The 144,179-nt window shown below is 39.6% G+C and overlaps 2 protein-coding genes across 3 annotated transcripts; one reads left to right on the top strand and one right to left on the bottom strand.

Annotated features, from left to right (window-relative positions):
* Positions 1–26,764: 26,764 nt before the first annotated feature.
* On the bottom strand, positions 26,765–112,071 carry TDRD5 (tudor domain containing 5). The gene is made up of 18 exons (XM_080825056.1): positions 111,971–112,071; positions 110,503–110,740; positions 109,330–109,737; positions 106,730–106,923; positions 88,165–88,248; positions 85,430–85,486; positions 71,474–71,627; positions 59,622–59,794; positions 58,127–58,347; positions 55,200–55,412; positions 54,388–54,454; positions 49,122–49,322; positions 48,520–48,678; positions 46,383–46,544; positions 40,623–40,805; positions 39,738–39,881; positions 32,337–32,547; positions 26,765–27,394 (listed from the first exon to the last, which is right to left on the bottom strand). Exons 2-18 carry the CDS (start codon positions 110,732–110,734, stop codon positions 27,177–27,179), a joined length of 3,081 nt encoding a protein of 1,026 aa, XP_080681182.1. The 5' UTR covers positions 110,735–110,740; positions 111,971–112,071; the 3' UTR covers positions 26,765–27,176.
* A 9,324-nt stretch (positions 112,072–121,395) lies between these two features.
* Positions 121,396–140,999, top strand: NPHS2 (NPHS2 stomatin family member, podocin; the record flags this gene model as incomplete). 2 transcript variants are annotated; one of them, XM_080824784.1, is made up of 8 exons in its annotated part: positions 121,396–121,654; positions 126,253–126,356; positions 130,357–130,429; positions 131,811–131,893; positions 135,713–135,916; positions 138,004–138,059; positions 139,554–139,632; positions 140,721–140,999. In XM_080824784.1, the coding sequence occupies 8 exons, from the start codon at positions 121,396–121,398 to the stop codon at positions 140,997–140,999; spliced, it is 1,137 nt and encodes a 378-aa protein (XP_080680910.1). The 2 variants fall into 2 exon arrangements, with proteins under 2 accessions (XP_080680910.1, XP_080680911.1); XM_080824785.1 differs by lacking the exon at positions 135,713–135,916.
* Between the last annotated feature and the right edge of the window lie 3,180 nt (positions 141,000–144,179).

Below are 144,179 nucleotides of genomic sequence, written 5' to 3'. Positions count from 1 at the left end.
GGCTCCTCTAGGTTGTAAGATGCGTCACTACTCCATGCATCACTGTAGCTGAGTAATATTCCATTTTACGGAGAGACCACGTTTTATTTATTCACTCATCAGTTGTCATGAGTCATTGGGTTCCTTCCACTTTTATTGGCTACTGTGAATCATACTTCTATGAACATTCACGTCCAAGTCATGTCCATAATTTTTTTTTGAAGAGGCCTAATCAGGATTTTATTTTTTTATTTTTTTTATTTTAATAAACATATAATGTATTTTTATCCCCAGGGGCACAGGTCTGTGAATCGCCAGGTTTACACATTTCACAGCACTCATCATAGCACATACCCTCCCCAATGTCCATTTCCCCACCACCCTCTCCCGTCCCCCCTCCCCCCAGCAAACCTCAGTCTGTTTTTTGAGATTGAGTCTTTTATGGTTTGTCTCCCTCCCAATCCCATCTTTTCATTTTTTCTTTTCCTACCTCCCCCCAACCCCCCGCATTGCATCTCCACTTCCTCATATCAAAGAGATCATATGATAGTTGTCTTTCTCCGATTGACTTATTTCGCTAAGCATGATACCCTCTAGTTCTGTCCACGTCGTTGCAAATGGCAAGATTTCATGTCTTTTGATGGCTGCATAGTATTCCATTGTGTATATATACCACCTCTTCTTTATCCATTCATCTGTTGATGGACATCTAGGCTCTTTCCACAGTTTGGCTATTGTGGACATTGCTGCTATAAACATTCGAGTGCACATGCCCCTTCAGAGCACCACGTTTGTATCTTTAGGATATACACCCAGTAGTGCAATTGCTGGGTCATAGGGTAGCTCTATTTTCAGTTTTTTGAGGAACCTCTACACTGTTTTCCAGAGTGGTTGCACCAGCTTGCATTCCCACCAGCAGTGTAGGAGGGTTCCCCTCTCTCCGCATCCTCGCCAGCATCTGTCATTTCCTGACTTGTTAATTTTAGCCATTCTGACTGGTGTGAGGTGGTATCTCATTGTGGTTTTGATTTGTATTTCCCTGATGCCGAGTGATGTGGAGCATTTTTTCATGTGTCTGTTGGCCATCTGGATGTCTTCTTTGCAGAAATGTCTGTTCATGTCCTCTGCCCATTTCTTGACTGGATTATTTGTTCTTTGGGTATTGAGTTTGATAAGCTCTTTATATACTTTGGATACTAGCCCTTTATCTGATATGTTGTTTGCAAATATCTTCTCCCATTCTGTCGGTTATCTTTTGGTTTTGTTAACTGTTTCCTTTGCTGTGCAAAAGCTTTTGATCTTGATGAAATCCCAATAGTTCATTTTTGCCCTTGCTTCCGTTGCCTTTGGCGATGTTCCTAGGAAGAAGTTGCTGCAGTTGAGGTCAAAGAGGTTGCTGCCTGCATTCTCCTCAAGGATTTTGATAGAATCCTTTCTCACATTGAGGTCCTTCATCCATTTTGAGTCTATTTTCATGTGTGGTGTAAGGAAATAGTCCAATTTCATTTTTCTGCATGTGGCTGTCCAATCTTCCCAGCACCATTTGTTGAAGAGGCTGTCTTTTTATGCATTGGATATTCTTTCCTGCTTTGTCGAAGATTAGTTGGCCATAGAGTTGAGGGTCTATTTCTGGGCTCTCTATTCTGCTCCATTGATCTATATGTCTGTTTTGGTGCCAGTACCATACTGTCTTGATGATGACAGCTTTGTAATAGAGCTTGAAGTCTGGAATTGTGATGCCACCGACTTTGGCTTTCTTTTTCAATATTCCTTTGGCTATTCGAGGTCTTTTCTGGTTCCATATGAATTTTAGGATTATTTGTTCTATTTCTTTAAAAAATGAATGGGAGGGCGCCTGGGTGGCTCAGTGGGTTAAGCCGCTGCCTTCGGCTCGGGTCATGATCTCGGGGTCCTGGGATCGAGTCCCACATCGGGCTCTCTGCTCAGCGGGGAGCCTGCTTCCCTCTCTCTCTCTCTGCCTGCCTCTCTGTCTACTGTGATCTCTCTCTGTCAAATAAATAAATAAAATCTTAAAAAAAAAAAAAAAAAAATGAATGGGATTTTGATAGGGATTGCATTAAATGTGTAGATTGCTTTAGGTAGAATAGACATTTTCACAATATTTGTTCTTCCAATCCATGAGCATGGAATATTTTTCCATTTCTTTGTGTCTTCCTCAATTTCTTTCATGAGTACTTTATAGTTTTCTGAGTATAGATTCTTTGTCTCTTTGGTTAGATTTATTCCTAGGTATCTTATGGTTTTGGATGCGATTGTAAATGGGACTGACTCCTCAATTTCTCTTTCTTCTGTCTTGTTGTTAGTGTAAAGAAATGCGACTGATTTCTGTGCATTGACTTTATATCCTGACACTTTACTGAATTCCTGTGTAAGTTCTAGCAGTTTTGGAGTGGAGCCTTTTGGGTTTTCCACATATAGTATCATATCATCTGCAAAGAGTGATAGTTTGACTTCTTCTTTGCCAATTTGGATGCCTTTAATTTCTTTTTGTTGTCTGAGTGCTGAGGCTAGGACTTCTAGTACTATGTTGAACAGCAGTGGTGATAACGGACATCCCTGCCGTGTTCCTGACCGTAGCGGAAAAGCTTTCAGTTTTTCTCCATTGAGAATGATATTTGCGGTGGGTTTTTCATAGATGGCTTTGATAATATTGAGGTATGTGCCTTCTATCCCTACACTTTGAAGAGTTTTAATCAGGAAGGGATGCTGCACTTTGTCAAATGCTTTTTCGGCATCTATTGAGAGTATCATATGGTTCTTACTCTTTCTTTTATTAATGTATTGTATCACATTGATGCACTTGCGGATGTTGAACCAACCTTGCAGCCCTGGAATAAATCCCACTTGGTCGTGGTGAATAATCCTTTTAATGTACTGTTGGATCCTATTGGCCAGTATTTTAGTGAGAATTTTCACATCTGTGTTCATCAGGGATATTGGTCTGTAATTCTCTTTTTTGGTGGGATCCTTGTCTGGTTTTGGGATCAAGGTGATGCTGGCCTCATAGAATGAGTTTGGAAGTTTTCCTTCCATTTCTATTTTTTGGAACAGTTTCAGGAGAATAGGAATTAATTCTTCTTTAAATGTTTGGTAGAATTCCCCTGGGAAGCCGTCTGGTCCTGGACTTTTGTTTGTTTGGAGATTTTTGATGACTGTTTCAATCTCCTTACTGGTTATGGGTCTGTTCAGGTTATCTACTTCTTTTTGGTTCAGTTGTGGTAGTTTATATGTCTCTAGAAATGTATCCATTTCTTCCAGGTTGTCAAATTTGTTGGCGTAGAGTTGCTCGTAGTATGTTCTTATAGTTGTTTGTATTTCTTTGGTGTTGGTTGTGATCTCTTCTCTTTCATTCATGATTTTATTTATTTGGGTCCTTTCTCTTTTCTTTTTGATAAGTCTTGCCAGGGGGTTGTCAATCTTATTAATTCTTTCAAAGAACCAGCTCCTAGTTTTGTTGATTTGTTCTATTGTTTTTTTAGTTTCTATTTCATTGATTTCTGCTCTGATCTTTATGATTTCTCTTCTCCTGCTGGGTTTAGGCTTTCTTTGTTGTTCTCTCTCCAGCTCCTTTAGGTGTAGGGTTAGGTTGTGTATTTGAGACCTTTCTTGTTTCTTGAGAAAGGCTTGCACTGCTATATATTTTCCTCTCAGGACTGCCTTTGTTGTGTCCCACAGATTTTGAACCATTGTGTTTCATTATCCTTTGTTTCCATGAATTTTTTTCAATTCTTCTTTAATTTCCTGGTTGACCCATTCATTTTTTAGAAGGATGCTGTTTAGTCTCCATGTATTTGCGTTCTTTCCAAATTTCCTCTTGTGATTGAGTTCTAGCTTCAGAGCATTGTGGTCTGAAAATATGCAGGGAATGATCTCAATCTTTTGGTACCAATTGAGACCTGATTTATGACCCAGGATGTTGTCTATTCTGGAGAATGTTCCATGTGCACTAGAGAAGAATGTATATTCTGTTGCTTTGGGATGGAATGTTCTGAAGATATCTGTGATGTCCATCTGGTCCAGTGTGTCATTTAAGGCCTTTATTTCCTTGTTGACCTTTTGCTTAGATGATCTGTCCATTTCAGTTAGGGGAGTGATAAAGTCCCCTGCTATTATTGTATTACTGTTGATGTATTTCTTTGATTTTGTTATTAATTGGTTTATATAGTTGGCTGCTCCCATGTTAGGGGCATAGATATTTAAGATTGTTAGGTCTTCTTGTTGGACAGACACTTTGAGTATGATATAGTGTCCTTCCTCATCTCTTATTATAGTCCTTGGCTTAAAATCTAATTGATCTGATATAAGGATTGCCACCCCAGCTTTCTTCTGATGTCCATTAGCATGGTACATTGTTTTTCACCCCCTCATTTTAAATCTGGAGGTGTCTTCGGGTCTAAAATGAGTTTCTTGTAGGCAGCATATTGATGGGTTTTGTTTTTTTATCCATTCTGATACCCTGTGTCTTTTGATTCGGGCATTGAGCCCATTAACATTCAGGGTAACTATTGAGAGATATGAATTTAGTGCCATTGTATTGCCTGTAAGGTGACTGTTACTGTATATTGTCTCTGTTTCTTTCTGATCTACTACTTTTAGGGTCTCTCTTTGCTTAGAGGACCCCTTTCAATATTTCCTGTAGAGCTGGTTTGGTGTTTGCAAATTCTTTCAGCTTTTGTTTGTCCTGGAAGCTCTTTATCTCTCTTTCTATTTTCAACGATAGCCTAGCTGGATATAGTATTCTTGGCTGCATGTTTTTCTCGTTTAGTGCTCTGAATATATCATGCCAGTTCTTTCTGGCCTGCCAGGTCTCTGTGGATAGGTCCGCTGCCAATCTAATGTTTTTACTCTTGTATGTTACAGACTTCTTTTCCCAGGCTGCTTTCAGGATTTTCTCTTTGTCACTAAGACTTATAAATTTTACTATCAGGTGACGAGGTGTGGACCTATTTTTATTGATTTTGAGGGGCGTTCTTAGCATCTCCTGGATTTTGATGTTTGTTCCCTTTGCCATATTAGGGAAATTCTCTCCAATAATTGTCTTCAATATACCTTCTGCTCCCCTCCCTCTTTCTTCTTCTTCTGGAATCCCAATTATTCTAATGTTGTGTCATCTTATGGTGTCACTTATCCCTCGAATTCTCTCCTCATGGTCTAGTATTTGTTTGTCTCTCTTTTGCTCAGCTTCTTTATTCTCTGTCATTTGGTCTTCTATGTCACTAATTCTTTCTTCTGCCTCATTTATCCTAGCAGTGAGAGTTTCCATTTTTGATTGCACCTCATGAATAGCTTTTTTGATTTCAACTTGGTTAGATTTTAGTTCTTTTATTCCTCCAGAAAGGGCTTTTATCTCTCCGGAGAGGGTTTCTCTAATATCTTCTATGCCTTTTTCAAGCCCGGCTAGAACCTTGAGAATTGTCATTCTGAACTCTAGATCTGTCATGTTACCAATGTCCATATTGATTAGGTCTCCAGCCTTCGGTATGGCCTCTTGTTCTTTTTTTTGAGGTGAGTTTTTCCGCCTTGTCATTTTGTCCAGATAAGATTTGCTTTCTCCTGCTGTGGAATTCCGCTGTTCTTGCTGAGCGAAGTTGGTTTTGGCTGGGTTTCTTGTTGATCTTCTGGGGGAGGGGCCTGTTGTAGTGATTCTCAAGTGTCTTTGCCACAGGCGGAATTGCACCGCCCTTGCCAGGGGCCGGGCTAAGTAATCCGCTCGGGTTTGCTTTCGGGAGCTTTTGTTCCCTGAGCGCTTTCTGTAGAGTTCCGGAGGACGGGAATGAAGATGGCGGCCTCCCAATCTCTCGGCCAGGAGGAGCCGAGAGCTTGGGGTTCTGCTCCTCAGTGTGCCCTCAGAGTAAAGCGCCCAACCGCCCCGCCTCCCTGGCCTGCGGTCGCGCCGGTAGGAAAGCAGTCAATTGCTGGAACCTGGAGAAAAAGGCCCGGTCGCTTCTGTCTCCGTGGCCTCCGGCCGCGCTCCAAGCCCACCCAGCCTGCGACCGGCACGAGGTAACCCCGGGCTTAGAGCTCAGTCCTCGGCTCTGTCGCTGTAGCCGGCTTCCCTGCTCTAATACCTGTGAGCTCTGTGGCACTCAGACACCCCCGGTCCTTTTGTGACCCCACGGGACCTGGGGTTATGCTGACCCCACCTGGGTTTCCCCCCGGTTTAGCCTCTGGAGCGATGTCTCCCAGTGGAGCTGACTTTTAAAAATCCTGATTTTGTGCTCCGTTGCTCCGCCGCTTGCCGGGAGCCGGCCCCTCCCCCCGGGGTCTATCTTCCCGTTGCTTTGGATTCACTTCTCCGCAGGTCCTACCTTTCAGAAAGTGATCGATTTTCTGTTTCTAGAATTGTTGCTCTTCTTCTCTTCGATTTCCCATTGGATTTGTAGGTGTTCACAATGGTTAGATAAGCTGTCTAGCTGATCTCCTGCTACCCAATGTCATCTCAGCCTGCTACTTCTCCGCCATCTTGACTCCTCCCCTCATGTCCATAATTTTTATTTCTCTTGAGTAAATAGCTAGGAGGTAAATTTTTAGGTTATAGGGTAATCATGTGTGTAGCCAGACTGTTTTACAAAACAGCTGCATCATTTTATATTTTCACCAGAAATATAGGATTTTTCCTATATTTATTATATATATTATATATATAATATTATACATATTATATATATAATATGGAAATATCCAATTTCTCCGCATCTTTACCAACACTTGTTATTATCTGTTCTTTTTATTAGAGCCAATGTCGTGAGAATGAAGTGTTATATTGTGGCCTTGCTTTGCATTTTTTAATGTGCTTATTAGCCATTTGTTTATCTTCTTAGGGGCAATATCTGTTACGATCCTTGCCCATCTTAACTGGGCTATTTGTCTTTTTATTATTGAGTTGTGAGAGATTCTTAAATATTTTAGGTGCAAGTCCCTTATCATATATACAACTATAAACACGTCCTCTCATTCTTTGGACTGTCTTTCCTCATATATCTTTGGAGGCACAAAAATTAATTTGTTGAAACCCAATTGATTTTTTCTTTTGTTGCTTTTGTTTTTGGTGTCGTATCCTAGGAATCATTGCTAGATCCAAGATCACTAAGATTTATGCCTATATTTTCTTTTAACAGTGTTATAGTTTCAGCTCTTAAATTAGGTCTTTGATGCTCTTTGAGTTAATTTTATATATGATGCAAGGTAGGGTCCAACTTCATTCTTTTTCATGTGGCTATCCATTTGTCTCAGCACCATTTGTTGAAAAGATGATCCTTTCTCCATGTAGCATCTTGGTACCCTTGTCAAAAATCAATTGACCACAGGTGTATGGGTGTATTTCTTGACTATAAATTCTGTTCTCTAGTCTATTGATTTACATGGCTATCCTTGTGTTAAGTACCACAGAGTTTTGACTACTGTAGCTTTATAGTAAGTTTTGAAATCTGAAAGTGTGAATCCTCCAATTTTGCTCCCCCCCCCATTGTTTTGGCCATTCTAAATCCCTTGTATTTACATATGGATTTTAGAATCAGCCTATCAATTTCTACAAGAAAAAAATCTTTATCCTTTGATAAGTATTGCATTGATCAATTTAGAAATATTAATGTCTTAACAATATTAAGTCCTCCAATCCATCAATATGGACTGTCTTTTTATTTATTTAGGTCTTCTTTAATTTCTTCAGCAACATTTTGTAGTTTTTAGTGTACATATCCTGGACTTTGTTCCTAAGTATTTTATTCTTTTTGATTATTTTGATTTATTCTTTTTGATGCTATTATAAATGGAGTTATCTTCTTTATCTTTTTTTTATTATTATGTTCCACTAGCTAACATATAGTACATTATTAGTTTTTGATGTAGTGTCACGGGTTCATTAGTTGCATATAACACACGGTGCTCAGCACAACATGTGTCCTCCTTAATACCCATCACTCGGCTCCCCTACCCTGCCACCCCCCCTTCTGTAACCCTCAGTTTGTTTCCTAGAATTACCTTCTTAATTTCATTTTCAGATTATTCATTGCTAGTATTTAGAAATACAACTGATTCTTCATATGGATCTTGTAACCTGAAACCTTCTGAATTTCTCAGCTCTAAAGGATTATGTATGTATGTATTAGGATTTTCATTTATACAAGGCCATGTTATTTACAAATCGAGACAGATTTTCTTCCTCTTTTCCAAATTGAATGCCTTTTCTTTTAGTTGTTGGATGTCTTGACTTGAACCTCAGATATAATGCTGAATAGAAGAGGCACGAGTGCACACCCATGTCTTGTTCCTGATCTTATGGAAAAAGCTTTCAGTTCTTAACCATTAAGTACAATGTTATCAGTGGGTTTTTCATCAGGGCCCTTTATCAGCTGACAAAGTTCTCTTCTATTTCTAATTCATTGAGTGTTTCAATAGTAAAAGAGTGTTGCATTTTGTCAAATGTTTTTCTGAATCTATTGAGATGATCATGTGGTTACTTTATATATTATTGAGTTATTATCTTAATGGTTGCCATAGGGATTACAATTAGCAACTTAAACAATTTACTTCAGACTAATACCAACTTTCAAGTTGATTTCAAGTTCATTTCAAAAGTGTGATGGTTAATTTTATGTATCAACTTGACTAGGGCACATGTGCCCAGATACTTGGTCAAACATTATTCTGGGTGATTCTGCAAGGACTTTTTTTTTTTTTTTTTTTTTTTAAAGATTTTTTTATTTGACAGAGAGAGATCACAAGTAGGCAGAGAGGCAGGCAGAGAAAGAGAGAGGAGGAAGTAGGCTCTTCACTGAGCAGAAAGCCTGATGCGGGACTCGATCCCAGGACCCTGAGATCATGACCTGAGCGAAGGCAGAGGCTTAATCCACTGAGCCACCCAGGTGCCCCTGCAAGGACTTTTTGATGAGATTAACATTGTTAAGTTGATAGATTAAATAAAGCAGATTGTCCGCCATCCTCCCCAATTCCTCCCTACCCACCTCCCAGCCTCATTCAATCAGCTGAAGGCATGAATAGAACAAAAGAAGTGACCTTCCCCCAAATACCAGAGAATTGCGTCTGCCTGACTGCCTCAAACTGCCTCAAACTGCCTCAAACATCAGCTCTTTCTTGTTTTCAGACTGAAGCCAAAACATTGGTTCTTCCTGGGTCTTGAGCCTACTAGCCTTTAGACATGAACTGGACCACTGGTTCTCCATCTTGTTGACTTACTCCAGATTTGGGGATTTGTTAGACTCCATCACAGAGGTCAAGTCTTTAAAAAAAAAAAAAAATATATATATATATATACACACACACACACACACACACACACACATATACATATACATATATGTGTGTGTGTGTGTGTATCTCCTATTTCTCTGGAGAACCCTAATACAAACAGTATACAAAAACTCTGCTCCTATGTATTTCCATTCCCCTTTGCATTACAGTATTCATATAAATTACATCTTTATACATTTTGCATCCATCAACACAGATTTATAATTACTACTTTACACATTCATCTTTTAAATAAGATAGAAGAAAAACAGTCACCAAAAATGTGTATTTTTACCATCTTCTATATTCATCTATGTAGTTACCACTACCAGTGTCCTTTATTTCTTCATGTGTATTTGAGTTCCTGTCTAATTTGTTTTCGTGTTAGCCTGAAGGACTCACTATATTATTTCTTGCAGAACAAGTTGGCTAGTAACAAGTTCTCTGTTTTTATTTATTTTGAGATGTCATCATTTCTCACTCATTCTTGAATATATTCGCTGGATATAGAATTCTTGGTTGGCAATCTTTTTCTTTCGGCACTGTGAATATGTCATACCACCACCTTCTGGCCTCAACAGTTTTTCTTTTCTTTTCTTTTTTTTATTTTAAAGGTTTTATGTATTTGAGAGAGAGAAAGAGAGGGAAAGCACAGAGGGAGGGGGGAGAGAGAAGCAGACTCCCCGCTTTGGAGTTTTGAAAGAACTCCAATTCTGTTGTATCCCTCCTGTGATACTGCCACCCTGCTGCTTTTCACTGTGTGGGGGCTGTTGGTTTTAAGATTACTGTGATGCTAGGGAAAGGGCGATGGAAAGAGGGGCAAGTAAATGCCACAAAGCTTGCTCCTCATACCAAGTTTTTCTTGAATAATCATTCTCTGAATTGTTGTAAGCCAGAGTTTTGAAAAAGTTGATTCTGCCAGTGTTTCCATTGCTTTTATGAAAAAAAGTATGGCTTTCTTTCTCGGATGGGTTTAGGTCCTGGGCTAAGAAAACTCATCTGCCTTTCCACTGTATGTCAAAGAAAATACCAAATTTAGCAAAAGAAATCTCTTTTTCTGATAAGCTCTTCAAACTGTTTCCATTTCAAAAAGAGGTCATCGGATCCTCTCTACCCCCATGCCCTCCTTTAGGCCTTCATTACTTCTACATGAATAATGGATATTGCAAAAATCTCTTAATCAGTGACCCTGTTTCCTATCTTTCGTCTGTCAGTCTATGCTTCAAATTTGCTGTCAAAGTGATGTTTATAAAGGGTTTTGAAATCCTTCAATTCATAAAAAAGAATGAAATTTTCCATTTGCAATGATGTGGATGGAGCTAGAGAGTATCATGCTAAGCAAAATAAGGCAATCAGAAAAGATAGATATCACATGATCTCACTCATATGTGGAATTTAAGAAGCAAAACAAATGATCATGGGGGAAAGAGACAAACCAAGAAACAGACTCTTAACAACAGAGAACAAACTGATGGTTACCGGAGAGGAGTTGGTGGGTGAGAGGACAAAGGAGGGCACCTGTTGTGAGGAGCACCAGGTGAGGTATGGAAGTGCTGAATCACTAAACTGTACACCTGAAACATATGACACTGTATGCAAACTAATTGGAATTTAAATAAAAACTAAAAAAAAAAAAAAATTCCTTCAATTACTCCCTATTGCCCACAGAAATCACTACTAATTTGCATGGCCTGCAAGGCCGATTTTCATTTTGCCTCTGCCTACTTGGGCAGCATTATTTCTCCATTACCTTACCTGTACTTAATGATTCAGTCATACTGACCTACTTGAAGCTCCTTAAACATACGGTGCCCTTGCTGCCCACATCTCTGTGCCTCTGTACTCTGGTCTCTGCTTGGTGCATGCCTGCTCTCAACCTTACTCATCTACACACTTGTCTCTCAATTTAAGTGCAATTAATTATGTGAAGAAAAAATGAACTCCTTTAAAAATATCCATGCACTAATTTAAAAATTACTCAGTTTAAATTCATATCAAAAGTTTTGGATCTTGTAATGGGCAAGCAGAGTAGAAAGTATCCCAGTCATGGTATTGCACTACTTCCAGAAGGATATAAGGGGATCTCCTGGCATGTATACACTTCCTCAATTGCCACATGGTCCCACTGGTTCTGAGGTTTTCAAATTAATCTCTGTGAATGTATATGCTGAGAGTATTTTTTTTATTTTTAAAATTTAAATTCAATTAATTAACTTATATTGTTCATTTCAGAGGCAGAGTTCAGTGATTCATCAGTCTTATATAACACCCAGTGCTCATCACATCACGTGCCCTCCTTAATGTCCATCACCCAGTGACCCCATCCCCCCCTCCTCTCCCCTCCAGCAGCCCTCTGAGAGTTGAGGAAGGAAGGAAGAACACAAATTGACATTTGGACAGATGGCCCTAGATGAAGCAGGGAAAACTGTCCCTATTAGTGTACAGAGGTGACAGAACAAGAGTTGAAAGGGCTGAGTCTAGGGCATTAGTGAAGATCATTCTTTTTCTTAGGATGGAAAAACAGAGGATAATGTAGCTCATAAGGATTGGGTAATATCAATAAATTAAAAACTTATACTGAATAAACACTTCGTAAGTAGCATTTGCTTTTATCATGAGCTGCTTATGTTCTGCTCATACCGACCCATCCAAGTGTAGTTCTCAAATTTTTAAAAACTTAATTCTTTTACAGAAGACAGTGAGTTCATTTTAGAGTTTCTTTAACTCTTTAATGATGACCCCAGCAGGAGGTCAAAGCTATTTTAAAGACTATGTGAAAACTTGGGATATTTATAATGAACAAAGAGAAAAAAAGAAATAGTGAAAGAAATTTGCTACATTAGTTTCAAATTGGTCAATGCTCTGCAGGACAATAAACCATAACCCTCCACGTTATCCTCTTTACATCGGCAGAAGAAAAAATCACATTACAAATTTTACAGACTTGCAAAATGGTTAGGCCATGATTGGTTGTGCAAAAGTTAGGTAAGCTTATTAGAAAATGCTCTTAGCTTAACATGAAAGGTCATAAAATCATCTTTTACACTCTTTACAAGTTTGGGGTAATTTTCCTTCAACTGATTCTTTTAACCTTTTCCTTTTCCCAGACAATGGAATGTATTTCCCAATGCCTCGTTTCTTCCTTTTGAAGGATCTTTTAAGTGCTTTTGAAATCTTCCATGCACTAGAACTAGAGACACATGTATGACCTTGAAAACCCAGCCTAGGTGGCAACTTCTGGAAAAAAAAAAAATCCCTGTAATATCTACTGCCCTCCAACCCTAAGCTGGGTCAAGCCTTCAATGAGCCAAGGATCCCTGCACATGCTCCCTACAGCACTTCTCACATCCTCTTACTGTTGCTTACCTGCAAGTTCTCTCCACCCTGTCCACCTTCTGACCAAACTGTGAAATCCTTAAAGAGAGGAATAATCCTTTGTCTTTAGCATCTAGCACAATAGTCAATGCCTGGCACCCAGAAGGCCTTGGCAAATAAATGTTGATTGAATGAAGGTGAATGGTAGCCATCCAGAGCCATCCAGGCACTTATTAACGCTTGGTTTTAGTGTCTCCTCTTAAGAGCTGATTCCTCAGTTTAAAAACGGGTCCTTTGAGTTTGGAGGAGTTGGAAATTTAACATATCTTGGAAGAAATCTTTATTAGCCATCCTTCATTTTTGTGTGTGATTATACATTTTTAATAATGTGATGAAGAAATTTAACATCTTTTCCTAGTTAAAATAATACCACTTCGTGTCACCCTATATGAGTAATTAGAAATAGGGGAATACTTACTCACTGACATTTGTCTGGAACAGGGATTGATTAAGAACTGAAAATTGACTCAGTTGTGATGAGGGTCAATGGAATGTTTTCCCCTTGGTAGAATCCTCAGGATTTCAGTTAATTCTCATATCATCTTGAAGCATAAGGTCTAAGAAGGACCTCTTTGGTGCTAGACACTCAGAGAGTTACTTTCTTTATCCACACATTGACTCTTCATAAGGCAGGCACTCCATAAAGGGTTATATAAACCATCACAGCCATGGGTGCGCCTTTTGATTTGGTTTTGTCACATTCCCCTGCTAGATAGCCAAGTTTTCTGGGAATTTTTATAGGGAAGAAGGGTGGGGCTGGGGATAAAGTTATAAGTGGATCCTGTAAGATCCTAGTTTTTGTAACTATGGAAATTTTATCAGCCCTTAAAATAAAAGTAACAGCACTGGACCCTCAGGCCTGAACATTCCTGATCATTACGGACAGTCTGCTGGGCCCACCCTGAGCATTTTCTTCTTGCGACATGATCTACCAAACCGACTGAAAACAGCATTCTTGATTTGGTGCTCAAAGTGTAATTTTTTTCCCAGTAAAATGATTTCACTTTTTAAAAACTTTTTTTTTTTTGCAATTCAATTCTTATTTCCAGAATCCCACTGCCTCAGGTAATAGGAATAATAAATGTACAGTGTCAAAACAAGTTTAAAATATTTCCTCATAGAACATTATTACCAAGGAAGAGAAAATCATTATATTAAGCCAAAGATGAGCACTGATGGGAAAACCTTCAGGTTGTTAAAGCAAGTGCTCAGAGAGCAGAGATTCTGTCCCTTTTTTATATACATCACAAGGAAGAAAAGGAGGGCAGGGGGAGATTAAGTCAGGGGCATAGATTTCACTGTAAGACACTAAGAGTTACTAATAGCAATGGGTAAGTTTGAATGGAACAGCTAGATCCTGACTCTCAGAGGCACCCCCAGGGTCAGGGGAGGGGGGCAAGCTAGTGCCCCAGCTGCACCGGGACGGGACGGGGCAGGGCAGGGCACTCCATGGCCAGTTGTGGAGCGCAGTGGGCAAAGTAAGAGGGGGAAGAGCTGAACATGAAAATTAGAGAATGCCAAATCAGAATGGCCCATTCCCAGTGTCGCCCAGCTGTGCCTTACAAGATCTGCCCATCCAGGCTCCCCTCCACACCCCTGCCACACCCCTGGGCTGTCCTGAGTTCTAGCTAGCATCTGCTCTACCCACCCCCCCCCCCAAGAAAGAAAGAAAGAACAAGTTCTTGCTACTGGCATATAGTTGACCCAAGGCCTGTTTTTTGTTGTTTTTTCTTCCCCTCCTATGCCTGGTCAGTTGCACTAGGAAGCTATCTTCTTTTAGTAAAGGATGAGCTCTTTTAATAAATTTAATACCATGGAAACAGGAAGTTACACAGCCTGTGTCAAACAGGCCCATCATAAATTTTCATCGAATTAGAAAATGACAGCCCTCTCATCTAGGGACAGAGAGAGGCAGCAGTTCCGGTTAGAATGCAGGGGGAAGAGAGAAGAGAAAACCATTCTCCCCCAAAGATACTTCTTTCTCCATCTTTCTAATGTATGTGTTTTAGCCATGTGACCACGACGCTTGCTGTAAACTGCCCTAGATTTTTCTAGTAAGCGAAAGCATATTAAGATGGTCATTTCTCTATTCAGTACTTCAGGAACAGAAGAGTGCAGAAATCGGGTGGGTTGAAAATGTATATAAAGCCGCTGAATAAACATCATTATCCCCGTTGTTATGGGTTTTGCTCCTGGGATGTGGTGGAGGGCAGTGATTTTCAGCAGCAAATCTGCTTGTCCGTGCCCCGTCTTCCCTCTCCCGCTGCACCTTCCTGTTGGCGTCATTGGAGACTGACGCCAACAGGCTTCCTGCGTGCGTTGTAATTGATCTGCGCCGACTACCGCGCCGGGGTCACCGAGAGGGTAGAGCAGACGTCCTTTTCACCGCTGCTCCGGCTTCCTAGCTGCTTGGTTTTTCTCTTGGGGGTTACCAAAGGAAGAAAAAAAAAAAACAAAAAAACCCAGGGGAAGATGATAGGATATAAGGGGCACCAGGAAAGCTGTGGTGTTTTCTTTGGAAAGGGGGCAAATGATCAGACAGGCAGGAACCTCACTGTAAGGTCCTTCTAAGTAGGAGTTATCTTGTTTATCCTTGGATCCTTGGAGTTTTGCATAAGTCCTGGCATATAGAAAAGAAACAAGTTTGAAAAAGAGAAATGAAAGAAAAAGAAAAGAAGCAAGTTTTTTGTTGAATAGAGGGCAATGCAGAGGGTCCAGGGACAAGGTAACTGCCCAGGCAGAGAGGTGTGGACAGACCTGTGCCCTCAGGATGTCCCAGGACAAAAAGACTATTGCAGCTGGGATGTAAGTGCATTCCCCACCTCAGCCAATAATCTCTCCAGCCTCTACACTCTCAGGTTCTTCAAATACTTGTCCTAAGGCAAGTTGAAACAGAGATATAATGCAAGGGAAAGGAATACAGGCTTTTGAGGTCATTCCATTATTCAAGAAATATTTATCATGTACCCATGTTCTGTTGTTTTAGCCTTGCAGGATACAATACTGAACAAAGCAGACAAAGTTACCTGCCTTATGGGGAGTTTACATGACGGTTGACGGACACAGCACAGAATAAAAAGGTATATCCTGTGTTAGAAGTTAGGTGCTATGGGGAAAAAAGGAGAGCAGGGTAAGTGGCGGGGGTGGGGGGCGATCAGGAGCATGGGGATTAAGTAGTAATTTTCAAAATGATCTCTGAGAAGATGCAGATACTGGAAGGAGAACAGCCAGACAAAGTCAAAGGTGGGAGCTGCCTCGTTGTACTCAAGAAAGTGCGGTCAGTGTGGGTGGAAAGGAGTGGGCAAGGGGGCGGGTTGTGGGAGACGAGGTCAGAGAGGCCATGGGGCTGGGGGGAGGGGTGGGCACCATGTAGGGCCGTGGTACTGTTGGCAGATTTAGAAAACAAAAACATGGATTCCCAGTTAATTTGAGTTTCAGGTTCATAATGAATGTTTTAAAAGTATGATTACGTCCCAAATATTGCATGAGACATACGTAAGACTAAAAAAAGTACTATTTATCTGAAATCCAAATCGAACCGGGCATCCTGTGTTTTATCTGGCCAATACCAACAGTGGAGCACCATTGCAGGGACTCTGAGGAAGACCGGGAGCCCTTGGAGGGTCTTGAGCAGAAGAGGGATTCTGGTAGACTCAGAATTCGACTTGCTCTCCCAGGCTGTCTCGCGGAGATCAGAGGAAAGAGCGCCGTGGGAAGCAGGGGAATGAGACCAAACGGCTGAAGCAACTGGGGCCAAACACTAGGATTCAGACCAGGTGGTAGAAGCGCGGGCAGTGGGAAGAGATGCAAGCAAGATACATTCTGGAAGTGCGGCCAGTAGGCTCTCCTGGCCCAGCGGGTGCAGGCTGTGAGAGAAACTGGGAAGAGTCAGCGATAATGCCAAGGATTTTGGTCTGTGTAGTTAGGTGCAGGGAGTTACAACAACTAGTTTACAGAAGACTCTGGAGATGGCGTGGTTGAGGGCGCAGGTGGGGTCAAAATCATGAGTGCTGTTTTGGACCTCGTAAGTTTGAAATGGCATTTGGGTATCTGAGCAGAAAGATTATATAGGAATTTGAATATGGAGCAGGCGAGAGCACAGAGCTGGAGATACAAATATAAATCCCAATCTTTGCAATGTAGATGGTAGTTAAAGCCATAAACCTGGAGGAACTCCGTGAAAAAGCAAGGCCTGCTGTCCTGCAGCATTAAGAGTTCGGGGCAGGGGCCCCTCGGTGGCTCAGAGGGTTAAAGCCTCTGCCTTCGGCTCAGGTCATGATCCCAGGGTCCTGGGATCGAGCCCCACATTGGGCTCTCTCCTTGGCGGGGAGCGTGCTTCCTCCTCTCTCTCTCTCTCTCTGCCTGCCTCTCTGCCTACTTGTGATCTCTCTCTGTCGAAAAAATAAATAAAATATTAAAAAAAAAAAAAAAGGAGTTCAGGGCAAAGAGGAGGAATCACAAAAAGAGGTGTGGAGGACTGACCAACAAGCAGGAGGGAAGCCTAGAGAATGTGATGTCCCTGAAGGAAAAGAAGTGTCAAATGCTACTGGTATAGGTCAGGCACAGTGAGGACTGAAGGCTGACTACTGAATTTGGCAGAGATCACTGGATACCTGACCAGGAGCCCGTTGAGTGGAATGGTGCAGGCAGAACTGGAGTGGGTTTAAGAGGGAACAGGAGAAGCATAACAGAAGACAATATAGATTCCTCTTTGAAGGAATCATATTTAGTTCCTGCAACTTACTAGATGTGACTTTGAGTCAACTACTTCATTTTCTGAGCTACAAATTTCTCCTCTTGTGGATAAGAAAGAGTAATAAGGATGCTGTGAAAATTAAATTATGTTAAGGTACAGCATATCTTAAGTATTTAGTAAGTTGATATTAACATTATGACCCAGTATTAATTTCTGTCAGTGTAGTAAGATATTTAACCTTTCTGTATCTTAATTCCCTTATCTGTAAAATGGGAGTAATAGAGTACCTACCCCATAGTATTGTTGTAACAATTAAATAATCTACAGAAAGCACTTGGAACCAACAGTTTGTGGCACGTTATATGAATGCAATAAAGCTCTTACTATCTAAGCAATTCTCTTAGGAATGCTAGTCTACCCCTTTTGTAAATGCAGTGCTCCCCAGAAGTGAACAGGGTGCAGAACTTACAAAATAATTTCCTGTTTTGAGTAGTGCTATCCTTGTGCTAATGTGATCTAAACTCATTAACTTTTGATGGCAGCTGTCTCCACTGCTTTGTGACGTGGAAAGCCCTCTACAAGCGACAGTCACTATAACAGACTCAAGATCTATCTCACTGTGAGGTAAACCCACTCTCCACATCGTGAGTTAAACCTTGAGAGTGAAGTCACAAGGGTTAATGGTTGTTTTCTATCTCCCGGGAGAACCTGGAGAACCTTCAGTCTTATAACATAGGATACAGAATTCCTGTAGGCATTCTTAATCGCTTCTGAGACTCTGAGGAACCTTCCGCCAGAAAACACACACATACACAAAATTTAAGGCACTGGAATAAGAAAATCCCTTTAAGAGTCAAAGTGTGCCTAAATTATATGAACTTTGCTTTCTTTTCCCTACAACAGAAACTTAGGAGTTAAGAACCTATCTGCCCTGGAAAGTCCAAAATAAAGGTGGAAAACTGGAGGGTTTTTTTCCCTTAGAATTTTTTCAATGGAACAAGATTGAATTAGTAGTTGTCACTTCTGAATATGAGTAGAGGCTTGTTGGTATATCCCCACCGCCTTCAAGGAATAAAAAATAGAAACAAAGCAGTAAAGTCTGAGTTGTGTAAAAAAGCTGCTTACATGAGTAAGGTCAAATTGGAGAAATTTCAAACTTTGGGAAAGATCACCCAATGAAAATTACTCTAAGACCCTTATTCCCCCCCCCCCCCCAAATTCACTGTATGTCACTCAGCTTGTTTTTTAAAAAGAGAAGTTGGAAGGAGTGAGCTCCAAACCCCCCCTCCAGGTCAGCTGCTCTCCGGGGCGGGGAAGTAGGAAGGATTTCAAGAAAAGGATGGGGCGCGGGGCTTGGCCGCAGAACGCCTGTCCTAGGGCGCCCCCTGGCAGTGAGGAGAGGTCAAAACCGACTCTCTAGCAAGAAGAGAAGAGCAAAGAAAGTGGTTTCGGGTTTTGGGTTTTTAAATCCAGCGTTGGTGAAATGGTCCCCTCATCAACTCTAAGGAGCAATTCAAGTAAAGAAATCCTAGGTTTATAATCCCTAAATTAAAACGCCCAGGAGGTTTCCACGCGCTACTTCCGCTTCCTGTTGCAGCCGCTTTTCAGCAGCGGCTCCTGGAAGCTCAGTCGTGCATGTCATCTGGAAGGAAAGCCCGGGCAGGATCAGCCGACAGGCCCTCAGCTAAAGCCCTGAGCTGACGCCAGACCACCCTAACACTCCTGCAGACTCCTTCCAAACGCAGCAGGAAATTCAGCTTTGTTCAGCTCTCCTATCCTGGTTCCCAGATAAAACGGCTGCTGTCTGGTTAGCAAACGACCCAAGAGCGAGTGTCTCACTGGCTCCACTGCAGGGCGCGAGGCTTCACCATCTTCCAGGTGGCCATCCCCTCTGGTCCTACTGAGTGGGGGAAAAGGCCACCACATGGTTCAAGCACGTAATCCCACTCACATCAAAGCCTTACAGTATTTAGTGGGGAAGTGCCACTGTGGAATATAAAAGAACATGATGACGGAGTTAAGATCAGTGTGTGGGAAATGGGGAGTGGTTAAACAGGGGGGTTGAAAGTTCAATAATGCAAGACAGGTAAGTTCTAGAGAGCTGCCTTATGACACTGGGCATAGAGTTAATACTGTCCTGTGCTCCTGAAAATCTGCATTCTTAAAATTAAATTTAAAAAGTCAGTTGGGGACGCCTGGGTGGCTCAGTTGGTTAAGCAGCTGCCTTCGGCTCAGGTCATGATCCCAGCATCCTGGGATTGAGTCCCACATCGGGCTCCTTGCTCAGCAGGGAGCCTGCTTCTCCCTCTGCCTCCATCTGCCAGTGCTCACTCTCTTTCTCTCTCTCTCTCTCTCTGAGACAAATAAATGAATAAATAAATAAATAAATAAATAAATAAATAAAATCTTAAAAAAAAAAAATAAGTCAGTTGCCGTAGGTTGTCACGACCCTATTTCAAACCCAGGAGTTCTCAGCGTCTGTCCCCATGGCTCCCTGCGCCGGGGCGCCTGGTTGGGAAGGGCAGGCGGGCGACTGGCTCCACTTGCTCAGGCAAAAAGGCAGAGGAGGAGAGAGCGAGCCAGCTGGAGACCGCAGCCTGGCTCCATCTGAAAAAGTGTTCGCACGGGTCTAGCCCCTCCCTTGAGAATCACCCCTCTGAAGTTTAGAGGAAGGGTATGTGTGTGTGTGGGGGGGTGTTAATTAAAAAGAATGAATGGCAGAAGACTCACCAAAAAAACCAAAAGGGGTTTCTTGGTGAGCAGAATAGATTCTTTGTTTTAACTTTTTTTTTTTTTTTTTTTTAAGATTTTATTTATCAGAGAGAGAGAGAGTACAAGCAGGGACAGGGGCTGAGGGAGAGGGAAAAGCAGGCTCCCCACTGATCAAGGAGCCAGACAGACATGGGACTTAATCCCAGGACCCTGGGATCATGACCTGAGCTGAAGGCAGATGCTTGACCAACTGAGCCACCCAGGTGCCCCTCTTTTCACTTTTGCCCCTGCAGTCATCATTTGGCAGAGTATAGCATTGCCACAGGCCTGCCCCGCCCTCCTTACTACAATTCATTTTAGCCCCAAACTCAAGAGAGGCCACCAAAAAGTCCATGAAAAGCAGTTTACATCCAGACTAATATATTAATCCTAAAGAGCACTTTTTTTTAAAGATTTTTATTTATTTACTTGACAGAGAAATTACAAGCAGGGAGAGAGGCAGGCAGAGAGAGAGGGCAGGGGAAGCAGGCTCCCTGCCAAGCAGAGAGCCTGATGCGGGGCTCGATCCCAGGACCCTGAGATCATGACCTGAGCCGAAGGCAGAGGCTTAACCGACTGAGCCACCCAGGCTCCCCTAAAGAGCACTTTTAATGCATTTGTTTCATCACTGAACCTGGGTCTGTGGTGCTGAAAGATTTTCTGGAAAATGAACGGGGATGTCAGAGGTACAACTCCATGAATAAAGAATGATAAACTAAAAAGAGCCAATTTGATAAATCAAACTTTTCTCAAAGGAGGCCACAAAGGCTGATTGCTGAGAACTCAGCTGCAAATAGCAAAATGGTTTTGGTTTTTTTTTTTTTTTTTGCCCATTTTCTTTCACAAACCAAACCAGAAAAAATAACCAAGTATGGTTTGTGCAGAAAACTAACCTAGACAAAATATTTGGTCTTTCTACTTAGTTCTCTTAGGTGGACAACATGCTCTCTATTCAATCTTATGCAGTAAGTAGGATGTTTCTTCGTGTTTGGTTAGACTCTTCCCAACAGAGCCTTCTGTTTTATAGACACTCAGAACACAGCATTGTAAGAAGAAGATCAAGATTTCAATGAACCTTGCTTATATCCTATTCTATCTTGCTGATTCATTATTCACTCAATAAAACTTACTGAACATCTACCCCATGCCAGAAAAGACATAAAGGTGGCCTAAGGTGATGGCAGTAGATTTAGAGAAAAACAGGTGGGTTACTGAGATACTTATGAGGTAGAATTTGGCAGGATTTGATAATGGATCGAATGCGGAGATGAAGGGCTGGGAGCAGTCAAGGATGATTCTGCTCCTAGATTTTCATCTGAGGCAACTAGTGGATGGCGCAGGGGACAGTGGAGGTGAAGGAGGGTGATCTTTCCAAACTCCTCCTGTTCAAGAAAGTGTAGGGTAGGTTCCAGGGGGCATGGGCTCCTAGAAATTAGGAAACAATTTTGTATGAATGTGCACTTTCTCGGGAGAACTGCCCTCACTATTTGACATTTAAAATAACGTTAGTGACCCCATAAAAGGTCAGGGATTACCAGGCCATTGCATATAGAACCTGGAAATTCTCAGACATCATATTCATGTCAGACGATTCTGCCAAGTTGTTCAAACAAATGGTCTTTAATAAGGCTAAGTCTCAAAAGTATTCCATGCTTATGACCCAGTACAAGGACAAGGTAGTTATCAGTGAGCTCTGATTTCTTTCAACTTAGCCAAACAATGAAAATTCCACAGAACTTTAGATTTGATACAAATTGATTCCCCAATGTTGAATGACTCTGTAAATCCAAAAAGATCCTAAGTAAAGCCAATACAGAAGGCAGGTTTATGGATACTTAACTACACTGATGTTTGCTACACCTGATTTGGTTTTTGTTGAAAAACTCGCCATTTTTCCCTTAAGGTTTTGCGACAACTTTGCTGAGCCTCATGAATCTGGATAAAGTCAATTCCAAACAAAAACGACATAAAGACCAAAAAGTGTTGGTGGAGTTATGTTTCTGCATCTAGAAAGTTTAACAAAAATAAATCAACATCAATTGTAGGAAAGGTGTTGAAAGATCACATTCTAGCTGATCCTAAACAGATGCTCCACTGCCTAAAATGTCAGGTGCGGAAAGTATGCTATCACTTAATTATAGCCAAATGTTCTACCCCCCTACTTCCAATTTAACTTTCTTACTCCAGATCAGTACAGAAATGTTCTTATTTTTAAAATTCAGAAAAGAAGGGGTAAACTTTGACTCTGGCCCATATCATGTATGTTTAAGTTTCACCCTTCCAAGCAAAAGGGAAGACAGGTATCATGGGCAAGAAATAGGGAACATCCTGTGGGGACACTCTTTGCTTCATAGTCGATATCCTGGTACACACACAGTCTCACTTAGCTGACAGGTATTTTCCTATATATGGTATCAGAAGAGATTTTTCACATGAGTGACAACTGCAGTAACAGAATACTTTTGTCCGGGAGTCATTTGTTGCAGTAAGAAATGAACTGAGCTGACTTTGGTTCCTACTTACTGTCCGGTGGAATGACAGATTAAGGGTAAGTTTGACCAAACCACCTGAATGGAGTTTGAGAATCGCCTAGAAATAGGTTCTGCTCCCAGAAGAGCTACTGTAGCAAATGAAGGCTCTGAATGGGGACTCGGGCAATCAAGTGAGCAGTTGAGAAAACACTGAAATACAGCGGCAAGTGGAGAGCAGGCTTGCTAGTCTGTGTGGGGAAAGTCTCAGAAGAGAATTTAAGACACTGGAACATGGCTGAGAAGGGTTTGACAAGTTGCTATTAGCAAGATAAATAAAACAAGTCTAAAATGTGGTGGTCAGCTACTTAAGACATGGCTCTGGTGTTAACTCCAACTTCATGGAATAAAGAATTTACCTACAACAGAGCAAACGTTTACAAAGGTCAAGAATAAAAAGGTCATGCCAAAAATGAAGACAAATATTTTAGCCAAGAAGAGTGTCAAACCTCTGTCTGCACAACTGTATAAGCAAATTTTGTATTTTAGTCAACTAAGTTCTTTGGGTCACATATTTAAGCGAAGTGTTTCTCCCAGCAGAATCATCACAACAAAAACTAGTTACAAAAAAACACCTTGACATTTTTTGACAAAACAAATTCCAACTTCACAAATATATAAATCAAACAAAATGCTGTTACAAACTCTGAACATTAGGGCCATCATAATTCTTTGATCCCAATAACTTCCCATTAGTCCCATAACAAAAGTTTAGAGAGCAGAGCAAAGAGTCCTAAGCTTGGTTTCCTCATCAAATTATTTATCTAAATCGCACAAAGATATAACAATCAAGTAAACACTGTTTCTTATAAACATTTTTCTATAAATTAAAAAAACTTTTTAAATTTTAACCAAAATATAAAACAAAGTTTATACTGAACAGAAAGCTAAAAGCATTTCCTGAAAACTATGCTTATAACCAAGAAATGTTAGCTCTGAATAAATTCTCCACTCAGGTTTGAAGTGGGTCCAACACTCAATTTCATGTGAAAAGTGGCACACAAGTCAACTGTGATTCTAAATGTTAGAGAAGACCTTGACTGAGAAGCTAAAATAATTTGTCCATCTGGTTAAAAAGAGCAGAATTAAAAGTATTCTGGAGCCAGTAGGCTAATGACACCAAGAACTTCCTCGGTTGACTGGTGACTGACTAAAAGAGACAAATTACATCTAACTGTTAGGAATAGGGCTTTGTTTGAAGTGTAGAGGCAGACTGAGTTGCTATGCACCTTTGCTGGCATCTTGGAAAATGCCAAGATCAGAACAGGTTCCAGGAAATTAAATTTTTAAATGTCTTAGTGATGGCTCCCGCAAAATTATGAATAATGCTGTCCACAACACTGTACATATAAATAAGATGAATTTAATTCTGAAAAGAGATCAAACATTAGTTAGAAAAGTCTTGCTACACCTGTATAAATGTCACTAGGAAGCTTCAGAAAGACTATTCTTTAAGATGTTGGTTTCTCATCCCTTACCATGCCCTGTACATCATTTCAGATTCTTTAACGACAGAATTGGCCTGCTATTATTTAAGCTAGCCACGTTTAAGAATACAAGATCCTGTAAATCAATCTCTTTCCCCTCCAACACCAGGGGTCTGCCCAGCTATCAGAACCACCATTCTCTTGGACTTATCTGCCGAACTATGTCTTCTGGCACCAAATCATTTAAACTACTCGAGACAGAATTGCAGTATTTTCCTGTGCAAAGGGTGCTGAGCCAGGAGTCACCAGAGAAGGGAATTTAAGGCATGTGACAATAGATGGGTCAGTCTTTCTAGTCTTCAAATTTCTTCATCTAAGGTCCCCTTTAGATTAACACTGTAATTCTAAGTCTTCAGGTTGGATGGAGCCTGTCTATAGGCAGAAGCTTCTAGTTATCCCCTCGCCTTGAAATGGGCAACTGGCATCTCAGATGTGTGAGAGTCAGGTGGTGGGTACAGGCATAGCTGTCTGCAGCTGGAAGGGCCCCTCTTTTGATACCCCATGGTGTGTTTTTAGATGGGAGATGGGTATTGGCTGAGCCACTAGATTTAAAGCCCCAGTGGCTAGTAGTAAAGCTACTCCTTCCGTCCCTAAAGAGTTTATAACTAGGATTTTCTTTTATGTTCTCATCTCCATCCCTCTCAAGCACTCGAAGCTCCCATTTGCCAGTCAACACTTCTTAGGGAACTCCATTGCTTCTAATGGATCCTTAACGAAAGTATGGGGAGCAGGACTGTTCTAAGTATAATATATGTCAACCCATCTTTAGACAATAAGATATAATTAACTTAACCCTAAACCACAGAACATCTACCTATCTTTTTAACATTTCTTATTGCTATTCCTGCCCATATACATGAATCTATTCACTCAGAATCAAATGATCTAGTACTTTTTTTTTCTTTTTTTTAAGGATGCTTTGGGCTATTTTAGTTAACTGCCAAGCAAAACCCACCTTATGGGAGAAGGCAGGTAAACAATTTGGCAGATTGGCAATCTTAGTCAAAAACCAAGTAGTCAAAATATGTCCAAGCCTCTCAGGGGTTCATTCAACACTCTGCTCACTCAGGATGTTAACTATTAATTTCTAAATAAGCTTCTTTCTAAGTCTACTGACACTCATTAGTTGGAGAGATGCCTCTGTCTAAAATGATTCTCTATCTGGCCATTTGCAAATGGATGGGATTACAAAGAGCCTTATTAGCACACTGATTCCATAACCCCATCTAACTGGCAACGTGTAAAATTACTTGCTGTCAGGTTACCCAGCACTGGCAGAGTTCGTCCTGGTAGCTCATGCTATTACACAGAGAGTTACACGATGACCTACTAAATATGTAAATACTACCAGATTCACTTTGTCCCAAACCCAATGACTGCCCATCTGGAGAAGTGAAGTATATTACTCAAACTTGGTTTCTTCTTTAAAGGAAGGATTCTAAGTAGCATAATTCCAAAATGAATTTTCTTCTTTAGAAACAAATTGTGGATAATTACCTAAACCTACATGAAAAACAGAACTTTTCCAGTTCATATCATAGTTAGAGATCATAAGTGATATTTAACTATCATATGATACTTAACTCTCCATATAACTCCATATAACCTTCTGTGTAACTTTCTGTCTTCTCCAATCAAGATGTCTGATATAAGCTCACAAAAACCCAAATGGGGAATGTGTTCCTTCTGTTGGATCAACTATCGATGATATTTCCAGATTACTTTTTTTTTGCTCAATTAGAATATCGCTCTTACAGCTATATTGGAATTTAAGGTGAATCTGGATTTTTAAATTGTGTTGCCATTAAACATGTTTTTTCTAAAGTTTTTAAACCAAAACCATCAGTATTTAGAGACTTAGGGTTTAACTTTGTTTCATGATTGCTTAATTCTAAGAAAGAAGTTTCAGCCAGTAATAGCCTAAATTTAAATGTACTTCATATTTACTTTCACCTCACTCCCTTCCTCAGCGGACATTTTAAGTAGTTGAGTGATTAAGTAGTTGAGAAGAGAAATTCCCTATTGTAGAAAGAGAGAAGGAAGTAGGGCCAGCTCTGCCATGTAATACTGAAACAGGAGGTGGTAGAGGAGGGGCCCAGAAGGTGAGAATCGACTTATATTCAGCACACCAGTAATTCGCAGCTCCTTCTCGGATTTTACTTCAAGAAATGCTTCTCTATTGGATTTTTTAAAATTTGGGGATAGGACTGGTACTTTACCACAAATAATTTAAATTAGTACCATTCATATTCTTTAATTTCACCTTTCGGTCTCCTATTTATACTTGATGGTTCATACTCTGAGCTCTGCAGTGTTCACACAGTTTGACTTCAGAGAACACCATGTCCCACAGATGCTTCAATGCTGAAGCTCCTGGAACTGCGAGGCCGACAGAGACGGCCCGGCCAAGTTTCAGCACCCAGTCTCCGGAATTTGTTAGAGGTCTTCAGGAAACCGCCTGTACTGAAAGAGAACTTAAATCTTTTAAATGTGTAAGTGTTTACATGACCACAGCTTCAGGATGTGTATTTTCTCACTGATCCTAGCGTTTCAAAGAAATAATAATGGTAGAATTGGAGCCCAGCATTATCTCTATGATATAGAAAATTTCAAATGAGAAAGAAAAAGCAGCCTTACAATTCAGACATCCTTTTTCTGGACATAAGAATGTGAGATAATTTTTGTCTTACTAAATATGGATCGCAAAACATTAGTTTTTCAGCTCTCATTTATCAGTCATGATATGTACAAGAAAAACATTTATAGAAACACATATACACAAAAGCAACAAAAAATAAAAATGCCTTTAAACCACTATGTTAAGGTGAACAAAACTATGCGGAATAAGAAACATCATCAATAAAAATTAAAACATTAAATATCAATACTTACACAACAAAGTGGACTGTTAGCAAAACAAAGCTAACATACGGTCACAAAGAAAGACAAAGGCATCAACCATCAACATAGTGTTTTGTCTCAATACCTCCTCCATGTTTTGGCCTTGGGAAATCACCAAGCCCTAACGCACCTGGCTTATAATTTTCTCCCCTACTCACTCCCTCATGCTTCCATTCTTTTCACACTGGGTTACCAGTGTAAGAGGCTCCTGGAGGTGGCCAACCGTGCCGCAGCTCCCATGGCAGCAGTGGCTGTGCTCCGAGGAATGTAGAGCTTCTGGGAAATCTGGTGCTCAGGAGACAAGATCAAAGACAGCTGGTCCATGGCTCCATGACTCTTGTCTTTGAACACTGTAATAGCACGGCTACTAGAGAAATCGTTCTTTAGGCTCTCTGGAGAGCTCTCCACTGAAAAAGAAAGAAAACACAAGTTTTTTCAAGGGATTCTCACACTCACTGCCTTCTCTTTCCCATTCTAGATGTTTCCTAATGTGTGTGACAATCATTTTCTAGAGGGGGTGACATCCACTGTTACAATTAGAGAGGATAAGACTCAGAAACCAGTCAACAAATAGAAAGAAAATGAAAAAGGGGAACTGAGTGGAAATAAATCCTTGTCAGAACAGGGAAAATGTACTTATGAACAGGGAAGGGAAAATTTCTTTCTAGGATGTCATAAAAATAAATTGGATATAATTCTAATTCCAGAGATGAGTCCTTAAGCTCCCCTATCTACAGCAGTAAGCACAATGGTGTCCCAGAGGTGTTTTCTATTGCCAAAGTGGTTTCAGTTTGAGTCTATATCAGTGTAAAAACAAAACTGACCAAGATGTTTGTAAGAAGTTCCAAAAACCAGATATCAGACATAAAACACATTCCTTAGAATTAGTGCCAAAAATTCCAAATAGCCAAGGAAGGGAATACATATACTCTAGAGCACAGTGACCAAAGCGACTAGTCTATGAACTCTTTATTACCTGCTACAATGAGAAGAGCTTTTGCAAGCATCTAAGCAAACATACTGCTTTCTTCAAGAAAATTCTGCTTTAGTTTAAAAAAAAAAAAAAAAAAAGTCCAGGTGAGCTAAATAATGTGCTAATGTGTTGCCCATCTAAGCAAAGACTTGACAGACTGGTACCAATATGATTACATTTTGAAAAGTACTGCTCTAGACCTTAAAAACATAGTTTCAAAAAAATCTAGAGAAAACACGGCATAATCCAGTACGTTATTCATCTTTACATTTTTAGCAACTAACATAGCAGCAGGTGGTATATGTTCCATGCATTTGTGATGAATTACATTCAAGGAGAATTTGACAGGTATTCCAAAAGGTAAAACTCTGATCAAAAGCTATAATTAATGCCCACTAGAGAGGAGAGGAAAAGAGCTGGTGAGTTCTAATAAAATAAGTGGTTTTACACAGTTTTGGTGAGCTCAGGTTTTAAAAGATACAAATATACGAAAGCAGGGACACATGATCAAAGAATTTAAAAGAGTAGGAAAACTTCTGCTTCCAGTTATGACGTAAACTCAACGGTGATTGAAAAACAATCTCTCCTGCTTTAAATAACTGGAAAGTTGGACAAAATGTATGAAGCAGTAGCAGATTCATATACTGAACAATAAGCATGCAAGATAGTGATCCCTAAGAGAAAGGAAACAAACAAAGTGAGCTCTACAAGGGCCTTCGCTCCTGCTGAAATAGTTTCCAGGCTTCAGTACAAGAAAGGAGAAGCAAAACTGAGCCTGGAGATCTTACTGGGTTGAAAAGACTGAGTCTGAAATTCAAAAAGGCCAAGGTGGGGGCGCCTGGGTGGCTCAGTGGGTTAAAGCCTCTGCCTTCGGCTCAGGTTATGATCTCAGGGTCCTGGGATCGAGCCCCACATTGGGCTCTCTGCTCAGTGGGGAGCCTGCTTCCCTTCCTCTCTCTCTACCTACTTGTGATCTGTGTCTGTCAAGTGAATAAATAAAATCTTAAAAAAAAGAAAAAAAAAAGGTCAAGGTGCCTGGAATTTGTGGGAGGAAGGTTCCAGAGAAGAAGCAGCTAGAAATCTAGATAGAGAAGAACACATGTAGTAATCTCTGAGATCAGCCATAGCAACTTTTTTCTAGATATGTCTCCTCAGGCAAGGGAAACAAAAGCAAAAATAAACTACTGGACTTCAAAATAAAAAGCTCCTGCACAGCAAAGGTATAAACAACAAAACTAAAAGGCAACCTATGGAATGGGAGATGATATTTGCAAATGACATCTCTGATAAAGGGTTAGTACCCAAAATATATAAAGAACTTATACAACTCAGCATCCAAAAAACAGATAATCTAAATGGGCAGGGGTGTTTGGGTAGCTCAGTCTTTAAGCATCTACCTTCTGCTCAGGTCCCGGGATCAAGCCCTGCATCAGGATCCCTGCTTAGTGGGAAGCCTGCTTCTCCCTTTCCTACTCCCCCTGCTGTGTTCCCTCTCTCACTGTCTGTCAAATAAATCTTTTTAAAAAAATGGTCAGAAGACATGAATAGACATTTTCCAAAGAAGACATACAGATGACACATGAAAAGATGCTCATTATCACTGATCATCAAGGAAATATAAATCAAAACTATAATGCTGGGGCGCCTGGGTGGCTTAGTGGGTTAAAGCCTCTGCCTTCGGCTCAGGTCATGATCCCAGGGTCCTGGGATGGAGCCCCACATCGGGCTCCCTGCTCAGCGGGGAGCCTGCTTCCCTTCCTCTCTCTGCCTGCCTCTCTGTCTACTTGTGATCTCTGTCAAATAAACAAATAAAATATTTAAAAAAAAACTACAATGCAATATCATCTTGCACCTGTCAAAATGACTATAATCAATAATACACAAACAACAGGTGTTGTTAAGAATGTGGAGAAAGGGGAACCCTCTTGACTACTGATGGGAATGCAAACTGAGGCAGCCACTCCAGAAAACAGGATGGCAGTTCTTCAAAAGTTAAAAATAGAACTACCCTATGATCCAGCAATTGTAGTACTAAGTATTTACCCAAAGAATACAAAAACACAAACTCAAAAGGATACATGCACCCTGATGTTTTTAACAGCATTATCAACAAGAACCAAATTATGGAAACAGCCCAAGTGTCCATGGACTGATGAAAAGATAAAGAAGAGGCGGAACATATATACAATGGACTATTACGCAGCCATAGAAAAGAATGAAAGCTTGTCATTTGTGATGACACGGATGGAGCTTGAGAATATTATGCAAAGTAAATTAAGTCTGCAGGAGAAAGACATACAGCATACGATTTCACTCCCATGTGAAGTTTGAGAAGTAAAACAAATGAGCATGGGAGAGAAAAGAGAGATGCAAACCAAAAAACAGACTCTTAACTATAGAGAACAAACTGATGGTAACCAGAGGGGAGATGGGTGGGGGGATGGTTAAAATACGTGATGGGGATTAAGGAGTATACTTGTTGTGATGAGCAATGGGTGAGGTATGGAAGTGTTGAATCACTGAATTGTACACCTGAAACTAGTATTATACTGTATGTTAACTATACTGGAATTTAATAAAAACTTGGAAAAAAAAAACTGAAAAAGTGGGGGGAGGGGTTGAAGGGGATGGGGATTAAGGAAGCACTTATGGTGATAAGGACTGGGTGATGTACAGAATTGTTAAACCACTATACTGTACACCTGAAACTAATATTACAATGTATGAAAAAAATCCCAATAAAAATTTTAAGGTTTTGTGTAAATTTATGTTGATTCTAAAGTTCATATGGAAAATGAATATAGCCAAAACAATTTGAAAAAGGACAAAATTGTACAATTTCAAGATATATAAATCCCCACTAATCAAGGCAGTGGTATAAAGCCCCATAAACCACTAAAACATAATAGGAGTCCAGAAATAGACCCTCACATATATAGCCTACTGACTTCTGACAAAGATATCTAGGCAGTTTATTATTTTTTTTAAATATTTTTATATCTAGGCAGTTTAAAAAAGGTTAATCTTTTCAACAAATGGTGCTAGAACAACTGAATATTAAATGTAATCAAAATAAACATTGATCCTTACATCACACCATAATATTAATGCAAACCATAACTCAAAAATCAACAAATTGGATCACAGACCTAATTTTAAGAACTAAAACTACAGGACTTTTCATAAGAAAATGAACAAATCAGTTACTTGGGTTAAGAAAGATTTCTAAACAGGACACAAAAACATGAACTTCATATTAAGAAAAAAATCCATCAGACTTCACCAAAATGACAACTTTTGCTCTTTCAAATATGCTGTTAAGGAAGTTACATGCTTGAAAATATTTGTGATATATGTATCACATACATCTAGCTGTATATATCTGACAAAGCTTTTGTGTCCAGAATAAAGAATGAAAAGATTATAATCCAATAAAAATGAGCAAATATTTGAACATGTAATTCACTAAAGAAGATCTACAGATTGCATGTAAGCACATAAAAAGATGGTCAACATCACTGGCAAACAAGGAAATATAAATTAAAACCACAATAAGATACCACTACACACACACTAGCATAGCAAAATTTTAAAAGATTGATAGGTAGCACCACTGACAATAAAAAGAGACGGAGCAATCAGATTTCATGTATTATTGGTGTGAATAAACAATGGAAGAGCCACTTTGGAAAACTTTTTGGCAGTTCTTAAAAAGTTAACCATGTGGTGATCACGTCGCCCAACAATTTTACTCCTTGGTATGTACTGAATATGTCTACACAAAAAGCTGTGTGTGAATGTTCACAGCAGTTTTATTCATAATGGCCCAAATCTGTTCATCTGATGAACACATATCCATACAACTGGGTACCACTTGGCAAAAAATAAGAACCAACTTTTGACACTGGCAACAACATAAATCCATCTCTCAAACGTCATGCTCAGGGAAAAAGGTCATACTTAAAAACTGTGTAATGCATGACTCTCTTACGATATTCTAGAAAAGAGAAAGGAACATGACGGGAACCAGGAAGCAAGGGAAGAGAATGACCGCAGAGGGAAGCAAAGAACTGGTGGGGCTGCTCTATGTTGCGACTGTGGTGGTTATAAGACTGTACGCAAGGGTCAAAACTCACAGAATACTTAAAAACTGGCAAGTTCTATTGTTTGTAAAACAGACTCCCCCCAACCAAACTGCATTAAAAAAAAGAGAGAGAGAGAGAGAGAGGAGTAGCAAAACAGAAGGGAATAAGGGAACCCAGTAAGGACGTGAGACAAATGCTAAAGTCAGCAATTTTTCAAGTTATGTTCTGAAGAAGATAAATGAAGGTCTTCAGCAGGATGATATACGTAATGTCAATTACGTGTAAAGCTACCTGAAGCAGAATGTTTTTCTGCAGAATCAAGTGCCATAGGAGTTGCACTGAGGGTTGCCGCGGACAGCTGGACTGGCGTTGCCTGAGTCTGAACGCTGCTGGGCTCGGGCTGGCTCCCTTTTGCTGACTGCTGCGACTGGATCAGAGAGATGTAGAACTCCTCCAATTTGGGCAATGTGGAAGAATCTGAGTAATTCTCTACATTTGGCTGCTGCAGTATGAGAAAAGTTGGGCAAAAGCATGAAAAGTGGTGCAAAAACAATGAATACTGTTACGTTGAAAAGATATAAAAAAATAAATTAAAAAAAAAGCATGAAAAGTAGTTGTTAGTATAACATAAGAATTAACCCTGTTTCAGTTCCTTAGTTGTATAGACAAGACATACTTTTCACATAGAATTAAAACCATTACTCACTTTCAAGAACCTAGTTCTAAAAAAAGAACAAGTCCTTTTCTAACTTAGTGACCATCAATTCAATTTGAGAAGCATTTACATTTACATTTACATCAATTACACTACATTTACATACATTATGAGCAAACACGGTGCTGAAAGCTGCCGAACAGAGTCGCAGCAGGGTGGCGGGAAACTCGAGCAAAGGCGGCACGCTGGCCGGTACACTGCTGGGTTCCCTGCGTGTGCTTCCTCATTTCAACCTCAGGACGACTGACCGCTCTAGCTCCAGGTTTCTGTCGTCCTCGCTAGGGGCCCTTTCACTTAGCAGAACACTTTTCATAAGAGGCGTAGTTATCCAGTGTCAACCAGCAGGTGACAAAGCAGAGATGGTAAGTAACTCAGCCCAGTCCAAGTTCTCACCATCTCCCAGTAAGACAGGATCCCTGTCCCTAAGTTCACAGCCCTCAGGGAAACAGTGTGTGTCGGGCAGCCAGCCATGAACGGAGGCGTTGCCCACATTCCGCAGTGTGAACACACTAGAACATGAAGTAGTTAAAGGAAGGCTCCTCAAAAGAGACAAAATGGAGTATTAAGAACCAGGGTTTTAGAGAAAAAGATGAACATCCCATATGGAGACGAAACTGGACTTAACTGAATGGAATATCAAATTTTAACCATGAGACCCGATATCCTACCATACAGTCATTGCTAAAGCAGATACGATCTACGGTAACTTAGCATTTATCTTCTGTGATGGTAACTGGCATTAATATGACTAAAGCCAGCCCTACCCCACCTATAAGGCTGACAGTCTGGGATCTGCCCTGAGTGAACTGAACCAGTAATCACACAAACAGAAAAGGTAGCTTTGTCTGTTCTTCATGCTCCTATATAGTAGACATTTTGTATCAGATGGCATTTCTTTTTTGTTCCACAACAACAACAAAAAAACCCTGTCATTTTCAAACATGGCTGGCATGAACGTGGCTATACAATTATGCAATATATAAAGGGCTATGTGTGTAGCCTTTTTTGACAGCAAGAGTGAAATTCACATCCCAGATAGCTATACTGGCCACACAATATGCTACTTCAGGAAATTAAAGATCCAGATTCAAATTGTTACTTGGCTTATACAATTCATGTGTGCTTTAGTTACCCCGTAAATTTATTCTCAGAATGAGGCTAAGCATTAGTGAGTTCTTTAAATAAAGCTCCAAAGGTATGTAGATGAATATTAATACGATAAACTTTCAGAGCTGGAAAGATCACCACCTAAATTGGTCTTTGCAGATGGACAAACAGGCTCCAAAAATGTACCTTATGCCACCTGTAGATTTTAGCCTGCGGTGAGGCTAAGCCATAGACTGCAGACCAGCCAGACCAAGTGTTTTTTACACGTCAGTAGCTTAACAAAAATTTAAATCAGAAACAAATTTTTAAGGCTATATCCTTTTTCTTTCCTTATAAGTGTGATTTTGAAGAAAGATGCATTGTTAAAACATATTTAAGATGCGTTCTGATAGCTTATTCTGAAAACAAACAAACACAGGTGAATGCTTTCTAAATTTGTATGACACTCTGAAAGCAAATGCCTGCAGTCAACTTGAGCACTTAATTGACAATCAAGGTTCTTTCTCCGAAGAATGTTTTCCAGCCTTGCTGCCCAAAGTGGGGTTCACCAACCAGCAGCACCACCTGGGGGCTTGCTAGACATGCAGAACCTATGTCCGCATCTCAAATTTGCTCAGTCAGATCCCACAGCTTCACAAGATTCTTAGGGGATGTGTAGGCACATTGTACTTTGAGAAGATTGTTCTACCAGATTTAGTTCTCTGTAGTTAATGTAGTTAACTAGAGGTAAATGACAAACTTTTAAGAAACATGATTAACATATGTAATCAAAATCACAGCCTCAAACCACAATAACATACAAGTTCACACCCACTAGGTTGGCCATGATTTAAAAAAACAAAAAATAGAATAACAAGTACTGGCAAAGATGTAGACAAATTGGGACAATCTTATATGGCTGGTGGGAATGTCTATTTAGGAAAGTCTGGCAATTCCTCAAAACATTAAATAAAGAGTTACCATATGACCCAGCAATTCCACTCCTAGGTATATACCCTCGTAAAACTTAAAACACATCTACGTAAAAACATGTACATGAATGTCACAGCAGCATTATTCATAATAGCAAAAAACTGAAAACTCAAATGTCCATCAGCTGCCGAATGGATAAACAAAATGTGGTCTATCCACAGAATGGATTATTCAGCCATGAAAAGAAATAAAGTACTGATACATGATCAACCTTGAGAATATTATGTTAGGAAGCCAGACACAAAAGGTCATAGACTGTACTGATCCTAATTACATGAAATGTTGCAAATCAATGGAGAGAGATAGTAGATGAGCGGTTATCTGGCAGACAGGGGGCAGGGTGTCAGTTAACGGATGCAGGGTTTCTTTGAGGGATAATGAAAACGTTCTACAACTGCTTGTGGGATGAATGTACAATAAGCTAATGGACTAGTGAATATACTAAAGCCATTAAACTGTACAATTTAGATGGGTATATATATATATATATATATTCATATAGAATATGAATTACACATTATAAAGCTGAGGAGTCAGGGGATGGAGTCTGAGCCCCACCAAGGGTTTCAGCTGAGATCCCCAAAGGATCCCACGTCAGGAGTAACAGCCACATCTAAGGAGTAAGGACAAAAGTGAAATACAGCAGTCCTAACAAAGTCTAAAGCCAAACCTCAGTATGTGTGTTATGGTGACTGGCTGCTATCTGCCAGCCACAGGACATCTCAATCAGCCTGGGAGGAAGAGAACTCACCCAGAACCTCTATAATTTTTTTATCCATAATGTCCAATATTCAATTTTTAAAAAATCATAAGGAATGCTTCCCACTTTCTCCACCCCCTGCCCCCAACAATGCCAAAAACAGGATGGGGGGGCAGGCGGGGGGGAGAAAACATACCCAAAGTTGATTCAGATATTGGCATTATCTGGAAAAAAACTTTAAAATAACTACCATTAGCATGATCAAGAATGTAGAGGAAGTGACATTAAAAAATTGATAAAAATATGGAGAATTAAAACAGAGAATCCAAATTTATTTTTAAAAAAATCAAATCGGCATTCTAGAACTGAAACGAAAAATGTTTGAAATAAGAATTCAATGTGTAGGGTTAGCAGCAGAATGGATCCACAGATGAGAGGACTAGTATTCCAGAAGAATCAATAGAAAAATCTCCACACTGAGAAAAAAGAAAAGAAAAAAGAATGTAAACATGAGAAAAGAGCCCAACAGACATGTGGGACTCAGCCAAAGTGCTAACACATGGATAACTGGAAAGCCAGCAGGAGGGCGATAATGAGGGAAAAGCACTATTTTATAAAACTGATGAAGGGCATCAATTTTCTTATTCAATAAGCTCAGTGAAACACAAGTAGAGTAAACCCAAAGGAAATTACATCTAGATATATCATTATCAAAGAGCTTAAAGCAAAAGACAGAAAAATCTTAAAAGAAGCCAGAGAAAAAAGAAATCACTGTCAACAGAGCAATGATACCTGACAGCTGACAATTCAACAGAAGCCAGAACATAATGGTAGGAAATCTTCAAAGGCTGAAAAAAAAAGTAACACCCTAAAATTCAATACACAGGGAAAATATCCATCAAAAACAAAGATTAAATTTGGAAACCTGGGAAATTAAACAGCATATTCCTGAACAGCCAATGGGTCAAAACAGAAATCAAAGAGAAGCTAGAAAATATCCTGATACAAATGAAAACAGCATACCAAAATTAATGGTGATGAGGAAACAGAAGCCTGGCTGAGGACAAAGCAAAAGGCTGACACCCTACAACCTTCCCCCACCCCCACTCCTGGGTGGGACATATTATGACATTCTTTAGGAATCTCCCACCCATCTTAATGTTAATACCTTGCTAGAGGGCAAAACAACCTAGGCAATGGCAAGGCCTCTGGTATCAGGTATCTTGGTATCTTGCAAGTCCTCTTTAGCATATGAAAGTTCTTTGAAGCCTCCCTTTTCCTTACTTCCCCCACCCCCATGGTACATAACCTACCATCCCTCACAACCCCAGGGCAGCAGCTCTTCCTGCCCACGGGTCCTGTCCCCGTGCTTTAATAAACCACCATTTTGCACCAAAGATGTCTCAAGAATTCTTTCTTGGTCATCGGCTCCGGACCTCACCCCATCGAACCTCACCTATATTCTAGAACTTCATCAATGGGATACAGCTAAATGAGAACTAAGAGGAATTTTTTTTTTTAAGACTTTATTTCTTTGGGGGAGGTGGGGAAGGGAGCATGAAAGGGGGGAGGGGCAGAGGGAGCTGAGCAGAAAGCCCTGTGCAAGGCCCAATCCCAGGACCCCAGGATCACAACCTGAGCCAAAGGTAGATGAAGAGGAATGTTTATAGCAGTAAATGCCGACATAAAAAAAAAAAAAGAAGAAGAATCAAACAACTTAACTTTATACCTTAAGGAATTAAAAAAAGAACAAACTAAGGCTAAAGTTAGCAGAAGGCATGAAATAACAGAAATTAGAGTAAAAATAAATGAAATACACACAAAAAATCACTGAAAATAAGAGCTAGTTTTTTTGAAGCTATAAAAAATTTATAAATCCTGGGGCGCCTGGGTGGCTCAGTGGGTTAAAGCCTCTGCCTTCAGCTCAGGTCATGATCCCAGGGTCCTGGAATCGGGGAGCCTGCTTCCTCCTCTCTCTCTGCCTGCCTCTCTGCCTACTTGCGATCTCTGTCTGTCAAATAAATAAATAAATAAATAAAATCTTTAAAAAAAAAAAATTTCTAAATCCTTAGCTAGACTAGGAGAATACGCAAATATCAACAAACAAAATCAGTTCATTAAATGAACTACTTGAAAAGGAAATTAAGAAGTGCCTGGCTGGCTCAGCTGGCAGAGCATGTTGCCTCAAGATCTCGGAGGGTGTGAGTTCAAGCCCCACATTGGGTGGAGAGATTACTTGGAAAGGAAATTAAGAAAAAAATCACATTCAAAATAACATCAAAAAGAATAGGAGGTGAAAATTATGTAACACTGATGGAAGAAACTTTAAATAAATGGGAAGATACTCCACACTCACAGATTGGAAGAATTAATATTATTAAAATTTCCATACTACCCAAAGTGATCTACTGGTTCAAAGCAATTCCTATCAAAATGTCAATGGCATTTTCTACAAAAACAGAAAAACAATCCTAATATTCATATGAAACCACAAAGGACCCCAAATAGCCAAAATAGTCTTAAGGGTTGGGGGAAGGAGGGATCACCCTTCCTGATTTCAAAATATACTACAAAGTTCCAGTAATAAAAACATTATGGGACTAGCACAAAGTAGACATAGGCCAAAAGAATAAAATTGAGAGCCCCCAAATAAAAACACACATATTCAGTCAACCCGTCTTTGGTAATGACGCCAAGGCTGCACAATGGGGAAAGTGTTGCGGAAAAATAATCAGACCTGTGAGAGACCAACTGACACTCCGAGAAGGAGGAGAACTCGTATTTATTTTACACCAGTGGACCCAGATGAGATCGTGAGGGGGTTATAGGGCTTTTATAGGGCACTGCAGGCAGTCAGGTTCCAAGGGCTATGCTGACTCCTGGTAGGTGGGTTTAAACCAAGGGAGCGGGGGCTGGGGGGGTGGGGAGGCTGCTTTAGGTGGGAACAGTAATGCAGGGAGCCTGTGGCTGGAAGCCTGTTTACAGAAGCAGAAGCGACTGGTTATCTCTTACTCCCAGTAGGGCTTCTGGTTATCTCTAGCTTATTGTTAGTAACTTTCCATCCTCTGGGGCTGCTTGACCTGGGCCTGCCCTGGGTAATTTTCCTCTTCAAAAGGACAGTGTCTTCAATACATGTTGCTGGGAAAACTGGATATCCACAGACAAATGAATGAAACTGGACCTTTATCTTACACTACACACAAACACTAACTCAAAATGGATTAAAGACTTAAACATAAGACCTGAAACTATAAATCTCCTGGAAGAAAACACAGGACGGATGCTTTAGGACACTGGTTTTGGTAATCATTTACTGGATATGAAACCAAAAACATAAGCAACAAAAACAAAAATAAACAAGTGGGACTAGATGAAACTAAAAATCTCAGCATGGCAAAAGAAACAACACAATCATGAATGACCACATATTATAGGACATTTATATGAAATGCCCCTAAGAGGCAAATCTAGAGAGACAGAAAGCAGACTAGTAGCTGCCTCAGGCTGTGGAAGGATGGGAAAGGGGTGTGACTGCTAATGGGTACCGGGGTTTTTTGATGGGTTGATGTGTTACCCTAAAACTAAATCTGTGCTGTTAAGCACTCTGTTTCTGGAACAGAGTGTTCTATATAATGTAGAATACTTTATCAATGCTCTCACACAAAATAACCATATTTTGAAGGAAATACATCATTCAGAAAACTCCTCTTCCAAAAATCTGCTTTTCAACAAGTCTCCCACCCTTGAACCCTTTATTTTCAATGTGACACATGAAAATAAAAGTACAGAGGCCTGGTGGCCAGATTTCATGATTCAAACAAATTGTCCTGCTGTTTCATGATGCTCATAATATATTTGAAAAAACAGAAAACAAATATATTTTGTTCAAGGATTAGTGCTTTCTGCTACAGCAACATTAAAGAAAAAAAGAGATTTTTATTTTTGGCTAAATTATATGAAAATAACTGTTTTCTATATCTCTTACATAGAGATTTTATCAATCTTTCAATTCTAAGCTTGGGATTTTCTTCTGAAGAGATAAATTAAGTTGACCAAAATTAATTTTAAAATCAACCTACATGTTGTGTATATGTATTCCACCAAATGCTAGAGAGGGATCATTAACCAGAATTTTACTTTCTAAAAATGAAAGCACTTCCTCATGAGAATCTGTCAGTAACATTCATTAGACATTTACCTTTTGAATCCTGGTTGTGCCAGTATTTTTTTCCTGTGCATCTAATCCCTCTTGTTCTTGAACTTCTTCTTTCATTCCATTCACAAGATCTGAAGGCTGCCATGAATCATCCCATATATCTTTGGGTCCAGAAAAGCACCAATCCTACGGAGAAAAAATTGCAAACACAAACCAAGGCATAGTGCCACATGATCCAGACAGAGAATAACATGGGCAAGGTAAAGGCAAGGAGGCAAAGTTGGTTAAACAAGAAAATGTGTTTATTAAGTTTCTGAATCGGTGTGACTTCCCCACCCTCTCTTGTTTTATTGGTCCATATCTGATATCTTGAATTCCTTGGAACACACAGATGTCATAAAAATAAATACAACTCTGGTTTGTAGTATTTTCTTCAATACTATTTTCATGGCCAGATGACTTTTCATGATCATCTAGCATTTAAATGGCATAAATAATAAGGAGCAATTTAAATGTAGCTATTTCCTCTAAGAAACAGTGGGAAATGAGTTATATTTTAAATATATTTTAGGCCCAATATTAGCTACTATTCTCAATGCAGAGACCCAGAGATTATATTACAATGCTAATGCAATAAAAATAAAATTAGTGAAAACAGCATTTTTATAGATCCCAAGGCCTAAGATTCCAATGATAAAACAAAAGTTATAATGGTTAAAAGGTTAGATGGGATAATAAGTCCATGATTTATTCTTCCCTGTTTCAACTTGTCCTCCTCCCTATCACTACCATCTTTGGGGAAAAAAAAATGAATACTTCTGAATTATCATGTGATAAATCCTTTTGAATTCCAGAGTGTATAGATTTTTTTAAGAAATTTACATTTCCATTTTTAAGTAATGATCTGTTGTTTCCCAGGGATCTAACCTTTTGCGGCATTTCTTTACATGATGGGTATGGTTTCTTTCCACCAAGGCTTGAGGTAAGTAAGTGGGAGGCAGCATCGTCCCCTTTATCCATTTTAGCCTGCAAAGGTAACCAATTTTCATCCCAAACATCATCACCGATAGTCACTGATTCCAGGCATGGCATTCCAGTGGGGATCTCATCCTAGAATGTATCAGAAGACAAAGAAAACCTTTAACTTGCAGTTGCTATATATTTTAAAATTTAGGTTTACAATTTTTTTCCTGGATTCTAGGTAAAGATGGCAGTTTGAATACATAACTGATTACCCTCTCTCTCCTGAAACATCACCAAAATATTCAGATTTTAGATACAAACTCATTGTTAGAACAGAAGAAAACACAACCTACATTCTGGATACAGAAAAAAAGATAAGTGATAACCTTCTAAGCAGTCCTGAGAAAGCAGAATCCTGAGCTTATAGCAGAAAAAGCTGAGAAGCACCTGAATTTATACCAGATATGGCAAATGCCAGAAATTGCTACTACAAGGTTTTTGGAAATGAGAATGTAAAGTGGGAACAAAAAGAAAAGCACTGGTAAAAAGTCTGTGTAAGAAGCAATTAAATCTCCAGATACCCCACCCTATTCCATATACAAAGGAAGCCACACCTCTTTTTCCTGCTGGAAAGCCAGAGGGTCTTCTGGAGGGTAAAAGGAAAATATCTTTTCCATCTTTTTAGAAGTAAAAAGATGGAAAAGGATATATTATGTCACAGTTAAAAAAATAAAGCTGGAGTGGCTATACTGTTATCAAACAATGTAGGCATCAGTGCAAAGAAAGTAACTATGGATAAAGATATTTCATAATGATGAAAGGGTCAGTTCATCAAGAAAACATAACAATCCTAAATACATATCACCTGACAATAAAACTCCAAAATACATAAGGGAAAAAACTGACAAGGAAAGAAAGAGAGGGGACAGAAGGTATACTGGAGCAAATTATAGCAGAGAACTTCCCTAACATGGGGAAGAAAACAAGCATCCGAGTCCAGGAGGCACAGAGAAACCCCCTCAAAATCAATAAAAACAGGTCAACACCCCAACATATAATAGTGAAACTTGCAAATCTCAGACACAAAGAGAAAAACCTGAAAGCAGCTCAGGACAAGAATTCAATTACCTACGAAGGTAGAAATAATAAGACTGGCAAAAGACCTATTCACAAAGACTTGGCAGGCCAGAAAGGACTGGCATGATATATTCAGGTGCTAAATGAGAAAAACATGAAGCCAAGAATACTTTATCCAGCAAGGCTGTCATTCTGAATAGGAGAGATTAAAAACCTTCCAGAAAAAAAAAAAAAAAAAAAAAAAAACCTTCCAGGACAAAGAGAAATTAAAAGAATTTGTGATCACTAAATCAGCCCTACAAGAAATAGTAAAGGGGATACTTTAAGTGAAGAGAGGGCCCAAAAGTAATATAGACCATAAAGTAACAGAGACAACATACAAAAAAAGTGACTTAACAGGTGATACAATAGCACTAAACCCCTATCTTCCAATAATTACTCTGAATGTAAATGGGTTAAATGTCCCAGTAAAGACACAGGGTAGGGTGCCTAAGTGGCTCAGCTGGTTGGACAACTGCCTTCGGCTCAGGTCATGATCACCAAGTCCTGGGATCGAGTCCCACATCAGGCTCCCAGCTCCATGGGGAGTCTGCTTCTCCCTCTGATCAACCCTCTCATGCTCTCTCACTCTGTCTCTCTCTCTGAAATAAAATAAATAAGATCTTAAAAAAAAAAGACACAGGGTATCAGACTGGATAAAAAAGTAAGGCCCATTCATATGCTATCTGCAAGAAATTCATTTTAGATTCAAAGATCAAAAGTGAAGAGATGGAGAACAATTTATCATGCTAATGGTTATCAAAAAAAAGTTAGGGTGGCAACCCATATATCAGATAAATTAGATTTAAAACCGAACACTGTAATAAGAGATGAGGAAGGACACTATATCATAATCAAAGGGTCTATCCAACAAGAAGATCTAACAATTTTAAGTATTTATGCCCCTAACATGGGAGCAGCCAATTATATATTCCAATTAATAACAAAATTAAAGAAACACATCGATAATAATACAATAACGGTAGGGGACTTTAACACCTCTGTCGCTGAAATGGACAGATCATCTAAACATAAGATCAACAAGGAAACACTGGCTTTGAATGACACACTGGAACAGATGAACTTAACAGGTATATTCAGTGCATTCCATCCTGAAGAAAGAGAATACAAATTCTTCACGAGTGCACATGGAACATTCTCCAGAATGGAAAACACAATGGGCCTCAAGTGGTACCAAAAGATTGGGATCATTCCCTGCATAATTTCAGATGATAATGCTTTGAAACTCGAACTCAAGCACAAGAGGAAAGTTGAAAAGAACTCAAATCCATGGAAGTTAAAGAGCATCCTACTAATAAATGAATGGGTCAACCAAGAAATTAAAGAAGAATTTAAAAGTTCATAGAAAAAGGGGCACCTGGGTGGCTCAGTGGGTTAAAGCCTCTGCCTTCGGCTCAGGTCATGATCCCAGGGTCCTGGGATCGAGCCCCACATCGGGCTCTCTGCTCAGCAGGGAGCCTGCTTCCTCCTCTCTCTGCCTGCCTCTCTGCCTACTTGCGATCTCTATCTGTCAAATAAATTTAAAAAAAAAAAAGTTCATAGAAAAAAATGAAAATGAAAACAACTGTTCAAAACCTTTGGGATGCAGCAACAGGCAGTCCTACTGTACACAGCAAGCAATTCAGCCTTTCTCAAGGAACAAGAAAAGTCTCAAATACACAATCTAACTTTACACCTAGAGATGGAGAAAGAGGAGCTAATAAAGCCTAAACCCAACAGGAGAAGAGAATTAATAAAGATTAGAGCAAAAATCAATGAAACAGAATGGATGAATTCCTAGAAACATATAACTGCCAAAACTGAACCAGGAAGAAATAGAAAACCTGAACAGACCAATAACCGCAAGGAAATTGAAGCAGTAACCAAAAATCTTCCAATGAACAAGAGTCCCAGGCCAGATGGCTTCCCAGGGCAATTCTATCAAACATTTAAAGAAGAGTTAATACCTATTCTTCTGATACTGTTCCAAAACTAGAAATGGAAGGAAAACTTCCAAACTCATTTATAAGGCCAGCATTACCTTGATTCCAAAACTAGACAAAGATCCCATTAAAAAAGAGAATTACAGATCACTATCCCTGATAAACAGATGCAAAAATTGTCAACAAGATACTAGCTAATCGAATCCAACAGTACATCAAAAGGATTATTCACCATGACCAAGTGGGATTTATTCCTGCGCTGCAAGGGTGGTTCAAAATCCACAAATCAATCCATGTGATACAGCACATTAATAAAAGAAAGGATAAGAATCAAAGGATAAGAATCATATCATCCTGTCAATAGATGCAGCAAAAGAACTTGACAAAACACAGCATCCTTTCCTGATTAAAAAAAAACAACAGCAACAACAACAACAAAAAAAAAACACCTCCAGAAAGTAGGGTTAGAAAGAACATATCTCAACATCATAAAGGTCATACACAAAACACCCACAGCTAATATCCTCTTCAAGGTCAGAAACATGACAGGGATATCACTCTCACCACTGTTGTTCAGCATAGTACTAGAAGTCCTAACTTTAGCAATCAGACAACGAAAAGAAATAAAAAGCATCCAAACTGGCAAAGAAGAAGTCAAACTTTCACTCTTGACAGATGACGTAACTCTATTTAGAAAAACTGAAAGACTCCACAAAAAATTTACCAGAACTGATACAAGAATTCAGCAAATAGGCAGGTAGAAAATCAACGTACAGAAATCTGTTGCATTTCTACACACCAATAATGAAGCAGTAGAAAGATAAATCAAGGAACTGATCCTATTTACAACTGTACCAAAAACTGTAAGATATCTTGCAATAAAACTAACCAAAGAGGTAAAAGATCTGTGCTCTGAAAACTACAGAACACTTAGGAAAGAAACGAAGACCCTCCCCCCCGCCCCCCACAAATGGAGAAACATTCCATGCTCACGAATTGGAAGAAAAAATACTGTTAAAATGTCTACGCCACCCAAAACAATCTACACATTTAATGCAATCCCTATCAAAGTAACACCAGCATTTTTTCACAGAGTTATAACAAAGAATTCTAAAATCTGTATGGAACCAGAGAAGACCTCAAATAGCCAAAGTAATGTTGAAAAAGAAAAACAAAGCTGGAGGCATCACAATTCCAGACTTCAAGCTGTATTATAAAGCTGTAATCAACAAGACAGCATGGTATTGGCACAAAAACAGACACATAGATCAATGGAACAGAATAGAGAACCCAGAAATGGACCCACAAATATATGGTCAACTCATCTTTGACAAAGCAGGCAAGAATAGCCAATGGAAAAAAGAGTCTCTTCAACAAATGGTGCTGGGAAAACTGGACAATACACAAAAGAATGAAACTGGACCACTCTTACACCACACACAAAAATAAATTCAAAATGGATCAAAGACTTAAATGTGAGAAAGGAATCCATCAAAATCCTAGAGTAAAAACCCTCATAAACTGGAATTTCTTAAAATTAAAATTTTGTGGGATGAAAACCACTATAAAGAGAATATAGACATGCTACAAGCAGGAGAATATATTTGAAAATCACATATCTGACAAAGCACTAGGATTCAGAAGATTTAAAGCACTCTCGAAATCTACTAGCAAGAAAACAAACAACCCAACCAAAACATGGGCAGAAGGCTTGGACATTTCCCCAAGAAGTATGTATATGGATGGCAAGTAAGCACACATAAAGATGTTCAACAACACTCATTAGGGAAATGCAAGTTAAAATCACACTGTGACACTACTACTATCTATTTGAATGGCTAAAAATGAAAATTATTGATAAGACCTAGTGCTGGCAAGATAATAAACAACTAGAACAGTTTGGCCTACACTTACCACATCACTCCTCATTACCTTTACACAAAAATCTATTATGTTGCCACAGCATACTACTTGACTGTCAATAGCATTTACGGTAATAATGTAAACACTGAACGGTGATCTAATGGAAAGGGTGGTATGACATTAGTAAGATGGGGGACTGGGGACAGAAAGGATACATTTGTGTGTGGTGGGGCAAAAGGATAAAAGAGAAGGAAACCTTCCTCTTTCCCAGAAGGGCGTAAAACTGAAAACTCAGGAAATAACAATGTAAGCATGTTATTTAATGAAAGAAACAGGTAAATCCCAAAAGCAGCAGCTGGAAGAGATGAAAATGGTTGCTCTGTGAAATACAAAATGTAGAGGAAGGGGTTATGGGGCCCCCCAAGCTATGTGTACGTAAACATTAGGTTAAAATAAAAATAAAACACATCCTCGAAAGCTGTCGAGGTTTTTCCTGTTGTGTTCTCCTGATCCTGTATCTCAGTACTCATTTCTAATCACCACAAAATTCTTGAAGACTGCCCAAAGCAAAAGATAGAAACTAACACATCAAAGCCAGATAATGCATTTCCTTTTTTGTGATCAAGGCTCTGTTATTTCAACTTTCATATTGGTGACTGCTGAAGAGAAAATGTAATTCTTCTGTGCAAGATGCTCTGATGGCACTGAAAGCAGAATTTAAAGAGCGATCTCATTTCAGTCCCCTTCACTTATGAATTCAGTATAAGAATTACATTTTCAAAAAACTCCTTCCTTCTCCTACCTCATTTTCTTCCTTCAGATTCTTTAGCTCTGGGATGGACCACGCTGGGTCTTCTCCACAGCACTTATCTTGGGTTTCCAAAGAACTGAATTCAGAATCCTTTAATGGCTCGTTTAATTCAGATTTAAGGTGCGTGAAAGCCTTTTCATCATTAATATCTTGCTAGTAGATATGAAAGAGACATTATTTTATTTTCCATACTAATGCTGTTTCTAAAATCTGCATGCCTATACATTCTGGGAGGAATTTTTCACTATGGCTCATACGGATGCTACATTATTTTCTAACTTTATCCATGACTGTACACCTTCCTATCCTGCTAAATTAGTTCAAGCCAACAAACACTTACGGAGCACACATTATGAAATGTGTGCAGGGTAGCTCTGTGGATGTAAAGATGAATACTGCGGATTGCAGCTCTAAAGGAACTCCAGGGGCACCTGGGTGGCTCAGTGGGTTAAAGCCTCTGCCTTCAGCTCAGGTCATGATCCCAGGGTCCTGGTATCGAGCCCCGAATTGGGCTCTCTGCTCGTCGGGGAGCCTGCTTCCTCCTCTGTCTCTGCCTGCCTCTCTGCCTACTTGTAATCTCTGTCAAATAAATAAATAAAATCTTAAAAAAAAAAAAAAGGAACTCCAAATATAGCAGGACGACACAAAATCAGATAATCACTGTACAACCTTCAGTGTAGAGCCACTGCAGAGATATGACCAAAATATTGTTGGGGTGGAAGATGTCTTAAAAAGATGCAATGAAGGAGGTAACACAAACGGTTAGGATTTAAAGAGAGTAGCAATTACAGGGAACGGGGTATACACAGGTAGGAAGTCAGTGGGTAAGCGTGTGGGTGAAGCCCACGGGATATAGGCTGGGGTGGGATACAAGAATTTTAATTCTTATCTCTTTAGCAGAAAAGATGGCTTTATTTCATTTTCAAGACTGAACTATGATTATTGGAACACATAACACAGTGATGATAATGGTTGTATTCAAATCACTATTTAAGAATCAGGAAACATAATTGTTCCAATCAAGTTATAATGATAAAGAAAAATTCAGGCTTTAGAAAGTGTTATGGGCCAAATAAGCCTAATTAATTTTAACATTAAGTAGAAATCTAATATCCTTATCTGTTTCAAACATGCAGCACTAAACATTCATACCTATTTTTCAGGACAGGCTAATCTCCCAGTGGTCAAACTGGTCCTCCCTTTTTATCTAATAGTTAGCAAATATCTACTAAAAACATAAGATCATCTCTACAATTTTATTTTACAAGTCAGATATATAAAACATATTTAGGCAAAATAATATTTATTCAGTGAAAATAAAAAGCCTTCCTGGGCCCAAAACCACTTTAGCTCTCAATCAAACACATCCTATATTCTTAGCCCAGTACTTGTTGTCATGAGGAATATAAGACTCAGAGGGCATGTTCATTTATTTGTTCAAAAGTCTTAAATAAGTCTTTACTTGGTGCTTCATTTTACTTCTATCTAAAACAGGGATACGAAAGTACCAACCTGGTAGTGATCATAAAATTAATTAGCACATGAGAGTGCTTAGAACAGTCCCTCCCATGTAGTTCAAGTTCAATAAATGTTGCTGTTGTTATTTTTTTTTAATTTTTATTACTACTACTGTTGGGTAGAATAGTATGGAAGAGGAATAGTGGTAATAATAATAATGTTATTACTGTGAGTGGGAGTCACTTAAAGACTTACAGAAAAAATAAGAAATGAGAACACTGGAAAAATCTGAGATATGCAGAGAGAACAGCAATTAGATTAGTGTAGGTAAAGTCACAACTGCACCAAGGCAGTAATGGAATTTAATATATGTGAGAAATCGTATAGAAGAAAGCATGACTGTAGCAAAGATTTAAACCAGCAAGTAATGAGAGACAAGGTACTGTTAAGATCATTGCATAAAGTTCCTGAACTTTCCTAGGTTTGGAAAGCCTCAGTTTCCTCACCTATAAAGCAAGGATGATTACAGCAACTATATCACAGGCATTCTATGAGGATTAAATTACATATTATGCTCACACTGTTTTTCATGGTGTTTGGCATATAATAAGAACTCATTAAATGTTAATAATAAGAAAGAATTATAATAATTTTTGCAAAAACCTCTCACCAGGGTATATAATTCACTCTCTTTTGATTGTGGACTTATCTCTCGGTCTTCATTAAAATAGTGCTGCTGGGAAGGATAACCCAGTTCTGTCAGAACCACATCTTCCTGCCCTGAACTGGATTTAGTATATAAAGCTAAAGGGTTGAGTTCTCTGAAACCCTGGGATTAAAAAAAAGAAGGGTTTAATCACTTAGAGAAAAAGTGACAAATTTAGCACTTCATAATTTTCAAATGTGGAAATGTTATCTTCTAAAATTTAACAGTTAAAAAATTTTCCATATTGATAATTTTTCCGAGTCACAAAAATTATTAACAGTGATGCAGACATCATCATAAACATCTGCAAAACAAGAATGCTGTCTTCTCTAAGAAGGCCTCAAAGAAATTATTTGAGGTAAGATAGAATAACTCTCATCAGCCAAAGGTAGTTTTTTGTGGTCATTTGAAAATTAAGAGACTGCTCTGCATTAAGAAGGCAGGCATCTCACAGATGTCTCTAAGATTAAAGAATACATCAAATAACTTCTCTATTAAATTATCTCACACCTTCAAGCATTGAGAGTAAATAAAATATATTACAAAACACATCCAGACTGCTCCACCTTAGAAGGGACATTTTCTCGGCATACAATAGCATGGCCCTCCGTTCTCAAGACATGATGGAAATAGATGTCTTCATTTGACGATGTATCACACAGGAAAATGTTAAGGATTCCGTCTACATATTCATCCACTACCCCCACTAACGGCTTCAAACCACACAACTTCTGAAACTGCAAAATAGCTCTAGATGTCCAATGTTCCTGAAATATAATCAAGACATGAGATTAAGACAACAAATTCAAACATGAATTATAGTAACCACATACAAAAATAAATTCCTGATGAACTAGAGATTTTCATGTAAAAATAAAACCATAAAAGTACTAGAATTACACACTGCAGGATAAAACCCAGAGTAAAGGAAAAATTATTTAAAATGTGATTATGGAACAAAACTTTATTATTATTATTTTTAAAGATTTTATTTATTTATTTGACAGACAGAGATCACAAGTAGGCAGAGAGGCAGGCAGAAAGAGAGAGGGAGAAGCAGGCTCTCCGCCAAGCAGAGAGCTCAATGTGGGGCTCGATCCCAAGACCCTGGGATCACGACCTGAGCTGAAGTCAGAGGATTTAACCCACTGAGACACCCAGGTGCCCAAAACCTTTATTATTTATGTGGTGAAACACTTTCATTTTCAGAAATGATTAAGTTAAATTACTGGACTAATCCTTCCACAGAAACCACTAAAATTCTAGATAAAACATTTTCTAAATATGTCCAAAAGCATCAAAGAACTGTCGAGAGAGTAAAAGATTCTCAGGAGAGCATTAAAGGAAAAGTGGGAACTATTTTGCCTTAAAAAAGGAAATGAGGGGCACCAGGGTGGCTCAGTTAGTTAAGCGACTGCCTTCGGCTCAGGTCATGATCCTGGGGTCCTGGGATTGAGCCCCAAGTCGGGCTCCTTGCTTGGTGGGAAGCCTGCTTCTCCCTCTCCCTACTTGTGCTCTCTCTCTCTCAAATAAATAAATAAAACGTTAAAAAAAAAAAAAAGAAAGAAAGGAAAAGAAATAAACTAGCCTTCACATGGATTTGCAGTTCAATTTTCACATCACCTGGATAGTAGACAAATCCTCATGTTGTTCATTCAAATTAACATGATTCTAGACAGGGAGTATTCCTAGGTACCTGGCAGAAGCAAATGCAAGTATCTCTAGAGGTAGGCAATCTTATTCCATATTATTCAAACATTCTCACAAATAATTTTTCAAAGACAATCAATAGCACATGGGCAAAGATAAGAGGCATACAAAGAAACAACTAATCACAAGTAAGAACAAGCAGAAACAATATAAGTAAACCTTCAAAAACTTTTTAGACAATTATAAAGAAACTAAACATACTACATTTAAAAAAAATTAATTTGAAAGCTTCTGCAGAGACCAGCAATCTATAAAAATTCATCTAGCAAAACTACAGAACAAAGAGAACTTTTAGAGAATAAAAATATAATAACCAAAACTTAACACCTAAAAGACTGACTCAGTATCAGGTTAGAATTAAAGGGTAAATCAATAAAGTGGAAGATAATTTGGAAAGAAGAAAAAAAAAAACCCAGAATGCAATATGGAAAGAGAAATACATAAAATACAGAGCTTAAAAAATATGGAAGATTAATTGAGGAAGTTTAACATACTTTTAACTGTGGTCCCAGAGAAAGAGATGCAGAAACAGAGACAGAGGGAATATAAATATGAATAATGGGGGAAAGACAATACTAACTGAAGAGAGAGTGGCTGGGAATTTGCCAGACTTAATAAAAAGTAACAAAGCGCAGATAAAGGGAGTTCAATGAACCACAAAGCAGGATAAATAAGCATAAATCCACACATAAACATACTAAAACTGAAGACACCAGCAACAAACAGGAAAATGTTAGAAACAGTTATAGACAAAAAGGACATTGCCTTCAGAGGAATATCCATCACCCTGACAGCTGACTTCTCCAATAAGGTAAGGGAGACCAGAAGCCACTGTCATGATATCTTCAGTGCACTAAACATATTACCTGCCAACCTAAAATTGTAGTGAATATATCTGCCAAAAATAAGAGCAAAATTTTGTGTCTAGGTACACATGACTTAGTTTGCCATCAGCAAACCCTTGCAAAATGAAATCCTAAAGGATACAGTTCAAATAAAAGGAAAATGTTCCAAGGGGTTTGGGTGGCAAGAATGAAGAGCTAAGAAATTGAGAAACACATGACTAAATATAGGTGAACACCATTATACGTGGTCCATTTCTTGAGGGGTTTAAAACAATTAGACAACAAAAACAGATCAGAAGAGGAGGTTAAAGAAGAAAGTGTTCTAATGTCTTTGGATCATTATTTACAACATGTGTTGTATTTCCTAGAGTAATCCCTAAAATAATATAGTGTGTCAGCGGAATGATTAAAAAACTTTTCAAAATAATGCATGCAAGGTGACAAAAAGAAAGAATAGATAAGCCTGTGATGTTCCACTCGGGCCACTGGGTTCTAATGCCTGCAGAGTTTAGTAGCTGTCTAAGGATATGGGCAGATGGCAGTCACTGATTTTGAAACAGCCATCCTGTGGCTCCCTCCCTTCAAGTATTTCTCCTATAACTCCTAGTTGTTCTGCCAGTCCCAAACAATGTCCTCTAACTCTTCAAGCCAGCAAGGAGGCTACAGACTGGGGGACTGACCCCAGCATAGAAGCTGAAAATTTCCTGATCTTACCACCTACAGCTTGACCCCCAAGGGTAGATCTCTGCTTTTCCACCTGCTTTGGATTTTGCCTATGGGAGTATTAGTCCCACCACGCTACTCTGTTGTTACTCTGTCATTACCAAACACATTAACTATTTTTGAAACCAGAAAAAAAGATAAAAAGTTGAGATTCATTCGTTTAGTTGAAGATCTTTATTAAGCACCTACCATGATGCGACCATTGATCCAGGCACTAGAGACAAGGCCCCTCATCTCAGAAGCTTACCCGTGTATGTGAACAAATAATTACAATAATACCAGATAGAATGTTATAAGATAAACTGCAATGAACGACTAAAGTAGGAGCGTGTACTTTAAATTGGCTGGTCAAGGAAGTCCTTCTAGGGAAATAATATTTGTGCTTAAATCTGAGTGACAAAAATGGGCCAACCATGAGAATGCTTTGAACAAGCTATTCCAAGGAACAGAGTGAGCAAAAGCCTTAAGGTCAGAATCACTTCAGGAAGGAAATAGGAAAACAAAAAGAGACACGAAAATGGAAGCCATCCGGCTAATGTGACAATAATGAACAGTGGCTCCAAGTGGGTCAAATTTAGCCCTGAGCTCCAGATGGAAGAAAGAAAACAAGGCTAAAATGCACCCTAAAACACAATCCTGAATACTTACTTGCACAAAAACTGTAACTGCATACATGATTTACATACTTGAAAATCAGAACAGAGGGGTACCTAGGTGGCTCAGTGGGTTAAGCCTCTGCCTTCAGCTCAGGACATGATCCCAGGGTCCTGGGATCAAGCCCCACATCAGGCTCAGCAGGGAGCCTGCTTCCCCCTCTCTCTCTCTCTGCCTGCCTCTCTGCCTACTTGTGATCTCTGTCAAATAAATAAATAAAGTCTTATAAAAATTTTTTTTAAAAATCAGAACAGATTGAATGTCTAACAATAAAGGGACAGTTAATCTATGATATAAATTTACCTAACAGATTAATATGTATCTATTAAAATTGAGAACTATGGTAACATAATAATTTATGCTATAATAATGCTAAGTTAAGAATATAAAATAATATTACTGTTTTATGTAATCCTGACAACCCTACAAAAACTGACCCCCAACACTCAATAAATTAAACTGAAAGAAACACACATCAAAGCTATAAATTGAATGTGTTTGAAAAGTAGAATAATAAGTAATGTTTTCTTTATTTTTCTTTCTTCTATACTGTGGTTTTCAGATAAAAATTTTTTTGAAGATTTTACTTATTTATTTATTTGACAGAGAGAGAAACAAGAGAGGGAACATAAGCAGGTGGAGTGGGAGAGTGAGAAGCAGGCTCCCCGCTGAGCAAGGAGCCTGATGCAGGCCCCGATCCCAGGACCCTGGGATCATGATCTGACCCAAAGGCAGACGCTTAATAACTGAGCCACCTAGGCGCCCCTCAGATAATTTTTTAAAGTAATAACCCGTGTAGTATGTAAGCAACTGAGGTTAAACAGACAAATGGAGTGTAGTAAGTGTGTATGGCATATATAATTAAGAGTTCTGGGGTGACTGAGGGGTTAAGTAGGTCAATCATCTGGCCTCGGCTCAGGTCATGATCCCATGATCCCCAAGGAGGGAGCCTGCTTCTCCCTCTCCATATGCCTGCTGCTACCACTGCTCGTGCGCACTCTCTCTCTCTCAAATAAAATCTTAAAAAAAAAAAAGAGGGGCACCTGGGTGGCTCAGTGGGTTAAGCCTCTGCCTTCCGCTCAGGTCATGATCTCAGGGTCCTGGGTTTGAGCCCGCATCAGGCTCTCTGCTCAGCAGGGGGCCTGCTTCCCTCACCCCCTCTGCCGGCCTCTCTGCCTACTTGTGATCTCTCTGTCAAATAAATAAAATCTTTAAAAAAAGATAAAAGAGTTCTGGGGGAAAAACACGAAGTTAGGTGCATGATATTGATAACTACATAAAGAAATGTATCTACAGGGATGAAAATTCCTCCTGCTTCATCCCCTCCAGTCATCTCACACAACTACATTACTAGAGAATCCTTTAAAAAACAGATAACTGAGTATGGTGGTTTCCTAGGTAGGTCCTTTAGTTGCTCCCCAGCATCTGAAGGACAATGTCCGGACTCCTGAACACAGACACGCATCCCCACTCAGGGCCTGTTTCTCTCACATCACTTGCCATCCACCAGCTCCTCTGCTGCCATGTAAGCAAACTGAGCCACGTACCATTTCTCAAATTTGAGGTATTTTATGTTACCCTTCCTTTGGCTGGAACGTCTTTCTTTTTTTGTCTAGTCTTCCTTCAAAATTCTACTCCAAACCACCTCGACTGGAGGGTCATCCCTGACTACCCTCGAGAGAGAAGCGCACTCCTCCTTCTGCAACCCTAGCGCACACTATAAACAGCTCTACAGCAAATACGACACAGCACACTGATTTCTATCTCCACGTCTACCTTCCAGAGTATCTACAGTGACTTGTCACTGTAGGGCTCATTCCATGTTTTATTTCTGTATCCTGAGATCCTAGAACTGTTCACAACATCAAAAGTTTGCTGATTAAATAGGGAACAAACATACCTCTACTGGTCTCACCCAAGCCAAAGAACAAGGGATAGCCTGAGCTGGAAGCTTTGTGTAGCAGCACCTGTAAGAGAAAAGCAAATACACGAATTACTGAATCATATTTTTAAATACATTTCACGGAATCTCTAACCCATTCTTGATTTTAGCTATTCACACCACTTCAGAGTATTTTATTCATGCATTTTTAAGATAATGTCTTACACTTCAAAGCAATCTAAGAAATTAAATTTTTAAACATAATAATCTTTGAAAGCCATGCAATTAAAATATAGGGAGGAACAAACCAACCTTCATGCTATATAAATATAACTCTAAGCATGACCCAAAAAATCATTTTCTTTTTTTTTTTTTAAGATTTTATTTATTTATTTGATAGAGAGAAAGATCACAAGTAGGCAGAGAGAGGCAGAGAGAGGAAGGGAAGCAGGCTCCCTGCCTAGCAGAAAGCCCGATGTGGGGCTCGATCCCAGGATCCTGGGATCATGACCTGAGCCGAAGGCAGAGGCTTTAACCCACTGAGCCACCCAGGTGCCCCCAAAATTATTTTCTTAATAAGAGACTGGAATTTAGTCTCATGGTCCATTCAGATTCACAGTCATGTGAAAGAAGACATAAGAGATTATAATCCCCCTGTGAAACTAAGGAACTGCATGCCAAGGCCATCTGCACTGGAACAGAGAGGGATGGAAAGGAGGGAAGAACGGAATGAGGAAGGCAAGAGAAAAGGAAGAGTGATCCTAACTCCACGTGGCTTCAGCACAAGGATTCAAAACTTAAGAATAATTTAATAAGATCTGTTAACTCACTTGAGAAATCTCAGGGAGGACTTCTGAACAGCTCCAATATTTCCAAAGTCTGGGTAGAATACTTCAACTTCCTGCTTCCCAAGGACTCGATGGATAATGACCCGATACCACCACTTATCCTCAGAAATCCTTACACAACAGAGATGTCCTGGTTGGATGAAATACTCTGGCATGGCGTACCGATCAGAAACCAGCTGATTAGAATAGCAGCGCCTATAGAATTCCATAATACAGGGAATCACACAGGGGAAGAAAATACCAAGATCATTTTTACTGATGTATCAAGAGCAAGAAAGCCTTGGCAGAAAGGAAAAGAATCCCTACGATTTCTGATTTGTTGATGCTTATTAATACTAATTAATTTTATTTTCCTCTTTCTTATCCAAATCCCTTCTCTTCATCAGTAAACTTCTTCAAATAAAAAGTTACACATTCCTTTAAGCTCATACTCTCTGAACAAAATGTAACCCAACTCCAGCACTTCCCTAGTATTGCAGTTTCACCTTCGGTCACTGTCCACCCAACCTCACACAGTGGAGACTTCACTCCCCTACTTGCTGCTCCCAGAGCACGACGCTACTCCCGTCGTTAATGCCGACGCTGGCCTTGGTGCCAGTGACTGTCTGCACATACCCACTCACACCTCCTTGACTGGCAAATTCCTTCTTGTTTTTTAAGCAGAGCTCAAGCACCTCCTTTGTGAAACTCTCTTCTACCCGCCCAGGCAGAATTACCACCTCGTGCAATGCCCCACACATCCCCTATGTTCCCAGACAATCATGGTGTTGACAAAGGCAAAGACCATGTCTGTCTTCTCCTTGTACTCCTCATGCCTCAACATCCCAAGCACACAGCAGATATGGTATTAATAATAACGGCCGCCAACTTTTGAGCCAGACTCCATTCTAAGTACTTTAATCTTCACAGCTCTGTGAGGCAGGTACTATTACTAACCCTACTTTAGACATAAGGAGATTAGGCCTAGAGAGTTAAAGTAAGTTCAAGGTCACAGAGCCAGCAAGTGTGCTTTAAAACATACTAAATCTTATAGGCATACTGAAATGGGATATATGATAATATTTGTACTAAGTGATTATTATGTGACTTATATAACGCCAGGTGTTCTTGGGTAAGAGAGCAGTGAAGTATATAACGTGGTAAAATGGAATGCTCTTGGAGAGGTATATAATAAATTATTCTTACATGTGACAACAATGCAAAAATGATACTGTTGTTCCTGAATAAATCTAAAGCGATCGGAAATGTACACATTTTACATGATTTTTACTAAGAAAGGGCATCATTTTCAGCAGAGAAAAGAGATTAATTTAGAGTAGTAGTTCTCCAAAGCCCTGGGACCCTGATGCCCTTTCAACAAGTCCATAAAATAAAGACTATTTTAATATTTCTGTATTATTGTGAAAATAGCAATTTGCCTTTTTCACTGTGTTAGTATTTGCAGTGATGGTATAAAAGCAAGGTGCCTTAGCCAAATCAAGGCAACAGCACCAACTTTACTAGCTGTCATTTACATGTCACTGCCACGTACTAACAATTAAAGAAAAAAGAAAAAAAGCCAATGTCACTTAAGAATGTCCTTGATAAATAAAAATTAAGTTTTATTAAATCTCAACCACTGAGTGACCATCTTTTCAATGTTCTATGTGACAAAAGTGGAAGTACTATACACAGAAATCACTTCTCAAGTTGTCTTACAGAAAAGCACTTATACATTTGAGTTGTGAATTGAACTAGCTATTCTTTTTGTGGAATATTTTACTTGGAAAATGAACTAGCCATTGTTCTCATAGAACACCATTTTTGTTTGAAAGGACCGTTATCAAACTTTGTTTATTCAGACTTAGGTATCTGACACATATTTTTCAAAAAATGAGATGAGCCTGTCACTTCAAGGAAAAGACTGACAGTATTTGTCATCACTGATAAAATTTAAAGGCTTTCAAGTGAAAATTAGGATTTTGGAAATGTTGTGTATACCACCACGAGCTTGACAGCTCCCTATTACGTAATACATCTCTGATGAGATCAGTGGTGATATTAATAAATGTGGAAGATCTACATAACTCAGCAAACCAGTATTTTCCAAACTACCAATGCATGGTGTTTTAAAATTATTAATGGGGGTAAAAGATCCTTTTAGGGCCAGCTGTATTGAGTCCACACTTAGAAGGGCCTTATGTTTAAAAAAAAAAAAAAAAAGGGGGGGAGCCTTATGCTTGCTTTAATGTTCTGCCATTGTTGTCCCAAAATTCTCAATGATTATTAAACTTGGCACCTTGCATTTTAATTCTGCACTGGAGACTGCAATTGCTTAACCAATCCTGGATCCATTCAAGGTGCAAAGGAAGACCAATGGATTTAACACAGTAGAGTGTGAAAAGTTCAAATTCCACATTGCAACTAATCTTTAAAAAACTACCACTTGCCAAGTTTTGGAATATTCACAAATTTTCTGAAAATATCAAAGAAGATTCACAATTTTCTGGAAAAGCTATTAAAATACTCTTTTCCCAACTACGTATCTGTATGAGGCCAGATGTTTTCCTATACATCGACCAAAACAATGTACGTCAAGAGATTAAAGACAAAAGCAGGTATTAAAATCAAACTTTCTTCTATTAAGACAGATATTAAAGAGATCTACAAAAATGTAGAACAATGGCAATATTCTGATTTCTGGAAAAGTTATTTTTCACAGAACTATGTTATTCATATTTACACAAATGGACTTAACATTATTTTTAGACAAAAAAATATGTAAATGTTAGTTTTAATTTCTAAGATAAATATCAATAAACGGAAGTTCTCAAGTCCTTAATTTTCAACCACCCTAAAACCAAAATATTGAGAACTTCTGATTTAGAATGAGATACATGAAAAATACACTGAAAACAACAGACTCCTACCGCATCTCAATCATCATGTCTTCAAGTAACTCTGATGAATCCCTGCTATAGATTCGGATGTAGAATTGACTTGGAGAGATGATATACTCCACAAAGACCCCCACAAGGGTACTGGTATCTAATGGTGGCAGTCTGCATAGTTGCCTGTCCCGTACAGCATCTGGTGGGATATCATGATTTGCCATTGCCAGGTTGAGCTGTGACTTGTTAATTTCTACTTGCTAAAAGTTAAAAAAGAAAAGAAACTGCTCTAAAACTTTAAGTGGCATTTCAAACTGTGACATTTCTCAAAGTACATTTCATGAGTCTTTATCAGAATCACTGGGGAAATTATAAAAATGAAGCTTCTTAGGCATTAGCCAGGACATACTGATACAGAGTACCTGGAAGTGGGGCCTCTGATTATGCACTCATAAATTCCCCAGGTGGAAGCCTGGGGGGCTCAGTGGATTAAGCATCTGCCTTTGGTTCAGAACATGATCCCAGGGTTCTAGGACAGAGCCCCACATCAGCAAGAAGCCTGCCTCTCCCTCTCCCTCTGCTAGCTACTCCCCCTGCTTGTGCTTTTTATCAAATAAATAAATAAAATCTTAAAAAAAAAATTCCCTAGGTGATCCTTACTACATTAATATATGAAAACTACTGCCTTATGATATTAAAAGTATGTTATACAGTTGCCCCATACAAAACTGCAAATATGGTATTTAAAATATTCAGGCTGAGGCAACATAGACTGTCATCCTACACAGCCTTACCAACAAAGGTAACTTTAAAGAATGCTAAATTTCACACTAGTCTTCCAACCAAAAATAGGGTTTCTTAAACACTCTTATTCTAAAATATCTTATTTTCCTTTAGGCCTTTCTCTTGTTCTCTAGAAAATATGCAGTAGGCTTTCCAAACAAAATGTTTTCCTTTCATGAAAGAAGCCAGGTATAGATGGTAGAAGAAAAGAAGAGTAAGCAATTAATTCCTTAACAATAAAATAAATAACAGAAGAGGAGAACACAAAAAAGGAGAATTGTGAGGGCACATAATGAAAAAGAAAAAAGGAAAAGCACCCTATAACTGAGGACAGGGGCGGGGGCCACTGCAGCGGCTGAGAAATACAGTAAAAACAAAGCTTCTCAATTCTTCCCTCTGAAGCCCTCGAGGGTTTTCCAGCCCACATTTTAAAAAACATGGACTGAGCACTGGCTGTAACCTCTTGAGAAAACTGGCAAATCATTAAAGCCATCTGAAAACTTTAAAATGAGACCTGAATGAAATTAGTCATACAAAGACTAAAAACCAGAAAAAATGCCGCACAAGGTGACTTCAGACCAAATCTTTGCTCTAAGAAATCATCTATCAAGAAATAAATATTTTCTAAATATTTTTATAATATATTTATAAAACAAATATTTTCTAAAATAGAATTTTGGATTAAAGAAAAATTCATTCAGTTACTTTTCATAATGTTGAATCTCCAGTATACAAAGTCGTTAAACCTTACCACCTGTAATACAGGCTTTACCAATGGATTAGGCTCCTTGCAAATCTTCTGTTCTGGCTCCTTAAGGCTTTTAGGACAATCCCATGCAGTCTCCTTGACAGCAGCAGTAGACAGTGAATTTCTAGGGGGACTGGAGACATAAGCTTTGACTTCTATTTTCTTATCTGATTGAACTAAACATGAATTTCTGACTGATGAAACGTCTCCATCTGAAATGATCAACAGAGCAGACTGTGGATAGCTACTATAACAATCTGTATAACTGTTACCAAGCACATTCTATGGGCCAGGCACTAGGCAAATAATGATAAATGAGAGAGACATGAACCTGTCATTGCAGAACTTTCAGTACGGAGAGATAAAAGGAAGTTCTAGAAGGGAACAAATCTTAAATTATTTATTTTGGCAGGGACAGGGTAAGTCTAGCAAGGTTTCTTGAACTTTGACTAAAGGTTTTATTTTTCAACATCCTGATTTCAATTTATTTTTCTTTTTCAGTTTTAGCAGTGAAAGTGCATTGTTGCTTAATGTACAATGTATGTGACTACTTAATATTCCATAACACAGTGCCTTAATTTTTAGGGAATTACCAAATCAATCATATATTTTGTTCAAATTACATATGCATGATGATTGTAAGAGGTTGACACATTAAAACAGACTTCAGATAGACCTAAAACTATAGTGACTCCGAAGAAAAATGAGTAAAAGTGCACAAAGATGTAGGCATCTACATTTTATCTTTTATAATGATAAAAAATACACTCTACATGCCTGTGAATAGGAGACTGATTAAATGAGTATAGTCACATAAAAGAATTATACGTAGTTAAAAAGGATGAAATACGGGGCGCCTGGGTGGCTCAGTGGGTTAAGGCCTCTGCCTTCGGCTCAGGTCATGATCCCAGGGTCCTGGGATCGAGCCCCGCATCGGGCTCTCTGCTCAGCGGGGAGCCTGCTTCCTCCTCACTCTCTGCCTGCCTCTCTGCCTGCTTGTGATATCTGTCTGTCAAATAAATAAATAAATAAAACCTTTAAAAAAAAAAAAAAAAAAAAAGATGAAATAAACTTATTTATGCTGATATAGAACAATATCCATAATATATGAAGTATAAAAAGCAAGAACTTACACATTTACATAATACTGTTTTGTGCAAGAAAATTATACATATGATAAATAACTATGTTACATACAAAAGTTCCAAAAAGGACCCATTAAAAAAAATTACTAGTTACCACTCTACATTGCTAGAATTGTTTAAATAAGTAAATGTTGCTTTTATAAGTTTTCCAAAAATCTAGCTAAGCTTACATACATGTTGAAAAAATCTGGAAGACTATGTAAAAACTCTAACAGCATTTTTGGGGGAAATAAAATAATGGTAATTATTCACTTCCAACATTATACTCACCTGTGATATTTTCTAAAATGAACATGAGTTATTTTAACAATCAGGAAAATCAGCAAAGCTATACTAATATTTTGGACAAAAAATTGCTACCCATCAAAATCATTTTTAAAAGCTTATAAAAGTATAAGTACAATTGACCCTTGAATAATGCAGGGGTTAGAGGCATCAAGCCCCCATTCATCAAAAATCTGCATATAATATTTGACTCCCCCAAAACTTTAATAGTCTACTGCTGACCAGAAGCCTTACTATAATATAAACAGTTGTTTAACATATATTTTGTATGTCATACATGTTATATACTGTATTCTTATAAAACTAAAGAAAATTAAAAAAAAATAAGAGAAACTACATTTACAGTACTGTACTGATTTTACCAAAAATAATCCATATTTAAGTGGACCTAACCAGTTCAAACCCACATTGTTCAAGGGTCAACAGTACCATATTATACTATCCTTTAGCATGACCAGTGAGGGAACAGAGGAAAAAGTACATGGAATCTCTGCACTCATTCATTATAAATGTATATAAACATGTAATACTCTCAATAAAAATTTCAAAAGGAAAAAAAAAACTAAGTCAAAAAAAAAACACAAGAAACAAACAAAAATCAAGTGCCCTAAATGCAATGCAGTATCCTGGAATGGATCCAGAAACAGAACAATTGTGGGAAAAATGGTAATACCAAAATAAAATTTAGAGTTTCATTAATAGTAATGTATCGGGGGTGCCTGGGTGGCTCAGTGGGTTAAGCTGCTGCCTTCGGCTCAGGTCGTGATCTCAGGGTCCTGGGATCAAGTCCCACATCGGGCTCTCTGCTCAGCAGGGAGCCTGCTTCTCCCCCCCACCCTTCTCTCTGCCTGCCTCTCTGCCTACTTGTGATCTCTCTCTGTCAAATAAATAAATAAAATCTTTAAAAAAAAAAATAGTAATGTATCGGTTAATTACTTAGTTTTGGTATATTTATATATCATGGCAACATAAAATGTTAATATTAGGGGAAATGGATGAAGGGCATATGAGAATTCGTTAATATCTCTGCAACTTTTCTATAAACCTAAAATTATCCCAAAATAAAAAGTTTGTTTAAAAATAAATACAAGTTGGGGAAATGGACATTGGGGAGGGTATGATGAGTGCTGTGAAATGTGTAAACCTGGCGATTCACAGACCTGTACCCCTGGGGATAAAAATACATTATATGTTTATTAAAATAAATTTTAAATAAATTTAAATAAATAATATAAATAAATAAATATAAATAAATAAATATTAAAAATAAATATAAATAAATAAATAAATAATTTAAATAAAATTTAAATTTTATTTAAATAAATTTTAAAATTTAAAAATTTTAAAAAATAAATAAATAATAAATAAATAAATACAAGTGCTAGGTCCCAATACACACCCATTTATTCCAAGTATCCATGTATTTCTAAACGCGCTTTTGATGCACAGCCAGAGTTAACCACCACTGATCTGGTGCTTCCCCATCAGATCACTATTTATTTCTTCAGAGTTATCAAGTATTGGATAAGGAGGAAAGTATATTTTAAAAATTCAGATGGTCTATTAGGGTACTTGGGTGGCTCAGTTGGGTAAGCATCCAACTCGTGGTTTTAGCTCAGGTCCTGATCTCACGGTTGTGGGATCAAGCCCTAAGTCAGGCTCTGTGCTCAGCTCGGAGTCAGCTTTCCCTCTCGCCCTCTGTCTCTCCCCACACTGGTGCACTCTGTCTTTCCCTCCTTCTCTTAAATCTTTAAAAAATTTAGATTGTCCAACTTCCTTTCCAAGAAATGGAACAAATAATCCTAAAATTTACATGGAACTAGAAAAGACCTCAAATAGCCAGAGGAATGTTGAAAAAGAAAACCAAAGTTGGCAGCATCACAATTCCAGACTTTAAGCTATATTACAAAGCTCTAACCATCAAGACAGTACGGAACTGGCACAAAAACAGACACATAGTTCAATGGAACAGAACAGAGAACCCAGAAATGGACCCTCAACTCTATGGTCAACTCATCTTCGACAAAGCAAGAAAGAATGTTCAATGGAACTGATTACAGTCTCTTCAACAAATGGTGTTGGGAAAATTGGACAAACACATACAGAAAAATGAAACTGGACCATTTCCTTACACCACACAAGAAAATAGACTCAAAATGGATGAAAGACCTCAATATCACACAGGAATCCATCAAAATCCTTGAGGAGAACACAGGCAGCAACCTCTTCGACCTCAGCCACAGCAACTTCTTCCTAGAAACATCACCAAAGGCAAAGGAAGCAAGGGCAAAAATGAACTATTGGGACTTCATCAAGATCAAAAGCATCAAGATCAAAAGCAAAGAAAAAACTCAACAAAACCAAAAGACAACTGACAGAATGGGAGAAGATATTTGCAATTAATATATCAGATAAAGGGCTAGTATCCAAAATCTATAAAGAGCTTATCAAACTCAACACCCAAAGAACAAATAATCCAATCAAGAAATGGACAGAAGACATGAACAGACATTTCTGCAAAGAAGACATCCAAATGGCCAACAGACACATGAAAAAGTGCTCCACGTCACTCAGCATCAGGGAAATACTAATCAAAATCACAGTGAGATACCACCTCACACCAGTCAGAATTACTAAAATGAACAAGTCAGGAAACAACAGGTGTTGGCAAGGATGTGGAGAAAGGGGAACCCTCCTACAGTGTTTATGGGAATGCAAGCTGGTGCAGCCACTCTGGAAAACAGTATGGAGGTTCCTAAAAAAGTTGAAAATAGAGCTATCCTATGACCCAGGAATCTCACTACTGGTATTTACCCTAAAGATACAAATGTAGTGATCTGAAGGGGCATGTGCACTTGAATGTTTACAGAAGAAGTGTCCACAATAGCCAAACTACAGAAAGACCCTAGATGTCCATCAACAGAAGAATGGATAAAGAAGATATGGCACGCACGTGCGCAGACACACACACACACACACACACACACACACACACACAATGGAATACTATGTAGCCATCAAAAAATGAAACCAGACGGTATTATGCTAAGCAAAATAAGTCAATCAGAGAAAGACAATTAGCATATGATCTCACTGATTTGATGCATTTTAGAGGCAGGGTGGGGGATCATGGGGGGAAGGGAGGGAAAAATGAAACAAGATGGGACCAGGGAAGGAGACGAACCATAAGAGACTCTTAATCTCAGGAAACAAATGAGGGTTGCTGGAGGGGAGGAGGGTGGGAGGAATGGGGTGGCTGGTGACAGACACGGGGAAGGGTATGTGCTATGGTGAGTGCTGTGAATTGTGTAAGACTGACGATTCACAGATCTGTACCCCTGAAAAAAATAACACATTATATGTTCTTTGTTTTTTAAGATTTTATTTATTTATTTGACAGAGATCACAAGTAGGCAGAGAGGCAGGCAGAGAGAGAGGAGAAAGCAGGCTCTCCACGGAGCAGAGGGCCCGATGCGGAGCTCGATCCCAGGACCCCGGGATCATGACCTGAGCCGAAGGCAGAGGCTTTAACCCACTGAGCCACCCAGGCGCCCCAACACATTATATGTTAATAAAAAAATTTAGATGGTCTTCATTAATGATACAGGTTAACCTTACTACAATAAATATCACCAGAAAGAATGGTCATCGTATACAAAGTGTTTTTGAGGCTAATGTGTAATCTGTTTGGTTGATGTGGTTACAATAAAGAATATTACATGAGCAATGCTTTTTTTTTCCTTGCCCATTCAGGGACAAATAAAAATCAGGTTTGCATCTTCCAGAATGCTCTAGGCCCATCCCCACTTCAGCTATAGATAATTCACTGGGGTACCCACTATGCACAACACTCCAAGAAGCCCCAGCAAACACTCACTTCAGCTCCACTTGTACCTCCAGGACATACTGTGCACGGACAGCACCAGAATCCTCTGGTCTGTACCCACTTCAGCTCCAGCCACCACACCAGAGTGGTCTCAGAGCAAGGTGCCCCGGGACACCCAGCCTGCACCCACTAAAGCTCCAGCCAACCAGCTGCCTGACACATACAGTCTATATAGTAATGCCCCTACACAAGGCAATTCCTCCAAGTCTAGGAGAAGTAGTTTTCCACCTAATTCATAGAAACAAACATAGAGAGTCAAAGAAAATGAGGAGACAAAGGAATATACCCCAAATGAAAGAATAAGACAAAACCTCAAAAAAGAACTAAACCAAATGGAGATAAGCAACCTATCTGATAAAGAGTTCAAGATAGTAATCATAAAGATGCTCATTTGACTTCAGTGAAGACTGCAGGAACTCAGAGAAACTTCAACAAAGAGATAGATAATATGAAAAAAAAACAATCACAGCTGAAGAATACAATAACTGAAATGTAAAATACATTAGAGGGAATCAGCAGCAGATCAGAAGGTATACAAGAATATATCAATGATCTGGAAAACAGGGTAATAGAAAGCACATGTGCTGCACAAAAAAAGTACTTTTTCATATGAGGTTAAGTTAAGGTATCTCTGAGACAATACCAAGCATTCTAACACTCACATAATAGGGCTCCCAAACAGAAAGAGAGAGAAGAGGGCAGAAAAATAACTCAAAAAAATAATAGCTGAAAACTTCTCTGACCTGGGTAAGAAAAAAGACATCCAAGTTCAGGAATCACAAATAGCCCAAACAAGATGGATCCAAAGAGTTCCACACCAGGATACAAATTAGTAAAAATGTCAAAAATTAAAGACAGAGAAGCTAAAAATCAGCAAGAGAAAAGCAACATGTTGCATATAAGGAAACCCCATAGGAGTAGCAGCTTTGATGAGAATGGTATGATATATTCAAAGTGATGAAAAAAACCTTATAACCAAGAATACTCTACCCAGCAAAGTTATCATTCAGAATTTAAGAAGAAATAGTTTCCCAGACAAACAAAAGTTAAAGGATTTCATCACCACTTTAAGAAACTTTTGAGAAATTTTAAAGGGACTACTTTAAATGGAGAATAAGAGGCAATAATTAGAAACAAATGTCATGAGTAAAAGCAAACATACAGTAAAGGTAGTAAATCAATCTCTTATAAAACTAGTATGAAAGTGGGGTGCCTGGGTGGCTCAGTGGGTTAAAGCCTCTGCCTTCGGCTCAGGTCATGATCCCAGGGTCCTGGGATCGAGCCCCGCATCGGGCTCTCTGCTCAGCAGGGAGCCTGCTTCCTCCTCTCTCTCTGCCTGCCTCTCTGCCTACTTGTGATATCTCTCTGTCAAATAAATAAATAAAAATATTAAAAAAAAAAAAACTAGTATGAAAGTGTAAAAGACAAATGTAGTAAAATCAATTATATCTAAAAAATTAGTTAAGGTCCAGGAAATAAAAAGATACAAAATATGACATTATATACACGAAACTTGGAGGGGGATAAAAAAAATTTTATGTTTTTAGAATGTGTTCAAACTTCAGCAACCACCAACATAAAATATAAAATAGAATGCTACATACATAGGATATTATATATAAACCTCATGGTAACCAGAAACCAAAAAGCTATGATGGATATGCAAAAAATAAAAAGAAAGGAATCCAAGCATAACACTAAAAAAATACTAAATCACAAAGATAAAGAGGAAAAAAGACCAGAGAAGAACCATAAAAAGAACCAGTAAACAATTAAGAAAATGGCAATAAGTATATACTTATCAGTAATTACTTTAAACGTAAATGCACTAAAAGCTCCAGTCAAAAGACACAGGATAACAAATGGATTAAAAACAAAAAACAAACAAAAAAAACCTAAGACACATCTACATGCTGCCTTACAAGAGACTCACTTCAGACCTAAAGACACATGCATACTGAAAGTAAACGGAGGGAAAAAATATACCATGCAAATGGAAGTATTTAAAAAAGAAAAAAGCCAAGGTGGCAATATGTCAGACAAAGTAAACTTTAAAACAAAAACTGTAACAAGAGACAAATAAAGGCATGACATAATGATAAAGAGATCAATTCAATAAGAAAATATAACCATTGTAAACATCTATGCACTCAACATAGGAACACCTAAATACATTAAGTGAATATTAGAAGACATAAAGGGAGAAGCTGATAATGATGCAGTAATAGTAGGGGACTTGAACACCCACTTACACTTGAACACCCACTTACACCAACGAATAGATCATTCAAACAGAAAATAAGGAAGCAATGGCTCTGAACAACACAGTATACCAGACAGACTTAACAAATATTAATGTAACATTCCCCTCCAAAAACAGCAGAATACACATTCTTTTCAAGTTCTTTTCATTCTCCAGAATAGATCATGTTAAGCCAAAAACAAGACTCAATAAATTTAAGAATACTGAAACTATATCAAGCTTCTTTTCCAAACACAACAGTATGAAGCTAGGAATCAATTACAAGACAAAACTGCAAAAAAGCAGAAACACATGGAGGCTAAACAACATGCTATTAAACAACAAATGAATCAATAAAGAAACCAAAAAGGAAATGAAAAAATGGATGGAGACAGATGAAAATGAAAACACAAAGATCCAAAATCTCTGGGATGCAGCAAAAGCAGTTCTAAGAGGGAAGTGTATAAGGATACAGCCTTACCTCAAGAAACAAGAAAAATCTCAAACAATTTAAATTTACATCTAAAGGAGCTAGAAAAAGAAGAACAAATCCTAAAGTTAGTAGGAGAAAGTAAATAATAAAGGTGAGAACAGAAATAAATGAAATGGAGATTAAAATCAATAGAGAAGATCAATGAAACCAAGAGCTGGTTCTTTAAAAAGATAAACAAAAGTGATATCTTTAGCCAGAGTCATTAAGGAAAAAAGAGAGGATTCAAACAAATAGTATCAAAAATGAAACACAAAACAAACCAACACTACAAAAATACAAAAAACTCTAAGAGAATACTACACAAAATTATATGCGAACAAACTGGACAACCTAGAAAATGGATAATTCCTGAGAACATACAATCTCCCAAAACTGAATCAGGAAGAAACAGAAAATATAAACAGACCAATTACTAGTAACAAAATTGAATCAGTAAAAAATTCCCAAGAAATAAAAGTTCAGAACCAGATGGCTTCACGGGTGAATTCTACCAAACATTTAAATAAAGAGTTTAATACCTACTCTTTCAAACTATTCCAAAAAATAAAAGATGAAGGAATGCTTCCAAATTCATTCCATGGGCCAGAATTGCCCTGATACCAAAACCAAAGACACTACCAAAAAAAGAAAACTACAGGTTTTCCTAATATCCCTAATGAACATTACAAGGCAAAAATCCTCATCAAAGTATTAGCAAACCAAATTCAACAACACACTGGAAGGCTCATTTATCACAACCAAGTGGGATTTATTCTAGGAATGACAGAGTGGTTCAATATCCACAAATTAATCAACTTTATACATCACATTAACAAAATGAAAGTTAAAAACCATATAGTCATCTCAATAGACTCAGAAAGCTTTTGACAAAATTCGACAACTGTTCATGATAAATCTCAACAAAGTGGATATGGAGGGAACATAATTCAATATAATAAAGGCCATGTATGACAAATCCACAGCTAACATCATACTCCATAGTGAAAAACTGAAAGCTTTTTCCTCTCAGGAAGAAGACAAGGATGTCCATTGTTGCCATTTTTATTTAACACAGTACTAGAGGTCCTAGCTACAGCAATCAGAAAGGAAAAAGAAATAAAAGGTACCCAAATTGGTAAGGAAGAGCTACAACTGCCACTATTTGCAAATAACATGATACTATATACAGAACACCTTAAAAACTCCATCAATAATCTATTAGAATAAATGAATTCAGTAAAGTTGCAGGATACAAAATTAATATATAGAAATCTGTTGCATTTCTGTACACAAATAATGAAGTAACTGAAAGAGAAATTAAAACAATAACATTTACAATTGCACCAAAAAGAACAAAATACCTAGGAATAAACTTAACCAAGTGAAAGACCTGTACTCTGAAAAAGATAAAATACCAATGAAAGAAATTAAAGATGACACAAATGAAAAGATATACCAGGTTCATGCATTAGAACAAATATTGTTAAAATGCCAACACAACCCAAAGCAATCCAATTCCTATCAAAATATCAACAGTGGGGGGTGCCTGGGTGGCTCAGTGGGTTAAAGCCTCTGCCTTCGGCTCGGGTCATGATCTCAGGGTCCTGGGATCGAGCCCCACATTGGGCTCTCTGCTCAGCGGGGAGCCTGCTTCCTCCTCTCTCTCTCTATGCCTGCCTCTCTGCCTACTTGTGATCTCTGTCTGTCAAATAAATAAATAAGATCTATAAATTAAATATAAATAAAAATTAAAAAATATATCAACAGTGATTTTTTAAGATTTATTTGAGAGAGAGGAGAGGGAAAAAAAAAAAAAGAGGCATAGCAGAGGGAGAGGGAAAATCCCAAGTAGACTTCCCATTGAGCATGGACCCTGATGCAGAGCTTAGTCTCACGACCCTGAGACCATGACCTGAGCCAAAACCAAAAGTCAGATGCTCAAGTGACTGCCACCCAGGTGCTCCAATACCACCAGTATTTTTCACAGAACTAAATAAATAATCCTAAAATTTATGTGGAACTACAAAAAATCCTGAAGAGCCAAAGCAATTTTGAAAAAGAACAAAGTCAAAGGTATCACAATCCCGGATTTGAAGACATACTACAAAGGTATGATAATCAAAATAGTATGAGACTGGCACAAAAATGGACACATGATCAACTGAACACCCAGAAATAAACTCGTGCTTATATGTTCAATTAATTTATAACAAAGGAGGCAAGAATATACAATGGGGAAAAGAAAGTCTTTTTCAATAAACTGGGCAGTTACATGCAAAAGAATTTAACTGGACTACTTTCTTACACTACACACAAAAATAAACTCATGGGCGCCTGGGTGGCTCAGTGGGTTAAGCCTCTACCTTCGGCTCAGGTCATGATCTCAGGGTCCTGGGATCGAGTCCCGCATTGGGCTCTCTGCTCGGCAGGGAGCCTGCTTCCTCCTCCCTCTCTCTCTCTCTCTGCCTGCCTCTCTGCCTACTTGTGATCTCTGTCAAATAAATAAATAAATTCTTTAAAATAAATAAACAAACAAACAAACAAAAATAGATTAAAGACCCAAATGTGAGATGTCAAACCATAAAGCTCCTAAAAGAAAACATAGGCAATAATCTCTTGGACATCAGCCTTAGTAACATTTTTCTAGATATGTCTCCTCTGGCAGGGGAAATGAAAGCATAAATAAACTACTGGGACCACATCAAACTAAAGAACTTTTGCACAACAAAGGAAACCAAAATGAAAAGACAACTTACTGAATGGGAGAATATATTTGCAAATGGCATATCCAGTAAGGGGTTCATATCCAAAATACATAAAAAAGTTCTACAACTTAACACCAAAAGTAATCCAAATAAAAATGGACAGAAAATCTGAATAAACATTTTTTGAAAGAAACCATACGGATGGCCAACAGAAAAGATGCTGAACATTTTTAATCATGAGGGAAATGCAAAATCCAAACCACAGTGAGAAATCACCTTATACCCATCAGAATGGCTAGTATCAAGATAAGAAAGAGATAAGTGTTGGCAAGGAGATGGAGAAAAGGGAACCCTTGTGCACTGTTGGTGGGAATGTATATTGTGCAACCACTGTTGAAAACAGTGTAAAGTCTCCCTAAAAAAAAAAAAAATTTTTTAATAAAGATAGCATACAATCCAGTAATTCCACTACTGGGTATTTAGTCAAAGAAAATGAAAACAGTAATCCAAAAAGATATACACACCCCTACACTTACTGCAGTATTATTTACAATAGCCAACTTACAGAAGCAACCTAAGCGTCTATCTAGAGATGAATGCATAAAGCCCTAGTGTATATACAATGGAATATTAGTCAGCTATAAAAACAAAATGAAATCTGGCCATCTGCGACAACATGGATAAACCTACAGAGTATTATGCTAAGTAAAGTAAGTCAGACAGAAAAAGACAAATACCATATGATTTCACTCTTCTGTGGAATCTAAAAATGAAAACAAAATGGAAACAATAATAAATACAGAGAACTGATAGTTGTCAGAAGGGAGGGCAGTCAGGGGAGATAGCAAAATAAGTGAAGAATATGAAGAGGTACAAACCTCCAGTTATTAAATAAATAGGTCACAGGAATGAAAAATACAGCATGGAGAATACAGTCAAGAATAGTGTAGTAACACTGTATTGGTGACAGAATGTAACTACACTTACAATGGTGAGCACAGCAGAATGTATGGGGAGCTATCAAATCACTATGTTGTACACCCAGAAGTAATATAATCGTATGTCAACTACATGTCAATTTTTTAAAATCGGGTTTGCCTCAGATTGTGATTCAACTCACCAGGTGGTAGTGGCTTCGTATCAGCATCAAACACCAGTAAGTCTTGTTCTCCTTCCCTGAACTCAACACGGAGAATGTCACTAAGAGCTCCAACAAGTTCTGTCACATTTAAGAAGCCCAATTTTTTTGGTGAAAGTTGCTCTTTAAAGATTATCTGTCAAAAAAAAAAAAAAAAACCAAACAGAAATAACTTAGAACATACATAATAGGAATCTAACATACACAGATGCCCTTAAACAATGCCCATTAATTTGGACTTAGTCAAACTAAATTTGTAAGAGTCAGTGAACTCACATATTCCAGTAATACAAACCTAGAGACCTAAAATCATTTCCAGGCCAGTTTCAAGTTCCTTTTAAAGTATATGGTAAGTTGAAGTGAAAATTAGGAGGGCTTTTGGCCTCTCATTTTTAACAATGTCTAATTATAAAGCAGAAGTCTTAAAAAGGGGGGTGGCGATACAAAAGTCATAATAAAACTGGCTTTTTTTTTATTTAATTTCTTTTCAGTGTAACAGATTTCATTGTTTATGCACCACACCCAGTGCTCCATGCAATACGTGCCCTCCATAATACCCACCACCAGGCTCCCCCAACCTCCCACCCCCCTCCCTTTCAAAACCCTCAGATTGTTTTTCAGAGTCCATAGTCTCTCATGGTTCGTCTCCCCCTCCAATTTCCCTCAACTCCCTTCTCCTCTCCATCTCCCCACGTCTATTTCTTATTTTCAGATATATTCACTACCATTTTCAACATGTAATAAAGTAATACTATTTTAAAATATTTCCTTAAAATTTTATGATTTCATCATTAATCCAAACATAGATGTTTGGATTAATAAGCAGGTGTTAGTGTATCTCCTACAGTACTGTTCGATTTTCTGGACTTGCAAAAGAAGAAAAATTATACCAAATATAGAAAAATATATACGGGATATATACAAAATACGTTTGGTTTAACCTGCACAATGAATTGGAAGTTTGCCCTTGTTAGTGAGATCCCCCATTAAAATGTTCAAATTCCTAAACTTCTGTCTCCCTAACCATGGTAAAGCCACTGAACTAATCGTAATTCTTTTTCTGTTCCTTTAGCTAGACCAGGAAATAAACACTTGCTCTGACTTCACTACCTTAGGGGAAACTGGCAGGAACACAGAAGGTAAACACTCTAAAAGAACTAACTCCTGACAGAGGATGGGACTGCTGTATACCTTCTTGTTCATAGACACTATGGGACCCAACTCAACTCTTTATGACTTCTCCCAAGACACTTGAAAAACAGGGGCCCAACATCAGCCAAGTCATTGTTTTAAAGGGTCACTAATATACATCTACAGCTAGTCATGAATATCCCGAGAGAAAAAAGTCTGGTAGAAAAAAGGGGAAGGATGATGGTGAATGAGACTTGAATCTCTCCTTCTTAGCACATTATATATTATGGCTTCTTTCCCTTTTATGTTCATTAGTCTCTTTATTGGTTTATCTTCTCTGTAAAGTGCCTAGTATGATGAATATGCAGGCCAATCAAGCACAAGACTAGGCTGGGAAGGATTTCATTAATTTTTTAATACATGTCATTTAGGAGTCTCAAAAAAGTATATGGCAAAACTAAGTCTCTGACCCAATCTCATCCTTCAGTGGCACAAGAGATCTCTTCCCTGGAGGTAACCAATTACTCCACGTTCTTGCATAAACCCTCATCTTCAGTTTCTTGAGCAACTTTCTAGAAACTATCAAAATCTGAACACACATCATATTTCGGCATAATAGATTATATCTATTGTACATTTTTCAGTTAATGCAGAGATAATCCCCTATCAGTACATGACACAATTGAGTTCTGCTTTGTAGATGGAGAATTAGTATTAGTAAGTTGGTTCTGTCCATTGATGGGTATGTCAGGTACATTTTTTCCTTAATTCCTTTGTTCCATCTCCAGCTTTATAGACTCCCAACCATAAGCACTTCTCTCTTCCAATTCAATTTTAACTTAGAGTTTATATTTGTGCCTTCAAATATATGAATATATCCTATTACACGATTTATTTCCTCACTGTGTGGATTTTGCAAGATGACACTCCAGTGCAAAAACTGTTTTCTGTTTTCTGGATCAAAGGCTTGGTCAGACTCATGCTCTGTGCCTTTAAGTGATGCTGTATAATTTATAAAGAGGCATGTAATGTCTGGTTGTCTCTTTTTTGGTGGTGTCAGGAGCCATTCCTGGTCCATACCTAGATCTGCTATTTTACTAAAGGTTTTAACATAGTGAAATTCTATCAATTCTTTTTTGTTACTTAGTTGGAACATTTTATGGATATGCTCTCCTCTTCAGCTACTGGGTTACCCAGTCATACCAGTTCACTTAGCAAAGCCAGGATAAGTGACTGGCTTTCTCTTTATTATTTTTCAAGAAAATAAATTGGTTCTCTACCATCCTCTATGATGACCAGTTAGTTTTTAATATCATAGGAACTCAAAGAATTAAACATTTGATGGGCTTCAAACCACTGCACGTATTATCCTTACTGATGATTCCCGAAATAAGTCTTCAAGTGGATTCCTAAGCCCTTCTGATGTGAACCTAGTCTTTAATAGGTTCCTTATTAGTCTGGAATGAAAAGATATTCCAGGTTCTGTTTATGCAACTATAATATGTTTATACACACAATTAAAATCATCCTGTAATTGCTTCCATATATCCCATAATTATTACTATGCTCTATACCACATTATACAACAGTCTCAAAATTGAGTAACAGGACTAACATTAGCACCATCAATATAATAAAAGCAATTAAACTTTTAGGCCTATGCTGACTACTTCTCTGTCATTTCATGGAATTGTTCTTTATCTACATTGTCAGACTATATAGCCATCATGTACTATATTATCTCCTTCATTTGCTCTTACTTTTACAAGGAGCGGTCACTATCAGTTCTTTTGTTGTTATCTCTCAACAGTTCCAGTTTTCTTAAGTTCATTCAACAGTAGATTCCTTGAGAAGGACTCATGAAAACAATAGTTCTTGAATTCTCACATGGTGATGACAGCTTCTCTGGTGCTCTATACTTGAAGGTTAATTTTGCTAGCTATAAAATCCTTGGCCTACTTTTTTTTTCCTTGAGTATATGAAATATGTTATGCCCTTTCCTTCTAGCATAAAATACTGCTGTGAAAATATCCATAACCTAATTCTGTCTCCCTTATAAATCACTTGCTCTTTTTGTTTAGATGTCCAAAGGATTGTTCTTTTCCTTTAAGTCCAATAATTTGATGTGGGTCTTTCTGGTGAACATTCCCAAGTATGTCATGTGTTCCTTCAATACACAGCTTCAAATCTTCCATTTTAGTAAAGTTCACTCAAACTACAGTTTTCAGTATTTGTTCTGTTCCACTCTTTGGTTTTATTATTTATAAGTTGGCTCTTCTCTGCATGTTTTCAGAATCTGTTACTTTCTCTTACATCTTTACCTTTGTTCATTTTTTCTCACATATTCTTATAAAAAATTTCAAACATGCGGTGCCTGGATGGCTCAGTCGTCAAGTGTCTGCCTTCAGCTCAGGTCATGATCTCAGGTTCCTGGGATCGAGCTCCGCATCAGGCTCCCTGCCCAGCAAGGCATCTGCTTCTCCCTCTCCCACTCCCCCTGCTTGTGTTCCCTCTCTCACTGTCTCTCTCGCTCTCTGTGTCAAATAGTTAAAATCTTTAAAAAAATTTTCAAACATGGCAGGAGGTGAAAAACTTGGACAGTGAACATCTACCAGGCTCAGTGATATAATTATTAGCATTCTCCTATATTTGCTTTATCATCTACCCATCCACCTACCAATCATGTTATCCTTTTATACATTTCAGAGTAACCTGCAAACATCAGTACCCGTAACCCCAAAGTAGGTTAGCATGCACATAATTAACTGGTTTCAATACGTTAGTTTTTTAAGGTGAAACTGACATACACTGAAACACTTCAAAACTTCAGGTGACCATTCAATGGCTTTGATAAAAGCAAAACTGTATAACCCAAACCCCTGTTCAATACATAGAACACTTCCATCAGCTCACCAAGTCCTCCCTTGCCTAGAGACAAATAAGTCTTTTCCACCACAGAGTTTATTTATGTGTTTATCTAGCTATTCTAGCACTTCATATGGAAAACCTCCTACAGTACTATTCTGTGTAAGGCTTTGTTCACCAGCAAGTGCTTCTCAGATTCATCCATGTTGGCTCATGTATTAGTTTATGTCTTCTTAAAGGTGAATAAGTATTTGACTGTAAAAATATACCACAATTTCTTTATTCATTTCCCCACTGGTGAATAATAGGGTTGTTTTCAGTTTGGGCTATTTAGTATAAAGCTGTTATGAATAATACATACAAGTCTTTTGGGGAAGGGACACAGGCTTTGGTTTTTCTTGGGAAACATCTGGGTCAAGGGGGTAAATATATGGTTATTTTATAAGAAACAGAACCATTTTGAAAGTAGTTGTACCATTTTATAATTGCATTAAAAATGTATGAGAGTTTACTATCATGCATGCACATATCTGCATTTGCAAACTGTTCATTTTTTGCAATTTTTTTAATGGATTGTCTGGCTTTCTGTAACGGAGCTACAAAAGGTTCTTTATGTATTCTGGATTTAAGTCTTTTTTTAGATGTATGATTGTAAATATTTTTCCCCAGTCTGTGATCTGCCTATTAATTTTTAAGCAGTCTCCTAAATATAATTTTAATAAAATATCAATTTTCCTTTAAACGATTGTTGCTTTCTATGTCCTAAGAAACTCTTTATCTATCCCCAGGTTAGGAATATGTGTTTTCTTCAAGATGCTTTAATTTTCAACCTTTTCATTTGAGTCTATAATATCTCTCAAATTAACTTTTGTACAAGGTACGAGGTTGAGGTTGAGGTTCATTTTTCTCCTTTAGGGATATTCAGTTGTTCCAGCACCATTTTCTGAACAGATATTCCTTTCCCCATTTAATTCCTCTGGCACCTTTGTCAAAAATCACTTGAGCACATATGAATGGATCTCTTCATGTATGCTCCTATATGACAAATTCATGGGTTTTTCAATGTTTACAAATAGCCTGCAGGAATTGTGATGAAGAATATAATGAATCTAAAGCATAACAACAATATTGAGACTTTTCACCCATGAATGTGTTACCTCTTGCATTTCTCTCAGCAATGTTTAGTAATTTTCAGTGTAGATGTCTTATATTTCTTTGTTAATCTTATTTTCAACTTACTTAAGTTTGACAGAAATTTCTAAATTTCTAATTGTTTTCTGCCTTTATATAGAAATGTAACAGGTTTTTCAAATATTAACCTGTATCTTGTTAGTTCTAGTAGTTTTTTCATGGATTCCTGAATATATTCTACCTAGATAAACATATTTCCTGCAAATACAGACAATTTTACTTCTCCTCTTCAGGTTCAATTTGTATCTTTTAAGGGATTTGTTCATTTCTTCTAAGCTGTCAAATGACTCGCACAGTTGTTTATAATATTCCCTTGTCATTTTATATCTGTAGGATCTATAATGACAAAGTCTCTCTCTTTCATGATACTGCAATGTGTCATTTTTTTCTTTTTAAGTTTCCAGTGGTTCACCAATTTTGGTGAACTTCCAAAGAATCAACATTTTGCTTTAATTTTCCCTTAAGTGCTAATTTATTGGTTTCTATCCTTAGCTTCATCACTTTGTTCCTCCTACTTGTTCTGAGTTTACTTTGCCCCTCTTTTTCTAGCCTGCTTAAGGGAGACCCCTAGGTCGACGATGATTTTATCATTTTCTTCTTTTCTAATTTAGATATTTCAGAGCTATCAATTCTCCTGTGAGGACTGCTTTGGCTACATCTCACAGATTTTGACATGCTGTATTTTCATTATCATTCAGTTGGAAATACTTTCTAATTTCCCTAATAATGATTTAGAAAAATGGTGTTTAATTTTCAAATTATCTGAAAGGTTAAATTCTTAAATAATCTGTTGTTTGACTTGTAATTTAATCCCTTCTTAATCAGAAAGCATACTCTAAGATTTCAGTATTTTGAAATTTGTTAGGACTTAATTCTATAGCCAACTAATGTTCTATCTTGGCAAATGTCTCATATGCACTTGAATTGAAAGCATATTCTGCACTGTTGAGTCTCTTCTATAAAACGGACCAAGATGGTAAAGAGGGTGGCTCAGATTTTCTACATCCTTATTCATTTTTTCACTATTCTATCAATTGCTGGAAAAAGAAAATGTATTTGTGGAATTCATCATTTTGTCAATTTTTGGATCATTTATTTTAAAATATCAGGTAAATACACATTTAAATGTTGTGTCTTCCTAAAGAATTGATCCTCAAACTATAAGATACCTAGGAATAAACTTAACCAAAGAGGCTAAGAATCTGTACTCAGAAAACTATAAAGTACTCATGAAAGAAATTAAGGAAGACACAAAGAAATGGAAAAATGTTCCATGCTCCTGGATTGGAAGAACAAATATTGTGAAAGTGTCTATGCTACCTAAAGCAATCTACACATTTAATGCAATCCCTATCAAAATCCCATCCATTTTTTTCAAAGAAATGGAACAAATAATCTTAACATTCATATGGAACCAGACAGAAAAGACCTCGAATAGCCAAAGGAATATTGAAAAAGAAAGCCAAAGTTGGTGGCATCACAATTCCAGACTTCAAGCTCTATTACAAAGCTGTCATCATCAAGACAGTAGGGTACTGGCACAAAAACAGACACATAGATCAATGGAACAGAATAGAGAGCCCAGAAATAGACCCTCAACTCTATGGTCAACTAATCTTCAACAAAGCAGGAAAGAATGTCCAATGGAAAAAAGACAGCCTCTTCAATAAATGGTGTTGGGAAAACTGGACAGCTACATGCAGAAAAATGAAATTGGACCATTTCCTTACACCACACACGAAAATAGACTCAAAATGGATGAAGGACCTCAATGTGAGAAAGGAATCCATCAAAATCCTTGAGGAGAACACAGGCAGCAACCTCTTCGACCTCAGCCGCAGCAATGTCTTCCTAGGAACATCGCCAAAGGCAAGGGAAGCAAGGGCAAAAAGGAACTATTGGGATTTCATCAAGATCAAAAGTTTCTGCACAGCAAAGGAAATAGTTAACAAAACCAAAAGGCAACTGACAGAATGGGAGAAGATATTTGCAAACGACATAACAGATAAAGGGCTAGTGTCCAAAATCTATAAAGAACTTAGCAAACTCAACACCCAAAGAACAAATAATCTAATCAAAAATGGGCAGAGGACATGAACAGACATTTCTGCAAAGAAGACATCCAGATGGCCAACCGACACATGAAAAAGTGCTCCACATCACTCAGCATCAGGGAAATACAAATCGAAACCACAATGAGATACCACCTCACACCAGTCAGAATGGCTAAAATTAACAAGTCAGGAAATGACAGATGCTGGTGAGGATGTGGAGAAAGGGGAACCCTCCTACACTGCTGGTGGGAATGCAAGCTGGTGCAACCACTCTGGAAAACAGCATGGAGGTTCCTCAAAAAGTTGAAAATAGAACTACCCTATGACCCAGCAATTGCACTACTGGGTATTTACCCTAAAGATACAAATATAGTGATCCGAAGGGGCACGTGCACCCGAATGTTTATAGCAGCAATGTCTACAAGCCAAACTATGGAAAGAACCTAGATGTCCATCAACAGATGAATGGATAAAGATGATGTGGTATATATACAAAATGGAATACTATGCAGCCATCAAAAGAAATGAAATCTTGCCATTTGTGACGACGTGGATGGAACTAGAGGGTATCATGCTTAGTGAAATCAGTCAATCAGAGAAAGACGACTATCATATGATTTCCCTGATATGAGGAAGTGGAGATGCAACATGGGGGGCTTGGGGGGTAGGGAAGGAAAAAAATGAAACAAGATGGGATCGGGAGGGAGACAAACCATAAGTGACTCTTAATCTCTCAAAACAAACTGAGCTAAAATCAAGAGTTAGATGCATAACTGACTAAGCCACCCAGATGCCCCAACATTTTTCTATTTAATTTCTTCTGATTCCATCTGTATTCCGTTCCTCTCAAACTTTGTTCCATTGTTGTCTTTCCAGCAAGACAGCTGAACAATAAACCCCATCTTCCTTTGGGTTCACTGAGTATCTTTGTATAATTCCATTTTAACTTATCTACTGTTTTTATAGCTGCAACTCTGCATTTTTATGGCTATTTTTTACACCCTTAATTTTTCGATATTACTGTACTACCTCACATTAAAATATAAAGAACCTCATAGCTCGATGTACTCCAATTATGCTCTGGTTTTCATGGGCATTACATCCACATCATCTACATGCTATAAACCCAGTTACACAATGTTATAATTTTTGCTTAAAGCAGTCATATATTTAAGTGATGAAAGAAAAGTCTTATATGTAAAAGACCACTTACCATTTCCCGTGCTCTTCAATTCTCCCTGCAGATTTAAGTGCAATCTAGCATCATTTTGTTCAGCCTGAAGAATGTTCTTTAGAATTTCTTATAGTGCAGGGCTGCTTACTATTAATTTGCAATTTTTGATTATTTGGAAATGTCTTTATTTTACTTTCATTCTTGAACACTACTATCAATAGGTATAAAATTTTGGCCTAACATTATTTTTCCTATGAGCACTTTAAAGATGTCCCTCCACTTGCTTTTAGTCTTTATTGTTTCTAATAAGAAGTCAGCCATCATTTGTGTCATTATTCCTTTGTATACATTTCACTGCTTTCAGGATTTTCTCTGAAAATCATTTTTCTCTGGGTGCTTTCAGAATTTTTTAATTATCTCTGGTTTTCTGCAGTTTGACTATGATGTACCTGTGTGAAGTTTTCTTTATATTCACTGTGTAAAGTTATCTGGGCTTCTTAAATCTGTAAACTTCTTTCACAAAAATTTGAAATATTTTCAGCCATTATTTCTTCAAATATTTTCCTATTTTCTCTCCTTTCTTTCATTTGTCACCAATTATATCTATGTTAGACCACCTGATATTGTCCCACCAGTCTCTCAGACTCTGTTTATTTAAAAGATTTTATTTATTTATTTATTTGACAGACAGAGATCACAAATGGGCAGAGAGAGAGGAGGAGGCAGGGTCCCCACTGAGCAGGGAGCCCGATGCGGGGCTCGATCCCAGGACCCTGGGATCATGACCTGAGGCCTTAACCCCCTGAGCCACCCAGGCGCCCCTCAGACTCTACTTTTTTAAATCTTTCATTTATTTTCTCTATTCTTCAGATTGAACCATTTCTATTTCTATCTGTCTTGAAGTTCACCAGTGCTTTCTTCTGCCACTTGCAATTTGTTAAGATACTGCAGTGAATTTTTTTTTTTTTTTTACTTTTAGAAAATCATTTTTTTAATAGTTTTTCTCCAGTAAGACATGTTATCTGTTCATCCAGTATGAACACATATTTCTTTATATCCCTTAACAGGACTATAAAAGCTCTTTAAAACCCTTTTTCTAACTTCAACATCTGCATCACCAATATTTCCATTGATTACTTTTTCTCTTCACTAATGATATTTTGTTTCTTAATTATATTTTGTTTCTGATTTAGTAAATTGGTTTGTATCCTGGACATGATGAATGATATACCAAAAGGACTCTGGAATTGTTCATATTCCTTTTAAGCCAACTGCTTTTTGCTTTGTTTTAGCAGGCCATGAATTTGGCCGAACTTAAATTCTGCCTCTCTGTGATGGTCAACAGCTGAAATATAGTTAGTTCTTTTAGCCTTACTAGGCTACTTTGACCCTGCTGTAACCATGCATAATAGTTCAACTATCAACCAGAGATTTGGGCAGAATTTATGTGCAGAATTTGTTGTTCCTCCTCTGTAGCTCTCACTATCATAAAATTTCTCCCTTCATTTTTCAGCTGCTTACATAGCTCTAAACACTGTCCTCTGGTTCTTCAAGCCAGTATATACTTCTGGTTTTCGTCCAAATCCAAAATTCCAAACATTGGATGAGGCCTGCCATCAGGCCAAAATCTAGGCAAATAAAAAGGTGTCATTCCCTCTTCCAGATGGTGAATCCTGTCCAGTTTCTGCCTACTTTTACTTTTACTTTATTATTTTTTTTAAAGATTTTATTTATTTATTTGACAGACAGAGATCACAAGTAGGCAGAGAGACAGGCAGGGAGAAGAGGGAAGCAGGCTCCCTGCCAAGCAGAGAGCCTGAGGTAGGGCTCAATCCCAGGATCCTGAGATCACGGCCTGAGCCGAAGGCAGAGGCTTTAACCCACTGAGCCACCCAGGCGCACCTCTGCCTACTTTTAGATATTGATTTAGTACCTTCAGACAGTGGTTTTTTAAAACTTTGTCCAGAATTTATAATACTTATCTTCAAGATTGTTCCAATATAAGCTACTCATACATATCATCTTAATTTATTTGCATGCCTGAGTTTCTCACTAGATTTCAAAAACCTTACACTTTTTATGCCTAGATCCCCAGTGCCTCCTTCATTTCCTCTTAATTTTCAAAATGTTCCTCATATTTACCTGTTTTTTTTTTCCTGAGGGCATTATCTGTTGTATTTTTTGCTCTTATCATCTTTGTGGTTTAGTCTTCATTTTGGAAATGATTTTTTCTTTTCTTTCTAATTCTGCCCAGTCTATTATCACCTTATTTCCAAATTCATATACTTCGGATTTATGTTGTTCATGAAAGAACAACTTTCTTAACGTATCTTTTTAAAAAAGTAGGCTTCAGTTTTGATGTGTATTAAGGGCATTTCTGACATGCTTTCACTATCTATAGATAAATTACTCTTCACCTTATTCTCTTTTTTTCTTAACACAGTGAAGATGTTTGGTTCTGATCCTCTTCTGTTGCATATTTTAGGTGAAATTCATTTTCATAATTTGTATAACATTCTGGACTGCTTTTCTGCTTCAGACCTCCTTCTACTATTTTCATATATTGTTAAGAAATATAGTACCTTAATACGGCCACAAAAGTTCCTCAAAAAATTAAAAATAAAAATACCATGTGATCCATAATTTTACTATTAGGGATTTACCCAAAGAAAATGAAAACATTAATCTATGTACCCCTATGTTTCTTGCAATATTATTTACAACACCCAAAATAATGGAAGCAACCCAACAGTCCATCAGTAGATGAATGGATAAGGAAGATGTGGTACACACACAGGAGTATTACACAGCCATAGAAAAGGAGAGGATCTTGCCATCTGCAACAACATGGATGGGCCTAGAGGGTACAATGCTAAGTGAAATAAGTCAGATTGAGAAAGACAAATACCACACGACTTCACTCATATGTGGAATATTTAAAAAAAAAAAAAAAGTACAAAAAAAAAAGCAGAATCAAACCTGTAAACACAGAGAACTGATGGTTGCCAGAAGGCAGTGGATGGGGAGGATGGGCAACTGGTCAAAGGGAGTGGGAGATGCAGGCTTCCAGTTATAGAATGAGTAAGTCACAGGAATAAAGGCATAGCATAAGGAATATAGTCAGTGACACTGTAATAGTGTTGTATGGTGACAGATGGCAGCTACAATAGTAGTGAGAATAGCATCATATTTAAACTTGTTGAATTGCCATGAAGTACACTTCAAACTATTGTAACATGGTCAACGACACTCAAATTTAATATATATATATATATATATTTAATATATATATATATATAAATATAAATATAAATATAAATATAAAATCTGTTTTTTAATATCCTGGCTCTCTTCTTTTAAGCCTTACATCTGGACCTTCTTTTCCTATGGTCCCTATCTTGCTCAATTTTTCTCTCATGCCTGGTCCTATCTGGAAGGGAACTTTGGCCTGTCCACTTCAAGAATTCACAGAGGCTACAATGCTCCAGCCTGACTCAAGCCTTACCATGAAACACTCTCTGCTATTAGATATAGCAAAGAATTATCCAGTTTCAGCTGCTGTTTTCAAAATGGCTTGCTATACTGTCTAGTGAATTATCTTACAGTTACTTTGTAATTTTTTATTCCCAGATCCATCAGAAATCGGCTCCCTTACTTCCTTCTATTTTCTCCTGACACAGACACTGGTAACATGAAGACCTTATAGCTGCTGGTAATTACTCTTCACACAGCTGTTCTTAGAAAATATATTACCCAATTTTGTTGTAGATATTATCAGTGGATTTTTAGTTTTGCTATCTAGTTTCTCTGTCTTTATGTGGAGCCTCAGGAAAAGCCAAAAACTATGCTGCCACTACAATATTTTCCCTTCAATTAGCAACTGAACAAGCCATTTTGAACACAGACTACCAAACAGGTAGTTCAAGAGGGAAAATCAAACAGGTAGCTTTTTTATCACACTGGATAAATAAAGGGTTAAGCAAATGTTTTTATAAGTTAGAACAAAAGTTAAAATAAATCTATACTTACTGTATACTTCTAATCATGAAGCTGAATTTCTGCCTGTTTACTAAGAAAAGCAAAGAGCTTCGCTATAACATTAAAAGGTTTTAACTTCTCCAAGATTGCTGACTTGCAAGCTTAACACCTTGAACTGTTATTACAAGCTACATTTGACTGTGGTATAAAACTCTTCACTTTCAGTTGTGACTCTGGCATAGGAGACTGATTTTACCCATAAATTTTGTGATAAGTCATATTCTCTTACAGACTTTATTCTGAAATTTCATTATAAGGTAAGTTAATTTGCTGGTTCGTCACCAAGACCCTTTGTTTTAAGTCTAAAACTTTGTGGCACAAAAAGATTCATATTTTTAGAACAATGGGAACTTAAGTCTTCTCCATCTATCCAAGGGATGATGCCTATCTTTTCAATCTTTTCTTTCTTCTAAGAGTTAATATTTATTGAACAATTACTACGTGGAAGGCACTGTTCTAAGTATTTCATTTTTAAGTCATTAAAACTTGGCAAAATTCTCTAAGTTAGTTATCCTGACTTTAGATATCATTTATAAACCAGCACATAGAGGCTAATGTATTTAACCATTATGCTGTAGTATCTCACAAAATCTGTTCATATCTGTTTATATATATGACAGTTTCCATGGCACAGAAGTTAAGATTCAGGATTCAAAACCTGGGTTCAAATCCTGACTCTACCTGTTACTACCTGCCCCTTAGGCAAGTTACTTCTTGTGCTTCAGTCTGTTGTGAAAAATCAAATGAACTACAATATGAAAAGCATTAAGAAGAGAGCCCAGCACAGAGCTAGTACGTACCCAGATCTTACCATTTTTTTAAACTGGCTATGTGGCAGGGTCTAAATTACCATTCTGCAACTTGATTTTTTCACTAAACAGATGATGATCCATGTTGCAGAATAAACCTAGTTTATTTTATCTACAAGGTATTATTCCATCACATAAATGTCAGTCTCTATTTATCCATTTTCCTATTGATAGTCATTTAATCTGTTTCCAGTTTTTCTCTCTGCTACCAGATGCACGTGCCTTAGGCAGGTCTCCACGCGCACACACGTTAAGAGTTTCTCTATAGTATGTATGTAGAAGTGGAAATGCTGGATCACTGGGGGTGCTTATCTTCAACTTTGATACTGTCAAAACTCTAAAGGGGTTTTGTCTCACAAGAAATGGATGACATATTCTGTTTTTCCACATCCCCACTGACACCTGGCATTGCCAGACCTTAAAAATAAATTAACTTCTATTCTAATAATATCATAACATTAAATGGTAAAGATATCCTATGTATAATGAGGTACTTATAAAGGACCATATTCTTAACTCTTTTAGTAAAGAAAATGATACCAAAATGCAAAACAAAATGTTGAAGTATCACAGCATAGACCTGGAGGAGCCAAGGAGTAGACACAAAATTTCTACACATCAAAGAAACCTAAGAAATAAAAAAATAAACATGGTTGATGAAAAATAAAATACTCACCTCAAACTCTCTGAGCAGTTTAGAAATAAGCAAACCCTCCGGAAACTTGGATACCACCTAATAGAAAATACAATACAATATAAATAGACATTATTAGGATTCTGGCTAACAAAATATCAAAATAAAAACACTATAAACTTAAATAGTAACAAAGATAAAAAAAATAAGATTAGTGAGTGAATGAATTAAAAGTCGCAATTTTTTTAAAATCAGTTTTTAAAAAAGGATATAACAAAAAAAAAAGGCTTCCAACATTTCCAGAGTTGAGAAATCATTCTTGCACAGTACTGCAACGCCATAGCTCTCCAGAAATTCCTACAATTCTTTAGAAAACATAGTTAGCTTTAGCTCACATAAAGTAAATATTCTACAGCATAATTTCAAGCATTTTAAATTATTTTATTTTTAAGTAATCATAACACCTAGTGTGGGGCTCGAACTCACAACCCCGAGATCGAGAGTCACATGCTCTACTGAGTGAGTCAGCCAGGCATCTCTCAAACATTTTAAATGGTAGAAAAGAAATAAAATGAATACTATAGAAAACTTTGAAAAATTCAGTTAAGCAAAGAAAAAGTTATCATAGTTATTGTTGCCCATATGCACATAAAAATACCTGTATTTAATATAAAAATAAAGTCACCATTTCTATAAGAAGTTTTATTATCATACCATAAGCAACTCTCCATGTCAGTAAATATGGATCAACACGTTTACTAGCTATAGAGTTTTCAGATTATTTGATATACCTAAATTTGCTTACTTGATCCTCTATTTATGGCTGTGTCCTGCGTTTTATTGTCACAAATATAATTATTTTCATATTTGCATATTGCACACTTGTCCAACTATCTTTTAGGAAAAATTCCTAAATTACTCTATCTCAACAAAGTACAAAAAGCTTTGTGTTGTCCAGATTTTTCCAAATATTACATGTTTCATTAAAAAGTCTAAATCAAGCTTCAGAAAAATATAAAAATGATTCCAAAATACTATGACCAGAGATAGTTGTTGCTGCTTTTCATAAATCATCCTTTAAGAACCTCTTCATGTAGACACACACATTATACATGATTTTACATGAAAGGACAATACTAAACATGCTATTCATAAAATCTGTTTTAATATGTCAAGAAGATACTGCCATGTAAATTAACGGAGATATACATAAACTTTCTTATAAGCCTCATGATACTGTCTAGTTTGGGTAATTAATTTAACCAATCCTTTACCAACGAATGTTTAACTTTTAATTTTTTGTTACTATAAAAAAAATCATATTGAACATCCTTAAATAAATAATCATTGGGTACATGGCCAAATGTCCAAACAAAAAAATAGGGTTTGAATGAAAAAATAGGGTTTTTGCATTTCTCCCAGTAAAACCACAACATCTGAAATGGAATAATATAAAGGAGTAAGAGTCGTAATGGCACTCTGATCGTTCAGATAAGAATAGCTCCCACCAAATTTTAAGTGTACATACCCTTTAGCCTGATACATTAACAGCCAAAGAGCTTTACAAATTAAAAAGGAAAAACAACAAATTAGGCCAAAGACATGAACAGGTAATTCACCTAAGAAATATAAATGGAGGGGTGCCTGGGTGGCTCAGTTGGTTAAGCGACTGCCTTCTGCTCAGGTCATGATCCTGGAGTCCCAGGATCGAGTCCTGCATGGGGCTCCCTGCTGGGACTCCAGGATCATGACCTGAGCAGAAGGCAGTCGCTTAACCAACTGAGCCACCCAGGCACCCCTCCATTTATATTTCTTAGGTGAAGCAAGGAGTCTGCTTCTCCCTCTCACCCTCTCCCTTCTCGTGCTCTCTCTCTCACTCTCTCTCTCAAGTAAATAAATAAAATCTTAAAAAATAAATACAAATGGCTACTAAGCATATGAAAAGATGCTCAATATAAAAATCAAGAGGTATAAATTAAACATTATTGGATAGTAACATTTCATCATCAATGGGAATACAAATCTGTTCAGATCTTTTAGAGAACGATTAAGTATTAATGACCAAAACTAAATTATTCAATGCCTTTGACAAGTCTGCTTCCAGACACATGTTCAAGGACATTAACTGTAACATTTTTTTAATAGCCAAAACTAGAAACAACCGCAACATAATCAATCCCAGATCTCATAAATGAAAGACAGTGCACTGGCAGAGTGGAATGCCATATAATGTTTAGAATAATATTCGACATCCATATATATGAAACTGATACTGGAAATATCTTGAACTGTTTGCTAACAATGATTTATGGGGTAAGAGGAAGAAAAAAAGGAAGACAGCATTTATGGAGGAATTCCATTTGCTAAATAATTTCGAGAACATTAAAAAATTATTAGGAGTGGGGTGCCGGGGTGGCTCAGTGGGTTAAAGCCTCTGCCTTCAGCTCAGGTCATGATCCCAGGGTCCTGGGATCGAGCCCCGCATCATGCTCTCTACTCGGCAGGGAGCCTGCTTCTCCCTCTCTCTCTGCCTGCCTCTCTGCCTACTCGTGATCTCTGTCTGTGAAATAAATAAATAAAATCTTTAAAAAAAAAATTATTAGGAGTAATTTTTTTCTGATCTTAAAGGAATAGCCATTCCATTTGCAATACATTTAAAAAGATCAGATATTAAGTATAAAATAAATACTCACAGGCAAAGAAAATTCAACCACAAATGAGATCTAAATGTGTAATTGATTATTCCTATTCATTTCCCAGAAACAGAAAATACTTACAAATCGTATCTTATGTTTTAGTTCTGGATTGATAGTCCCTCCAGGTCCAATCTGTGCAATAACTGATTTGAATGTGTTCTCCAGCTATGAAAAAAAAAAAGTTCAAGTTATAATCCAAAAAGAAAAAGATCAAAGATAAATCTGAACAATATGTAAAAGGAAACACCTACCACAGGAAATGTCTTTCAATCAAATGGGTAAATTCTTAAGAGGCATTGTTACATTTCATACCATATAAAATATATTTAGAGTAGATGAAATCTATAAAACTAAACACTCTGCAAGTTTCCAGGGTAATTAACATTCTCTGAAACAATCAGATTCTAGAGTATTCCATTTTTCAAACTCCTACTCAATATCCTACTCTTACCCAGAAAGGATTTTTGTTACTCATTTTTTTCTGTTTATAAAAGTTCGGTGTTTGTTAAACACATGCCTAGTGAATGCCAAATGCAAGAAAGGGACTGAAAGGCAGAAGGTCCTGGGAGGCAGGAAAGAATGTGAGCCAAGGCAGGAAGGAAAAGCTCTTCTATTCTAACAGGAAAGAAGAGAAGAACCAGGCGGGATACAGAACGCGGGTCAGAAGGTGGAGTGACTATCTGATGGCTTCAGTATTCTGAGTTCAGTAGCAAGGCCCAGTCCTTAGAGTCGGAGGGAAAGGGGAGACAGTTCAGGCAGTTGAGAAAGCAGAAAAATAAGGTGAGGAAATGATGGAGGACTATCCAAATGCGATTGGCAGGGAGTAAAGACAGGAGAGGCATGAGCTAAGACCACAGGGGTCTAAGGATGTTCGTTGAGACAAGCCAAAGGTACAGAGGCCCCAATAAGGTAGATGATGATATACAGGACTATCTGGAAAAATAAGCCAGAAGCACAGGCAGTAACAGTCAGGGAAGCATGGCGCCTATGAAGACAGCCCCACCCGGCAAATAGCCGTGGCAGGGGAGACCTAAGTGAATCAAAGACCGTGGATTCGCATTTCTCCCAGTAAAACCACAACATCTGAAATGGGATGATTTAAAGCAGTAAGAGTCACAATGTATGTTTAAAGATAGTAATGTTTAAACATACATATTTAAAGTATGTATGTTTAAATTTATGTTTAAAGTAAGCGGGAAAAATAGATGCTAGAAAAGACACAAAGTTATAACGAAAAACACACTACCCTAAAATCCTACCACATAGAATCATTATTAATATTTTTTCCTTCTAAACTTTCTATTTTTTCATCTTTCTTCTTGTTGTCACTTGGCCTGTCATTACTTACAAATTGTATAACCTCTCAGGTCTCAGTTTCTTCATCTGGAAAATGAAGACAGTTTCAATATCTTGTAAGGTTAACAGGAAAAGGGGATGGGGGGGAGACTAGATTCTTAGGATTATATCACTAGCTTTCACAAAAAGCCTCAGCCCTGGGCTTATGTTCTTCATGCTTCTTCTGTATCTGCCATCAGAGAACTCGCCAAAGCTCTCCCAGGGAACAGCTAAGAAAATCTAAAGGGAACGGATTCCTCATATCCCGACATGCTCCCCCGATGAGAAGAGTCAGTATAACAACTTCTTGTATTATTACTGTGCTAGGTGTTGCAAGAGACCAAAACAAAAAGGACACATCAGTGTCACTCCTCTCAAGCCACTTAAAATTAAGTAGGGAAAGGAGATAAAAGAATAAACTGCTATAACCTAAGGCCGCCTCAGAGCATCACTGAAGAGGGACAGAAATGCAGAGGGATCTATCATCACATGAGGTTATAAGTACAAGGAAAGCCTCCTTTCTGAAGGGCCTTGAAGGGTGGTAGAGACGGCAAGGAAGCCATAAGGAACTTCATGAGCACAGGAGAAAAGGGGAAAAAAATTACTCGCCTGAAGGCACTAAGGAAGTAATGGGAGATAATACTGAAGAGCAGAGAAGGAAGGACTACAGAATACCTCCAAACGAAGGAGTTTTACTTGGTTATATATTAAAAAAATAATAATAATAATAATAACCTTGAGATTTTCAGCAAGGGAGAGACATAATCAGAATTTTAATCTGTCAGCAGAAAATGATATAAGAGGGGTGGACAACCAACAGGGAACCCACTGCAACTCTCTAGAAAGGAGTCTTCACGGGTCACTAAGACGAGGGACATCATAAAGGTGGAAAGTGGAATCTTTAGAAATTAGGAAAGATTCCAGTGCAGGCAAGGGAACTGCTGATTCGATAAGGATGAATAATAAGAGGCCCAGGGAAACTGCCTCAAAGACTGCAAGTTTTAGGAGGAAAGCTAAAGGACCCTGGAACACAGAAGTAGGTTTTTGCTGGTTTTTAACAAATTCCAAAAGTTCAGGAAACTGAGAGGTAAATGATGGGATGAAAATTACAAATGTGATTTTTCTCTCTGGAGCGTGGCTTGGGACAGGGTCAGGAAAGGACAGCCCAGGGGCCAAACCTGGCCTTTGTCATCTGTGTTTGTACTGCCCGTAAGCTTGGAATAGTCTCAATATTTTTAAGTAGTAGGGGGAAAAACATAAAATGAATATGACACATGAAAATTATATGGCATTCAAATTTCAGTATTCATAAATAAAATCTTACTGGAAGATGCCACACTCACTCATTTACACATTATCTACATGATTGTGTTTCACACTACAAGGGCAGAGTAGAGTGTTTACAAAAGAGACCATTTGGACCTCAAGCCTCAAATATTTACCATGTGGCCCTTTAAAGAAAACAGTCCCAGGCCTGGGCTTAAGATGTCAAAATGATAGGTTCTTAGCTAGGAACAGAATGCTTCTCAAGAAGAAAAAAAAAAAGGTTTTTGCCTCAAGCTAGATCACTAAATTAAGATGACTTTAAGCTGAATGGGATAGGGAAGATTTCTTAAAGTGTAGCTAATCTTGGGGATATCTATAATTGGAGGGTAGAAGTTATAATGAGGGGAAAGGGCAGTGAGAGAGGAAGGTAATCAGTGAAGGACACAAGGAAATAATCTGAGGCAACACTGATTTCAATAATATTTCAGTCTCAGATGCCTACCTAGCAAATACAAAGAATGGATAATAAATCAGTCAAACAAAATTATATTACAGGGGCATAAATAAAGATGGAAAGTGACAGGAGAAAAAATACCATATTCAAATAGGAGTCTCTAGGATTAGAGACAGAAGAACTTTGAATCAGAAAATGGTACTCCTCAAAAAAATGGACAAAAACATGAATAGGCAATTGATAAATAGTAACATCAAGCAATAAAAGCATGAAGCTTAACTGCTAATAAACAGACATTAGTCAGACATAGTTACTTGTCTATCAAAGTGGAAAATTATTTTTACAATAATGCCCACTTATTCATTCAACAAAAATGTTCTGAACACATACTATGTGTTCCACAGTGGATATACAGGGTAAATAAATTAGAAATGGTCACTGCCGTTCTGGAACCTGGTGGTCTAGTATGAGGAGACAAACATGAAATAATCATAAATATATAAATGCAATTATGATAAATATCATGAAAAGACTCACAGAGTGTCATGAAAGGATAATATCCTTAAAAGCATTAGGAAAGCAATGGGAGATCTAATAGAATGGGTTGGTGGGGACGGAGAGGTCATCTATGCTGGGTACTAGCAAAGGTACAAAGAAAAAAGCACACTCCATACACACCTTATCTAAGTGTTAACTGAAACAACTTTTATGGAGGACAACCTAACCACATAAAAATACAATTTTTTTTTAAAGATTTTATTTATTTATTTGACAGACAGAGATCACAATTGGGCAGAGAGGCAAGCAGAGAGAGAGAGGAGGAAGTAGGCTCTCCGCCGAGCAGAGAGCCCAATGAGGGACTCAATCCCAGGACCCTGAGATCATGACCTGAGCCGAAGGCAGAGGCTTAACCCACTGAGCCACCCAGGCGCCCCTAAAAATACAATTCTTTTGATGCAATGATTGCTGCTCCAGAAACTTATCCTGTAAAGTAATGATTTTCATCACAAGGTTATTTTTAATAACAAACACCAGAAACAGGCTTAATGCCTAATCAAGGTTACAAGTTAAATTACTGTGCATCCTACTACCAATAAAAATTATGCTGCATTACAATACTTAATAATGTGGGATGTTCACAACTTACAGTTAGGACTAAAAAAAAAAAAGGTCACAAACCTGGACCAGAATGATTCTAATTTTATTTAAAAGGAAAAAGAAAGAAAGAAAGAGTGAGCCGCTTAGCATAATACTCTTTAGCTCCATCTACGTCATTGTAAATGGCAAGATTTCCTTCTTTTCTATGGTTGAGTAATATTACATTGTGTATATATACACAATATCTTCTTTATCCACTATCAGTTGATGGATGCGTGGGCTGTTTCCATAGTTTGGCTATTGTAGCTAATACTGCTATAAACACTAGGGTGCATGTATGCCTTTCAAAATCAGTCCGTCAGAAAGACAAATATATGATTTTAGTCCTATGTGGAATTTAAGAAACAAAACCAACGAGCAAAGGGGGGCGAAAAAGAGAGAGAGAAAAACCAAGAAACACACTTAACTGTAGAGAACAAATTGATGGTCACCAGAGGGGAAGGAATGGGGGGATGGGGAAAACAGGTGATGGACATGAAGGTGTAAACCAGTGACAAGCGCCGGGTGACATACAAAGTGCCAAACCACTACACTGTACCCCCCGAAACTAATATGCTACTGCATGTTCACCAGAATTTAAATAAAAATTTTCAAAGAAAAAGTCAACTTTTCTGAGTGATAAAAGTATAGGTGATTTTTATTTTCTTCTGTGCTTTCCTGTGTTTCAAATCTTCTACAATCAATCTTTATTACTTTGTAATAAGAAAAACTTTTAAAAACAGACACCTGGGTGATATTTGGAAACATGAGGGTGGGAGCATTTTGGAAAGAAGAGGCACGAAGCTAAAAGCAGAAAGGAACAGAAATGACATCTTAGAGGAATGTACTGCAGCCCTTCAGCCATATGGTAAAACATAAATACACTTCTGATCAAGATCACAAAACTGGCACAGAGACACAAAGAAGCAAAGTCTTCAACTGCTGAAATACTTGTTAGGTACCTCATCTGACAAGAAACCAGACAGCATGGAATGTGACTTGCCATACTAAAAATTTCATCCAAACTCACAAGAAAACAGATAGGGAACAGCTCCTTTTAGTTGAACAGGGAACACAACTTCCAAAACTGCATTAATGAACCCAACAAACAGCTCCCGCTGACAGTAACTATTTAATATACCCAGTTGCTTGCTTGTCCACGATACTCTTAAAAAGACAGCTGGGCCAGGTCATCAAGGAAAATAAAAAAGCATCTTTTCTTACATGCAACACCAACCACACCACCTAATTCACATAAAAATGATCAACTTGGTCGCAAATTAAAAGTTCAGTGCAAACTAACACCCAGCCCTGATTTTTCATTCATTTAAGACCAGAGCTTCTTTTGTAACTCCATGTTTACCTACTTTTAAACCTCACGCTGTATGTTACAATGAAGTTTTCTAATGTGTAAAATGGGAGCAGAGTAGCATGGGGGCACTCCAGATGGTATGAAAGCTAGAGAACCCAGAAATGCCAGATCCCTGCTCCTTGACCAAACATTCTCACAGGCAATGACCTATCAATGGAAGCAAAGGAACACTATGGTTAGCTGTGATCTGGGACTACACGCAGACAGAGCATCTGAGGCTTCATTTCTAGAAAATATAGCTAATCCATGCTCATCCACTCACATTGTCATTCTCCATGTAAACTTCCTCTCAGCCAGTAAAAAGGAAATGTAACAGAATGTGGTAAAAAGATTATTCCTATCTTGCAAAACAGAGTTTAAATTGTTCTAACCATTTGCTTTGTGAAAAAAAGCATGGCAATGGGCAAAGGGTGTTATACCAAAGACCACGCCTGGTTGTTCCTCTTTGAGGTAAAAGATGAACAAATACTAATACTCATTTTACAAAGGAGAAATTTATCTTTCTTCTTGTTAATAATATGTTTTTCTTACTACAAAACAGTATATGTTCACTGTGGAAAACATAAAATACAGATTATAAAAAAGTCTGTAAATTTATAATTTAAGTGTGTTAGTGTTCTTTTTCTACACTAATATATATACTTTAGAATTCTGAGTAGGACCACATAGCAAACTGTTAGATCTATAATTCTGAAGAAATGGCAAGTTGTACATTTACAAATAAGATTATGTAGGATCTGATAATTACATGGAGCCTGTCCTGCTAGCAAATTAAAGTTCATAGTTTAGGAATTAGAACCCACACTTTGGAACAAGATTCAAACAGCTCCCATGGCAAAAACTTCAACTGGCAGTGAAATGTGGTTACTAGACTGCATATAGGAGGAATTCTTGGAGCTGCATGAAACTTAAAGGAAAACAGTTAGAGAAAAAGTGTCTGTGCTTCCCTCTCACCCTCTCCTTGGGGCCATGCCAGGAGCAAAGGTCCTGAACAGTGCAGTAAACAGTGCCTGGTTCTGATGGTTACAGGCAGAACCCCATTTTATGGAGTTTAAAGTCTTTGAAAAAGAAATATGTACTATCATTAATATTTTTTCTGGAATTTTTAGTCAGTACAATAAATTTGGAAGACAGAAGAACTTCAAACACTGGAAAAAACAAAGCAAACTAATCCTTCATTGTTGAGCTTTACACAGTTAATTTATTTGGACTCAATCATTTTGAGTTTTGCTTTGTTAGTACTATACTGACTGAACTGTGTTTCCTAAAATGTGTATGTTGAAGCCCTAAACCCCAGTGTGATGTTTTTTGTGATGAGGTCTGAGGGTGAGTACAGTATACACACACATACATACACTTACACACACATACATACACACACACACACACAGGAATATTATTCAGCAAAGAAATCCTGCCATTTGTGACTACATGGATGGACCCTGAGGGCATTAAGCTAAGGGAAATAAGTCAGAGAAAGACAACCACTGAATGATCTCACTTACATGTAGAATCTAAAAAACAAAACAAAAAAACAAACTTGAGCTCATAGAAATAAGAACATATTGATGGTATCCAGGTGCAGGAGTATAGGAATGGGTGAAATAAGTGGAGAAAGTCAAGAGGTACAAATTTCCAGTAATAAAAAGTCCTGGGAGGGGATGCTCTGGGTGGCTCAGCTGACTAAGCCTCTGCCTTCGGCTCAGGTCATGATCCCAGGGTCCTGGAATCAAGTCCTGCATCAAGCTCTCTGCTCAGCGGGAAGCCTGCTTCTCCCTCTCCCTCTGCTTCTGCCACTACCCCTGTTTGTGTACACTCTCCGTCAGATCAATTTTTTTTTTTAATCTTAAAAAAAAGTCCTGGGGATGTAATGTATAGCATGGCAACTATATTTAATACTGTATGTAATAATAATATAGAATAATAGATATTACATAATAATATACATTATATAATTATGTAACATATAATAGTTAACACAGTGTTAATACCACTATATTGTATAATTGAAAATTTCTAAGAGACTAGATCTTAAAAGTTCTCATCATAAGAAAAAACAATTTGTAAATATGTGTGATGATGGATGTTAAGTAGACCTACTATGATCATTTCATATTACAAACATACCAAAGCATCATGCTGAATATCTGAAACTAATGTCAGTGATATCTCAATTTTCTTTTAAATCAATAAAAATTCTTTTTAAAGATATAACTCAGAAACAGATGGAGATACATACAGTCAGGTATGAAGGAAGAGGCACAGAGCTCCACACCGTCACCAGGCACGTCACTCTCCCCCCAGATCTCTACTGTTCATTAGCCTGGAAACTCTCCAAATCCAACACATTAGGATTTTTTATGGAGGCTTTGTTCCAACAATATAATTGATTGACTCACTGGCCTCTGGTGAATGAATTCAATCTCCAGCCCCTTTCTACTCTCAGGAGGTTGGAGGTAGAACTAAAAAAGTTCTAACCCTCTAGTCACATTGTTGGCTCAAACTGGCAACCAGCCCCCATTCTTAGGTGTTTTCCAAAAGTCACGTCATTAACAATAAAAGACACCTTTATAGCTTTCATTGCTTTAAAAATTGCAAGGTTTTAGGAGCTCTGGGCCAGAAAAGAGAAAAAAATGTATTTTTTATATAATAAATCACAGTATCACATCCTATAATCATCTTAATGGATGGAGAACATTCCTACATACATCCATGGGGAAAATCTCAGAATCTAGTAACAGAAAGGAATTTCCTCAACCTGGTTTATGGCATTTATAAAAATGGTACAGTTAAAACCATAGTTAACGATGAAAAACTGAATGTTTTTCCCCTACAGTCAGGAAAAAGCCAAGAATTTCCACTCTTACCACTTCTATGCATTATTATATCAGAGAGCCTAAGAAGAAAGAAAAAGGCATATAGATTGAAAAGGAAGTAAAAATGTCTACTCCGAGGTAATATAATGATCTATGCAGAGAATCCCAATTCTGGGGCACCACAGTGGCTCAGTCGGTGAAGCGTCTGACTCTTGATTTGGCTCAGATCATGAGCTCAGGGTCCTGGGATCAACCACCTCCCCCCCAATCACATCGGGTTCCACACTCAGGGTCAAGAGTCGGCTTGAGGATTTCTTTCCCTCTCCCTCTTCCTATACCCCGCTCCTCCTCCCCCTCTCTCTCCCTGTCCCCCTCTCTCTCGCGCTAATACATAAATCTTTTTTTTTAAATCCCAACTCTATAAAAGAGCTACTAGAATGATCTGAACTACAGAAATGAGTTTATCAAGTACCTTGATTCAAGGTCACAAGATTCAAGGTCAATATACAAAAAAGTCCAATTAATTTTCTATATACTTGCAACAATTAACTAGAAAGTAAATTGAAAATATCCTTTATGGTATCAAAAATATGAAAAATGCAGGGGTAAAATTTAACAAAATATATGCAAGCCTTGGGTACTTAAACTATAAAAGAGTACTAAAAACTTAAAGAGCCAAATGGAAAAACATACTATGCTCATGGATCAATACTGTTAAGATGTGAATTCTCCCCAAACTTATTTACAGACCCAATGTAATTCTAATGAAAATCACAAGAGGCAATATTTATTTTTGGTGGAAATTAATAAGCTTGTTTATATAAAATTAAGTTTATCTGAAAATGCAAAGAACCTAGAGTAGCAAAAACAATTTAGGACTTAACTATGTAATTTCAAGATGTTACAAAACTAGAGTAATCAAGATAGTGTGGTATTGGCAAAAGAACATGTAAATCAATGGACAGAATAAAGAATCCTAAAACCTACACATACAAGAGGTCAGTAGATTTGATAGAGGTGCCAAAGTAATAAGGTAGTTCAGTGAGGAAAACAATATTTTACAAAAAATAGTGCTAGAGGAATTAGTTATCCATTGCAAAAAAATTTTCATCCATATTGGTACCTTATATAAAAATTAACTTGAGGGGCGCCTGGGTGGCTCAGTGGTTAAGCCTCTGCCTTCAGCTCAGGTCATCATCTCAGGGTCCTGGGATGGAGCCCCACATCAGGCTCTCTGCTCAGCAGGGAGCCTGCTTCCCCCTCTCTCTCTGCCTGCCTCTCTGCCTACTTATGATCTCTCTCTCTCTGTCAAATAAATGAATAAAATCTTAAAAAAAAAATTAACTTGAGATGGAAAATAAACTTAAGAAGAACTAAGGAAATGATGTAAGCACAGACCAGAAGAAAGCATTTGTAAAACACGTTTCTGGTAAAGGACTTTTACACATTCATATATAATTCTTCCAACTCAACACAAATCTCAATTTTTAAGAATGAGAAAAGGATGTGAAGACACACTTTAAAGAAGATGTACAAAAGAAAATGTGCATATGAAAAGATGCCCAACATTATCCATCGTTAGAGGAATTCCAATTAAAACCATAATGAAGTATCACCACACATCCATTCAGATGACTAGTATTTTTTAAATTAACAATACCAAATGTTAACAACAATGCAACTAGAACTCTCTTATGTAGCTCACGGGAGTGTAAAATCATAGAGCCACTTTAGAAAACAGTTTGGCAACTTCTTATGAAGTGAAACATACACTTACTGAATGACCCAACAATCCTACTCCTAGGTATTTACCCAAGAGAACTGAAGTCCACAGTCATACAAGTATATGCAAATGTTCATAGTAGCTTTATATATAAATATCCCAAAAAGGAAACAACCCAAATATCATCTAATGGGGGTAGATAACAAGCTGAAGTATATAAATAAAGTGAAATGATATGCAATCAAAAAAAGTAACAAAAGCATCATGCTAAAAAAAAAAAAAAAAAAAGCATCATGCTAAGAAGCTAGACGCAAAGGCCAGACACTACTTAATTCCATTTAGGTGAAACTCTTGAAAAGTAAAACTCATAGAAAGCAGTGGTTTTTATATCTGTGGCTATAGCTGGGAAAAGAGGTCAATTACAAAGCACTATAATTAAACTTTTTAAAAATGATGGAAATGGTTTCTTAATTTTGATGGTGATTACATGACTGGCTATACTGTCAAAACTCAAACTGTACCATTTTAAATGGGTAAATTTTACTGTACGTAAATTTTTACTAAAGCTAGTTTTTTTTAACTTATACAGGTAAGGCACTTTTATATCTTGAATTTAATTTCCATGGGCTTATTCTGAACTCGATTTAAGCTGCCATCTTGTCTGGACTGAGAAGGAAGATGGTGGGGGATTAGGGGACCCTAATTTCATCTGGTTCCTAGAATTCAGCTAGCTAGCTATCAAATCATTCTGAACACCTGCAAACTCAACTAGAGATCTAAGGAAAGAATTGCTGCAATTAATAGAAAAGTGACCCTTTTTGCAAGGTAGGAGGTGTGGAGAAGTGAATCCAAGGAGATATATCAGAAGATAAACCCTGGAGGGAGGGAGCCAGCTACCAGAAAGTGATATAGCCGCAGAGCACAAAATTGGAACTTCAAGCAATCTGCTCCAGTGAGGGACGTCCCTGCCTGAAAGGTGCTCAGGTGGCTGAATGGGCAGAATCCTAGGTGGGACAGTGTGGTCTCAAGATCCCTGGAGTCACACAAAGATCAGGCATGCCTGAGTGCAACAGAGTTCCCAAGCATCAGAGCAGGGAAGCCAGCTGCTATCACTGAGTCCAGGAGTGGGCTTGCAGTTCGATGTTGCCATAAACCATAAATGGGGGCACAGCAGGGCGACGGCTCTCCAAGCAGGGGCCCAGCAAGAGGTAGAACCACAGCGAAACCTCATCGCTTCCATGGGAGGAGCAGTCATGGTGTACATGGCAGGAGCCTGTTAAGTTTGGAGACTCGACACAGGGTCACATGCCTGAGATAAGAACACTTGGTCACAGTCTGGGTGAACACAGAGTACGGACAGAAACCAGGAAGACAAGAGTGACTGACTCCTTTTCCCTGAGGGTGCACTAAAGACTGGAGGCACAAACTTTCAGCTCCAGGGGCTGGAGATCAGGGCATCACCATTTCCATTTTCATTTCCATCCCCAAAGTGGGGCAGAAAGCCTTCAGAAACAAAAGTCATGTAGAGCAATGTGAAGCAGCTACACTGAACCTGGCCCCCTAGCAAGGGCAGTGCCTGAGGTCAAAGACACCTGAGAATCAGTGCAACAGCCCCCACCCCAGGAGACCAGCAGGAACATCTGTGATCACACCTAACTGCAAAACTCCAGCACTAGGATAAAATAGTATGTAGATTTGGGGTCTCTTCTCATGATTCTTTAGTCTTTGGTTTCAATTTTTTTTCCTTTTCAATTAGTTTCTTATTTTATGAGCTCTTTAAATCTTTTTTTAATTTTCGTTTTTACATTTACATTTATATATATATATTCTTTATTTTTGGTTTTCTTTCATTGTATTCTATATATATATAGATATATATACCTATATGTATCTATATATTTCTCTTTCCTTATAATTTTGGGATCTAAATTCTTCTAACAGACCAAAATACACCCAGGACTGAGTATACTGCTCTGTTCAATCGACCTGTTGGATTATATTCTCTCTTTTTTGGGGGAGGGGGGATTCTGATCTCTTCTCATTTTTTAGTACATATTTTGATAGGGATGGTTGTTATATTTGTATTTTATTCTCTTGTTCATTTATTCTTCTCTAGACAGAATGACAAGATGGAAAAACGCACCCCAGAAAAGAAAACAAATGGCAGTATTAACTGCCAAGGAATTAACCAATATGGATATAAGCTGCTGGGCCTAAAATTCAGAATAACAATTATAGAGATACTAGCTGGGCTTGAAAAAAGCAGAGAAGACACAGGGAATCCCTTTCTGAAGAAATAAAAGAACTAAAATTTAATCAAGTTGAAATAAAAAAGGCTATTAGTGAGATGCAATAAAAAATGGAGGCTCTAACTGCTAGGATAAATGAGGCAGAAGAGAGAACTGGTGATACAGAAGATAAAACGATGGAGAGTAAAGAAACTGAGAAAAAGAGAGATAAACAGCTACTGGATCATGAGGGGACAATTCGAGAGATAAGGGATACTATAAAGCAAAACAATATTAGAATAATTGGGGTACCAGAGGAAGAGGAGAAAGGGGAGGGGGGACAAAAGGTATACTGGAGCAAATTATAGCTGAGAATTTCCCTAATCTGGGGAAGGAAACAGGCTTTCAGTCCTGAAGGCAGAGAGAATCTCTTTCAAAATCAATAAAAATAGGTCAATACCTCAACATATAATAGTGAAGCTTACAAGTCTCAGAGACAAAGAGAAAGTCCTGACAGCAGCTCAGGACAAAAGATCTGTAACCTACAAAGGAAAAAACGTAAGGCTGAAAGCAGACCTAGCCACAGAGACCAGGCAGGCCAGAAAGGATTAGCATGATAAATTCAGGGTGCTAAATGAGAAAAACACGTAGCCAAGAATACTTTATCCAGCAAGGCTATCATTCAGCATAGAAGGAGAGATAAAAATCCCCCAGGATAAAGAGAAACTAAAAGAATTTGTGGTCGCTAAACCAGCCCTGCAAGAAATATCAAAGGGGATCCCTTAAGCGAAAAGAGAGCCCAAAAATAACTTAGATGAGAAAATAACAGAGACAATATACAGAAACAGTGACTTAACAGGTAATACAATGGCACTAAATTACTATCTTTCAATAGTCACTCTGAATGTAAATGGGCTAAATGCTCCAATCAAAAGACACGGGGTATCAGATTGGATAAAAAAGCAAGACCCATCCATATGCTGTGTGCAAGAGACTCATTTTAGACCCAAAGACACCTCCAGACTGAAAGTGAAGAGGTAGAGAACAATTAATCATACTAATGGACATCAAAAGAAAGCTGGCAATCCTTATATCAGACAAATTAGATTTTAAACAAAAGACTATAATAAGAGATGAAGAAGAACACTATATCATAATTAAAGGGTCTATCCAACAAGAAGATCTAACAATTGTAAATATTTATACCCTTAACATGGGAGCAGCCAATTATATATAAGCCAATTAAGAACAAAATTAAAGAAACGCATTGACAATAATACAAAAATAGTAGAGGATTTTCACACCCCACTCACAGCAATGGACGGATCATTAAAGCAGAAGATCAACAAGGAAGGAAGGGCTTTGAATGACACACTGGACCAGATGGACTTCACAAATACATTCAGAGCATTCTAACCTAAAGCAAGAGAATACACATTCTTCTCAAGTGCACATGGTACATTCTCCAGAACAGATCACATATTGGGTCACAAATCAGGTTTCAAGTGGTACCAAAAGATTAGGATCATTCCCTGCATATTTTCAGACCACAATGCTTTGAAACTGGAACTCAATCACAAGATCCAATTTGGAAGGAAAACAAACACATGAAGGTTAAAGAACATCCTACTAAAGAATGAACTGGTCAACCAGGAAATTAAGAATTTTAAAAATTCATGGAAACAAATGAAAATACAACCATTCAAAATCTTTGGGATAAGCCAAAGTGGTCCTAAGACCACTTTGTTTCTCAAAGACACAAGAAAGGTCTCAAATGCACAACGTAACCTAAAGGAGCTGGAAAAAGAACACCAAATAAAGCCTAAACCCAGCAGGAGAAGAGAATTAATAAACATTAGACCAGAAACCCATGAAACAGAAACCAAAAGAACAGTAGAACCCATCAAGGAAACTAGGAGCTGGTTCTGTGAAAGAATTAATAAGACTGATAAACCCCTAGCCAGACTTATCAAAAAGAAAAGAGAAAGGACCCAAATTAATGAAATCACGAATGAAAGAAGAAATATCACAAGTAACACCAAAGAAATACAAAAATATTATAAGAACATATTATAAGCAACTATAGGCCAAGAAATTAGACAATCTGGAAGAAATGGAAGCATTCCTGGAAACATATAAACTACCAAAACTGAACCAGGAAGAAATAGAAAACCTGAACAGAACCATACCTAGCAAGGAAATTGAAGCTGTAACCAAAAACCTACCAACAGATAGGAGCCCAGGGCCAGATAGCTTCCCAAGGCAATTCTACCAAACATTTAAAGAATTAATACCTAGTCTTCTGAAGCTGTTTCAAAATCTAGAAATGGAAGGAAAACTTCCAAATTCTATGAGGCCAGCATGACCTTGATCCCAAAACCAGCCAAAGATCCCACCAAAATGGAGAATTATGGACCACCATCCCTGATTAACATGGATGCAAAAATTCTCACCAAGATACTAGCCAATAGGATCCAACAGCATATTAAAAGGATTATTCGCCAGGACTAAATGAAATTTATTCCTGCGCTGCAAGGGTGGTTCAACATTTGCAAATCAATCAATGCGATATACTACTTTAATAAAAGAGAGGACAAGAACCATATGATCCTCTCAATAGATGCAGAAAAAGCATTTGACAAAGTATAGCATCCTTTCTTGATTAAAACTCTCCACAGTATCAGGATAGAGGGAACATACCTCAATATCAAAAAGCCATCTACAAAAAGCCCATAGCAAATATCATTCTCAATGGGAGAAAACTGAGAGCTTATTCCCTAAGGTCAGGAACATGGTAAGGATGTCCACTATCACCACTGTTATTCAACATAGTACTGGAAGTCCTAGCCTCACAAAGACAACAAGAAGAAATAAAAGATATGCGAATAGGCAGAGAAGAAGTCAAACTCTTACTCTTTGCAGATGACCTGATACTCTATGGAAAATCAAAAAAACTCCACCCCAAAATTGCTAGAACTCATATATGAATTTAGCAAAGTGGCAGGATATAAAATCAATGCACAGAAATCAGTTGCATTTCTGTGCACTAACAATGAGACAGAAGAGAAATTAAGGAGTCAATCCTATTTACAATTGCACCCAAACCATAAGATAACCTAGGAATAAACCTAATCAAAGAGGCAAAGGATCTATACTTGGAAAACTATAGAACACTCATGAAAGAAATTGAGGAAGACACAAACAAATGGGAAAGCGTTCTATGCTTATGAAATGGAAGAACAAATATTGTGAAAATGTCTATGCTACCTAGAGCAATATATACATTCGATACAATCCCTATCAAAGTTGCCATCAACTTTTTTTACAGAGCTGGAACAAATAATCCTAAAACTGGTATGAAACCAGAAAAGACCCTAAATAGCCAAAGAAATGTTGAAAAAGAAAAGCAAAGCTGGTAGCATCATAATTCCAGACTTCAAGCTCTATTACAAAGCTGTTATCATCAAGACAGCATGGTACTGGCACAACAACAGAAACATAGATCAGTGCAACAGAATAGAAAACAGAAATGGACCCTCAACTCTATGGTCAACTAATATTCAACAAAGTAGGAAAGAATGTCCAATGGAAAAAAGACCATCTCTTCAACAAATGGTGTTGGGAAAACTGGACAGCCACATGCAGAAGAATGAGACTGAACCATCTTCTTACACCAAAAACAAAAATAGTCTGAAAATGGATGAAAGGCCTCGATGTGAGACAGTAATGTATCAAAAGCCTAGAGAAGAACACAGGCAACAATCTCTGTGACCTCAGCAACAGCAACTTCTGGCTAGACAGGTCTCCAAAGGCAAGGGAAAAAAGGACAAAAATGAACTATTGGAACTGCATCAAGATAAACTTTTGCCCTGCAAAGGAAACAGTCAAAAAAACCAAAAGACAACTGACAGAATGGGAGAAGATATTTGCAAATGTTTTATCAAATGAAAGACTAGTATCCAAAATCTATAAAGAACAAAACTCAACACCCAAAAAATAAATAATCCAGTTAAAAAATGGACATTTCACCAAAGAAGACACACAAATGGCCAAAAGAGACATGAAAAATTTCTCAATATCACTTGGCATCAGGGAAATACTAATCAAAACCACAATGAGATACCACCTCACACCAGTCAAAATGGCTAAAATTAATAAGTCAGGAAACGACAGATGTTGGCAAGGGTGTGGAAAGGGGGACCCTCTTACACTTCTGGTGGGAATGCAAGCTGGTGCAGCCACTCTAGAAAACAATACGGAGGTTCCTCAAAAAGTTGAAAATAGAGCTACTGTATGACCCAACAATTGCACTACTGGGTATTTACCCTAAAGATACAAATGTAGTGATCTGAAGGGACACATGCACCCAAATGTTTATAGCAGCAATGCCCACAATAGCCAAACTATGGAAGAGCCCAGATGTCCATCAACAGATGAATGGATAAAGAAGATGTGACGCATGCATACATACACACACACACACACACACACACACACACACACACACACAATGGAATACTATGCAGCCATCAAAAAAGAAATCTTGCATTTGCAATGGGATGGATGGAACTAGAGGGTATTATGCTAAATGAAATCAGTCAGCAAAAGACAATTATCATATAATCTCACTGAGATGTAGAATCTGAGAAGCAAAACTGATAAACATAGGGGAAAGGAAGGAAAAATAAAACAAATTGAAATCAGAGAGGGAGACAAACCATAAGAGACTCTTAACCATAGGAAACAAACTGAGGGTTGCTGGAGGGGAGTGGTTTGGGGGGATGGGTTAACTGGGTGATGGGCATTAAAGAGGGCACAGAACATAATGAACACTGGCTGTTCACAACTAATGAATCACTGATCTCTACTTCAAACTAATAATACACTATGTTAATTGAATTTAAATAAAATCAAATTTTTTTAAAATGCAAAAAAGAAAAAAGAAAAAAGGCTGTTATCTTGCTAATTTAAGCAGGCTTTTCTTGGTTGTCATGGCTTTGTTCAAAAATCCTTCAGTGTAGGGGCACCTGGGTGGCTCAGTGGGTTAAAGCCTCTGCCTTCAGCTCAGGTCATGATCTCAGGGTCCTGGGATTGAGCCCCGCATCGGGCTCTCTGCTCAGCAGGGAGCCTGCTTCCCTTTCTCTCTCTCTGCCTGCTTGTGATCTCTGTCAAATAAATAAATAAAATCTTTAAAAAAAAAAAAATCCTTCAGTGTATACATAGTCAAAAAACTACCAGCACCGCAGTGTTCAGGCCAGTCATTCAAGTGAAGATATCCATGAAGTAAGTTGCAAATATATTTCTAGGACTTTGGTGGGAAGCTGGAAGTAGAGAGAGATCTGAGAGTCATCTGCAGAAAGTACATGTATGCCTCACTTTTCAAAAGTTCACATTATGCCACTTTGCTTTTATGAAGGATCTGGGTAGGGCTAGTTCTTGCTTTGGCTAACTCAAAGTGGGGCGCCTGGGTGGCTCAGTGGTCTAAGCCTCTGCCTTCAGCTCAGGTCATGATCTCAGAGTCCTGGGATTGAGCCCTGAATCCAGCTCTCTGCTCAGCAGGGAGCCTGCTTCCCCCATCCCCCTCTCTGCCTGCCTCTCTGCCTATTTGTGATCTCTCTGTCAAAGAAATAAATAAAGTCTTTAAAAAAAAAAAAAAAAAACTTGACTGACTCAAAGAAATTGAAAGAGGATTTTCACTTTTACCAAAAAAGGCCAGAAGTGAAAACAGCACCCAGCATTTGTTCTGCAGTGAGTGGTCACAGGGGCTGCTCTGAGCAGCCGGAGGGGCACCGCCTGCCTCCTTCCCCAAGAACTTCATTCAGCATCAAGCTATGGTGGCTTGAAGCTGTGCTTTATCTCCGTTTATTTATTTTGTGTATCGATTACCAAGATATGTCCTAAGGTATCAGAAAAACCATTAGCAAGACATATTGTAAAATATCAGAAATGCCCACTAGAGATTAGTTTGAGGGTCTGGGAATGTTCAAAATATTTTCCATATAAATTAATGGTAATTGCCTCCTTGCTTTATACCAGTTCAAGCCAAGAAAGGTTTCCTAGGAACACTATACTTACAAACAGCATGGGAAACCTGTTGGAGAAACCAGAGGAACTGATAAAATGGTACTGTTTTCCCACTGCCACCTCTTACTAGCTAATAATCCACACAACCATAGAAAATGCTCAAGTTAAATCTGAAATGACTTGAATTTTAAAAGGTAAGCTCTTCCATCAGATCTAAGTGATAAACAGTCAATTTAAATGCATTTTTGGTATATTTGTATTTGTAAAATCAGATTATCTTACATATCTTACCTGATTTAATTTTTCAGTGTGATTCAGCCTTGAAGTCTCTACTACATTTGACTTAAAAGTCTTTCCCACATTCAATATTTGCTTCGGAGGTTCCATGTTTGAAGCAGGTTGTGAAAACCGAGCCTTTACAACTGGGGAGCCTGTGAAGTACGATCCGTGTGGTTTCATTCTAAAAGGCTGGGTAAACATTTTACCTCCTTTTGTGAATAAAAGAACAGAGAAAAGTTGTCAATAACAATTTCTACTTTATTTTCTGGTGGTTATCTATAGAGGCTATAACCTAACTGCCCTCAACTTTGAAATAACAATTTAAAAAAGGGAGCTTATGTTTTCATATTGCCAAATATAATTTACATACAATGGAAAAGATCTGTCACCTATAGAAGAAAACCAAGAGATCATTAAGTGTGATACTGAGAAGGTTGGGGCTACCTAAAAACTCCACTTAAGGCCACCTGAATATAATTAGAGGCAGATTTCAATAGGAGGTCAAAAAGTCTCCAAGTAAGGAATCTGCTTAAAACTATGTTTCTCAAACCAGACAATCACCTAATAGTATGGGAACAAGGAAAGGCAATAAAAAGCTATATAATTAAGGATATTCTAGAGTACACATTTTTTTTCTTCAGCATTTGAAGGGAGGGAAATACCACTGGAAAGATAAATGTTGAGGTGCAGCACAAAAATTTATCACTAGACTTCATTATACCCTAACTCTTTCCCATAAGATCAAGCACACGCGCGCACGCACACACACAGTTTCCAATATATCCTGTGGAAGAAGGGTCCACCAATGGGTAACATAAACAATCCAATCACTGGGAAGGAATATCGCTCCCCTCATTCAATAAGTTGGCAAACTGCTTTATACAAGTCAACCTCTAGTAAGTTTAATAGCATGATCAGTTTGATTAACTAAGTTGATCAACTCAAGAATACTGATACTAAAAAAAAAAAAGAATACTGATACTGTTGATGGTTCAGGGTTAAACTAAAAAAACACTCACTGGCCCCTGCAGTCTTCCCCGACCAGAGCATGTAAACACCCTATAATCTTCATCAAATTATACTTCCTATCATAGTTTAAGTATTGGTTTCTACACTTGGGACCTTCTCATGGTTTCACCTACGTTAATCTAATTAGATTTTAGAGAAAAAGAAAAATCACTGAACTAGGCATAGAAATTCTCCAAACAGGCTCAGTGTATAGATTCTGTACTGCCAAGGGTCTAGTGAGGCACCATACAAATGATCACACTGGTCTTCTGAGACTTTGAGACAGTGATTCAGGGGTGAAAGGTACGGCATAGGGAATACAGTCAATTTTATTGTAATAATGTAGCTACACTGTGGTGAGTATAAAATATATTCAAAGTTGTCAAATCACTGTGTTGTACACATGAAATTAACGGATCATTTTATGTCAACTATACTTAAATATATATACATATATGTTAAAATAACTAAACAAACAAGAGAGACAAGTATTGGGAAAGAAAAGCACTGAACACTATTAAGAACTGAGCATCAAACCCTGGCTGTAACACTTTTCTAGTCATGCAACTTTGGAAAAGTCAATTAACTTTCCTGAGCTTTCTTTTGCTTATCTCTAAAACTGGGTTATTCACCCTTCTTTGGTGTGGCAATGAGAATCCAAGGTAAAATGTTAAATACGGTGGTTATCATTACACTACATAAATTACTGCAGTGCCTGCTAGGATATCAAAGAACTGTGCCAGCAAAAATCAGATGGCATGGGATGCCTGGGTGGCTCAGCCTATTAAGCGTCTGCCATCAGCTCAGGTCATGATCCCAGGGTTCTGGGATGGAGTCCTGCATCAGGCTCCCTGCTCAGCGGGGAGCCTGCTTCTCCCTCTGCCTGCCACTCCCCCTGCTTGTGCTCTCTCTAACAAAATCTTAAAAAAAAAAAAAAAAAAAATCAGATGGTAAATGCTACTGACTAGTACTGTTTTTTAAACTCTTCATTTTCAGGGCACCTGGGTGGCTAAGTCATTAAGCATTTGCCTTTGGCTCGGGTCACGATCCCTGGGTCCTGGGATCGAGCCCCACATCAGGATCCCCGGTCAGCAGGAAGCCTGCCTTTCCCTCTCCCACTTCCCCTGCTTGTGTTCCCTCTCTTGCTGTCTCTCTCTGTCAAATAAATAGATAAATCTTTTTAGAAAATAAAAAATTAGAAAAAAATAAATTCTTCACTTTCCACATTATATCTTTACAGGAACACAAATGACTCATGTTCACTTACAGTGTCCCAGAGAAAGCAGATCTTGTGTTTTTATAGTAATAGCTACCTACCACTTACTATAAGCTTACTAAATGCCAGGCACGTTTCAGAGCTCATCTCATTTAATCCTCAGCACAACTCCAAGAGGCAATTATTATTATTCCTATTCTAGAGAGGGGAAACTATGCCTTGGACATTTTAAGTAACTTGCTCCACATCATTCAGCCAGCAAGTGGGAGCACCAGGATGCAACTTTCAACACACTCTGGGAGCTGAGACATTGCACATCTCCATAGCTGCCATGACTGCTCCAAATTCTGCTAACCCACAATACAGTGACTAATGCACACATGCTTACCTGCTGGCCATCCTCTCTGCTTTTCCTCTGATACGCTCTTCTTTAGCATCAACAAAGAACCTGCTCTGGTCTGCTCTACAGAAATGACATCCGAAGCAGCATTAAGCACTTCAAACATAGAGAGGAATCCATACTGCACGTACTGGAATGAACGTCCAAATCGTCTGACAAATGCCTTCTCAAAATCAGAAAGGAGAACGGGAGATAACGCCAACAGGTCTTTCAACTCACTCTTCACAACAGCTGGAAGAATGGGGGGCACCCTTCCTCGGTAAGGTACTCGCCGACATGAGCTTGGCCCAGAGCAAACACTGGCCCTTCCCTTCTGCACGGAGTTTCGAACCTTATGGCTGCTTCTCTGTTTTGCAACCAAACTTGCTATTCCTTTGGTAGATTCATCTGGAATGGCTAGGGAGGTTTGGAAAAAGAAATCATATTTAGATGAAAATTTAACTCTTTTTTTTATCCTGTGCATCTGTCGTTATATAGACAATTTTTAACTCTCCAAGGAGCTGTTTATCTAGGTAGCATTATAAAAGTGAATCTTTGGTTCCTCCATTTCTTATACATTACAGATGACCACTTGTTAACTCCTCTACCAGAGGATGAAGACAGAAAGATAAATCCTACTATTTAGCATTACCACTGACTGGTGAAACATCTGAAACTCTCAAGATGAATAAACTTCCTTGTAATGTTTATGTTTCATGAAATTTAAAACATGAGTTCATAATTTAAAAGTCCCATTGTTATGCTTCCCCCAATTTAAGATGCAATAATCTGAAATCATATGCAAAATGTAGTTTTTGTGAATGCACCTTTTTCCGGGGAAAGATTTCTATTTTGTTAACGCTTTCACTCTTCCCACAACCTCAAAGGTAACCATGAACCCTCTCCCCCTCAAAATGTTAAAATTCCCTCCCTGGAATACAGGGTAATTGCTATATGCGGGATAACTGCTATAACAATTCCTTTTAAGTTTTTATTTTAATTCCTGTTAAAGCTACAGTGTTAGTTTCAGGTGTACAATACAATGATTCAACACTTCCATGCATCACCCATTGCTAATCACAAGTGCACTTCATAATCCCCATCACCTATTTATTTGCTAGAATAATTCCTTACTAAGTAATAATTACTGCTTAGCTTATAGATCTTAAATCCTAAGCTTACCTTTCAGTATTACAGTACCATTCCCACAGGGGCAGACAGTGACAACATCAGGCATGTCCAACACCAGCTCCATAGTTGACCGATAGCCAAGGATTCTGAGTGGCAAATGGCTGCCAACCATCAAAAGGTACTCCTTTTCCAATTGCTGTGGGGTCAAACCATCCTTGGCGGAAATGAGAAGTGACCTTATTTCTTTCCTCAGGCATTCCTGTACACGCTCCTGTTCAGACATTGCACCCTATGGGATTTAAGATAGTAACATGGCTCATGAGACAGGCAGACAAACCCAAGTTGGGGGCGGGGGAGGGGGGCACGGCTTTAAAAGGATCAATCGTGGAATATAAACAACCAAGAAGCGAGTCCTAAAGGTGATGAAGCAGGAGCAAAACCGTGAGGGTTCTCTGAAACGCTGCATTTCGCAAATCACTCACACAACTCAAACTCGAAATCTCACCCTGTGATTAACCTGCACGCCGTTCGAGAAAAATCACTGCCCCTGGCTAATGGGCGTTAAGTCCCCAGTTCCTGGCTCGTTTTTGTTTTTGGTTTTTTGTTTTGTTGTTGTTGTTTTGCTGAAGCTTTAACAAGGGTTTGTTTGGGACCTTAGTCTACACCGAAAACCTGGCATCCGACATCCCTCGCCAACGCTGGGGAAAGGCCAGGGAGGGAGGCAAACGCAATCCCGCCTTCCCCAGCGCTCGAGGGAGAGGGCTCCCGGTGAAGTCCCCGCACCAGCATACCTGCTCCGGCCCAGACCCACGGGGCGGCTGCCCGCTTCCTCTTACCAAGTCAACGACCTCTGTTCTGCCGGGGTGAAGGGGTCCCCTCCCCGCCCCCAACGTCTCTCCCCGCCCCAGGCTGTGTGAGTAGCTCTCCTTCCCGCGACCCCGAAGACAGCCCAGGCCGCGGTGGAAGGCCGGCGGGAGGCAGGCAGGTGGAGCACCGCCTCTCACCCGTGGCGCCCACGGCGAGAGCGCTGCCGTTGCGGGCCCGGAGAGTCAGAGGGCTTCTCCCGCCCAGCGGCGGACAAAATAGCCGCGCCAAGGCGCCCGCGCGCCTGCGCACCACCGCCCGAGGGCAGGGGGCGTGCGACCCGGCGCCGCGTTGCAGCCCCAAGGGCGCGCGGCCGGTGGGACGGTTGGGCAGGGCCGCCCGCTCGGGAGTCGGGGCCGGGGGCGCGGGGCCGCAGGGCCACCAGGCCCGACCCTCCGGCAGCGTTGGCTCCCTCGGGAGATCGCCGGCGCTACCTTCTCCGACGTGGCTGGGACGACTGCGGTTCCAGAACGTCTCGGATCACCTCCCCCGCCAGGCAGGGGCGAGAACAGGTGGGCCGTCCCGCCACAGCCCTGAGCAGACGGGAGGGGGAGGGGGCCTCGAGGTTCCGAACTTGGGTGTGCCTCAGAATCACCTGTGGAGCTTACTGAAGTTGGGATCGGGGGCGGGGGCGGGAGGGGGAAGGGAATGATACCCAGGTCTGGTCGGCAGAGATTCTGATTCAGCAGGTTTAACGCGGTTGGAGTAAAACTACAGGCGATCCTGAAGCTTGGTGGAGAATCAGGGCAGAGTGGACGCAACTTGGGCTCCAGAAGAGAACGGGTGGGGCGCGGAGAGCTTCTTGAATGAGTATGAAGAATCTTCCAAGTGCCACTGGAGACAAACGAGCTAGGAAACTAAAGAAGAGAATGTATTTTGAAGAAATAACCTGGGGATGTGTTTACTGGATAGGTAGAATGAGCCAATTTTCTAAAGTCCTTGAAAACCAGAAACCAGTTTAAGAGGTACCAAATATAGAGGCACAGTATAAAGACCTCAAAATGTACAGTCTAATTAAAGGAACACGACAAACAAAACATAAATTTGAATTAAGAAAACATGTGCGCACACCTGTACTTTATTTTCCATCTAAAATTCCATGATGTGTAAAATCCAAAAAAGCTCTGGGAACAAAATGTCCCATCAGTGAGCCAGTTATATTGAGGAATCCCTGAAAGATCATAGAGAAGACTTATGGGTTTATAGCAGAATGGACAAGGCAACAAAAAGGAAAATGCTGAGACGTGAAAAATGAATCCAGACATTCCGACATCTGAATGACAAATGTTATAAAAGCAAAAGAAAGAATGGAGGTGAGGTTTGGGAGTTTAAAAAGAAGGAAAATATCCCAGATGTGAAGGAAAACACATTTTCAGATTAAAAAGGGCCCACTGAGTCCTTAGAATAACTTATGAAAAAGATCCCATCCTAGACAAAACCTAGGAGAAAAGAAATCAAGAGATTTTATACAGAAAGAGGTTACCTATAAAGCAATGAAAATCAGATTGCCATTGGATTTCTCAATGGAGAGGTACCTTCAAAGCTGAAACTGGAATCCTTCACCCAGCCAAATCAGCATTATGTGCAGGAAAAGAAAAGACACTGTCAGACATATAAGATTCAGAAAGTTTATCAACTCACTAAGTAAGTTGGGAATGACTCCTGCAAAATGAATAATGAATGGAAAAAAGAGTATCCCAGATTCTCATCCCCAACAGCTAACTACCACATCCTGAGCACTGACTCAATGTTCTTCTCAAAGATTATCCAATTTTCTTCCCAGTTACTCTGAGATAGAATTATGATTCCCACTTCAAAGTGAAGAAGCTGATACACAGACACGAACGAAGATGGAACAAAGAGGGATTGGCAATAAAAACATAAAACATAATAACTGAATCTAGAAAGGTATTGGTGCATAATGTGAAAAAGGAGAGCTTTAAAAAGATATTCTGGAGCTAAATCCCAGATCAATACCTGCACACCAAGGGTCATGGGCTGTTGGAGTTACTTGGGCAAGGAGACCCCTTTGGAAGAGAAGTTGCAGTTGGAGTCATCACTTGCTTGGGTTTCCAATAATGCACAGTCTTCTGTGGTAGCTAACCTAAGTGAAAGGGAATGAGGTGGGAATACGTTTGATGGTGCCACTCACCTCTGCAATTCTCCCGGTATGTGGTAATGCTTTTGATTTATTATTTGGCCCTCAGCTTGGCATTTCCTACCAGAATAGCCCTTGCGCAATGAGTGAATGTGCCAGTGCAGGAATCCTGTCAGTTACTGGGATTCCCATCCAGCTCTTCACGGGGCAAGTAGTGTATGTAACCACAGGATGGACTCTCAGTCCCACCAGCCCTATCCAAAGGTGAACTTGGGCCAGAAATCAATTCATTTATCACCTAACCCCTGTAAGCTCAGAATGTTGACTGCAAACTGTGACATTTGGGGTCCCAGAAATTAATGTTAATTTAGAATTAATAAATTATAGTCACTGAAAAATATAAGTACTTCCTTTTCTTCAGAGTAGTTATCCTAAAAGGATCACAAGGCCTTTGGGGGAAAGCTGGGAGACGAAGGTTTGCTGGGCTTGGGAACAGCATTTCAGCACCATCCTTAAGAATATTTGGGCTGGGGCACCTGGGTGGTTCAGTGGGTTAAGCCTCTGCCTTCAGCTCAGGTCATGATCTCAGGGTTCTGGGATCGAGCCCCGCATCAGGCTCTCTGCTCAGCGGGGATCCTGCTTCCCCCTCTCTCTCTGCCTGCCTCTCTGCCTACTTATGATCTCTGTCTGTCAAATAAATAAATAAAATCTTTTTAAAAAAAAAGAAAGAATATTTGGGCTACATTCAACAGGCTCTGGGTCTGGGATCTAATTTAGCTCTGGGAATAGAGTGATAAGCCCCATCTCTCACTCATGAGATACCTTTGTTCCCCAGACCTGGAGTTGTGTTTTGTTGGTTTGTTTGCTCTTGTTGTTACACAAACCAAAAAGACTTAGTGGGTTATCGTTGAGTTCATTCCTTGGGATCCCGCCATTAATGGAGCACAACCAGAGAGTTCTGTGAGTTAGACCAACGTGTTTTCCATCCTGCTGTCTATGGTGATGATCAGAGTTAATTCTGCTAATTAGCTGCCTCCAGCTGGCCTCCTCCCAGCCCTGCCTGCATCTGGGAGTGTGTTTCAATTGCAGCTGCTCGTACAGCACTGTTGCCTTAGAAAACAGCCAGTAAAGAGTTTTTGTGTTTTGTTAAGCTTCTGCAGCTTTAATATGTGCCTCATGACAGGAATGAGAGGATCCGTAGATAAACAGAGAGGGAGTGGGTGAGTTGAAGCTCATTATAGAACCAACATAGCATTCCTGCTTCCCAAAGTTGGTTTTTTGTTTTTTGGGTTTTTTTTTAACATTACTTCTGATTTGGGACCATTTGATGTCATGGTTCAATTCTAGTTTCCACAGCAATTACTCCAACCTTTGCCATCCCTCCTACACTTTTTACCTGCTCCTGCCTCACCACTAGAAAAGACCTGGACTCCCAGAGAAAATGGAAGCTCTCATGTACGAACCTCCTCAACTTTCAACCCAGGCATCTACACCAGCCCCGCTCTCATCTTTGCTCCTGGTCTCAGCAGGTGAGGGCTCATCCATCCCACTCTTGAGTCTATCCCCCCAACTCCTTTAGGACCATGACCTTTGGCTATGATTACCCAGTCCTGTATATTCAATTATCTCCTTACAGATCCCTATCCTGTAACATAAAATTATGCTCTAAACCTTTTTATCTTAAACAACACAGACACAGGAAATGGGAGACAGAAACACACTCTTTTGACCTGTACATCTCTGTAACCATTCCTGCGTGGCTAAAACCTTGAATAAACTGTCCACACTCATTTTTTCCCACTTTTTCATCCACCATCACTAAGCAAGGAGCCCGCTACTCTACACAGCTTTCTTGTTATTTTTACCAAAATCATCAATGACAAATCTTGTAATTCACAAATTTTAAGGACTTTTCAGTCTTTCCATTTCAGATGATCTCTGATGTTTATTCTTGGTGTCCCCTCCTTTTGTGAAAATCTCTCCTCAGTGGGTTTCTATGCTACTGCACCAGGCTTTGCTCCCAGTTTTCTGCTTTATTTCCTATTTCTAGTATTAAATGCCCACATACCCCAGGGTCTGTCCTTGGCTCTTTTCCTTTTTACTGTTCACCCTCTTCCTGAGTAACCTTTTTCACTCTCACGGTTTCAGCTTTGGCTGCTGCCTTCCAAAAAAGCATGTTATCTTTCAGCTCCTACTATGTTCCAGGCATTGTTCTAGAAGATGGGACTAAAACAGCAAAATAAAGTGGCCCGTTCTCCTGAATCTTACCAAAGACAAGCAAAAGCAAATATGTAACATCAAGTAATGATCATCACTCCTGAGAAAAACAAACCAGGGTAAGGGAGTGAAAAGGGGTGCTTTAAAGGGAGTATTTAGGAAACACTTTTGTTTAACCTCTAGGACAGTGGTTCTCGAGGTGTGACTCCAGAGCAGCAGCAGCAGAACCTGAACACTTGTGAGCTGTGCCAATTCTCAGGCCCCAGCCCAGAGATCCTGCTTAATCAGAAAGGGTCGCGGGGCAGGGGTGGAGAGTCCAGCAACGTGTTAATAAGACCTCCAGGTGATTCTGATGCATGCTTAAGCGAGAACCGCCACTGTAGAGCAGTTTCCCACCTCACGTGCCATGGACACATGACAGATGTGAAGCCTAATACTGATTTTCCCACCCCACCGGGGCAGCTTCGGGGCTGGGGGAAGAGCAGGTGCCCGGAGCCCGCCACCCCAAAGTAGCCTCTACCCAGACTTTTCAGAGGCAACCAAGCAGGGCCAGCTAAAATGCCCAGAGGCCCCCAGGTATTAACGTAAGGGCCATTCAACACTCACTGCTAGGCTCGAGAAGCTGGGCGCAGAACGACCTACTGCTTCAGGGAAGCCCTCGCGGCTGCGGACGGCTGCGGACGGCTGCGGACGAAGGTCCCCGACGGGGACGCAAAACATCCTGCGCGGCGGGAAAGAAGGCCCGGGCGGGGGCGTGGCTCCTGCTGGGCCCGCCCCCTTCCCCCCGCACTTCCGGCAGCTTCCACTCTAGTTGTGCTTTCCGCTCCTCAAAGGCTCTTCAGAGTTTCATTTTCGATATATTCCTTACGACAAAGTCTGACTGGATTTGAAATCCATTTGCATCGTCACGAGGAATGTCAGAATTACATTTGTTGATTAAAGAAAAAATACATGGTTCTTTAACTTGCATAAATTTTCAAGTGTTTGCAAAAATAGCTTTAAAAACTTTTTAAGCATTTCACAATGTATTTTGAATTATTGCATTGTCCACCTTAAATAGATATAATATTTGTCAATTACTCCTCAAGGTTGGAAAATAAATAAAAACTTAAAATTGTGTGAACACGGGATGCCTGGGTGGCTCTGTTGGTCAAGCAGCAGACTCTTGGGTTTTGGCTCAGGTCTTGAGTTCATGGGTCATGGGATGAAGGCTACCACCTCAAACTCCGAGCTCAGCAGGGAGCCCGCCAAAAGCTCTCCCTCTGCTCCTCCCCCACGCATGGGGGGCATAAGCTCGCTCTTTCTCCACACCCTCAAACAAACCTTTTTTTTAAAATTAAATGAACACATTTCTCACCAATGGTAACAAAAGTTTTAAAAGCTAATTAAAAAGTTTTGATTAGAAATTTTATGTGACTATTTCAAACAATTTATATTTGTGGAAGCAAGCTCATGCTTCTTTTTTCTCATTTAAAGTGTACTTGGGGGGGGGGCGGGGTGCTCCTGGATGGCTCAGTCAGTTGGGCATCTGACTTCAGCTCAGGTCATGGTCCCAGAGTCCCAGGATTGAGCTCCATGTCCAACTCCCTGCTCTGTGGGGTGTCTGCTTCTCCCTCTGCCCCTCACCCTGCTCTTGGGCTCTCTCTCTCTTTCAAATAAATAAATAATTTTAAATAATTAAATAAAGTGTACTTTAGGGCACCTGGGTGGTTCCGTTAATTAGACAATGAATTCTTGGTTTCTATTCAGGTCATGATCTCACCGTTTTGAGATCGAACCCTGCATCCAGCTCTGTGCTCTGAAGGGAGTCTGTTTGAGACTCTCTTTCCCTCTCCCTCTGCCCCTTCCCCTCCACTCTCTAAAAATCAATAAACCTTTTTAAAAAATAAAGTGCACTTGGGACACCTGGGTGGTTCAGTTGGTTGACCATCTGACTCCTGACTTTGGCTCAGGTTATGATCTCAGAGTCCTGAAATGGATCCCCTTATGTCCCCTCAGTTGGACATCAGCCCCACTCACCCAATCACTTTGACCAGACAATATTAAGAGTCATCACATTTTCATCAAAACATAACTCATATCCCCCTCTCACCTGGATTATTGGGTCTCTTTACCTCCATCCTCTGTCCATTTCAATTCACCTTCAATCTTTTCTACAAACTCACTTTTCAAAATTGCCAATCTGACCATATTACACTTTACTTATAAAACTTTGATAGCTCCTTTTGCTATAAGATAAAATCCAAATTCTCTCATATGGTGTTAAAGGCTTTTCATTTCTTGGGCCGCCTATGTCTCTGTTCTCCTCCTTTGCCAATTCATCAACAACCGGACATATATGAAGTTCTACCTTCTTTTTTTTTTTTTTTTTTTTTTTTTTTTTTTTAAAGATTTTATTTATTTATTTGACAGAGATCACAAGTAGACAGAGAGGCAGGCAGAGAGAGAGGGAAGCAGGCTCCCCGCTGAGCAGAGAGCCCGATGCGGGACTCGATCCCAGGACCCTGAGATCATGACCTGAGCCGAAGGCAGCGGCTTAACCCACTGAGCCACCCAGGCGCCCTGAAGTTCTACCTTCTGTATTGCCTTCTCCAGTGGCAAGTTCAGTTCTTGAAACCCACCTAAGGATCACATGCCCATCTCCGGATATGGCTCAAACTGGGTCCCTTCTGACTCCACCCAAACAGAATTACCCCCTCCTCTGTGTCCTCATGGTACCATATAGATCAGAAGTACTCTACCAGAAGCAATTTTGTCCCTATTGGATACTTGGAAATGTCTGGAGGCATTTTTGGTCATTGAAACTGAGAGTTTCACTTTATCACACCTGACTACACATTTGTATCTCCCTGTTAGACTATAAATTCCTCAAGGACAGGCACCTTATCTTACCTTTACATCCTCAGAGGTGAGCAGGGCTAAACACACAGTAAGTGCTCACTAAGTTTCTGTAAAGTGAATTAATGAGAGAAAAGTCAAGTCAGTCTTATCTCACCACTGTGGCTAACAAACTGACAACAGCAGCTTCTCTCTCCAGGAGAAGAAGGTGAGAACACAGATGTGCAAAATCAGTATAATAAAGGGAAATGGGTCTGGCAAAGATACCTACAGTTATGACCAACTACTTGGCCCATAAAGGTCAAAATAGCCACCTTTCTCATGCCTTCTATCTCCTCACCACCTCTCTCATTAACCCACATGGTCACCGAATTCTCTCGATTCTCTACTTGAGAAATAGCTCCCGCACCCTGGCCATTGCCATCCCCAAAGCCCATGGCCAGCTCCCATCAGTACCACTCTTCTGTGCCATCTTCCTTGGCCTCTCTGCCATCTACAAGTTGAGAAAGTCAAATTAAGTTCCTGTAGTTTCTTCCAGCTGTAAAATGGTAAGATTTGCAATTTTATCTAGTGACAATGAATTCCAGATTTTCCGTCAAATAATTCATGTCAATATTCCTTCCATTTACCCATATGGATATAAAATTTCAAAACACTGAACAGAAATAATTATAATTTAAAAAAAAAAATAATTATAATTTAGAAAGCCTTGAAACCATCCATGGCCTTTTGTCTTGGAAACAAACTCAAAAGTCAACAACTGTAATTGGTCTTCCCTTCCTAGTAACCTCCTCACAGATGCCAGTCTCATAACAAATCCAAACAAGGAGGAAAGTATTAAGAGTACAAAAATGTGTACATATAAGTTCAACAAAGGGCTGAGAATACTTTCAATTAAAAAGGAATCTAAAAAGAAAACAGCAACATCATTTTAAGTACAGCCAGCTAGGGACTCATTCTGCTACCTCAGCATTCCCCAACCCCTCCACCTTTCAGAGATGCTGGATTGACCTCTTTTCCATGACCTCTTTTCCTCTTTTTTTCAGATATCATCATTGCCATCCATAATAACCCCAACAGCCTTGTGTTATAAGCAGGTGCTTGCATTGCTGTTATGCATGGATATAGAAAATGAAGTACAGATTATGTAACTTATCCATGGTCCCACAGCAAAGGAGATTGAGAGGAAGCACCCAATATACACTCCAATGCCAAGTTAGACTTTTTTCTCATCAGTTTTTCTCCTGCAAGAAATCCCTCTATCTTATTGGCAGACACGGTACAGTTTTGAGATTATCATCTGGCCAATTCTTGGAGTAAAAACTGAGGTGCAAGTTTATTTTAGGAATGTATAGCTAGAACCCCGGATCAAATTAATTCGCAAGTGAATCAAAGGCTGAGAAAAAAATAATAAATGCTACAATCAGTTTCATGCTTCTCTGAACAGGGAAATCTTTACAGGATGATAAACTGTGTTTAATTGCAACAGCTCATTTGAGTGAATATTAAGTAATCACAATACTTTTCCCTTGGTGGGCCAAATGCAGCTTCTGAATTTTTCTCAATGTCATGCTCTAGGCAGGAACTATTAATTGAGACAGGCTCTTGAAGGAAACATTTGCTTCCCTTACATCACGCACACAATAATCAGGTTTGGAGAGTAAAAACAAATCTATTTAAATGACTTTATTACCAATCTTATAATTATTTTATTCCCAGTGGCCTAACTTGGAATTTATGGAAGAAAGCAGTGGAATGGTTTTTCCAGAGTCACGTAAGTTACTTCGGTCCTCTTTCTTTAATAAGGTTTTTGAGAGGAACACCTGTGTGAACTCAGTAAATATTGAAAAATACAAATAAATGAACCTTATTTCTGCCATCGTGATCTGAGCTTGGAATAGACTCATAAATCTTGAATTTGAAGGGTTACCCATTCAGTGAGAAACAAGTGGTTAGCAGAGGGTAAAGGGTAAATAAATGTATTCCATGTTTCAAGCTCCTCGGAAGCAAGTGGGGCAGCTCCCCCAGTTCGCTGCTGGATGGAGAGTGGCCAACGAACCTTGACAAAGTCCAAGTCAGGCCTTCATCAAGCAGGCAGGCGAACAAGGAATAGCCAAGAGCAAAAGCATCCCCTTCCTAAAAACAAAAGTTAAAGCAGATCCCTTCCCTTCTACGATTCTCCAAGAGGCATTACATCAGCAACAGGCTTAAACGTTAGTAAGCACAATCGTAAACTAATAAAAATAAATATAAATGCAAATAAGAGAGTGTGTGCATGTGAAAGAGAGGAGAGGGGCCTAGAAGAGTCCCCCCACCCCCACCAACAACCTTTGAAATGTAAATGCTCCCAGGAGTAGTCCGCCCTACCGACTGCGCTGGTAAAGCAGCGGCGGAAAGAGTAGGGCCAGGATATAAAATCGATGAGGCGGAGGGGGAAAGGCGCCCTCGGGAAGCCTCCGGGAGAGCAAGGGGGCGCTTGGGGAGAAGTTTCTAACGTTTCTTTAAAGACTTAATTCGTCGACCTATTCTCTCCCCTCCAGCTGTCTGGCGCTGCACGAGGACCACATCCCCTAGTCCCTCCCGTGTTCACGAACCCCGCGCGGAGCCCCCCGCCCCTTCGGCGGTTTGCGGGCCTCGGGGGTGGCTCAGACCACTGAACCTGCCGCACGGCTCAGATCGCCGTCTGTAGAAACCCGTGTTCAAACACTTCAAACACCACGAAGCGGCACACGGCCTTCACGCAAACGCGTCGCGGGAGATCCCCCGAGACCGGGGGACCGGTGGGACCCCGCCGTCCCGCCTCCTGGCGAGCAGAGCCCCCGCCCCGTCCCGCGCCCCGCCCCGCGCCCCGCCCGCGGTCATTACCTTCCCGGGTCGTGGCTGCGGGTCACTCCGCCCCGACAGCGCTCCCGGGCTGGCTCCCAGCGATGGAGAGGAGGGCTCGGAGCTCCTCCAGAGAGGCCCACGGAAGAGGCGGCAGGTCCCCCCACAAGGAGAACAAGAGGGCGAGGGCCGAAAGGGGCGGTGGAGGCCGTGGGCGCCGGGACGCAGGGCGCGAGCAGGCGGGGAGCCGGGGGGAGTCCCCCGCGCCCGCAGCCACGGTGGTGGACGTGGATGAGGTCCGGGGCTCCGGTGAGGAGGGCACCGAGGTGGTGGCGCTGCTGGAGAGCGAGCGGCCCGAGGAAGGTATAGCAGGTCGGAGATGCGGGAGATGGGGTGGCCTTTCCGCGTGGTACCCAAGGGGCGGCAGGTCGAGAGCCACCGAGGCCAGAGCAGCCTGCTGGACCTGCTCAGAGTCCCAGAAAATGAAAGGCCCGAGTTAGGACCCGCCATCCTCCTTCCCAGTGATGGGGACCCAAATACATCAGAAGAAATACAAATGACATCAACTAAATACTGTTGGTCTCAGAGGCTAGCCTTGGATGACCGGTGGGAGGGAGAGTGGTCCATGTTGGGGACCAAGGAGCACTTTTGGCAAAGGAATCTTGCAGGGGTTGTTGTGGCCAAGGAAGAGTATATGGGCACCTACTCTTAAGTGCAGACGTTCAAGAACTGATGGTTCTGGGCCACTGAACAGCTTCTTCTTTCCCCCTCATCCCCACCCCTCAGTCTTACCTAAAAGTATTTTTTATTTTTTAAGATTTAAAAAATTTTTTTTGACAGACAGAGATCACAAGTAGGCAGAGAGGCAGGCAGAGAGAGGAGGAAGCAGGCTCCCCGCTGAGCAGAGAGCCCGATGTGGGGCTCCATCCCAGGACCCTGAGATCATGACCTGAGCCGAAGGCAGAGGCTTTAACCCTCTGAGCCACCCAGGCGCCCCTTACCCAAAAGTATTTTAAGCTTTCTTCGGGGTGATCATTTGGCAGCAGAGCCAAGTGGAGAAGAGCTAGACCTGAGTTTAAACCTCAGCTAGCTAGCCATGGGATCAGAGGTGCGGCCTTCACCAGCTATGCCAGAGGGATAACAACTGTACCTACCTGGGAGGGCAGGTGTGAGGATAAAAGGAGATGTGGCACCCAAAGCACTTTGCACAGAGCTGGGAGCAAAGAACAGACCCAATGTGAACAGAATCCTTGCAAGCTAAAATAGAGGAAAGTTAGACCAAAGGAAGGACTCACGGGGAAAGATGTCTTTTTGGCTTCTGTGGGTGGAGCAACTCTTAGGTGCAAATTCATCTGTTTCCAATCTTTTTTAGAGTAAATGGAAGAAAAAAAATGCTTTACACCTTTAGTGTAGAATGGCAGAGGTCTAACGGAAAGTCGGTAAGGAATCGTGTGTTATTTTGCTTTCTGCGGGCTAGGAAATTTTAACATCATTTCCTGGTTACCAGCAATGCAGTATATGTGGGAGCATTGAAAGGTATGATTTGACAAAGATTCCTGCAGTTGGTGCAGTTTATATGGATCATTTTAATGCTGTTTTGCCCAGCTGATGCCCTTCCATCCGTCGGAAACTTCGGGTCTTTAAAGGTTTGTCAGGTTCAATGCTGCAGTATTGCTGAGGTGAGAGGTCTTGTAGGTATGTGCTTCAGACCACATGGGTTGGAGTAAGCAAGGAAGGGAGCCGCCCTTTCGTATCTGCCGGGCATACACTTGGTGTTTTACTGAGTATTATTGTTCCCACATCGCTGATAGGGAAACAGGAGGGGAAATTAAGTGCCTTGAAATTAAGACCTACAGCTGGAAGCCAGGGAGGAGGGGAATTCCAGAGCCCGCCCCTCCTTGCGTGGTGCTGCCCCTGCTTCCTCCTCAGGGTCCTAGCACTGCCACCAGCTGTGTGGCCTCAGGCAAGGAATATCACTTGCGGACCTCCCACAGTCTGTCCAGCTATAAAGTGACTGGAGCCCGAGACCCTAAGCAATAGACCAGAAGTCCCATTGAGGATGAGGTGGCCTTGCTGAGCCCTTGTCTGGGAAGTTTCTGTGGCTTCCAGGGGTCCTCTGGGAGGGAGAGGAGCAACAGCCCCTCCCCCCGCTCACCTAGCACCATGCTCCCTCAGCCAGGCTCCTTAAGACTTGGGAGAGATGGCGGCGCCTGGGTGGCTCAGTGGGTTAAAGCCTCTGCCTTCAGCTCAGGTCATGATCCCAGGGTCCTGCGATCCAGCCCCTCCAGCCCCGCATCGGGCTCTCTGCTCAGCAGGGAGCCTGCTTCCTCCTCTCTCTCTGCCTGCCTCTCTGCCTACTTGTGATCTCTGTCAAATAAATAAAATCTTGAAGAAAAAAAAAAAAAAAGACTAGGGAGAGATGAAAAGAGCTTCACCTTACCAAAATGTTGGAGCTTCTTAGACTATGGCCTAAGACTCTCTCTGCCTTAACATTCAATATTTCACTATTCACTTAAACCAAACAAACTGACTATTCAAGGAACTCATTCCAAGAGAACAATACTTTGTGAGTAAAGCTCTAAGTTAGATTTGGGGTATTAAATATCAGTTTTTTTGTTCACATCTCTAACTCCTATGTGAAGGCATTTTGAGGACTTTCTTCCCTTATAAAACGCTATTTTGTCCGTAGGTGTATTTATTTCTTTTTATTTGCCTTAGTCACCACTGGCAATTGAAATATGTTTATAAACTAATTAAACATGGCAATACCACCCTTATTGTCCTTAAGGAAGAATATTGTAAAAAACCAACATGATGTTGATAAAGCAGCATTTCCCAAAATAGATTGTGTGAGAAATAAATTTTATGGGACATGAATTTCCTTGGAGAAAACACTGCCTGGTCAACTGTTTGGGAAATCCTAGGTTAAACAAAGCTAAGAATGCTTCTTTACTGCAGGGATTCTCCTGCCTTAATATGCATATCAACAGGGGAGCTCTAGAAGTAGGACAGGGAACACAGGATTTCCTAAACTTGTTTGTCCCGGGAACTCTTGTTTTGTGGAGCACCCTGAGTGATTAGTGTTTCATGAGACACACTTTAGGAACTACCATACTGCAGCATTTAGTGCTGATGTCAGTTTTGGGCTGATGCTTGTGTAGCAAGTGATTGATTTGGTGGTGACCTTTCCAATTATTTTGCAGTCACAGAAATCAAATATTCAAGGCTACCAACTAGTTTTCCTCTTTTTTTCCCCCCATCCCTTGAAAATAGGCTTTACACTTTCCTAATCTTTAGTCAACTTCTGGTCATCCATGATGTTTTTAAACTCACAAACAGTATGCCTTTGGCCAGCTTCCCAGGACCTGGAGATTAAAATTCTTCAGGTTTCCAGAACTAATACATTGAAATAATTTTTTCTATCCACTTCGCCTTCATCCTTACAAGTCAACAAATATTTATCGAGCACCTCTATTGGGTCAGGCACTATTCTAGGCCCTTGGGGATACAACGTAAATAACCCAGGAGGCATGTGTTCTTGAGATTAGCTTTTCCCGAAACATTTTCCTTTATTACTCACACAGTCTGGAGTTCTGCAGTCCAGTTTCTCATTACTTTTATTTATAGATGCTACAAGGCTGATACTACCCCAGAGGGATGATTTTTCAAAGACTGTCTGGAGATCCACACCCTAATCCAAAGAAGAGGCTCTAACGGAGGAATTTGAGACATTTGGGGCAGATAGTAGACGGGAAAGTCATTTCTGGGAAGATGAGCCTCTGCACCTATGTGGTTTGAATCACATAAGAATCAATACCGGAGGGGCACCTGGGTGGCTCAGTAGGTTAAGCCCCTGCCTTCCGCTCAGGTCATGATCTCAGCGTTCTGGGATCTAGCCCCGAATCAGAGAGCCTGCTTTCCTCTCTCTGCCTGCTGCTCTGCCTACTTGTGATCTCTATCTCTCTGTCAAATAAATAAATTAAATTAAATAAAAAATCAATACCGATACACTGAAGCACACTTCAGTGATTTTTTTTTTTCGTGTTTTTTATTTTATTTTATTTTATTTATTTGACAGAGAGAAATCAGAGCTAGGCAGAGAGGCAGACAGAGAGAGGGGGAAGCAGGCTCCTGCTGAGCAGAGAGCCCGACGCGGGGCTCGATCCCAGGACCCTGAGACCATGACCTGAGCCGAAGGCAGAGGCTTAAACCACTGAGCCACCCAGGTGCCCCCAGTGATTTTTTTTTAACCCAGGCACCCCACTTCAGTAATTTTCATGTAAATATGAAATTTCCTATTTATATCAATGCTATAAAAACTATCTCATGAGAGAGTTATGAGATAGTTATTATGAGCTAGTTAACATCCCCACTGTATAGATGGGGAAACAGGTTTTGGGTTTTTTTTTGTTTGTTTGTTTAAGATTTTATTTATTTATTTGAGAGACAAAGTGAGTGAGACAGAGCAGCACACAATCAGGGGCAGAGGGAGACAGATAAGCAGACTCCCCTCTGAGCAAGGAGCCTGATGTAGAGCTTGATCCCAGGACCCAGGGATCATGACCTGAGCCGAAGGCAGACATTTAACCGAGCCACCCAGGCACCCCAGCGAAACAGGTTTGAAGAGGTCATGTGCTTTGCTTAAGTTCACTGGACAGAAAATGGTGGAGCCAGAACTCGAACCAGACCTTCTGCCCAGATTCTGTGCTTTTTCCAGGTACCCCACTATGGCCTTTCCAGAAGTCTGTTCCACCTTCCACAGCCCCACAGAGCCCTGCCCAGACAATGTCCCATCATGTGAACTGACCACTGATACCCAGCTCCCTCTAAATTTCTAGCAATGTCTACACATTGCTCTGACCCTCCTACCAAGAATTGGACGAACAAGTACTGGTCAGTGAATATGGTAACATTCCAGTGTAAGTATTCGTTTCCCTTTTTTTTTTTTTTTTTTTTTTAAGGTACCAAGTCTTCAGGTTTAGGGGTCTGTGAATGGCTCCTTGTCCTCGCATCCCTGCTCTTCATCATTGTGACCTTCCCTTTTTCGATCTGGTTCTGCATAAAGGTAAGATTCCGTGAGAGCCCAGTAAGGAATTTCTTGGTGCCTCTCACCCCAGGTCCAGTCCTCTGTGACTTGGTACGTGCTGTCTGCTCTGCATGGGATGGCCTCACCCCCACTCCTCTGGGAGTCATCGGGAGGCATTGTCTGTGAAAGATTAAGGAAGAGAGAGTAAGGGTAGGCAGAGAGAGCCTTCACACAACGATGCAGGTCTGACACCTGCGCCATGAGAAGTGAAGGAACGATGAGACAGAAAGAGCCTCAGACTGGGGTGTAGTGTTGGCCAGCCTGAGGGGGAACTCCAGAGCAAAGTCTGCTTCAAAGAGGAGTTCCGTGATGGGCAGAAATGGCCATGCCCGAGTACCCCTGCCATTGCTGTCATTGGCTGGAGCTGCCGGGGAAGAGCAAGTCCTTGACTGGAAGGCTACAGGTGCCGCTGGGACCATTGCTGATGGCACTTCTCATGCACGCCCCTCCCCATCCCCCCCGCCCTTCTTCCTCTGCCCCCAGCGCCCATCCCACCCCCCAGCCATCCTTCTTCACAGAAGGGTGTTGGATTTTGTCCAGTGTCTTTTCTGCATCCATTGAGATAATCACGTGCCATTTGCCCTTTATTCTATCGAGATGGTGTATCACATTCATTGAATTTTGGATGTTAAACCAACTGTGTGTTCCTAGTTATAAATCGCACTTGGTTATGGTGTCTAATCCTCTTTTTATGTTCCCAGATTCAGGCAGCTGGTAGTTTGTGGAGGGTTTTACATCTATATTCATAAGACATATTGGTCTGTACTTTCCTTGTGATGTCGATCTCTTGTTTTGGCATCAGGGAAATACTGGCCTCAGAGAAGCAGTTGGATGGATTTCTCTGCTCTTCTCTTTCTGAATTTGTGAAGAACTGGTATTACTTGCTTGTTAAATGTTTGGCACAATTTACCAGTGAAACCATCTGGTCTTGGACTTTTCTCTGTGGGAAATTTCAAAACTGCTAATCAGTCTTTTACGTCTGGGTCTTTTCAGTTTTTTCCTCAGGTCAGTTTAGTACTTGCATCTATACTGGGATTTGTCCATTTCACCTAAGTTATATATAATTTAGGCATATAGTTGTTCATAGTATTTTCTTTTATCATCCTTTTTTTTTTTTCCCCCTGTAAGGACAGTAGTGATGTCCCTGTAATTCCTTTTTTCATTCCTGATTTTGGAAATCTGAGTCTTCTTTTTTTCTCCCTGGTCCAGTTAGCTAAATATTTGTCAATTTTGTTGATCTTTTCAAAGAACCAACTTCTGGTTGGTTTTTCTATTGTTTTTCTATTTTCTATTTCATTTATTTCCACTCTAATCTTCATTAATTTCTTCTTTCTGTTTGCTTTAGAGTTAGTTTGCTCTTCTATTTCCAGTGTCTTATGGTAGACAACTGGGGTTTTATTTTGAGATATTTTTTGTCTTTTATCATAGGCATCTATGCTATAAATTTTCCTCTTAAGCACTGCTTTAGTTGCATCCCTCATGTTTAGGTATCTAAGTTTTTGTTTTCATTCAACTCAAAATATTTTCTAATTTCTCTTTTGATTTCTTCTTTGATCCATTGGTTAGTTTATTTTTTTTAAGATTTTATTTATTTATTTGACAGAGATCACAAGTAGGCGGAGAGGCAGGCAGAAAGAGAGAGAGAAGGAAGCAGGCTCCCCGCTGAGCAGAGAGCCCAATGTGGGGCTTGATCCCAGGACCCTGAGATCATGACCTGAGCTGAAGGCAGAGGCTTTAACCCACTGAGCCACCCAGGTGCCCCGATCCATTTGTTATTTTAGAGTGTGTCATTCAGTTTTTATATATTTGTGAATTCCCCAAATTTCCTTGTTAATGATTTCCAATTTCATTCCATTGTAATCAGATAACATACTTTGTGTAATTTCAATAGCTTTAAATTTATTGAGGTTTGTTTTATGGCTAACATTTGATCTATCCTACAGATGTTTCATGTGTTCTTTTTACCTTTTTTTTGAAGATTTTTACTTATATATTTGAGAGAGTGAGAGTGTGAGAGAGAGGGCACCAGAGAGGGGAGAGTCAGAGGGAGAAGCAGACTCCCCACTGAGTGGGGAACCCAATACAGGGCTCAGTCCTGGTACTCTAGTATCATGACCTGAGTTGAAGGTAGACGCTTAATCGACCACGCACAGAGGCACCCCAATGTTTCATGTGTTCTTGAGAAGAAAGTGTATTTTGCTGTCGTTGGGTGTTGTGTGTAGGTATCTGTTAGGTCTAGTTTGTATATATTGTTATTCAAGTCTTATTTCCTTGTTTATCTTCTGCCTAGTTGTTCTCTCCATGATTGAAAGTGGAATATTAAAATTTCCAATTATTATTGTTGCTTGAATTGTCTATTTCTCCCTTTAGTTCTTTTGATTTTTGATTCTTGTATTTTAGATCTCTATTTTTAGGTACATATATGTTTATCATTGTTATACTTTCCCAACACACTGACCCTTTTATTGTTATACAGTGTCCCTCTTTATCACCAGCACATTTTTGTGTGTGTGTTTTCAATTCCATTTAGTCTGGGGTGCCTGGGGCGATTCAGTGGGTTAAGCATTCAACCCTTGATTTTGGCTCAGGCCATGATCTCAGGGTCCTGGGATCAAGCCCAGATTGGGCTCGGTGTTCAGCAGGGAACCTGCTTAAGGATTCTCTCTCCCTCTCCCTTGGCCCCTGCCTGTACATGCACATGTGCACACACTCTCCCTCTCTAAAATAATTAAATAAACCTTTAGGGGGGAAAAATGGTAGACCCTAAAAGTCAATTAGGTAGAGGATACAAAAGCAGAATGATGTGTAACATTTGAGCAAGGTCTCAAAGGAGTAAGTCTCCTCTGCATCTCTAGGAAGAATTTGTTTCTTCCAGTAAAAGCAGAAAAGAAACAAGTAATGCTGGGGAACCAGGAAATCGGAGATGCCTGGGGCCTGCTCTAGGGACCACATCTAGGTAGGCATTCCTTCTCATTCATTGTTTCAACAAGAAAGGCAGGATTCAGGTACAGAACTTGTCAACCTCAGAAGGATCAACAAGCCGTGTCCCAAGGGACTTTAGTGGCAGGGGGCGGGGGGGGGAGCTCTTCCTCCTAGGAATCACACTTCAAAATGTGTTACTTTCTGTCTCTTTACTGCATTTTCATATTTGACTAATTATTATTCAGTGGAGCTTTCCAAAGTGGAGGAAGGATGAAGAAGGAAAGCATGTCTACAGTCACAAATAATTCATTTGTTCATTCAACAAGAGTTCACAGGTGGGGTACATATACAAATCAACAGACCAAATAAACTAATGATAAGCAAGCAGTAGAACCCAGATTTTGATACCGGGCCAGAAAAAATGAAGTTTATTTTTGAAGTAGTGTGTGTTAACTTCCCTGTTTCTCTTCTAACGTACAGACATTTCTACACAAAGAGAATCTCCCTTTGTGTCATTTAAAAATAGCTACACATTTTCAGGGCACACTTCATTTTTCCAGACACGATCACCAATGGCAATTGGCAAATCGAGATCTAGTTGAATCATTGTGAATCAACCTCAGAAGAAATTGCAGTTTGAAACAAGTATCACAAGAGGTATTAAAATATACTCTCTCTTTCCATTAAATAGCAAATGTGGGATCATTATAAAAGCTAATAATGGAGAAGTTACAGCAAACTACAAGATTAAACACACTGTGATTTTCTTGATTTCTGTATGTTGGACATCATAGAAGCATTATTTTTTAGATCATCATGACTCTTTAATCAAAATTCTGTTCATGGGCTCAAAAATTAACAAGGCCAAGATACTTGCACTGGTTTCTGAAGTTCTACCTTTACTAAGTGTACATTCTGGAAGTGTAAATGTTAATAGAAATTTTTCCTTAGTTCTCAAAACTAGTTTTCTGATATCTAGGATCATTCTCATGTGCCAAGGCCTTTTGAAGACTTTTTCTTTCTTGGAGTGTTTCAAAAGTATTATTTTTCCCTTTAGGTTGCACAGGAGTATGAGAGAGTATTAATATTCCGACTGGGACATCTGCTCCCTGGAAGAGCCAAAGGTCCTGGTATGAAACACCCTTCTACCCCTGCCATAGACTTGCCAGTTTTTCCAGTCCGTGCATATTTGTAATATGGACCTCAGATTATATAAAGTAACCTGGTTCGTGATATCTGCATTGACTACTCTGTTACTTGTAACACAGGTTATGAAAGAGTCTTCAGCAAGCATTACTATCCCATCACAATGGCCAAGAGAGAGGATGGGCATAGAGAGTCAAGTGCTGGGGCCGGGCTAGCTGGAGTAGCAAGTAGGCCTAAACCCCATGGCTGGGCACTGGTTTGAGCAGAACATGTTTTGGTTAGAGTGCTGTGAGCTAGTTCAGAATCGGGGGGGGGGGGGCGGTCAGAACAAACCAGAGATAGGCAAAGTCCAGCATCTGAGTGACAAATTGGCCTTCAGTTCGTGGAATTTAGAAAATATAGACTGAGCACTTCCTGTGGTTTAGACAATGTCTAACTGCCTGGGAGGCGAAGATGGATACATGAGATGTGGTTTCTGATCTCTAGGACCTTAAAGTCTAGCAGAGCTGATGTCCAGAGATCCAAGCACAGACAGAAGTATAGTTAGTCCACAAAGTCTAGTAGTTGGGGTTTGCAGATCCCAGCCAGCCAGAAAGGCATGGGAAGGAGTGAAGTCCCAGGTGCATATATTAGAAAGCATCCAAGAGCCAAGCCAGCTCTATAGAAACAAGTAGAGAATAGAGACTAGACTAGACTAGAAGACACAAATCCGAGTTTGACAATTCAGAACAAGCAGATGGATCCACACAAAAGTAGAACCAGAGCCTGTGGTCTAGGACAGGGAGCATTTGTTCTGGTTCTAGTTTTCAGCATCCTTCTTTACTGCAGCTAGAAAGGGCTAGTAGCTGGTCTCCTCTGAGAGGTCCTGGGCTCCGGAGTTTGCCGGCTCTAAAGTTCTTCATAATGGTACATGCATGGATTCAAGAATAATTTGACAGAGCCCCTTAAAGGTACTAAGTCAAGCACTAAGACTAATAGATGTTCATAAGACTCTCTTGTTAGAGAGTTAAATCTCGTGAAGAAGACAGCCATGTTACGCAAGATCTGGAGGGGTCAGCACCATGACCAAGGAGACCATACAGCCCATTTTGTTGAGGTTAATCCCTGTTTATATCTGTTATCCTAGAGTAAGTTGTAACAATGCTCTCCTTTCACCCTCAAAAGTGTCCTAGATTGAGAAAAAAATTATGTGGTAACTTTAGCAACCACAAACTCACTATAGGGGTAGAGAGGGATTACCCAATCGGTCTGTAGTTGGAGGCTAAGGAAAGCAATGCAATATGCAAACTGACCTCGAGGAGGTAAAGCCCAAACAATCTCCATACTAACCATTCACCTGTCAATCTCCCCGCCCCCCTCTTCTAGGCCTTTTCTTCTTTTTGCCCTGCCTGGATACCTATCACAAGGTTGACCTTCGTCTCCAAACTTTGGAGATACCCTTTCATGAGGTAAGTCAAATGATGGATTTTGCTTTCTCTCTACATTTCATATGGCTGAGCTACCAATTCTGGTCCAAGGCAAAATGACTATTTAAGCTCAAAAGTAGAAAAGTAGAGATATGGGCTATATCAAAATTAAAAACTCCTGTGTATCAAAGGACACGATCAAATGAATGAACAGGTAACCTTTGGGGTGGAAGAAAATATTTGCAAATAATGCTTCTGATAAGGTTTAATACCCAGAATATATAAAGAAATCTTACAAATCAACAAGAAAGCAAACAACTCACTTAAAAATGGGCAAAGGACTTTGTGATGGTTAATTTTATGTGTCAGCTTGGCTAAGCTAAGTTCCCCTTTTATTGGAGTGTATCCTTTCAAATTTTACTATGTCTGTGGCTGTATTTACAGACAGGTATACATATACTACTTTATAACATGCCTTTTTCCACTCAACACTCTGTTGGATCATGTTTTCAAACTATGTTTCTACCCCTTTGTCTTATTTTCTTCAAGATTTTATTTTTAAGTAATATCTAGACCCAGCGTGAGGCTTGAACTCACAACCTCAAGATCAAGAGTCTCATGCTCTTCACACTGAGCTACCCAGGCGCCCTTTGTTTTAAATGGACACGTACCATTTCATTGTATGGATGTACCACAATTCACAATTCCCTATTGTGAATATTAATTTATTTTTAATTTTTAATTTTTCATTATAATAAACAACACTATGAATGACATCCTTGCAGCTAAATCCTTAAACTATGTCCTTGTAATAAGTGTCTAAAAATGGAAATACTGAGAAGGAGCAGCTTTTTGGGCTCTGGGTGTGTAGCACCCGTCTGCCACCTAGTATATACTCAACAAACAACATATCAGAGCACTTGTTTCCTAGAACGTGCTTTCCTTTTAGCACTTTTTTTTTTTTTTGGCATCAGGTTAAAACAATTAACTGAATGCTTTCATCTAAGAAAAATTATTCCTGGGGCACCTGGGTGGCTCAGTGGGTTAAAGCCTCTGCCTTCAGCTCAGGTCATGATCTCAGGGTCCTGGGATCAAGCCCCATGTCAGGCTCTCTGCTCAGCGGGGAGCCTGCTTCCCCCGCCCCCCCCGCACCTGTGTCTCTGCCTACTTGTGATCTCTGTCTGTCAAATAAATGGATAAAATCTTAAAAAAAAAAAAAAAAGAAAAATTATTCCTGATACTTACATTATGTGGAAAACCCAACACTGCTGGAACTCATACAGGAATTCAGTAAAGTGGCAAGATACAAAATCGATGCACAGAAATCAGTTGCATTTCTATACACCAACAACAAGACAGAAGAAAGAGAAATTAAGGAGTTGGTCCCATTTATGATTGTACTCAAAACCGTAAGATAACTAGGAATGAATCTAACCAAAGAGGCAAAGAATCTGTATTCAGAAAACTATAGAATACACATGAAAGATATTGAGGAAGACACAAAGAAATGGAAAAACGTTCCATGCTCATGGGTTGGAAGAACAAATATTATGAAAATGTCTATGCTACCTAAAGCAATCTACACATTGAATGCAATCCATATCAAAATACCATCAGCTTTTTTCACTGAGCTGGAACAAATAATCCTAAAATTAATATGGAACCAGAAAAGACCCTAAATAGCCAGGGGAATGTTGAAAAAGAAAAGCAGGGGTGCCTGGTCAGCTCAGTCGTTAAGCTTCTGCCTTTGGGCTCGGGTTATGATCCCAGAGTCCTGGGATCAAGCCCTGCACCCAGTTCCCTGCTCAGTGGGAAGCAGGGAACTTCTCCTTCTCCCTCTCCCACTCGCCATGCTTGTTTTTCTTCTATCACTCTCTCTCTCTGTCAAATAAGTAAATAAAATCTTAAAAAAAAAAAAAAAGAAAAGCTGGTGGCATCACAATTCTGGACTTCAAGCTCTATTACAAAGCTGTAATCATGACGATATGGTACTGGCACAAAAACAGACACATAGATCAGTGGGACAGAATAGAGAACCCAGAAATGGACCCTCAACTCTACAGTCAACTCATCTTCAACAAAGCAAGAAAGAATGTCTGATGGAAAAAAGACAGTCTCTTCGACAAATGGTGTTGGGAAAATTGGACAAACACATACAGAGGAATGAAACTGGACCATTCCTTACACCACACACAAAAATAAACTCAAAATAGGTGAAAGACCTAATGTGAGATAGGAATCTTTCAAAACCCTTAAGGAGAACACAGGCCTCTTCGACCTCAGCCACAGCAACTTCTTCCTAGAAACATTGCCAAAGGCAACGGAAGCAAGGGCAAAAATGAACTATTGGGACTTCATCAAGATCAAAAGCTTTTGCGCAGCAAGGGAAAAAGTCAACAAAACCAAAAGACAACCAACAGAATGGGAGAAAATATTTGCAAATGACATATCAGATAAAGGGCTAGTATCCAAAATCTATAAAGAACTTATCAAACTCAACACCCAAAGAACAAATAATCCAATCAAGAAATGGACAGAAGACATGAAGAGACATTTCTGCAAAGACATCCAAATGGCCAACAGACACATGAAAAAGTGCTCCACATCACTTGGCATCAGGGAAATCCAAATCAAAACCACAATGAGATACCACCTCACACCAGTCAGAATGGCTAAAATTAACAAGTCAAGAAATGACAGATGCTGGCGAGGGTGCAGAGAAAGGGGAACCCTCCTACGTTGTTGGTGGGAATGCAGGCTGGTGCAGCCACTCTGGAAAACAGTATGGAGGTTCCTCAAAAAGTTGAAAAAAGAGCTACCCTGTAATCCAGCAATTGCACTACTGGGTATTTACCCCGAAGATACAAATGTAGTGATCCAAAGGGCACCTGCGCCCGAATGTCCACCATAGCCAAACTGTGGAAAGAGCCCAGATGTCCAATGACAGATAAATGGATAAAGAAGATGTGATAAGTATGTGTGTGTGTGTGTGTGTGTGTGTGTGTGTGTGTGTGTATATATACACAATGCAACCATCAAAAACTGAAATCTTGCCCTTTGCAATGACATGGATGGAACTAGAGGGGATTATGCTAAGTGAAATAAGTCAATCAGTGAAAGACAATCATCATATGATTTCACTCATATGTGGAATCTGAGGAAAAAAACAAAGGAGCATAGAGGAAGGATGGGAAAAATAAAACAAGATGAAACCAGAGAGGGAAACAAACCATAAGAGACTCTTTTTTTTTTTTAATTTAAAGATTTTTATTTATTTGACAGAGAAAGACATAGCGAGAGAGGGAACACAAGCAGGGGGAGCTGTAGAGAGAGAGGGAAAAGCAGGCTTCCTGCAGAGCAGGGAGGCAGATATGGGGCTCGATCCCAGGACCCTGAGATCATGACCTGAGCTGAAGGCAGACACTAAATGACTGAGGCACCCAGGCACCCCTACCATAAGAGACTCTTAATCATAGGAAACAAACTGAGAGTTGCTGGAGTGGGGGGTGGCTGGGTGATGGACGTTGGGGAGGGTATGTGCTGTGAATTGTGTAAGACTGATGATTCACAGACCTATACCCCTGAAGCAAATAATACTTTATATATTAATAAAAATAAATAAAATTTCAAAACTATTTACAACAGGATTCCTTTAAATAGTGAGTTGTTTAGTATATTTCATAAAAACTCCATAATCTCCAAAAACACATCTATTTTGAATAAAAGGGTGGGCCAAAGACTCCCCCCGCCCCCGTAATCTTACTGAGAAAATTTCCTTTGAACACATTTAGCTTCACTATCCTCACCTGGGAAAAGAGACCTACATAGGGCCTATTCTCCAAACTCTTTTTTTCTGCCCAGGTTGTGACCAAAGACATGTTTATAATGGAGATAGATGCCATCTGCTACTACCGAATGGAAAATGCCTCTCTCCTCCTAAGCAGTCTTGCTCACGTGCCCAGAGCAGTCCAATTTCTTGTGCAGACCACCATGAAACGTCTCCTAGCACATCGAACCCTCACTGAAATTCTTCTAGAGAGGAAGAGCATTGCCCAAGATATAAAGGTACTTCGATACATTTGTCATTGAATATGTTGAAATACCTCTTTCTCTTTTATTCATTTCTTCACTGGTCATTTATTGATGCGCATGCAATGGAAGCATCTGGCAGGCATTCACTGCTGAAGGTGCCATCCTTCAAGGAGCTGACAGCTGAGTGAGAAGTTGAAAGTCATTGCCACTGGTTCTGCCCTCATCCCACCTGCGTGCACTTCCCCTTGGCCCCTCAGCCTCTCTTCCTGTCCATCACTCCTTCTAAAGGATGCAAGACAAGGTCCAGAGGCTGGGCACCCAAGCTTGCCTTTGTTACACTGGATTATAATTTATGTATGTCCACATGTGTCTTCCCAGATTGTGGACTCCACAATGGCAGGGTCATATTTTATCCACCTCTTTGTTCTCAGCACCCGGCACAGGGCTTGTCACACAGCAGTCAGACAATGTTCTCCTGATGAGTGAACAAATGAGCCAGCTGTTGTAGCCCCATCCCTTGCCATCTCCCCTTACCCCCCACCATGTTCTAACCCTCCAACCCCCACCCCCACCCCACACTCCTGCAGCGTTTCTCTGGCCTTCAGCACTTCCTGCTCCCCGGTGCCTCTGCAAGGAATGCTTCCCTTTCCCCCACAGGCAAAATCCTATTTGTCTTTTAAGATGCCACCGCTTTTGTGAGGTCTTTTCTTTTTTTTTTTTTTTTTAATTTATTTTATTTCACAGACAGAGATCACAAGTCAGACAGATTACAAGAGGCAGAGAGGCAGGCAGAGAGAGAGGGGGAAGCAGGCTCCCCGCCAAGCAGAGAGCCTGATGCGGGGCTCGATCCCAGGACCCTGGGATCACGACCTGAGCCGAAGGCAGAGGCTTTAACCCACTGAGCCACCCAGGTGCCCCTCGTGGGGTCTTTTCAACACTCCCTCTCATCACCACCCACCAGATTAGTCATTAGCTAGCTGTCTAGCCCCAGAAATCCTCAGAAACGAGTGAATCGGAAAAGAGTATGGGCCCCCATTGGGTGCACCATGCCCTGCCCCTCCTTTCCAGAGCCCAAGTTCGTTGTCTTCTGTCTTCTGGGACAGGGAAGTGGGGCAAACGGGTGCCAGCAGCAGGAAGGAAGCACCTCTAAATGAGACCATTTGGGAGAGCCTAGACTCTGGTTCTCTAATAAGTGCATCTTAAAACAGATTTAACAAGTTCACCATGTGTATTGGTTTCCCATTGCTTCTGTAACAAATTACCACACATTTGGTGACTTACAATGATGCCAGTTTAATCTCTTATGGTTTTGAAGGCCAGGAGTCCAAAAGCAGTCTTACTGGGGCCAAAGTCAAGATGGCAACAGGGCTGCGTCCTTCTGGAGTTTCCAAGAGGAGAATTCATTTCCTTGCCTTTTCCAGTTTCTAGCGGCCGCCCGTTTCCCCAGCTTCCTGGCCCCTTCCTTCCTATCGCAACAAATTCTGCCCCCAGAATCACATTACCTTCTCCTCTTCTATAGTCACATCTCCTTCTGTTCCCCCTTAAAAGGACACTTGTGACTGCATTTGGGCCCCACCGGGAAGATCCTAGATAATCTCCCCCATTTTAAGATCCTTTAACTTAATCCCATCTTCAAGGTCTCTTCTGGGGTAACATTTATAGGTTCCAGAGATTAGGACATGGATTGGGAGCCATTATTTAGCCTACCACACCATCTCTAATTCCCCAATATTTATTGAGCGGCACCGTGCAGTTAAGCAAGTTTATTTTTTAAAGAGAGAGAGTGAACGTGGGGAGAGGGGCAAAGGGAGAGAGAGAAAGAGAGAGAATCTCAAGCGCACTCCACACTCAGCACGGAGCCCAATGTGGGGCTTGATTTCACAACCCTGAGATCACGACCTGAGCCGAAATCAAGAGACAGGTGCTTAATGACATGAGCCACCCAGGCGCCCCAATTTAAGCAACTTTTTTCAAGACACTGTAAGGTTAAAACAAAATAGGAGACGAATGTCTCTTCAAAGGAAATGTACTTTCTCAGTTCAGAACAATGGCCGTGAGGGCACAGGGGTGCTCTCCTCGCCTGGAGGTTCTCACTGACATCTCAACTCTTCCCTCCACAGGTGGCCTTGGATGCAGTGACCTGTATTTGGGGAATCAAAGTGGAGAGAACAGAAATGTGGGTAGGAAATTAAGCAAGAAAAGCAATGTGATAAAGGGAAATATTCTGGTTTTATTTTAAAATAATTTTTAAAATTATTTTCAATGAGTTTAGCACTATAGCCACATTGGCATAAATTGAGACAAAAAAATTTACCTAGTACTCACATTCATTACACAACCTCCGTAACATTTAGGCAAGTTACTTTCATGATACTTCTCTCCATGGGTTTAAAACAATTTTTTTTAGATAAAACTCATATAACATAAAAACTCACCATTATAACCATTTTAAAGTACAACAGGTTGTTTTTATTGTATTCACTGAGTAGTGTAACCATCACGACTGTCTAATTCCAGAACATTTTCATCGCCCCCAAAAGAAAACCCACACCCATCAAGCAGGGACTCCTCATTGCTCCCCTGCCCCCTAGCCCGATGACACTAATGTGCACTCACCTGTCCTGGATGTCTCCGACAAAAGCGGTCATCTATTACATGGCCTTTTGTGTTTGGTTGCTTTCACTTGGGATGTTGTTTTCAAGGCTCATCCGTGGTGAAGCAGGAATCAGGATGTCATTCCCTTTGACAGTCAAATACTATCCATTCGTTGTGTGGGTACAGCCCATCGGATCACCTGCTTGCTTATGATGGGCATTTGGGTTGTTTCCATGTTAGGACTATTCCGAAGAATACCGCAGCGACCGTTTATGTGCAAGCTTTTGTGGGAACATGTTTTCACTATATACACCTAGCAGAATTACTGGCTCATATGGTAACTCAATGTTTAACTTTCCATGGAAGTGCCAGTTGTTTTCGAGCTGTGTCATTTTCATCGTTGCAAATGGGGTAAAAATACAATTTTGTATCTTTTATGTAATACATTAAGTATTGCTCTTATGTGGTCAGTTCTACTCTTTTCAAAATCAATTCCTTTAGAAAATTAGATGTCTTCCCAGCTTGTTAAAGCTGTTTTTCTTTTGTTTTTTTTTTGTTTTGTTTTAAGATTGTATTTATTTATTTGAGAGAGAGAGATAGCCAGAGAGCACAAGTGGGGGAAAGAAGGAGAGGGAGAAGCAGGCTCCCTGCTTGATGGGGGAGGCTCCATCCCAGGATCGTGACCTGAGCCAAAGGTAGACGCTTAACCGATTGAGCCACGCAGGCACCCCATCAAAGCTGTTTTTCATCGTTCAAATTTAATAGCTGGGGTTTAGATTAAACCTTAAGCGGGAAAAGTCATAATCGTCCATCAACAAAAGAATGTGTTCTACTTGCACGGACAACCCCGAGTGCTGCCACCGTAGCATCACCGGCCATGAGTGTCTGCCTTTGAGGCCCTGACTTTCGAGCGGCCCTTTTCTGCCCACCATTGACCTTAGAGGCCTAGGGGCGGCCACCCTCTTAGATGGCATGTGCATCCTAAGTACCAGCAGAGACGCCGGCCGCCCGGCTGAAGCCCTGGCAGCTCACAGCCGCGCGGCTCACGCACCTGCCCGCCCTCTTTCCTTTCCAGCAAGGACGTCCGGCTGCCGGCGGGGCTCCAGCACTCCCTGGCCGTGGAGGCCGAAGCGCAGAGACAGGCCAAAGTGCGGGTGAGCCGGCGCGGAGCGGGCGGCCTCCCACCGAGGCCAGGCGCGTGGCCTGCAGCTTCCTCACCCCCGGCTCATCCCCGAGCTCGTGCCCCCCCCACCCCACCCTACTAATTTCCTCAAAGCGTGTTCACAGCCACCTAACGCCACATGGCCTCCTCCACGACGCCCGCTCCCTGAAGCCCCTGGTAACAGTGAGCTGCTCTTCCTCCTCGAGTCTTGCCTTCACTCGCTCTCCTGAAGGGCCTCTCCCATCCTCCATCCCTCTTCTCTCACAAAGGCCTCTTTCCCTAGTAGTATCAGCCACCTGGCCCCTCTGTGTTAATGAGTTAATGTCAAAGACGCGCCTCCCTAGCTCAGTGCAGGCTGTGCAGGGACGACCGCGATGAGGCCCGGTTCCCTCGATGCCGGAGCCGAGAGAAGGTGCCGCCAGGCCCAGCCTCTAGTCAGGCCTGCCCGCGGGCCGCACAGCTGTGGCCGCCGGCAGCTCCTAGGGATGGAGGTGGGGGTGGGGGGAAAGGCAAATGAGGACGGACTGAAGGGGAGACAGACTGCTCCTAAAGAACAGAAAGCAGGTGAAGCAGCAGCCCACCACAGTGGAGCTCAGGATCCCGGGAGTGAAGAAGGGGAAGACAGTAGTCCTCTGGGCAGAGTTGCTTCTAGATCTGAGTCTAGTCTCTTTGTCCACGTTAAGGTGGCATTTGGGTGGTGAACTTCGTGCTTTTTCTTCTGAAACGTTCACTCATTCATTTTGCCACGTCCTCACCTAGAATGCTGGCCAACTTCTCAGTATGGCGAACTCCTACTCATTCTTCAAGGCCCAGAGGGCATAATTAATGACTCCCCTAACACATCACTACACTTGTCAGGGCCCTTGACAAATTCGGCCTTAAATTAGAACGAAGAGTGCCACTGATCCCCCCCTAGATCAGGATCCTTGGGAGAGGAGGCCGTCTGCCATGTGCTTCACCGCGCCTGGAGCCTGGTGGACGCGGGTGCTCGTTGGCCGAGGAACACTGAACAGCGAGGAAAACCTTGAAGCCATAAAAAGGAAAAAGACCACTCAGCTTCTCTTCGCATCTGCTCCCCAGGTGATCGCTGCGGAAGGAGAGAAGGCCGCGTCTGAGTCCCTGAGACGGGCAGCGGAGATCCTGGCAGGCACTCCGGCCGCTGTTCAGCTGCGGTACCTCCACACCCTCCAGTCCCTGTCCACGGACAAACCTTCCACCGTGGTTTTGCCTCTGCCATTTGACTTGCTCAATTTCCTGTCTTCGCCCGGCAGTAGAACTCAAGGAAGCCTCCCTTTCCCGAATCCTTCCAAACCTGTCGAGCCCCCAAATCCTAAAAAGAAAGACTCTCCCATGCTATAGGAGGAGCCAAGGGTAACGTGCCTGGAAGGGGCCTGCCAGGTGACAGCCACATCCCTGAGGGAGGCACACTGTCCTCACTTCCCACGCTTTCTTCAGTTGCCATACAGAATGCCCTTGGAACGCACAGTCACAGCTCAGCAATCCGAAGCAATTGTCTGTGAGGAGACAGTGAGGTGATGTAATGGCAAGTTTAGATGGATCATTTTAATTAGAGTGATTATGGGAAATAGCTTTAGCCAACATTCTACTTGGGAAAGAATTTTGTGTCTTTAGGGGACTAAATTCTGACTTCCAAAGATGTAGTTCGTGTCTTTTTTTGCTGAATGCCCCCTGGCCCCTTTGGCAAGGTCTGTGGTGCTCCCGTGGTCCTTCCTACGTGTCCCTTTTATTGTGCTCATCACATGTTATTGTAAACCTGTAGTTAAGACGCAGGCTTCTCGCCAGCTGTACTGTGGCTTACTCCTCTAAGGCACCTTTTGGTCATTGCCCCTCACCCTCCCACCCCCAGCCACACTCAACCTTGTGTGTTCACCCTATGGTCTTCACATCCAACCCCATAGGTGCACCACACTGACACTTAAATGTTCCTGAGCAACTGAAAGAAAACAAGATGTACTTGGGCTGGATGTAAAATTTACATCCAATTAAAAGAATTTTAAAGGAATTCTTTTTATGGAGACTTTATAATAGAGAAATAAGGGATGCCTGGGTGGCTCAGTTTGTTAAGCGACTGCTTTCAGCTCAGGTCATGATCCCAGGGTCCTGGGATCGAGTCCCACATGTGGCTCCTGGCTCAGCAGAGAGCTTGCTTCTCCCTCCCACTCTGCCTGCTGCTCTCCCTGCCTGTACTCTCCCTCTCTGTTAAATGAATAAATAAAAATCTTAAAAAAAATTCTTAAAAGAGAGAAATAAAAGGACAAAAACATTTACCTGATACATGTTGCTTAAAATCTTAAGAAGCATCGCTGTAAACATGGGACTCATATTCTCAGTATAGTATTTACCAGCTTGCTTATTTCTCAAGCAGTACTGACAGTATGTGACCTATGTATGTCCAGAAGCATTCTTTGCTAGTACAGATATTCTTTAATATAAATGTTCTTGTCTTACTCTCCACTAAGTTGTCTTACTCAATTAGAAATATGTATCTACACAAATGTAGTGATCCCGAATGTTTATAGCAGCAAAGTCCACCATAGCCAAACTATGGAAAGAACCTAGATGTCCATTGACAGATGAATGGATAAAGAAGATGATAGATATATCTCTCTCTCTATATATATATATAAAATGCAGCCATCAAAAAACCCTGAAATCTTGCCATTTGCAATGAAGTGGATGGAACTAGAGGGTATTATGCTAAGTGAAATAAGTCAATCAGAGAAAGACAATTATATGATCTCTCTGATATGAGGAATTTGAGAGGCAGGACAGGGAGTCCTGGGGGAGAAGGGAGGGAAAAATGAAACAAGATGGGACTGGGGAGGGAGACAAACCATAAGAGACTCTTAATCTCAGGAAGCAAACTGAGGGTTGCTGAGGGGTGGGGTGGGGAGGGATAGGGTGGCTGGATGATGGACATTGGGGAGGGTATGTGCTATGGTGAGTGCTGTGAATTGTGTAAGATTGATGATTCACAGAAATATACCCCTGAAACAAATAATACATTATATGTTAGTTAAAAAATAAAAATATGATTCTACAGAAAAAAATTAGCCAAGTAAATAAGAAAGCATCCTGAGGTAGAGAGCAAATCCTCTATAGACTTTAAAAAATCAATAATTTATAAAATCTTCCTAACATTCCAAAAATATTATTAAAATCCTGTATGTTAGTAAAACGGTACTTATAATTAAAATTTCCACGTAGCTAGGACAGAGAGAAATGGTGGTAATTATCTGGTGGTTGTACCTTTTTATTCTTCATGTTATCCAAGGTTAGTATTTTATACTGAAGATGTGTTCCTGCTATCCCTAAGTGAGAACTTAGAACATTTTACATAAACACACTAAAGAGTTTTTGTTTATGAATGTTAATTCATAAAACCCTATAGAGCATTATTTCAGAGAGGAAATGTATTCTGAGCTCCCAGAAATAGACCTAGAAACTTTTATAACATTATGTCTATTGAGGACAGGCTGGTTCCCCACTATGTTTAAGTGACAAAAATCAGGGCCCAAGATCAAGGATGCTTTGCCTTTCCTGTTCTCTCTCTTGATCACTTTCACATTTCTGCCCAGCCATTCCTCCTGTTTTCCAACAACAAAAGACCAAAAGCTCCCTAGCGGTACATGATAACATATCAGTATATAATGATGCCGTCCTAGGATGGTCTCTGTCATACACCTCTAAGCCTCCCCCTCGCCTCCATCCACACCTGAGAAAACCACACACTCCAGCCCAAGTCTGCAAGCCCGAGGGCATTGGCAAGCAACACATCTTCCCAAGATTATGTTGGATGATTTCAAAACCTACGTATCCATACAATCATGCCTGATTCATTTATTTTAACAATCAGTTTCTATGGTTACTATGTACTGAGATAATAACTTTGAGTTTTGTTCCAAAAAGCGATTTCAGCCAGCTCTGAACAATATTTCCAGACCCTCTTAAAAGAAGTTTCCCTCCCTACTCCCAAGAACCATAGTTGCTTGTGGGGGAGTAGCAGCACTGAGAGGCATAGACTGATTAGTGTTGGCTGGAGGCAGTGGGAGATTGTGAAGCCAAAGGGGCAAGCAAAGCTTTAAACCATGCAGAAGTGCCAAAATACAAAATATGAAATCCGAAAGGGTGTCAAATCCAAGAAAGCCAAAAACAGGTGCCAAAATGTGCCAAAAATATGGTCACAGAGAGGAAAGCAGATGGGGGAAATTCCTGGGTGATTTCCTAGAATATCTAACAAATTAGGGTTTGCAGTTTGCTTTTGTGGACCAGCCAGGACAGGGTCATTGACGACCCAGCCCATTTAAAGGACCAGTTAGAGCATCCCTGAAGTGGGAAGTATTTCTCATGACCACTGTGTTGGCCCACACCCATCCCAATGTACTGGTTATTGGAGTTAAGATGGCATCAAGGGTTGCTGGTCACTTTTTACCCCATAGAGATGGCTCCTGATCTCAGGTTGGCAGATGTTGTCCTAAATAATGGAGGAGGAGGTAGGGTTGTGCTGATTCGGGCATA

The sequence above is a fragment of the Martes martes genome (assembly GCF_963455335.1).
Source record: "Martes martes genome assembly, chromosome: 15".
Lineage (NCBI taxonomy): Eukaryota > Metazoa > Chordata > Mammalia > Carnivora > Mustelidae > Martes > Martes martes.
Note: the sequence above shows the minus strand (reverse complement) of the source record. Positions and strands in the feature narration are given on the sequence as shown.

What these genes read in the sequence shown, in the direction of transcription:
- TDRD5 (XM_080825056.1), bottom strand. Translation starts at nt 110,734, where the DNA reads ATGTCTGAACAGGAGCGTGTACAGGAATGCCTGAGGAAAGAAATAAGG. An exon ending in TAAAGCCTGTATTACAGGTG is followed by an intron (nt 58,348 to 59,621) that starts GTAAGGTTTAAC and finishes TTTAACTTTTAG; the next exon opens with CAAGTAGAAATTAACAAGTC. An exon ending in CTTGGGTGAGACCAGTAGAG is followed by an intron (nt 49,323 to 54,387) that starts GTATGTTTGTTC and finishes ATTATATTTCAG; the next exon opens with GAACATTGGACATCTAGAGC.